At 46.7% G+C, this 142,535-nt stretch overlaps 1 protein-coding gene, 3 long non-coding RNA genes and 14 other non-coding genes across 25 annotated transcripts; 6 read left to right on the top strand and 12 right to left on the bottom strand.

Annotated features, from left to right (window-relative positions):
• Window positions 1–3,893: 3,893 nt before the first annotated feature.
• TRNAR-UCU lies at window positions 3,894–3,984 on the bottom strand. Its single transcript is given in 2 exon segments — window positions 3,894–3,929; window positions 3,948–3,984. It is a non-coding gene; the product is annotated as a tRNA-Arg (tRNA).
• A 6,485-nt stretch (window positions 3,985–10,469) lies between these two features.
• On the top strand, window positions 10,470–10,551 carry TRNAS-AGA. Its single transcript has one exon. It is a non-coding gene; the product is annotated as a tRNA-Ser (tRNA).
• Window positions 10,552–16,388: 5,837 nt separating this feature from the next.
• On the top strand, window positions 16,389–16,460 carry TRNAQ-CUG. The gene has a single exon. It is a non-coding gene; the product is annotated as a tRNA-Gln (tRNA).
• A 6,003-nt stretch (window positions 16,461–22,463) lies between these two features.
• Window positions 22,464–22,545, bottom strand: TRNAS-UGA. The gene has a single exon. It is a non-coding gene; the product is annotated as a tRNA-Ser (tRNA).
• A 2,575-nt stretch (window positions 22,546–25,120) lies between these two features.
• Window positions 25,121–25,202, top strand: TRNAS-AGA. Its single transcript has one exon. It is a non-coding gene; the product is annotated as a tRNA-Ser (tRNA).
• Window positions 25,203–26,650: 1,448 nt separating this feature from the next.
• Window positions 26,651–26,722, bottom strand: TRNAM-CAU. Its single transcript has one exon. It is a non-coding gene; the product is annotated as a tRNA-Met (tRNA).
• A 4,975-nt stretch (window positions 26,723–31,697) lies between these two features.
• TRNAS-AGA lies at window positions 31,698–31,779 on the bottom strand. The gene has a single exon. It is a non-coding gene; the product is annotated as a tRNA-Ser (tRNA).
• A 6,246-nt stretch (window positions 31,780–38,025) lies between these two features.
• Window positions 38,026–38,107, bottom strand: TRNAS-AGA. The gene has a single exon. It is a non-coding gene; the product is annotated as a tRNA-Ser (tRNA).
• Window positions 38,108–46,109: 8,002 nt separating this feature from the next.
• Window positions 46,110–46,181, bottom strand: TRNAQ-CUG. The gene has a single exon. It is a non-coding gene; the product is annotated as a tRNA-Gln (tRNA).
• A 5,192-nt stretch (window positions 46,182–51,373) lies between these two features.
• On the top strand, window positions 51,374–51,455 carry TRNAS-UGA. Its single transcript has one exon. It is a non-coding gene; the product is annotated as a tRNA-Ser (tRNA).
• Window positions 51,456–55,078: 3,623 nt separating this feature from the next.
• Window positions 55,079–55,150, bottom strand: TRNAD-GUC. Its single transcript has one exon. It is a non-coding gene; the product is annotated as a tRNA-Asp (tRNA).
• A 367-nt stretch (window positions 55,151–55,517) lies between these two features.
• On the bottom strand, window positions 55,518–55,599 carry TRNAS-AGA. Its single transcript has one exon. It is a non-coding gene; the product is annotated as a tRNA-Ser (tRNA).
• Window positions 55,600–61,690: 6,091 nt separating this feature from the next.
• On the bottom strand, window positions 61,691–61,772 carry TRNAS-AGA. The gene has a single exon. It is a non-coding gene; the product is annotated as a tRNA-Ser (tRNA).
• A 14,121-nt stretch (window positions 61,773–75,893) lies between these two features.
• ZNF184 (zinc finger protein 184) lies at window positions 75,894–108,814 on the top strand. 8 transcript variants are annotated; one of them, XM_045058430.1, is made up of 6 exons: window positions 75,894–75,912; window positions 81,200–81,353; window positions 93,777–93,844; window positions 101,579–101,705; window positions 102,004–102,099; window positions 106,374–108,814. In XM_045058430.1, exons 2-6 carry the CDS (start codon window positions 81,347–81,349, stop codon window positions 108,329–108,331), a joined length of 2,256 nt encoding a protein of 751 aa, XP_044914365.1. In that variant the 5' UTR covers window positions 75,894–75,912; window positions 81,200–81,346; the 3' UTR covers window positions 108,332–108,814. The 8 variants fall into 8 exon arrangements, with proteins under 8 accessions (XP_044914365.1, XP_044914364.1, XP_044914362.1 ...); XM_045058429.1 differs by having other exon boundaries at window positions 75,901–75,919; XM_045058427.1 differs by lacking the exon at window positions 75,894–75,912 and adding an exon at window positions 78,166–80,964.
• Window positions 76,077–76,158, bottom strand: TRNAS-AGA. Its single transcript has one exon. It is a non-coding gene; the product is annotated as a tRNA-Ser (tRNA).
• On the bottom strand, window positions 103,349–111,209 carry LOC123385642. The gene is made up of 3 exons (XR_006598575.1): window positions 109,280–111,209; window positions 105,229–105,460; window positions 103,349–104,311 (listed from the first exon to the last, which is right to left on the bottom strand). It is a non-coding gene; the product is annotated as an uncharacterized LOC123385642 (long non-coding RNA).
• Window positions 111,210–111,260: 51 nt separating this feature from the next.
• LOC123385647 lies at window positions 111,261–116,022 on the top strand. Its single transcript, XR_006598581.1, has 3 exons — window positions 111,261–111,701; window positions 112,006–114,529; window positions 115,333–116,022. It is a non-coding gene; the product is annotated as an uncharacterized LOC123385647 (long non-coding RNA).
• Window positions 116,023–123,537: 7,515 nt separating this feature from the next.
• Window positions 123,538–127,636, bottom strand: LOC109500265. Its single transcript, XR_002157941.2, has 2 exons — window positions 124,093–127,636; window positions 123,538–123,712 (listed from the first exon to the last, which is right to left on the bottom strand). It is a non-coding gene; the product is annotated as an uncharacterized LOC109500265 (long non-coding RNA).
• Between the last annotated feature and the right edge of the window lie 14,899 nt (window positions 127,637–142,535).

Raw genomic sequence — 142,535 nt, forward strand, 5'->3', positions numbered from 1 at the left:
GTTATACGATAAGGAAGGATCCCACTTACCTACCATCCGTTCTGCTCGTGCTGATTAACCCATACGTTAGCTGGAGCTGGAGTCTCACTACTATTCCAAAGAAAAATCGACTACACTCTTAAATGAGGATTCATACAAAAATGTTAAAGGTAAAGCCGAGGATGTTTCTGATGCTTATCTGACCTACCTAGTCTGTAATCCCCTCAAAACGATAAAGACACTGGGGTCAAGCCTCAAGACCCCTTTACACATTCAAAAATTAATTGTATTCCATTGTACCAAAAAAGATATAAAAATGTTTATAAAACCAATGTATATAAAAGTGTGTGTGTGTGTGTGTATTATATGAAATGTGTATAAAAATGTATATAAAAGCAATTTTCATATGGGGAGACTGGCTGGCTCAGTCAGAAGAGCATGTAAGTCTTGATCTTGGGTTCGTGAGTTCAAGCCCCATGTTGGGTGTAGAGATTACTTTAAAAAATAAAATCTTAAAAAAAAAAAACAATTTTCATGTGGATCAAAGCTTTCTCTTGTCAAAAAGTCACAAGTTTAGCAGAAGCACAAAATGTTGTTTGACTCTTATTTCCCACCTGGTGAAATCTGTATTACTTATTTAGTGATGTGCACTCAATTACCCAGAATTGTTACTAAAGAGCTTTGTAGGATATTAATGCTTACTCAGATTCTCCATTGCCCGTATCATCCTTTTTTCCCCAGGTAAGACAGAGAGAATAAATGAAACTGTCGAACATAAGGGTGCCAAACTTTCAGAAATTCTTACACTTCCTTAGCTTGAAGTATTATTTTTGGCCTCACTAACAGTGAGAAAAACTCCCCCTGGGAGCCCTTTGACTTTCTGTCTATGAATCAATGACTGAATATCAGGAGCCTGAGAACGCTTTCTCTAGTCCTGGTCTCTGCTTTACTACATCCGCACGTCGCGAGAGACACACGTAGAACCCAGTCTCACGTTCAACAGGTACCAGCGATATTTCTACAACATCCTCGGTGAGTTTAAAATCCCACTCTGAAATCAAGAAATGGTCAGACTGGAAAAAAGAGAAGATCCAGCCATTTGCTGTTTATGAAATAGGCATTTTACAAGAAAGACACCGAGAAGCTTGGAGAGCATGTCAATGACCTGTGAGGAAATGTATCCATTGATTTGTTTCACCAAGTCCCATCTACAACAAATGTTCTCATGTTATTGTTTTTTGAACCCCCGATCTTGTAAGTTTACTGACAATGTATTTATTTATGTAGTAAGATAGGATCTACCTTGAATATTTCCTTCCCTCACACACATTCACACCGCTGCACCATCCGACCCAAGCCAGTTTCTAAGCCTGCTTCTTGACAGTTGGACCTTCATTTAATTATCTCGTTATAATTTTATATGAAATGTATTATTATGTAGCCAAACACAAATATGATATACACCGGAAGGGAAGTCAGGACCGTCAGCAGTGACCGTATTTCTTTCACTTATTACTATGTATTTGAAATGTAACTTACAGACCAGCACATCTGGATGGTATACGGTAGATGCCTTTCAAATGGATGGGAATGAGGATGTTTGCCTCAGGAACTAAAATGGCACCTTCTTAGAAGCATTTTTTAAAAAGGTAAAATATTGTAGATACACCCTATGAGATATTGCTTAGCATTTAAATGATGTATAAAGAAAGTAATGATGGTTATGGAAAAAAGTCAGGGGTGCCTGGGTAGCTCAGTTGGTTAAGTGTCTGACTTCAGCTCAGGTCATGATCTCGCAGTTTGTGAGTTCAAGACCCACATCGGGCTCTATGCTGACAGCTCAGAGCCTGGAGCCTGCTTCAGATTTTGTGTCTCCCTCTCTCTCTGCCCCTACCCCGCTCACATTCTGTCTCCCTCCCAAAAATAAACATTTTTTTTAAATCCCAATTTATAAAAAAAGAAAAAGTCCAAAGTGGAATGATATGTATACCAAGTATGATTTTGTCATATGGAAAAGATATGCACAAAATATTACATATTCTGTAAGAAAACATGTAATGTTTTAATGTAATAGCAATGTAAACAGTTAATACATTAAAATGGTTTCCTATGAAGAAAAATGATATAGGGAATAGAATATGCAGATAAAAAATCAATCAATTGATTAAGAGGGTCCTTAAACAGCTCCATGCATAGATCAAATAATCTAAAAATCTAAGAAAAGTACTATGAAGTGGTGAAAGTAATTGGTGATCTCTGTCGTGTGTTATTTTTTTTTAATGAAAATTTTACTTCCACCCATGAAGGATTAACCACTAGGAGAGTTGTCCTCTGGCTATACAAAAATTAGAAAACCAGGAAAAAAATCTATTACATAACCATTAGAGAAAAGATGTCAGGAAGCAGGAAGTGTAGGACTGAGATCCTTGAGGGAAGGCAAAGAGAAAAGATGAGTCTGTGACTGTGCTGGTCAGGAGACTTTTAAAGAAGAAAAAGACAGTGGTATTTAGCATACTAAGTATCAAGACTTAGTAGAAAACTCATTTAATTAAGGGCATGCATTTTGGTGCAGGGATTAACAGATAAAACATGCAATGGCATGGAGAATTCAGAAATCATCCATGTGTGGATTTAATATCAGAAAAGTGGCATTGCAGCTCTAGTAAGAACAGGGTAATTTACTGAGAAATCTATGCAGGAATGAATAGGGGTCAGAGGCTGTGAAACTACCACCTCATTTCATTGCCTGGCCTGCTGGACATGCGATGTATATCATGGTATGAGGAGTGTGTAATCGGCACTATTCTGTAGGAGGTTAATTATTACCCTGGCTGACGGCAGTGAAACGCGCATCATGGCCAAATTGTTGTGCAAGTTGAAGAGCAGAAAACCCACCATGTCACAAGAGGTGGTTCAAGAAAATGCTTTATTGGAAGATAAATGACCCCATGCTCAACAAGCAAAGGTAGAGGTCAACCAGTTCTCCCTTTTCAGCGCACGGAAGCATGCCAGATGCAGGCTTTGCTGGGAATTCGGTGGGTCTGTGGTCCTGTTTCCCTAATGGCAAACACAAGACCACCCCCCCGGGGGCCTTCAGTAAGGGGAGGGCTGGCCACGCGCGATGCCTTGCAACCTGGACTTAAGATGTGAGGTGTTTACGATACAATTGTACACCCCCTGCTATGGAATATTACATAGCTTATATAAAGAACACAACAACACTGCATATGTGAGATGATATTACACACGAAAGACGGGCGCAGAGATCCATATGGTTATATATAAATATATAAATCTTATATAATATAGATATATTGTATAATATATGTTTATATAACATACACATGCATGTATAACTTCTGGAAGGATACTAGAAACTAAGCACCAGTGGAGAGAATGAAGGAAGTAGTTTTTGAGGATGGAGAGCAGGCGTATTTTTCGGCTCTATCTCTATTTCCACAGTTAAGGGGGGGGGGGGGATAATTGCTACTGATCTCACCCACCATTCATTTAAAAGCAAACTGAATTTTGGTTAAGTTTCCGGAGCTGGAACTTGGGTGCTTCCAAGGAGCGCTTTGGGGGCGCCGTGGGGGAAGGGGGAGTGCAGACCCGGGCTGCACGTCAGCAGCTGCAAACCCCCCGCGACTTCAATGTTCTGGAAGGGGCAGCGTGGAACCCCCGCCCGCGACCCTCCAGCCAAGACCGGGAAAACAGCACGTTGGAAGACGTTTCTCATGACAGAGAAATAGCAGCATTTATGCAAATGTTGAACCTTCGCTACAAGCGTTCACTCCCTTTCGCTCTGTTTGGTCACTGAGCCCCTGCAGACACGAGTGGGATTGCTCATGACGAAGCTGCGGGGACCCAACACCACAAAGTTGAAACCAAGTGGCCACTGAGTGGCAAAACGCTTCCGACTCTGGCGGGACTCGAACCCGCAACCTTTGAATTCCTCCAACCGCCCGCGCTAGAAGTCCAATGCGCTATCCATTGCGCCACAGAGCCTGCAGGGAGGCGCGCTGGGCCTGAGCCCTAAGGTCGTCTACTGTGCATTTGGTCACCAATACAGTATTTTTCTGGACATTTATTCCGTTCCAGTCACCAAGAAAAGTGCAAGAAACACAAAAACAAGACAGTGCGAGGGACACACAGTACCCGACGCGGGTGTTTCTGATCCTTCCAGCGACCATTCTCATCTGTCTCTACGAGATGAGGAACAGTTTGATCAAAGCTCAAAACCCCAGGCCATTTGCAACTCTGTGGACGGAACTGGACGGTATTATGCTAAGCGAAGTTAGTCAGAGAAGGACATATATCATGACTTCACTCATCTGAGGACTTGAAGACACAGAGCAGGTGAACACAAGGGAAGGGAAGCAAAAATAATATAAAAACAGGGAGGGGGGACAAAACATAAGAGACTCCTAAATATGGAGAACAGATGGTTACTGGAGGGATTGTGGGTGGGGGGTGGGCTAAATGGGTAAAGGGCATCAAGGAGGGCACTTGCTGGGATGAGCACTGGGTGTTACACATAGGGGGTGAATCACTGGAATCTACCCCTGAAATCATTGTTGCACTATATGCTAACCGACTGGGATGTAAAGGAAAAAGTAAATAAATAAATAATCAAGTAAATAAATACATAAACACACAGATGTCATTTCAGCCGCATGATGCACGGATGTGCTCCCGGCCGCTGGCTCCGCGAATACAGAATTGGGGGGACTCCCGGCACGTGGCCTGCGCAGCCGGGGCTAACCCGTCCCCGCCCCCCTCTCTCCTCCTCTCCCCCCTCACCCCGTCGCCTCCGGCCCCGGTCGGGGAGGCGCTTCCTGGCACCTGTGCTGTTGACCAGGACAGTGGCTTCCGCGCGAGGCCTGGTCCCAGGACTCGCGGAGCAAAGCACCGCACCGCCACGCAGGCCCGCGGAGCTTTGAGCGCATCCAGGCAGCTTGGGAAATACTGCAGGTTCCCAAGTCGGCAGTTTTCTTTGCTGCCTCTCTCCGGTGCGACCGGGCGGTCCAGCCGCCCCCGCTCCTTCGGCGACCCTCGGTCCAGTGGGTCCGTCGAAGGGGCGGGTTACAGGTGCGGCCAGTCCGGGATCTGCGGGCGCGAACGCGCGCGCTGCGGTGATCTGCGCATCGGGAGGGGGCTGTCGGAAGAAGAGGGGACATCTCAGCTGTTCCCAATGGGCCACGACGTGATGCGCGGCGACCCGGACAGCGGGGGTCCAGCCCCGACCTGCAGGCGGAGCGCGCACACGTGGAGGTCAGGGGCCCCAGGGCCCTGCACGCGCGCGCACGCGGGGGTCATCAGTCCCCAGCCCCACCCCCACGTCCGGGCCGCCCCCGGAAAGCACAAAACGAGCTCCGAGGCTTGCAGGGCAAAACCCGACCTCCCAACCCAGCGTCTGCGAAAGTGCAAAGCGGACAGGACGAGAGTGTTGGACGCGAGCGGGAGGCTAAGCCGGGTGGAACGTTCTCAGCGCCAGAGGAGATGGGTCGTCCTATTTCCTGAGGGTCATTCCTGCGTGTCCGCTTACAAGATGAAATTCTTTTCGTCACCGCGGAGTATCCGAGATGGGCACGAAGCACGAGTCAGTTGGGAAGACGGGATCCGGGAATCCGGAGATCTAACCAAGCACGCCTTAGGCTACTTAATTAGATACTTAAACCCACACGCTGTGCTTCGCAGAGAATGTTAAAGTTTCCAAATGAAAGGAAGTCTTTCCGGGTGGACAGCGGTAAAAATATATTTGTCGTTAGTTTGTGTCTGCCATCAACAGAATGCTCAGTTGCAAGGGCTCCTTCGCAGAAAATAAGACGCGTAGACTGCAGAGCAGTTAAATATTCCCAGCTGCTCGTGTGGCACAAATCTGCAGCAAGCCCCCAAATTAGTGGTCTGTGGAATGAAATCGTCTTCCCTACCTTATCTTAATCCCTCTTGCCTCAGCAGTCTTAACACCCCATCTGAGAACGCGTTTTCAAGTAAATGATTTCATGCAGAGACGGTGCCTAAACATGATTTTCATTATACGTTAAAAAGTCCTCTAGGCCACTTACCCATCGTGGGCTACGCGATGCACCCACGTTCTCCAAATACTTTGTGGGCCTTTCCCGTATACGTCACGTGAAATCCCAACAGCGAAGTGCCAGGAAAGACCCTGTGATGTTTGGCACAGCTGTGACGGTCTCCCCCTGTGTCTTCCGACCTGTGCTGTCCATCCTGGGCGAACTAGGGTCTCCTGGAAACCCATCGGTCTCAGACCACAGATTGTGAGTGAGAGCAGAGTTTGCTCCGGTCGGAGAACTCCCTCTCCAACGATTGCTGAGCCTGTGAATGGAGGGAGGCACTGGGCCGGGACCAGGACGAAACCCCGTCATCCCCGTTCACAGGGAAGGATATTCTTTTTTTTTTTTTTCCCCGGTGGCTCAGAAACTTGGTGTGCTGCTTCTAGACGGCTGTGATGACGGACTGAATGACAACGGGCATCTTTAAGGTACACAGACTTTACAGCCACCCCTGCTCATGTCCCCGTTATCCACGATGGGTGATCCACCCTCCCGGATCTGAGCTCTGGAAAGTCTGGAAAGGCTGATGCCGTTGGTCGCGCGCATGTTCATCCTCAGCCCTTTCCCGACAGCAGACGTTCGGGCTACCTTCCCTGAACCCCTGATCCCCACACCCTCAGTAAACATCTTGGGTGCTGGATCGCTCGCCCCGGCTTACCCCTCCACAGCCAGTCAGCAGCTAGTGGAATGTTAACTCCTAATGCGAGCGCGTGGTAGGCGGGCGGCTGGCCACCGGGCCAAGGTGTGCTTGGCAGTGAGTGTGACAGAGGCCTGGTGTGGGGGGGCCATGGGCACACACCGAGTTTTGCAACCATTTCCTGGCTGAGGCAAGGCGTCTTCCTCACAGATTAAAGAATGCGCCCCTAGTAAATCCAGAACCAATCGAGGCTAGTGAGTCGGAGCTTGCCCATGGTGCATTCTCCCGCCGCTGACCTGCGAGGACACGTGGGGTCACTTCCAGATCTGGAGCCTGGCAGGCAGGGGGACTGGAACCTGGGCGCCAAAGCAGGGGGTGGGGGGAGGAGCGGGCAGGGAGGGGACCCACGTGCGTGACCCTCACAGCTGACACCTAACTGGGGCTCCTTAGAGGGCACCACACTGGCTGCCCGTCCGCTGGCCAATGGGCCCACGGACACTTGCGGGGGTGCCGGCTGAGGCCGTGGGGAGCTGGGCAACCCCCTCACAGCTGCAGGGGGGACCCTGGGACGGCCGCTACTGGCTCAGGAGCGTCCATGCCTCCGGCCTCCGCGCGGGACGCCAGCGCGGGTCCAGGAGGCGCCTCGGTGTAGGGGAGGCCGCGGCCCAGAGGCAGACGCGCAAAGCCGGAGGACACGGTGTCCAAGGAGCCGCACTGCGCGCCTTACAGTGGCGCACACAGCGGAAAGGCCAGGCAGGAACTCGTGAGTCCTGGGCAGAATTGAGCCGTATTATAGACGGGGCGGTTCTGGGCTCGGGGGCGCATGTGGTTCCCTGGAGCAGGGTGTCCAGGCGGCGTCCTTTCCAGGCTCCGGGTTCAGGCTCGCAATCCTGGGAACAGAAGGGCCCTTGCGGGGGCACGAGCAAGTAACAGCTGCGTCCGATTTTCAGATCCCAAGGCAAAGGTGTCCTCCAGCCCTTGTCCGGGACACTCGTGTGGCGATCGACGCCCAGGGCTCCTGCCTCTGCGCTGCCTTCGTGTTCTCACAGGGTCGTGTTCTCCCCGCGAGCGCAGCACCCGGGACACGCGTTTCGGCTGATTTAAGCTTGATAACGCTTGAATCGGTCATCCGTTTTGCAGGACACTGCCCCACGGAACGAGCCCCACCTGAAGAAGAACGTTTTGTGCACAAAAGCAGAATATTGAATATCGAATTCTTTCCGGCCTCATCCAAAGAGCGAAACATCACCAAGCCACTACGATGACATCTGGGGAGTTCCTGCAAAAAGCGTTTGTGATGTGATATTCGACGAAATTCGTGACATAGAAAACTGTGAGACAGAGCAAAGCGGCACCCGTCATGGGGAGGTGACCCGGAGTCACCGGCCGGGCCTGGGCGCCCTCCTGCTGCGCACAGACAGCTTGGCCGAACACAGGTGCCAGACGGGGCCACTCAGTGACCTTGACGGAGCAAGATGAAAATAAGATCACTCTGTAGTTGTGTCTGAGCGCACTCACACACACAAAACAAAAACAGAAACAAAAATATTGTGAAGCCACAAAAATGGCCCCAAGTCACCCCAACTTGTCCAATATGAGTAACCACAGCTTCTTTAGTAATCATAGTTTCAGCTTTGCTCTACTCTCCCTTCGGGACGGGATGTTTCAAGCTATCCAGTCACAGAGTCTCTCCCTGCTTCCGGACAGCATCCAATCCAGAAAAGCCCTCCTCTTGAAATCCTCCCCCAAATCACCTCACACAAAGACTCAACCCTGTAGGAACTTGAACTTTCTAATAGGCTCTTCCTAGTGAGATGCACCCACCGCTCCCCATGGTGTGTGGTCTGTGGTTCTTACCACAGGAGTCATAACCCAACTTTTCAACTGCTTACGTATTCCTGCTGGGTTTTGTCTGCATTTAAGTTCTGGGGGACTTCAACTATTCACTTTTTTTTTTTTTTTTTTGCATTCAAAGTACTAGGGGAGGGGGCCAAGCTCTCTCTCTCTTAAGCTCACCCCATCTCATATCTCGAGTGCACTTTTCACTTTAATAAACTTTTCCCCTTGTGTTACAGAGAAAGAAAGAAAGAAAAGAGAAGAAAAGAAAAGAAAAGAAAAGGAAGAAAGAAAGAAAAAAGAAAGAAAGGGAAGGACTGGGGTTGGGGGTGAGGGAAAGAAGTTATATCCAAGTCCTGCTGGTTTCTGGGAGGTAAGCTTGTGGGTTGTTTTCTCCACCTCCCTCACCCCGTGTGAGACAGCCATCACAGATTTCCTTTTTTTTTTCTTGTTTATTTATTTATTTTTAATACGAAATTTATTGTCAAATTGGTTTCCATACATCACAGATTTTCCAATCAAGGAAGAGAAACATCTATTTTTCTGGGCACCGAAAGAGGAACTCTGAGTATAGACTCGAGGACTTTGGTGTTGAATGTTCCCCAGCAGTTCTCAGTTCAATCATCTGTCTTTTCCAATGCCCGTCACAATTTCTGAGTTTGTTCTTGATTAATTGAATTCCTGGGGGCCTCTCTACCTCTCTGACCTGCTGATTGAATTAGACCTTAAGAATTATTTTGCGTGCATACTTTGGTGAAGGACGCTTTGGGGGTTATTATATTAATAACAAAAAATTGAGACTTTAAATTTTTTTTAATGTTTATTTATTTTTGAGACAGAGAGAGACAGAGGATGAATGGGGGAGGGTCAGAGAGAGAGGGAGACACAGAATCTGAAACAGGCTCCAGGCTCTGAGCTGTCAGCACAGAGCCCGACGCGGGGCTCGAACTCACGGACCGTGAGATCATGACCTGAGCCGAAGTCGGACGCTTAACCAACTGAGCCACCCAAAATTGAGACTTTAAAAAATGTTTTAGGAAAGCTCAAGACAACGGTCTGCCCCCCCCGCCCCCCCAATATTCTTATGGGGAGACGCAGAAAATAAAGATGGAAAATATGTCTCACAGTCTTTTAAAGCAAATCGCTGGGAATTTTCCCAAGATTGCCAGTGATGCGTGCTTACTTACCATGACCATATGTCTTCTGGTTATTAGTGACAGCACAGTTTATCTTTTCTGGATGTAAATAGAAGGAAAATATTTTATCTTTGATTAGATCTAGCCCTCTCCATTCCCAGTGGCATCTGAATTGAACTCTATTTAAAGAACACGTTGTTACTTCTGATTAAATACAATGTATTAAATCCAAGCAGTTACCTCAGCTTTCTCAAGACGCATCAAATCCTTCAGCTGTCGCCTCTTACCCACTGGTCATAAAATGGGGACCGATCTACCTGGCACCCACACTCAAGCGTTTTGTTCTGAATCGTCCCTGTGGAGCATCTGGAGATCCTGCCGAAGGAAGCAGTGCGTTGCAAAAGTGAACAGGAGAGCAGGAAACTGTCGTGTTGGTTACATTTTGCACTGGCAAAAACCAAACCACACCAGCTAATCCCCATTTCTTCAGAAAGCAGCCAGGACCTCAGGGGAAATGAGACTCCTGGACCGTCTATACCTATAGGTTTCTTCTAATCCGCGTGCAAAGTGATAGCGCATTGGTATTTGCCAAGCACTTTCCCGAACGCCGAACGCCGCGAGACGAGTATGTTAGGTGTCAGCCTCGGAGCTTGGGGACCCCGAGTGAGCGGACCCAGGGCGGTTTTCAGCGTCGCGTCTCTCTCCCTGCACCTTGCCCAGCTTCCTAAACACGCTTTTGTCTACACAGGCATCCTACCTGTAAACCTACCACGTTTCCTCCTAGAATTTGAAGGCCAGCTCGTGCCTGTAGTCGTGGCCGAGTGGTTAAGGCGATGGACTAGAAATCCATTGGGGTCTCCCCGCGCAGGTTCGAATCCTGCCGACTACGAGTGAGCTTTTGCCCCGCGATTCGCGGAGAGGCCGCCCTCACCGTTCTCCCCAGTCTGATCCCGCCTGCAGGGGGTGCGCGTTCCTGGCGCGGACGCGTCTCGGGCCTGGCGAAAACCCACCGCCTCCGCCCTTCCCAAGTGCCGCCCAGAAAAAACCGGAGTCGCAGAAAGTTCGCGCCAACAGGCCTGTGCCCGGCGACGTGCAAAAGCTAAGGGTACTTTCGAATTTTCTCTCCCCCGAACTCTGCTCCAGGTAAGCTATTTACCAAAGAGACCACTGGGTGAAGGGTATTTAGTCTGCCACAAGAGGCTATTTTTATGATACTTTAAAAATTTATTGAAGAGTAAAATGGACTTTTTGAAAGCATATGCACACGTTTGTGTAATCAGCTACCGTAATCAGGATCCAGGCGGTTTTATCAATCCAGAAACTGCCTTGTGTTCCCCTTTCTAGACACCTCCCAGCCCCACAGGCAACAGCCCATACCCACACACGTTTTCTGTCCCTGTAGTTTGGCCTTCCCGAGAATGTGATAGAAATCGAACACGATTTTTATACGGGTGGAAATGCAAAATGGCAGTTTCTTATAAAATAAAACAGGAAAATGCTGTATGATTCGTCCCCTGCACTCTCATTCCCGGAGAGATGGAAACTTGTGTTTGCACAAAAGCCTATAGATGAAGGACCACAGGGGTCTTCTTTGCAACAGCCAAAAACTGACCACCACCAAAGTGTCCTTCAGCAGGTGCGTGACGACACAAAGTGTGTCGATCGGAACTCTAGGCAGGAAAGAGTGGAGGGCACCAGTGACGAATCAACAGTTTGGAAGCGGTTCAGGGGGGCACTAGGCTCAGTGAAGAAGTAATCCTGATGGGTCGCCCAGTGCATGATTCCAACTACGTGACTCTACCGAGTGACAAAATTGTAGAGATTAGAACAGAGTAGCGGTTGCCAGAGGTTTCCGGATGGTGGGGACAGGGTGTGAGCGTGATTGGAAGGGGCGGGTGGAGATGATCCCAGCGATGTTCTGTGGTGTATCTGGTGCAGGAATGCGCACAGTATGTAACGTTTTGAGATTGGCTGCTTTCACCAGAGACAGGATTACATACAAACACTGAGCCAATATTAATCTCCTGCTTTTAATATGGTACTTTGATTATGTCACAAGTAACCCATCAGGGAAATGGGTGAAGGAACCATGGGGTACATGGAACCTCTCTGTACTATATTTGCAACTTGCTATGTATCTGTAACCATTAAAAACAGAAGCTTTTTTAAGTTAAAAACATGAACAGGGACTGTATTTTGTCAAACACTTTCTACACGTGTATTTTGATGACTGTATAATTATTCTTTTACTTATTAATATTATCGATGCAAAAGATTTACTTTTATAGATTGCGTTTTGAATGTTAAATCAGATTGCATTTCTGAAATAAATCACACAATCAATACAAAATTGAAACTCTGTGAGGCAATACGTACATATCAACCACGTACATATCAAATTATTCTGCCTTGTGCCTTAAACTTACACAGCGTTAGGTGTCAGTTAGAGCTCAACGAGGCTGAAAAAAGTTGAAAATACAATGGCCATATGACCCAGCAATTGTACTTCTGTGTATGCACCCAAAAGAATCGAACGCATAGTCTCGAACAGATATTTGTACACTCATTGTTCACAACAGTCGAAAGGTAGAAACAGCTCAAGTGTCCATCAGTGGGCGAGTGCTTACACAAAATGGGGTCTATGCATGTGATGGGGTATTATCCAGCCTGAGAAAGGAATGACATTCTGATACATTCGTCAACACGGGTGGAGCTTGGAGACACCGTGCTGAGTGAAATGTGCCACAAAAGGATGAAAACTGATTCCACTTCCGTGAGATACCTAGAGTGAACGCATACAGACAGAAAGTGATGCGGTGGTTTCCAGGGCCCGGGCGGAGGGGGATAGATGGAAGTATTGACTAGTGGGCACAGAATTTCAGCTTGAGAAGGTGCATAAAGTTCAGGAGAGACGTGGGAAGGGCTGCAGGACAAGGTGAACGTGGTGATGCTACTGAACTGTGCCCTGAGAAATGGTAAAACGGTCAGTTTTTATGTTGTGTGTATTTTATCACAAGAAAAGTATCAAAAAAAGAAAAAAAAAGATTACCACTTTTGTTGGCTTTGTTGAGTGTCCCCATTTTGTACTTACTTTCTATTGCATTGTCTGCTCTTTGCTTCATTATTTCCTTCCCTGAAGCTTCTTTGGAAAGAAATTAGTGGTTGATTCCCAGTTTCATGTGCTGAATGCTTAGATCATTACCTTTAAGTGTTTATTTTATTTATATATATGTACACAAGGGGGTCTCTTTATATACACTTCTAGCTGCACAGTATGTGTTCAGATATGCACTATTTTTATCATTTATTTCAAAATAGTTCCTCATTTCATTTGGGATCTATCCTTTGAACCATAGGTTATTTAGAAGCACATTTCATATTTTGTAAACAAATATAATTTTTCATTTTCAGGTTTTGATTTCTGGTATAATTTTCTTGCCGTGAAATAATAGCATGTATCCAGCCCTGTTATGGTTTTGGAGCCTTGCTTTGTGGCCTGGTAAAATGTCAAATTTGAGATCATTTCATCTGTGTCTGAAAAAGTTTGAGTCCTGGAGTTGATGTGTGCCCTGTCCTCTCTATACTGTATGTTATGTGAATAACAGTATTATGAATTATGGTTACTTTTTCCGTTTATGTTTTCTATTAGCTTTTCAGAGAGGTGTATTGTGTGAAAATACCCCACTATGATTGTGGCTGTATCGGTGTCTCTTTTTACTTCCGTCACTACCTGGAATTTTTTCTCCATTTCTCAATCTTCCAGAAGCAAGACCTCTGGATAAAGCATGGCTAATGAAATAGCTATGACTTGGAAATACAAGGCATTACCTCCAAGTGCAACAAGGAAAGCCTAGGGGGAAAAAAATGTGTTCCTACAAGCTTCAGCATATCTATTGAGACTTAGGAGACACTTTATTAGAGACACTTTTACATGTTTCCTTTGCCAAAAGAAATGAGGAAAATGTAATTCGGATATAACTGTTCTCATGCGAAACTCAAGGTAAAGGTTGAGCAGAAGCCGCGGGAGAGATTCTGATCTTCCTCTGCTTAGAAAGGAACCTGGTCCTAGCCCCAGGGCCTGACCCAGATTTGTGTAACTCTGGTCTCCTACATCAGCTTGGTCAGGAAGCCACATCCCATAACCACCCTGAGACGAGGGAGACAATCAGCACCAGTTTGACGAGCTTCTTAGCTCCAGGCCTGGGTGCACCTTGGGCTCCTAATTTGCAGTTTCGAGGTTAGTGAATCATGCAGCCTGAACTTGAAGAGGCTGTTTCTCTAGGAGCTTTATGTTTGATTTTACTGGAGTGATTTCATTTCTTAAGAGTTACCGTTGGGCTCTATGAGATGCAGGAAAAACCTAGACGCGGGGGGGGGGGGGGTCTTAGTTTTGGGCACAGACTGGGGTAATTTTGTGAACTCGCTGGGTGGTCTGTGGTCTGCACTCGCGGGGTGCTGGTGTCCAGGTTCCTCTGTGTGTGACGGGCTGACACTTCCATTCCTTACGCCATGGGGTGCTTCACCCACAAAGGTTCTGGAAGTCTCCCTGGTAATTTCACAGTCCATGACAAAGAGACAGAAGAAATTGCCAGCTTCGTTTTCTTGTTTTCAGACATGCACGAAATGCCTCTCGATGGCCACGAGGCCCAGCGCCTTCTTTCTGACCGGTGTAAGCATCTCCCCTGAGCGGGCTCAGCACCTCTTTCCCTCATGACAGTGGGAGCTCCTGGGCTCGCTGGCTTTGCCCTTGTTGGGTTTTCCTGTTCACACCCCGGTGCGGGTACGTGCCTCTGAAAGCGAACAGCACGGAGGCTCGTTTGAGCCAAAATTCTAAGTCCGTTGTGGAACTTACTCTTTATTTTCCCTTTTCTGTTTTACCGTCTTGTGGCTGCCGAAGACAAACCGTTCTGCTTTTATAATCGGGACCCAGGGGCTGAACTCTTACTGTGCACTTTCTCTGTGGACGGTCAGTCTGCACAGTAGGTTATCAATTCTTGTGCAAACCAGTATTTTCCATTTTTGTTTGTATTTGAGCTTCCCATCTTGTCCGAGCCGTTACGCTGCCAGCTACAAGCGCTTCTCCACTTGATCCCGGTTATGGAACATCCTTCCCAGCAGAGAGCCCCTGTCTTATTCACCTCTACACCTCCAGCGCCTGACCTTCCAGAGTTCAATAAAGCTGTTGAATGGTCTTGGGGAAAGGTGCTGATGACTTTTTTTCTACAATAAGAACTTTAAAAAACGTATCTTTCTGTTTCAATCCTTTGATTTGGTCCTGTTCCAATGTCTTCTTTTCCCCGTTCTTCACTCCTGCTTTTCGGATATATACATATATAGGCCCGGGACCAAGAAGTGACTCTCCAGGGGACGTGGGCTAACCCCCAAGCCTGAGAGGGAGGAGAGGTTTCGCTCTGCATTTTGCAAGCTTAGCTCTACGTTTCCTTTAAGATTATTTTCTGTGGCGATGTTTCTGCACCTGCTTCTGTGAGCTGCAGGGTGACACCTTCCTCCCGCGCGGGAGATGGCCGCAGACGTGTGGGTGAGCAGGACCCAGATTCCGGAACCGGGTCCTAGTTCTCTAAGGGCTTTGCGCGAAACTGGTGTTCGCACGGAGTTGGCGTTTTGCAAGCTCCTTGAGTTTGGTTGGTCTTGCATCACAGACCATTGGAAGGAGAGGCGGGCCGCCCTTCCGACCTCGCTCGCCCCTGCTAGCAGGGGAGGCGCGTGCACCACCTCCGCGTGGCGAGTGCCTGGGGCGGGGGGTGTCCGGGGTGCGCGACACGGAGACCCGGGTGCTGGCCTCGGACACAGTCCTGAGCGCCGACAGGTTTCACCCGGATAGTCACCGCGCCGCAGGGCCCAGGCTCCTTCTCTCCGATGAGAAGTCGTTCTGCGGCCTCGAACGCGCGGGGCAGGCGGCCGGCACCCCCCGGGGTCCCGCGCCCTCCCCCCAGGGTCCCGCACCCCCCGGGGTCCCGCCCGCACAAATTCCGCGCCCAGAAACCTGTTCTTTAGCCGAAGGGGAGCGCGGGGCCCGAGAGAGGGTCTGTGCGGAGCCGCGGGAAAGAACGTCGTGGATAGAGTTCGGCAGCCTTCGCGGGCACGCTCCTCTCGGGTCAGGCGGCGGGTGTAGACGGTGACTTGGCGGGTGTAGACAGTGACTTGCCGCGTGGCCCACGCGCTCCTTGCCGACGGCTGCAGGTGGCCGAGGTGCGCTCAAGCCCACCTGCTCCTTCTTCTCGCCAACACGCTCCTCCCTTGGGTTTTCTCCCGTGAACGTGCCAGAAACGGACACCTGGGTGTGTCTTCCTGGAGGCAGGAGACGCGATGATCAACAATCTGCGAGGAGAAAACACCGCGGGGCCGGGAGGCGAGACGCCAAGCCTGTGCCCCGTGTGTCCGGGGACTAAGCGGGCCGCTTCTCGGGGACCGTCGCCGCGTACAGTGACTGTGACGTCCGCCCAGCCGCGCTGCGGATCGGGTGCTCCCTCTTCCTCCCGAAGCCGGCAGGGTGAGGACCTCTGGGGGCTGGGGTGGGGAGGGGCACTCTATGGCCGTCTAGGTGGCGGAACATAAAATAACACAAAAATAAATCTCCTGGGGTTTGTTTTTAAGAGTGTCATGCGCGAGCGTGGACGAAGAATCGTGACTCATAAACTCGACTAAACGCTCAGTGGAGTCACTCAAACTCTTCATAGACGATTACGGGGACCAACGTCCACGTGGGGTTCCATGGTGTAATGGTTAGCACTCTGGACTCTGAATCCAGCGATCCGAGTTCAAGTCTCGGTGGAACCTGTGAATCTTTTGGTCTCGCTTTGTTTTTTTCCTGGAAAGTGCTGTTCACCTCAATGACCCCGACCAGTTTGGCCCTGGGTACCCCCTGGGAGTCCCTGCAAGTCTGCACACGCCTGCATCTGGGCCAGGACGAAGGAACGGAATTTCATTCTGGCTTAATGGGGTTTCTTTTTAAGGAGGGAAAGAACCATGAGACGGAAACACAGGAGGGAAACAGCAAAGCCCCTGTACTCTGCCGTGACCGGGAAACAACTCTAAATAAAAAGCAAGAATCGACTCACATAACATTTATTTTTCTGTGCACATTAAAAAGAATGTTTGCACTTGCTAAATATTTCAAACGGGAAATAAATAATTCTAACGGTCCTCCTCCCCTCTCCCTACGGCCACTGAACCCAGTTTGTGTATACAATACACACACACACACACACACACACACACGCAGAAACCAAAGGTGGAAAATCTGAAATTAGGGGACTCTCAGTAAGGGGTGCCTAAGACTCATTATCGCATCGTAAAGATATCTACAGATTCACCATATTTCGAGGTAAAACTTGAGGGGAAATCCATAGTAATAATCTCACTGGGCCTCCATCGGGCCATTGTGCCGCCCCCAGAACGCCAGACTTCCCTCTTTCTCATCGAGCACGGCTAACTCCTGCTCTACAGCTATTTCTTTACGAATTACATTATTTGTACAAGTTTCCTTTTTTCATTTGCTCTTGTGCTGCTGTGTATAGGCCTTCTTCTTCTTCTTCTTCTTCTTCTTCTTCTTCTTCTTCTTCTTCTTCTTCTTCTAACTTCTGGTTGGGCATCTGTGTTACGTGCAGTGAGGTTGTTTTCACCCCGGATTGGAAATCTGCAGACGTTCCGCTACGGGCTGGAAGATCCCACGCCAGCAAATAGTCTCATCACGACACCAGGCGGGTAGGAGAGTGTTAGGCAATGTTCTCCCCCACACAACCAACACCTATCACTAACTCCAAATGTGCTCGCCCTGCAAATTCTGCCCCCCGTAGCCGGGTCTCGTTCACGGCCTGCGTCTTCTCCCGTTGTCGCTTTGTGCAAACTGTTTACCCACACGTGCATATCCAGATCGCCCTTCATAATAAATGAGTTCTGTGAAGTCTCTGCCACCACGAGTAAACACACACCCTCATTCAAAATTAGAGATCTTTGGTTTTCTCTCTCACGGTGTGTCACTGACCGTGACCCACGGTGTGGGATACGCACAATCCCGAGTGTTTTGCTAGGTCTGTGCTGGGGAAACACCAATTATGGCTTTGCCGCAGCCCCTCACCCTTCAGAGTATGCGGGATCTACTCTTCATACACTCCGTCACCCATGGACACGGACTGCTCTTAGTGTGGTCAACACTGAAGTTTGCTTTATTCTTTCTTACCTTCCTAGGCACACAAATTTTCTTGTTCAGAGAAACATGCAAAAAGTGTCTCTACCCTGCAAAAGTAAAACTCTAAGTCTTTCTTGTAAATATTTTGCCATCAGAAAATGGCCCACATGAATCAGAATCAGAAAACTTAAAGAGGATACGATCAACAGATATTTCCTCTACACCAAAAACTGACAGCTGTGGTTGACTCAAACCTGTAGCCATACGGATTCGCCTGATTGTTATAGAAGAGGGGAGGAAAGATTGTGGAAACTCTTTTCCTTTCTGTTGTTTCTTATTAAGTGTGAGAAGACTCAGACTAATTGAAGAAGAAGGGAGGCATGCATAAAATAGATGAATATATGTCCAGAGAATGTAGAAATTCAGTTTACCACAGTTGATATCAACCAGTCATTATATATGTCTATATATTTAAATATATATATATATTTTTTATTTGTGAGAGAGTTTAACACGGGGGGGGGGGTGTGCAGAAGGAGAGGGAGAGAGAATCTCAAGCAGGAGAGAGAATCTCCTGTCCATCTCAGAGCCTGTTCCAAGGCTCCATGCGCCTTGGGCTTGGTGGGGGGTAGGGGGGCAATCACACAGTTATGAGATCATGACCGGAGTCAAATCAAGAGCTAGTTGTTCAACCAACTGAGCCACCCAGGTGCCCCCATCAGTCATTATATACCGAGGATGATGTTTTCAAGTGAAATCAGGGCCATTTTTGTGATGCCCTCCCACCTACGATGATACCCTTGTGATATCTGTTTCCTGGGACGTTCTGTGAGGTCATTTTACTGTCTGAAAACTAAGCCCTTGCAGGTCAAGGTTTAGGGCTGGTACAGGGATTTCTGATACACCGATTGTCTGAAATGGAATCAATCATGCCAGTGACCTCTGATCACCTCAAAGTTTGTTCATCTCACACCCCATCTGAAGGTGGCCCCATTCGAAATTGTTCTAATGTCCCTCATTACCCACATTAGATGCTAACTATGGTAAGATGGGCTCAAAGACTTTGGTCAAAGTCCATATTCCCCAATCGTATCCCCCAAGAACTTTGATATGTTGAATCTCAACTTTGAAATTAAGAGGCAAACAAGAATTTCGTCACAAGAGAAGTGTTGGATAGAGAAAGAAAGGAGAATAAAGTATCTTGTGACATCCAGAAGCTGACCCGGCACTCGGGCCAGGCCACGTCATTCTCCTATTGAATATAATTGCCCAGAATACCGACATCAGACATGCCTCCTCCGAGACCATGATAGAATGAGTCAGACAGCTGACGGCCCAACTTTGTCTAAGGTCACTGTGGCACACACACAATACCAAACCTCTTCCTCATGCAAACAAGTGACTGCCACCTCTGACCAGTTACAGCTTTATCTTCTCTCCGATCTGCCTCCTTCTCACGAGATCAACTGCGATACCCAGTGAAGGAATAGTGCCTGCTTTCTGGCAGTTTCTAATCCAGAGCAGAACCCTGCTACTCGGGAGCCTCCCCCAAAGCACCTGGCCAAAGCCCAAATCCTAGAAAAATTCTTTCCAGCATCCTTTCCCCCGAGACACCTCCTGATCCCTCTGGGGGAGTTCTCCCTCCCTGCCACGGATGATCGGCCCAGCATGCCCCACTACAGGTATGTTCCTGGGTCAGGAGGGAAGGCATAGACCCTATCCAGGTAACGTCAAAGAGTTGCAATTTGTCTTTGGATTTCCAAGCAGGCATTTAACTTAATTACGTTCCACAGTTCAAAGCACATTACCGTTGTTGGTCTATATACAGCTTTTTTTTTTTTTTTTTTTTTTTTTTTTTTTTTTGCTGGGTGGTTTGATATTTCCCTTTCACACTACAATATTCTATGCCTTCTGACTCCAGGAGCAACTATTTTGCTAGGTGCCCTGTGACATTTCCCCCCTCACCCCCACCCCCAGACTCTGCAACTTTTTGTCTGAATGTTTGTAGTTCTGTTTGCGTGTGTTGTTTTGTTATTTTATACGAACAGTAAAGTGCTCCACACGTGTTGTTTACATTTACTGTGTAACTTCCTCTCACTGTCTCAGACCTCAGTGTGCATCCAGTCAGTCGTATCGACTCACCAAGTCGCAGACAAACAGACTGATTAAAAATCCCACCCCTGTTAACGCCACTAAGCTGAACATAGTCATAGATACCTTCTACAGACTTGTGGGATATGTAGCATAAACACAAAGAAAAGTTGGACCCTGTGCTAAGTTTGTCTTTTATTTAATTACACGGTGACAGATTTGTGTCCAAAATAGCTCCATAATTTCCAACTGTCCGCTCACAGGCCTTGGATAGCCCTGCAATACTGTCGACATTTTGAAGTTTCTGTCATTCTAACTTTTAGCCATTCTTTTTCATCCATTAAATTTTATCTAATATAATATATACGTATATGTACATAAATGTGTCTCAAAGATTACAATGATTTGAAACACCTGTCAGATTTTCAGACAATCTCGGTTGTAAATTAGTCTCTGTAAAGACCATGTCTTAACTGATTGATTGTTTTATCTCCATAATGGTCTCCCTCGAATCTACTCTACAAAGTGAACTTTTTTAAAAAAAATTAATGTTTATTTATTATTGAGAGACAGTGAGAGACAGAGCATGAGCAGGGGTGAGGCAGAGAGAGGAGACACAAAATCAAAGCACACTCCAGGCTCTGAGCTGTCAGCACAGAGCCTGACGTGGGGCTCAAACTCACGAACCATGAGATCAACCAACTGAGATCAACCAACTGAGCCACCCAGGCGCCCCTATAAGGCTAACTTTAAAAGCATCTAATGTTTACAGTTTTACTCAAATGCGTTCCTGCAAAACAGATGTCAGTATTTTTGCGTATTTGATTTTATTTTCCGTATCATATTTTGCTCTATGTCTCATTCTGCTCCTGAAGCTTTCACTTTTTTTTTTTTTTTTTTTTTAGATTCATCCGTAATAGCTATGTGTGGATCTATGCCTGTTAAATGCCGCCTAATCCTTTTGGTGGGAATACACTTTCTTAAATGACCCAAAATACGTCTCAGCTGATGTAAAATCCTGGACTTACATTATGCTTCCCTGAGGATCTTGTCGGGTTCCCCCCACTGTCTCACACTGTTGGGTGTCATTCTGGGGAAGGCTGCTAACAGGATGATTCTTGCCCTTAGCCATAAGGTGATCTTTTTAGTGACTCCCTAAATAATCATTTATCCTCAAAGCCATATAACTTTCAGTCACCTTCCCCCCCCCCCCCACGGCTCCATCCCCCACCGGGTCTTCTCACCCGCAAGTTCACTCCCATCTTTCTTCCGGACCTGAACTCATACGCCTCTTAATCACTGTTTCTCCTAATCATCTCTGAAACCCGCCGTAACACTTTCATCCCCTGAACGTGCTAGAGGAGAAGGGAGTGGGGACAGAAGAATCTGCTTTGGGGTCTCTCTCTGCAGAGCATGGAAGCATTAATTCTAAGGAATATGCCGATCGGGGCTTTGCAGAGTTTAAAAGTCTCCCTCCCTCCAATATATGTGCCTTAATTCCAATTCCTCCCCATCTCTGGGGCCAAAACAGCTCTCGCCTTTCTCGCAAACCAGTCTTCCACTCTACATCCAAATCCTGTTGGTTGGAAAAGTCTGTCCCGGCATCAGGCTCTGGGGTTCAGGAGCGGAAAAGGTCTGCTGGGTGGGAAACTCTTCGCGCGCCATGAAGAAATGCCCCGCTCAGATATAGGCGAACCCCCCCCCCGACCATGTACTGAGGGGTGATGCTTCCCGCATCAGGGAAAACACGAGCACCGAACACTCAACGGGCACCAATATTCCATCCCAGGCCAAATCCAGGATGTTAGGTCGCACCACTCTTGTGGTCTTATCGCCGGAGAGGACGAGTCCAGAACAGTGAGCCGCTCAGCGGTGGAGGCAGGCGCGGGTCTGAACCCCCGGCAGGGGCAGGGGCAGGGGCGACGAACAGCTGCTGGGGGGTTGGGTGCGGGGCTCGCCCTCTGGCTTCCCAGTCCTGAGACCAGGATACAAACCTATTATGTCTGGCGGGATCTCTGACGACCTGGTGTAAACATCGACAAATAAGACGCGTCAAGTCCTTGGAACGCCGGGGTGCAGTAGGGGCCTGAAAAAGAGGACCTACTGTGATTTGGGGGCGCTAACAAATCTGCCCCTGAAGCTGCGAGCAACCTGAGCATTTTAGGAGTGTCTCCTGAGGACCTTGTGAGCGCCCCGGCCCATCAACCCGCCCGGAAGTCCGCGGCCATACCGCCTCACTGTGCGGCCCTGAGCAGTTTCTTCATCGATTAAGTGGAAATAAAAATCTCACGGGGCTCCTGCTTCACCCCCGTCTCCTTGGCACAAAGTGATCGATCGGTAGCGAGCTACCAGAGTCACTACTTTCCAGGGATCCTAACTTCCCACAGTGGGGGCTGGAGTCTGAGGAAGTCGGGTGCATCATGCCAACTTGGCGAGTGGAGCCGAGCAGGGCGCCGCCCGCACTTGAGGAAGCAGCCCCCGCGGGTGGGGAACGGGGTGCGTTACCTTCATCTGCGGGTGTGGGTACGCGGGAGAATAATCCAGACTGTTCCTGGTAAAACCGTAGTCGGCAGGATTCGAACCTGCGCGGGGAGACCCCAATGGATTTCAAGTCCATCGCCTTAACCACTCGGCCACGACTACCTGCTCGCCTGGGGTGAACCGAGAGTGGATGCGTGCCGCGCCCCAAGGAGTGGGGCCGGGCGACAGCCGGGAAGATCCGCGGGCCTCGCCCTCCGCAACAAAGGAGCCCGCCCACCGTGCAGGGCAAACCGAGAACCCGCGGCCTCGTGGCGGGTCAGAAAAAGGCTCCGGCACAAACCACTCGAATGTCCGACGCCCGCAGCACCGGAGCCGACCCCCAGCGGCCGCCCTTCGCGGACACCGCGGTCACAGCGGTCACAGGGTGCTTGGGAGCCCAGGACGGAGCCCAGGAGGGAGCCCAGGAAGGAATCCGGAAGGGAATCCAGGAGGGAGCCCAGGAGGGAGTCCAGGAGGGGGCACGGGACAGAGCCCAGGAGGGAATCCAGGAGGGAGCCCAGGAGGGAGGACCTGATGCCCACTGAGCTTTGAGGAGCGCCGTCCTAGGGAAATGAATTTAACAAAGAGCGTGTACTGAACACAAACCTTTTCATTTCCCGTTGTGATAGGTTTAAAAAGGTATTAAAAATGGATGAAATGTTTAAATATTTTTGCTTCATCTACCTAACAGATCAATAAAGGCCGCCAAACAGAAATTTGGGAGGTTTCTGTAATAGTCCTGGGAAAACGTTTATGACATAACACATATTCACTGACAAGAGTAATGTGCAATTAACATGACCTCAGTGAGGCAACCTGTTCGCCAGTGAAACACTGAGAGGAACGGAGGGACACTTCACGATGTTTCCGCTGCTGGCTTCCGGTTTGCGGAGTCAGGAGCGAACCTTCTGTTTGCTTCCTGCAGTGCGAAGTGATCCAGTCTTCCAAGTGAATAGCAGAGCGACGCATTGTATTGATTTGTGGGTTATTTATTGATATTCCCCGAGAGTTGACATTTGCCTCAAAGGGTTCTTGGATTAATTATCTGCCTCGTTGCCTGCAATGCACAGTGAAAGTAATTACCTTGAACTTGTTTCTGAAAACATCGGCGCCAGTAGGCGATTGGCAAAATTAACGAATTTTTAAAAGATGATGTTGAAAGAACAGTGAGATGGGGAACAGTTTTAGAAGCCTCTTACATTTGTATACATGTTCATGTTTTGAAGGTTTGAGGAACGGCTTTATTGGGGGCCTGTGCCAGGGTGATCTCCGCACACGGGTGCAGCCAGACAGTCTTTTAAATGAGATGATTGTGGGTTTTTGGGGAGACGACCGCCGGATCTTCCACTATGTGCGGAACCCAAGACTCGTCTTGAAAACGGTTGGTCACATGGAGTTGTCCAGCCTCGCCGGAAGCCGAGCTATCCAACCAGCCTGATGGCAGGGCCTGGGTGGCCCACAAGTACAAGTACAAGTGAAGCTTCTCGTGCTCCCGCTTTTATGTAATTTGACCTTAGCGTTGGTCAGGGCAGCCCCCCTACCAATGAAAGTACCTGGGGAATTGTCAGTTGGGGAAATGCCCACACCAGGCCCCCCAGGAAAAGAACCATTGGGGAAAGAAATTGTCCGCGGGGAAATTGTGTGGCCCCACATCCAGCCAGCCCTTGCCACCCCCTATAAAGACTTCTTTACCTAAAGGAAGGATGGGCCCATATATTTCCCAGCCAAGGAGGGGGCAAATGGGTTGGAAATCTCCACTCCGGCAACAAAGAAACGTATCTATGGATACAAGTTACTCCAACCCCTAGGCCCGCTTGGCCCCCAGGAGGCATTCCAGATGGTAACTGGACCTGGTGGGTTAAGGTACAGAATGGTTCATTAGTTCCTAGGCATACATCGTTTCTCTGGGAATGCATTAAGCGTGGGTTCCCAGGGCCGTCTTGGCTCCCTTCCGGCACCCCAGACCAAAGCGAATACTTTGTTCCTTATACTGCAAATGGTTCAAAGAAACAATTAAAAAGTCCTATCCCTGTAAACGTTCCACTTGAGGTGTTGAGAGCTAGATGACCTTGAAAGGGCAGGAGGGAACGTTACAAGAAAATAACTATGTTGTTCCTTTATGGGTGATCACACAAAGGAACATTTTTAGAATTAGGTAATGCCTAGAAACATAGATAAGGCGGCTACAAAGAATTTGCTAACAAATATAATGCCACGTTTGCCACAATAAAGCGGCCGGTCGAACCCACTGCTGTTGTCTGTGTCCATGTGTTATTTTCGCCGACGCCGTTCATCCTTCGGGAACCCCTGGACCTGCTGGGGCTGGACCTCGACACAGCCTGTCGTTGTCCTCACGGAGCCGCGGCCCGATGCTACATCCCGTGTGGGTTTGCTGCGCGTCTCCCGGGTCCCCTCGGCAGCTGGCCGCGCAGGGAGCTGGGCTCCCGGGAGGCGTCCTGCCCCAGCCCCTTCCGGCAGGCCGCCCGAGGCAGGGGTCCTCCCGAGCTCACGACAAGGACGCGTGACTCCGCCAATTCGCCCCGCCGATGTCCAACGGGAAGAGACGGGAACAGCAGATGCGCTTCCTGGTGGAAGATGCGAGCCCCTGACGCCCGTCCCTGCCCCCTGCCCCTGGCGCCTGCCCCTGACACCTGCGGGCCTCACGGCTACTTATGCTAATGAGGCCCACGGCTCCCGTGTAGTCGTGGCCGAGTGGTTAAGGCGATGGACTAGAAATCCATTGGGGTCTCCCCGCGCAGGTTCGAATCCTGCCGACTACGGCGCCCCGCCCCCCACCTGGGGGCCATCCTATTGTCGCCGCCTGAGCCGGGAAGGCAGCGACCCGGTTCTTTCTGGGGCGGCGGCAAGACTCCGCGCTTGCCCGGACAGGAGGCGCCGTGTTTCCATGCACTTTTGCACAAGTCACGCGGCCACAGTCCTGCAGGTGTGTCCCTGTCCCCGAGGAGGAGCCAGGCTTCGCGATGCTCCCGTGTCCGCCGCGGTCCCAGCCCCGCTCGGACGGCAGCGTGTCCGCCCGGGAGGTGGCCGCGGGGTCCGCAGGGGGCTTCTCCCCGAGCCGGGGAAGATGGTAGGTGCGGCGTCCCCCCGGGAGCCGGACCTGGAATTCACAGAGCCCTGAGCACAGAAGGGGTGCAACCACAGCCGGACCCGCAGCGTGTCCCGCTCCTCATCCTCCGGGGGCTGCGCCGCGGCTCGTGAACAGACACGGAAGGAAGACGCGGGAATTTGCCCCCTAGACTTCCGGCTAAAAGTCCGCCCCCTCCCATCTGAACGGCGCGGCCGCTGCGGTGACGGAACAGCGCGTCCTTCCCGAGTCGGGAGACTTCACCCGGGCCCCGGGGAGCCGGGCTTCTCACCGAGACCGGGATCGGGCCGGTACGTGCGGGGAGGCGCGCGGGGAGGGGGTCCCGGAGTCAGGGGCCGCAGGGCGGGGGCGCGGCCGTCTGGGGCGCGCACGTCTCGGGTCCCGCGCGTCCCGGCCCGGAAGCGAGGCGGACGCTGGGGTCACTTCTGCGAGCGGTTCCCGCCCGCGAACCCCCCGCCCGCCTGCGTCCCGGTCCTTTTCCGTCCGCTCCCGCCGCGCGGCCCCGCGTCCTCTTCTGCGGGCCCCGGTGTCCGCCGGCGCCCGCCCCACCCTGCCCCTGCCCGCAGTCTCCCCCTGCCCTTCCCCGTCCCACCCTCCCGCTGCCCACCCGCCCCCGCCAGCACCTCCTCCCCCGGGAGCCGCGGCACCGCGTCCCGCCGCCCGCTCCCCACGGGTACGGATTCCCGCTATTGCGGGGGCTTCTCCTACGGGCGCCCCCCGGAGCGTCACCTCCCCTCCCTCCGCCCTGAACCCCCACTCTCTCCGAGGGTCACCTCCGCTCCGCCGAGGGTCAGCCCCGCTCCTCCCAGGGTCAGCTCCCTTTCCCCCGAGGGTCCCCTCCGCGGCGTCCCAAGCCAAGGCCGCCAGGGCCCGGCGGCGCGGGAAGTCGGGGCGCGGCCGAGCTCACGAGAGGCCCCTGTGACTCTTTAGGTTTGAGCCCGAGTCCAGCCGGCAGACCGGGAGTCGAGGTGCCAGAAAAAAGGCTGGGAGGGTTTGCCGTTACTCCGTGAGCTTTGAGAAAGAGAGAGCAGGGCAGCCGTGAGATCCTTCCCCGGGAGGGGCCTCCGCCCTGGGGGTGCTTGGGAAGCAGACCCCGCGCTCGCGGGCAGCAATAAGCGAGCCTAGCAGAGGATGGTTTCGATCCATCGACCTCTGGGTTATGGGCCCAGCACGCTCCCGCTGCGCCACTCTGCTCGTTTGGCGAGGCCACCGCTGGCTTTCCTATCCCGATTCCTACCTGCTTGACCCGCGTGGTGCTACGCTCCGTCCCCCAACTCTCCCTCCCTCCCTCCCTCCGTCTCTGCTCCGCGTTTCACTCTCTTCCCAGCCCAACAGTCCACGCCACTCCCGACGTGTCCTCGCCGCGCAGACCCTCGGGGACCTCCAGTCCTCTCCCTGCGAGGTCGCCCGTCACCCGCCTGCGCTGGGAGTGATGATGGCGAGGATGTCAGCTCTCCACACCAGGGCTCGGGCAAAGCCCCTTCCTTGGGATTCGCTCCTGGTCCTCCAGCCCATCACCTTTCTCCTCTTCCTTCTCGCGGCGCACTCGGATTTATCCGCTAACGTGGTCCCGGGCTCTGTTTTACCTTTCGTGACCCCTGCCCGCGCGTCCGCGCAGGTCTCATTGGCTCGGCCGCTCTCCGTTATTGGAGACCCCAAAGTCACCCCCCCCATTTCCAAGCCCCCATCGCGGGGTTCAGAGCCACCTGCACCCAGCTCTGGAAGCGCCCCCACCCCCACCCCTGCGCACCGCGCTCAGCGGTCAGATGTGGGGCTGCGCGACAGGTCCGTTTCTACCTGCGGGGTCTTGGCCCTCGGGCACCGACAGACGGATGACTTAGCCCAGAAGGCCCCTCTACAGGCTGCCAAGGCTGCGGGCGTTTGAAGAAACCCGACAGGCCAGCTCCCGGGGCAGAGACGGGCCCTCTCCGAGGCGATTTTACCCAAACCGGGGCCTCGCTTCCCCAGATACAGGCGCGGTTTGTGACACCTGCAAACCCCTGAAGGCGCCGACTGGTTTCCTCCTTCACCCCCTTCGCTTCCCTTCCGAATTCTGCAGGGTGCGCACCTTCTCGGGCACATTCTCGTACTTTCTGCCCGGTTCCCTCTTGCCTGCCAGAGAAGCGCAGACCCTGTGTGGACCGCCCGGGACATCACGTTCCGTCACTTCTGTGGCTGACCCCTGCCAGCAGGAACGGGACGCGGCCCCCTCCTGCCGGAAGAGGGTCACGCGGCCTCTGCACCTGTGCGTCGGTCACTTGGACTCCCGAATGCCCTCCCGGGAAATTGCAAGGGTCGAACCAAGACTTCAAAAAAAGATCGTGGAAATGCGGGACTTGGCCCAGGCTCCTCAATTCTGTCAAGAGAAGCCAGACTCCGGGGGCCCCTGTTCTTAGCTGGACTGGCCACCCGTTTTTTGGCTTTGATTCAAAGTGCTAATTTCAAGCCTGTGACACCGTCTCTGGACTGCACTAGAAGGGCTGAAACTTACATTTTTATGTCTAGAGGGAGCCCAGTTTTTCGCCCTCAGGATTGACAGTGCGAGTCAAGACGCTCCAGTTCTCCCTGGTCTGCCCCCCCTCCAGCAGCTTCGTCTTTAGATGTCCCCACCCACCCATCCCTTCTGGCAGTGGGGTGAGTGTATCTTAGACTTGAGGATCCTCTGTCTTCCTCTTTCTTCAACTTTTCAGGTGGAAAACTTAGCTGCAGGGAGAATCAGGCTCTAGCGGATTGCTTGTTTCGTATGTAACCCGGGAGATGGAAATTCCTGCAGCTAAATGAGAACTAGACTGAGATCCAGCAAGATCACTCACCGGGATGAAGCAGTTGTCTTCAACTTTGACTCTCTCCCAGTGAGGTGAAAGAACACAGTAAAATGTACGTTCGAAGCCAAAACTCCTGACTCTTTGACATAATGGGTCCAATAGATGACCCTTTGCTCTCATGACAAATGGGCACGTTGTGCTTTGTCCCTGGGTTGACGAGACTCGGTTTGATTTAATCTCCAGCTTCCTGCTTGGTCAGCCTCTGAGGGCAACCAGGGAGCTACCCTCCAAACCAGGACAAACCCTGATGGAAGGTTCAGACGGACTCTGAATCAAACTCTGTGAGGAATGATGGACAACGCGAAGACATTCGCTGTGAAATCGTGCGCAATACAAAGATAAGGGGCACTAAGGAATCTCCTCCTGAAATTGTTGTTGCACTATATGCTAATTTGGATGTAAATTTTAAAAAAGAAATAAAAAAATTAAATTAAAAAAATTACATGATACACACACACCAAAAAAAACCATTTTGAGGGAAATACAGACCGAAGAAGGTTAAACATGTAGCCTACGCTAATAAAACAGCAGAGCCAGAAGCTTCTGGATTCTTTACATTCTAGACCTACCTGGCAACTACACCTCTAATAAAAAGCTCTTTTGTAATGATACAAAAAAAAAAGAAGATTTCAAAACTCTAAATGAAATAGTTTTTGATTCTTTAAGCTGTGGAACGCATATATAATGGAATATTCTGCAGGTGATCATGTGAATGAGGCATGTTCGTTTGTACTGATGTGAATTACACATGCATAATATATGTAAATCTATGTATTTACTCTATGTAACTGCAGACTCACTGAGTTGTAAGTAATGCTAGAGAGAGAACACGTTTCCCCCCATGGTAACATCCGGGCTCATCACATCACCAGCAGGATATCGACATTGATACAGCCCTCCAAGTCTTATTCTCATCTCCCCAGTTGTACTCACTTTTGTGTGAGTACGTTCACCTCTATGCAGTTTATCACGTGCAGATTCACGTAGCCAGCACCCCAAGCCCATGTGGCTTCGTGGCAGTGAGACTCCCCCCCCCCCCACCTTCTTCTCCCAGCACTTCCCTCCCTAAGGCCACAAAACCAGAAGCTGATTCTTCATCTAAGTGAGTCTTTCCCGGAATGTTGTAGAAGTGGAATCACACAAAATATAACTTTTTGAGATTGGCTTCTTTTCCACACAAGTCCCTGGAAATTCATCCAAGTGGCCACATGTATATGTAGTCTCTTGCTTTGTACTGGAAGCATATTTCACAGTGTGGATACATCATTAGCTGTTCAGACATTCACCTACCCGTGTTTCCAGTTTGGGGCTAGTCTGGGTAAAGATGCTGTAAAAAAAAAAAAAAAAAAAACTACATACAGATCTTTGTAGCAACATAAATTCCTATTTCTCTGGAATAAATACCCGAGAGTGTGATTACTAGATTATCTGAAAATTTCATGTTTACTTTTCTAAGAAGCTACCAAACCATTTTCCTGAGTCACTTTACCATTTTACGTTCCCACCATCAGTGTAGGAGGGATTTAGTTTCCCCACATCCTCGCCAGAATCGAGTGTTGTCATTATTTTTGGTTTAGCCATTCGGACAGGTGGAGGGTGACACCTTATTGTGGTTTTAATTTGTATTTCCCTGACAGCTAATGAAGTTGAACATTTTGTTCCTGTACTTAATTGCCATCCGTATATTATCATAGGTGTAATGTCTCTCATGTCTTTTATCGACTTTCTAACTAAAGTGTTGGTTTTCTTTCCTGGTCTGTCCGGTTTTGAGAATTCTGTGTAGATGTTCTAGATACTGTCCTTGGCCAGATATGTGGGTTATAAATATTTCTCCCGATTTGTAGCTTGTTTTTTCAACTGCTTCGTAGCGTCTTTCTGCAGAGTAAAAGCTGTTAATTTTGAAGAGGTCTGATTTATCTCTTTTCCTTTTGAGGATTGAGCTTTTGGTACCAAGTCGAAGGAGTCTGCCTGACCCTAGATCCTGAAAAATCTGCTATGTTGTTTTCTAAAAGCTTTAGAATTTTACATTTCAGTCTGTGATTCATTTTAAGTTAATTTTTGTGTACAGAATGAGATTTAGGTTGATGTGGGTTTTTGTTTTTGTTTTTGTTGGGGTTTTTGGCCTACGGATGCCAGCTACTCGAGGACCAAGTATTGAAGGCTCCCTCTTCTGTTGAATTTTTCCCCCTACGCTACTGTTCAGAAATCAGTTGGGCATATTTCCATGGGTCAGTATGTATTGTTAAGGGAAAGAAATAACCAAGATGAACACTCTGTATGAATTTGCTACCCTTCACTTAAGAGTATAGAGTGGACTGAACATTATACACACATGTAACTCTGGAAAGTTATACAAAAACTCATTCCACTGGGGAGGCAAATCGAAGAGCTCAAGCAATTAGATGGAAAACACTTTTTTTCACTGCGTGTATCCCAATATCATTTGAGATTCATATCATGATTATTTTTAAAATATTTTAAATATTGAAATTCTTTTTTTATTAAAATTTTTTTATGTTTGTTTATTTTTGAGACAGCGACAGAGCATGAATGGGGGAGGGGCAGAAAGAGAGGGAGACACAGAATCCAAAGCAGGCTCCAGGCTCCGAGCTGTCAGCACAGGGCCCGACGTGGGGCTCGAACCCATGGACCGCGAGATCACGCCCTGAGCTGAGAAGTCAGTCACTCAACCAACTGAGCCACCCAGGCGCCCCAATATTGGAATTCTTAATATGCAAAGAAAACATACTTTCTGTCCGTTGACTACAGCTTTGCTCCAGACTTTATTTTCCAGGGACATGGAAGCAAATGATTTTACCGTCTTCGGATAGCATTTACTTCTGGCGCTTCTTTCCTTACCCCTTACCCAGGCTGGGGTTGTGGCAAGCCAGCCTGAAACTCCAGATCAGCCCGCACAGATGCATGAAAACATGAGTGTATTGGGGGATATTAACGATACAGCTGGTCTGCAAAAATTGCCTAACGGTAACAATTCCACGGAGAAGAAAGCACTCCCACTAGCTTTTCATCTTTCTGAAAGAGTGACCTTCAAGCAGGAACCACCAAGGTATCCCTGAAATTTGGACTCTTCTGGGAGAAAAGAAAGCATTAGGACTCAGGTCAAACCTACTGGATAATGCAGTAATTATGATTTCTTTTTTTCTGGCCAGATTGAGAGGCTCCATCACAGGCCCGTTAATCCCAAGAACAAAACAGGGGGGGGTTAGTGAATGAGGATGCATTGTTTACAGTTTGGGTTCAGTTCCTGTTTCTCTTGAACTTGCAGCTGTGTAGGGTTTCAAAGTAACCTACAAGATGTCAAAATATTCCGGAGGGAGTCGCTCCGTAGTCGGCAGGATTCGAACCTGCGCGGGGAAACCCCAATGGATTTCTAGTCCATCGCCTTAACCACTCGGCCACGACTACGTGACAGAGCTGTCCCTTGTTAAAGTAAATAGCCTTGCTGAAGCTTGGTTCTGTTGGTGAAGATCACGTTGCATACCAGAAAGTGCACTTGTAGTCAAATCCTTCCTATTCCTTAATGTCATCTGGATGACTACCATACTGCAGCACCATATTGGCAAGTAAGACTTTCTCCTCAGAATTGAAGGGACTCCTTGTTCTGATGAGTTGTTGGAACGAGTCAGCCTTTGGGGAGGCTGGACGGGCTACGTCCCACAACTGGAACAGCCTTCAACTTTTACTGCGGAATTATATGTGATAGCTGCGATATTTAAAAACCAGAAAAGGTGAAAAGGTGGTGCACGTGCATATATTTTCCCTCTGGAAGGTTCCACCAGACCTGGCTTCAGCTTGCTGCTGTGCGTAGAAATTGAAGTGCTGAACTCGTGGGTTGCAGAGAGCTTGTAGTTTTCACCACGTGGACTTCAAAATAACGTGAGTTTTGCCATCATTATTATTTATGTACATGTTTTCCTGTATCTTGTTTATATACCTAGAATTGCTGGGTCATATGGTAGGTCGATGCTTAATCTTTTGAAGAGCGGCCAGACTGTTTTCCCACATGAATGCACCATTTTCATCCTCCCCTGTGTGTGATGGTTCAGATTTCTCCATATCCTCCCCAACACTTGTTATTACATGGCCTTTTCATTAAAGCTATCCTGATAGGTGTGAAATGGTATGTCACTGGGGTTTTGATTTGCACTTCCCAAACGACTAATGACAGCCAACATTTTCCCGTGTGCTTAACGGCCATCTGTATATCTTTCTTAGGCAAAAGTCTATTTGTGTACTTTGCTCACTTTTCACGAACTATTTGTCTTTCCCTGGAGTTGTAAAGGTCTTTATACATTCTAGATGCAAGTCCCTCATCCGGTATATGATTTGCAAATCTTTTCCTCTAGCTTTTTGGTTGCATTTTTTATAGCGTCCTTGGAAGCACGATTGCTTTTGACGTTAACGAAGTCTACTTTATCTATTTTTTGTTGCTCGAGCCCTGGTGTCATACCTAACAATCCATTGCCAAATCTGAGGCCTTGAAGATTTCCCCAGTGTTTCCTTTTCAAAGGTTGATAATATTAGAGCTTGTATTATGCCTTTAACCCGTTTTGAGTTAATGTGTGTAAATTGTGTGAGGTAAGGACACAACTTCATTCTTTGGCAGGTGGTCATCTAGGTCTCAGAGCCACCGTTTGTTGAAAAGACCATTCCCCCCCCACCCCCGCCCCCACCAATGGCCTTGGCACTTTTTAATAAAAAACCAGATGACTGTAGACATATGGCTTTGTTTCTGGACTCTCAATTCTATCCCATTGATTTCACTGTCCTGATCATCATTGCCTTGCAGTTAGTCTTAAAGTTGGGAAGTGAGTCCTCCTGCTTTTTCTTCTTTTTCAAGATTGTTCTGGATATTCTGGGTCCCTTGAAATCCCATGTGAATTTTAGAATCAGCTCATCAATTTCTACAGAGAAGTCAGCTAGCATTCTGGGAGGGAAGATCAATTTGGGGGACACTTGCTATCATAACACTGTTCAGACGCAATCCATAAACATATCTATCTTCATTTATTTCAGTAATGTTTTGTAGTCTTCAGAGTGTAAGTTTTGCACTTCTTTTGTTGAACTTGTTCCTGAATATTTTTTCTTTTTTCAAGCATTTTACATAGAGGCATTTACTTTGCCCTTTTTCCCTTCCTTATGAACCGTATGAAACATGACGAAGCTGTCTGAAGCCTCCCAGATATAATATTAAGTGCTTAGCATAGCTTACGCAGACAAAACAAACAAAAAACATCAAAAACAGAAAAGCAAACTGTGAAACACAGTGTATCTTTGATAAAACTCCATTTCTGAATGAATTTGATCTTATTGACTGGGGTGTAGTTAACACAAAGTGAAGGCGGAGGACGTGTCCCTGCTCTTGTGACTTGTGTCCAACTAGGAAGGCTACTCTATGCACATGCAACAGAGCCCACACGGGAAGGGTTTGAATAGCCGTTAGAGACCGTGAGTGTAGGGGCGCCTGGCTGGCTCAGTGGGTGGAGCTTGGGCCTCTTGATGTCAGGGTTGTGAGTTCAAGCTCCACACTGTGTGCAGAGATTACTTGAAAATAAAATCTCAACAACAACAAAAACCTCCTGAGGGTGTAATGGCAGCGATGAAGTGGAAGGCATAAATACAATCACACTCGTGTAATATACGAGGGGGGAGAAGAGAATAAGTTTGTCAATGCCGTTGGCAATACGGATCAGCCAAGTCCTTGAAAGTCATTTGCTTTAGATGGACACCCGCCTGTCTTGGTCTGAGTCATCAACACACGTGGGCATGGCAGTGAGCCTAGTGGTTTCCAAGAAAGCTTCTTCCCTCCTGTGATAGCGAGTGGGACTTTGTCTTTGAGAAGACTCATGTTGGACTCACGTCAGACAAACCTAGTACAAGTTAGAAGGAATCTATTTGTGACCCACATATCTTCTCTTAGTCATTTTGTGTGCTTCCCAAAACAACAAAATCGAGGTAGCAAGCTCTTCTTCCCATTCAGTGGTCATGAAGCTATTAAGGAAGAAATTCTTAACTTATTTTTTGGCTCAAAATCCCACGGCCCGGAAAATAACATTTACTCACCCTCTCACAGAGAGACGCCCACCCCCGGGGGCAAAACCAACAATTGTAGAGACCACTCCGGGGGGGTTCACAAACACTGTTAGAGGCCACAGACAGCAGACTGAGAAACCGTCTGCATTTTAGCCTCTCCTTTGTGTCTCCTTTTATTTTAACGAATAAGTTTCATCACTACTACACTGTAATTAAACACAAAGTTGCCAGAGAAATATCGTCTCTGAAACGCGTCTATGTGAGTCATTAACCTCAACTTTATAAACTAGGAGGCCAAGGCACATCCATGCCCGAGGCTCAGGTCCTAGTCAAACCAGCTGTACGACTTCTCTCACCTTTGCCAGGTGTGAGTTCCTCAGTGCACACCCCCGAGACACTAAAATCAGACACACGCAGGCCCAACAGAGTGGAACGGAACTCTGTGCCCTTGTAACCAGAGGTCACAGGATCCTCTACTCCCCCCTTCCAAACCCAACTCCATGGTCTCCACTGAGAAGAAGCCCCTGGTTTGTCCTTTTCTGCCTTTCTTTCCGGGAGTCACAGACACCTCGTAAGTAGCATTTTACTGGCAGTGCTGTGTTCCTTCTGAAAGACCAGCACATGTAACAGAGGACACAGAGGTTTCTTAAGACATGTGAGGGGAAATGCTGGATTCATGCATCTACTTTCTGCGGACTCTCAGATGAAGCCAGGAAGACAGGAGAGAGCAAAGGACACTCCACGTAGGAATTTACTATTTAGAAAGGACACGACACCAGTTAGATTCGTAAGTGGGGTGATTTGCTACGACAGTGGCTGAAATAGTTTATCAGCTGGACTTTGAGGATTGAAACGGGACAGTCCATTGAGACACACGTTCTGCAGACACAATGAAGGAGAAGTGTAACACCAGGCTGAAAGGAGATATATGTGCAAAAAGTGACTTGGGGGCGCTAGCGGTGATGTGCGTCTTCTCAAACCGTGTTTTGGCAAAGACACCGGGAGAGGCATAGAAGCCGGGGGTGGGGGATGAACTACTCTCTCAGTATGAACTCTCTCAGTATCCAAGTGGGAAGGCAGCCTCCAAGATGCACGGATGGCAGGAAGCGAGGGCGGAAGCTAACCATCAACTTGCACCCACGAGGAATTCTACCTTTGCCGTAAGGGCAGCAACTCAGCCCATCAGAGAGACGCGCCCCACCCCCACCCCCCAGGAGAGGAGAGGGGGGAGCTGATGAGTGATGAAGGCGCACGGCTTCCTGGCCTCTGCCTTCTTAGAAATCGTCCCTGCAAAGGAGGGACAGTGTCCTCGGTGCCCAAACAGCTGCATCCGCTGCCCGGACAGGCGCTCCCCGCTGCTCGGGGACAGGGGCTGCGAGCCTCGCTCACCGGCCGCCGCAGACACCCAGGGAGTCGGGGAAGAGCGCCTGGAAATGCTGGGAGTCACAGCGACAGTAGTCCCCGAAGCGCCGCAAGGTGTGCGCCCGGGAGACTCCCAACTTAGACGTACCCGGTTGTCTCCCGCGTAGACCATCCTTGGCTTCGATGTCCTGCACGCTCAGTGTGGTGCTTTCTACACGCTGCAGATCTGTGGTGTCTTAGCCGCTTGCCTCGGGGAACCAGTGAGCCCTTGGACCCAAGGAAACGCACTCCAAGTGCAAACTACCCGCCAGACTTGGAAGATCATGCCCAGAAAAAAAAAAAAAAACAACAAAATATCTCGTCGACTCTCCAAATTGCTTACAGCTTGAAATGATAGGTTGGCTGTATTGGGTTAAATAAAACATTATTAAAATGAATTATACTTGTTTTACTTTTTAATATGACTGATAGAAATCTTTACATTAGAGCTGTGGCCGTATTTCCACTGGAAATGCTACTACGCTCTGAATATCAAAACGATGGAGGAAAGTGAAGTGTGGCCCTATCGGGTCGTCTCCACTTCCTTACTTACATTCTCTGTTGAAATCACCAGAACTCTGGCTCCGGTCCACCAGTGTGATGTTGTCGGTTTTGTCTTCCTCCTCTACAAGACATCTTGGCAATTTAAAAGTAAAGGGAGAACTCTTTCTAGAATCCCAGCGGCAATGTTTGGAAACCAGATCACACACCCACACTCTGAGAAGCAAAATTCTGCGTCATGGGCCGTCCTGGCTGGGGATCCTTGCTACAGCCCCCAGAACATGGGCTCTGCCCTCCACGGGCTCCTCCAGAAGAAGCATTGGGAATGAGAGGAACTCCCGCTGACAGATCAAAACTCTCCTCTAAGGTATGTTTTTGAACACATTAAAAAAAAAAAAAAAACTGTCTTTTTTTACATTTATTTTTTAAAGCAATCTCTATTCCCCACATGGGGCTTGAACCAGCAGCCTTGAGATCAAGAGTTGCCCGCTCTACCAACTCAGCCAGCCAGACGCCCTTTTCTGAACACATTTCTGTTTTTAAATTCTGTACTTTGATGTCACATGGGTCACTTCCCTCACCTCTAAAATTAGGAATTGTTTCCACAAGAGGACCTGAACATTCCATTAGCTCTGACATTTTAGAATTCTGTTAGGTTCTGAGTCTCAGCCACCAGTCACCTGGATGGGAAAGGAGGAGAGAAGAAAGATGATGCGTTTTGCAAAGAAAGATCAAGTTCACCCTTCGAAACCTGTCTTGTAGGCCCGGCCGAGTCACGTTCATCCCACTGGCACTGCTCAGCCGAGAGGACCTGTCACAGCTCAGCACCACCGACCCAGTTGACTTGGCGACTCAAAGTGCTTTTAATTATTCCTCCTGCCTCTGGAGACACACATGAAGGAGACAGGGATCCGGTCATCCATCCGTAGGATGGGCACCGTGTTTACGAGGAGTTATGAGAAGCATCCTTGCACTAGGTGCACACGGGTGTGATGACACGGGTGCGACAAAGCAGCCAGAACAGTGACAGGCCGGAGTCTCCAAGGATTGTCCAGGCAGGGAGTCAAGTGTCCCTTTAATACACGACCCCCTGCCTGTAATTCGTACAGTGCGATTCTGCCTCTGAACCGGGTCTGGCTTGAGCCCAGGGAGGGTCAAACTCCTTGTCTTTGGCCCCTCTCTTCCCCCCCACCCCACCCCTGTCCAGGACCCCAGGACCAGCCAGCTCAGCGAGACCCCGTCGACCCTGCTGGACGAGGAAAATGGCTTTACTTAATTTCCTTACTTGTGCAGTGGTTTGGATTCACGACTTGGGGACCATCTCCCGGTCGTGGCTTTCCTCTGTATTTGATCCAAAGTTTCCTGGGATGTCCTTTCCAGTGGCCAGGCCGTGCGTGGCGGGACAAGCGTCCAGACGAAGGTGCGATTCCTCGGAGATGTGGACCCCGCGGCCACCTCCCGGGCGGACACGCTGCCGTCCGAGCGGGGCTGGGACCGCGGCGGACACGGGAGCATCGCGAAGCCTGGCTCCTCCTCGGGGACAGGGACACACCTGCAGGACTGTGGCCGCGTGACTTGTGCAAAAGTGCATGGAAACACGGCGCCTCCTGTCCGGGCAAGCGCGGAGTCTTGCCGCCGCCCCAGAAAGAACCGGGTCGCTGCCTTCCCGGCTCAGGCGGCGACAATAGGATGGCCCCCAGGTGGGGGGCGGGGCGCCGTAGTCGGCAGGATTCGAACCTGCGCGGGGAGACCCCAATGGATTTCTAGTCCATCGCCTTAACCACTCGGCCACGACTACACGGGAGCCGTGGGCCTCATTAGCATAAGTAGCCGTGAGGCCCGCAGGTGTCAGGGGCAGGCGCCAGGGGCAAGGGGCAGGGACGGGCGTCAGGGGCTCGCATCTTCCACCAGGAAGCGCATCTGCTGTTCCCGTCTCTTCCCGTTGGACATCGGCGGGGCGAATTGGCGGAGTCACGCGTCCTTGTCGTGAGCTCGGGAGGACCCCTGCCTCGGGCGGCCTGCCGGAAGGGGCTGGGGCAGGACGCCTCCCGGGAGCCCAGCTCCCTGCGCGGCCAGCTGCCGAGGGGACCCGGGAGACGCGCAGCAAACCCACACGGGCTGTGGCATCCGCCGCGGCTCCGTGAGGACAGCGACAGGCTGGACAACTCCAAGTGACCAACCATTTTGACGACGAGTGTTGGGTTCTGCACATGGCAGAAGACCCCGCGGCTGCTTCAAGGCAGAAGGTGCACTCTGGTTACCGACCGGACATACACCTGCTGTGTCCTCGCGGCCCGTTTCCAAGGAGTCAAACTTACTTTAAAACAAAACCAAAAACCGCGCTGTTCGGAATTGTGACTTGAAGAAGTCAGCTGCAGTTGTCTCTTCGGGACCAGGTAGGACTTCTTCCCCAGGTTCCTTACCACTTTCAGCCTCGGATTTACTTTATGAAACAATCGTGTTGGAAGCTTGAGGATTTCACGCCCAGACTCTGCCGCGGGAGCCCCCCCACCCCCACCCTCGGGTTCATGGGCAGGTTCAGACATCACCTTCGTCCCTTACTCCCTGTGTGGTTTTGGGGGAGTCACTTAAAATCTCTGTTTCAGTGTCTCCCGCTTTAAAATGAGAATGTCTTTGTCTACTATGTTGCAGTGTGCTCAGAAAGACTGCTGGATTTTATTCCTTTGGCTAAACAGAGCTCTCCATCAGGGCAAACTGATGTTTGTCTTCATGGAAGCGAAACAGACACAGAAATATACACAGCTCTCCAGGGCAGGGCTTTATGGGTTTTCGCCAATCCACACACCATGGTGAGCCAGATGGAGGTAGGTCGTAACCAGCGCCCCAAGAGCTCCCCACCTGGCCCCGGGTCTCACCCAGATGACCGCACTGTTCACCGAGGCCATCAGAAATGTGCCGGTGAGAAGGGACTAGAATTACTGGGAAATTCAGGGCTCACTGAAGGACAGGTGGTCACGGAGCTGGGCTTGTTAATGGCAACGGGAGTGACAGGACCCTGGTGGAAGCAGGCAGTTACCATGACGACCAGCTGGCCTGGAGGGTCGGCTTCACCAACAGGGCTGCGGAGACAGTTAATAGACCACCGGGTCCTGAAGGGTCAGCCAGTTGGTGTGCGCGCTGCATAATCTATATGATCTAGGGACGCCTGGGGGGCTCAGTTGGTTAAGCATCTGGCTCTTGATTTTGTTCAGGCCATGATCTCAGGGTTTGTGAGTTCAAGCCCTCTGTCCTGCTCTGCATTGACAATGCGGAGCCTGCTTGGGATTCTCTGTCCCCACCTCTCTCTGCTCCTCCTCTGTTCTCTCTCTCTCTCTCTCTCTCTCTCAAAAAAATAAATAAAATAAAATAAAATAAAATAAAATAAAACCCCAATCTATATAATCTAAATTAGCAAGGGTGGATGGGAGGCTGAGAGTGCTTTCCCAGTAGGAAGTCATGATATTTTGACAAGTTCCTGGACCTAAGCTTGCCTTTTTCTAAAAGCTTTATATTTTAAAAATTGTATGTTGAGTCTTAGGATTTATGCTTTTAAGTTCATGTTGTGTGTTTAGTGAAGTTAAACATTCCATTGGAGAGGTTTTCAGTTGCAGGAAGATGGAAATGAAAGCAAACTGCAGTCTCACCCCACCCAGGGGGGGCCCCCGAATCCATCCCTGCCAGACTGTAGCAGAGCGTTCCCCTCCACCCCTGCCCCCTGCCCCCGCCACAAAGTATCTCAGAGAGAGCAGAGTACGAGGCTGAGACTTTCACTGCTCCAGGCTTTAAAAGGGCCTTTCCCAGGCCCTGTCCCTAGAGACCCCTTGGGGGACCTGCACTACCAACCCCACCTGGCCTCTCACCCTCCCCACCGGGGTGAGATTGGAAGAGGCCTGGTGGAGAGACAAGACGTTCATCATTGCTCAGTGGAGGTCACACGGGGGGCAAGGATGAGGCTCTCCCACCCCTCCGATTCAGGGAAGCACTAGAGGAAGCCTAATGGGGACCCAGGACTCCCTCTCTTGCACAGCAATAAGGAGCCTACACCGTGGGTAGCAACAGAGGCTGAATGGGGAACCTGAAATGCTATCGCTCCCTGGCCATAACCAGAACGTTTCCCCCTTCCCCTGTCAGAGCAGTGTTAGATGTTAGAGGGAGCCAGCTAACGCAGAAGGTTTACATAAGATCCAAAGTCTCATAGCATAATACCCAAAATGTCTCGAACCAGTTGGACATCACTTGTCACGCCAAGAACCAGAAAGATCTTAAACTGAATGGAAAAAAGGCACTCCGTAGCTGCTGTGATGGGCAGAATAATGGTGTCTCCAAATGCCCATGTTCTAACCCCCAACACTTGCAGATATGTCGCCTTACGTGGCAAAATGGCTCTTGCGAATGGGATGGAGATGGAGAGATTATCCCGAATTATCTGAGAAGGCCCAGTCTCATCACTAAAGTGCTTAAAAGTGGAAGAGGGAGGCAAAACAGTAGGCCAGAGATATGGGAGATGAGGACTCCGTCCATCGCTGCTGACTTTCAAGATGGAGGAAGGAGGGCTGCGAACCAAGGAATGTGGTGGCCTCGAAACGATGGAAACCGTTTTAAGCTTATTGGCAGCAAGCAACATTGGTCTTACGACCACAGGGAACCGAATTCTGACCCAGTTGAGTGAGGTAACAGGCTCTTCCCTGGAGCCTCCAGAAAGAAATGCACCTCGACTTTAGCTTCGTGCATCGGGGGAACTATCAAGAGAGGGAAAGACAACCAGGAGATTTGGAGAAAATATTCATAAACTGTACGTTTGATAAGATCGGGTTCCATATCTAGATTATATAAAGAATTCCCGCTACTCAACCCAGTGTTAAAATTAGGCAAAGTACTTGAATGAACTTCTCCAAAAATGACATATAAATGGCTGAGAAGCACATGCTCAACATCACTGCTCATTAAAAGGATTGCAAACAGAAATCTCACTTTAATAGAATTACAGCGAGTGAAAAAGTTCACCTTAAAGGGTTATATACTCTATGATTCCATTTATATAGCATTCTTTTGTGTGTGTGTGTGCGGGGGGGGGAATCAAGCCATTTTGTAGAGGGGCTTTGGGGAAAGGTCGAAGGGGAGGAGGACAAGGTGGTCCTATATCCTCGGCCCCGGCTAGAATCTTCCCGACTTCAGTCGCCGAAAGACTCTTATACTCTTTAATGGGAACACATAGAAATGAGAATCAATCAGTGGTTGCAAGGGGTGAGGGAATGAGGGCGGAGGGAGGAAAGTAGAAGGTGTACCGGGAAAGGGAGGTGACGATGGCCATGTTTTATCTTCACTATATTTATGTCAACATCCTTGTTTTTACATTGGAGGATAATTTGCAAGATGTCACCCTTGGGGGAAACTGGGGAAAGGGCACAGGAGGTCTCTCTGTATTATTTCTTGGAAGTGCCTTTGAATTTCCAATGATCTCAAAGTAAAATATGTAACTTAAATGCACCATTTCTATTATGATTAGGGTTTCCCTTAAAGTCTCAACACTCATACTTAACAAATCTGAATGTAATCAGCATCAGATGTAGCACAACTTGATTTTAGCCATAGATTCAACACTTTGCTGATTGATTTTGCTCTATCTGTTGCCTTTATTAAGCTAAGTAGCCAGGTGCCTATTTCCACAGCATTTTTGGCATCCTTAAACCTAAGTTTAATAAACAATCATGAGATTCTATTGTTTACCATCATGTCTAATCAGCGTAAGACTACTAGTGTTTACAGTAACAGGTTTACTGTTACTATCCGACAAGTAATTTTGAGACAAGAATAATAATTCCAGCTATTAAGCACGGAATGAAAATCTCCTTATGTGCTTTATCTATTAAAATGCCATCAATTTGGGGCGCCTGGGTGGCTCGGTCGGTTAAGCGGTTGACTTCGGCTCAGGTCATGATCTCGCAGTTCGTGAGTTCGAGCCCCGCGTGGGGCTCTGTACTGACAGCTCAGAGCCTGGAGTCTGTTTTGGATTCTGTGTCTCCCTCTCTCTCTGACTCTCCCCCATTCATGCTCTGTCTCTCCCTGTCTCAAAAATAAATAAACTTTAAGAAAATTTTTAAATACCATCTGTTAGTTGAAATATGAATGGATTTTCACTATTTCTGGGGTTAAAATGCTTCAATAATTAATAATTTGTGAAAATGGCTAATTTTATTTATGCAATATTAAGAATTAATAAAACTGAATTGATATAAAAAAGATAATATAAATATTGAGAGTTCTTTAGCTAGACAGCTAGCAGTGAGAAGAACATCTCATGAGGTGCCCGGGTGGCTCAGTCAGTTAAGCATCTGACTCTTGATTTGGGCTCAGGTCATGATCTCACAGTCGTGAGACTGAACCCCACTTTGTGCTTTGTTCTGGGCCTGGGGCCTGCTTAAGATTCTCTCTCTCTCTCTGTCTCCCCCTCTGCCCCTCTCCCCCACTCATGCTCACTCTCTCTCTCAAAATAAATAGATAAATAAACATTAAAACAGAACATCTCATACTTTTATTCCCCAAAACTGTTTATAAATATTTGCTTTAGAATAAAATGAAGAGTAATAAAGATGTGATTGTATCTTAATTCTTCACTTCTAGAATATTTAAAAATAACTTTAAAAAATGACATTCTATTTTGGCTTTGAGTCTTTAAAGAAAAAGCCCTGTTTGAGAATTCTTTCCATCTGCTCACGATAATTTAAAAGTAGAATGTTTACTTTGCCATATTCCACTTTCATGAGGAAGAAAAACTCTAAAATTAGGATAAATCTTCATTTATTCAGATATAATAAAGTCTATGAAGAAAAGGAGTAAGGGTTAGAAACAAATGGGGTCCATCTAAGTTACAAGAGGGCAGTTTTGGGGGGCCCAACTGTGCAGCACAATGAAGAAAAATTTAGCAAATGACGGTAAAACACAATAATATCAATATTCCAATTCTTGACTATTAAACTTTTAATTACAGCACAATTATAATACACCAGTATACTCACATGTCATACACTACATTAAATAATAATGCTATGGGGCGCCTGGGTGGTTCAGTCGGTTAAGTTTCAGCTCAGGTCATGAGCTCGTGGTTCGTGGGTTCGAGCCCCGGATTCTGTGTCTCCCTCTCTTTCTGCCCCTCTCCCACTCATGCTCTGTCTCTCTCCCTCTCAAAAAAATAAATAAACATTTAAAAAACAAAATATAATGCTAATATTAATTGATTTTTTCAATAATCTTTCTTTCTTTCTTTCTTTCTTTCTTTCTTTTAATCCTAGCATTTAATATCCCTTGTTACAAATGGTTATTGTGTGGCTTCGGCAAGGGACTCAGACAAACACTGATTTTACAGTCATTTATCATTTGCCTGAATTATGACTTCAATGAACTTTGTGTTTAATCTTTTCTCATAATAAATAACTCTACTCTAATTTGACCCTGATCACAATGTCCCATTTCTTATATCATTGCTGTCTATAATTTTAGTTTCATTTTGTTACTACACCTGAAAAGGTAGTAATTACTAATGATATTGTCTTATGCATTCACTGCTTATTTAGATTTTCTCGTGTGTTTCTGAATGTTCTTGTTCTTTATAATTTTTGTATACCATTCGGTCATTCCAATTTCTTGTTCATTAATTTGCTCTCACTTTTGTTGTCTCTACTGTTGAAACTATATATTTGAGCTTTTAGTATCAATGAATAAATTTCCCCTCTCTGATTTTATTTTTTTATTATTTATTAAAAGCGATCTTTTTCATAATTTACTTCTTAATGATGTAATTCTATTTGCTGTGCTTAATAACCTTCTTTAGAATATATTCTGCTAATGAATCATGACAGATGAGAAAACTACTGGGAGAAGAAAAGTCGGGCAAGTTACGAAAAAGGAATAGTAGGTGATAATCATATTGCTGAACATAGTGCACTAATATGGCGGAGACTTCATAGGTTAGGAAGAAACGCCTAGCTATGAACTGCGCATGCTCAAGACGGCAGCCATAACTCAGTCCCCAGCCTCCCGTGCAGCTAGAAGACAGGCCTGTGCCCTCAGCTTTGCCAATCAGATGTCTGAAAGCAAGATCTCGTCCTTCAGAAGAAACAAACCGATGGCAAAAGTCTTATGCAGAACTGCTTCCCGGAAACAGTAAGTGTAGGTAGATATTTAAGCTGTTCGCGCCAGCAATAACCTACTGTACCTGGAGACATAGTTCTGCTGGCAGTGAACTCTAGGAATTAAGGCATTATGAGTAATTAGGAGAACGGGGTAGTATAATATAGAAGGGCGAGTGATTATTACTGTGCCCAAGCCTTTGGAGGGAGGGAATGACAGCTGAAAGTTATAAATTCCAGCTAAATGCGTGGTTATCGAATCGTGGATTTTCTCTGCCCTAAAACAGTTTCAATTTCCCATGACTCCAGAGCTGACCTAAGTCAAAACCAAATTCATATTATGTATAATTATGTGAGTTTCCCATTAAAAAGATGGATGAACTGTGGTATATTGACACAGTAGAGTATTATGCATGAAAGGAGGAGTGAACGAATGACTGAATGAATGGCAGCTACTTGCAACAAAAATAACAATTAATTTTAGCAATATGTTATTAAGTCAAAGAGTAAGACCCATAAGATCATTTATAGCCTGATACTCTGTATCTTGAAATTAAAATATGCAATTTTTAGGGACGCCCGCGTGGCTCAGTCAGTTAAGTTTCTGACTTTTGATTTTGGCTCGGGATCCGGCCTCACATCGGGCTCTGTGCTGCCAGTGCAAAGCCTGCCTGGGATTCTCTGTCGGCCTGTCCCCTGCTCGCACTCTCTCTAGCTCTCAAAATAAACTTTTAAAAAGGGCATTTGAAAAGCTTATACCCATTAGCAAATATTAAGTGAAAAAGTATATACACAGTTTTTAGGAAGGCAGTAGATGAAATAAAAGGAAAGCACTTTGGGATTACTTCTTGAGGATCTCGGGAACTTCCTGGTCTTGCCTGAACTTATGGCATACGCAGACATTCACCAGAAAAACAACCAGCTTGCAATCAGAACGTTCAGTTTTATGAAAATAAAACGATCGCAGAGATGTCCTAGGATGCAGTCTGAAAGCCCCGTGATTTCTCTGGAACATATTCGTCACCGACAGCAATTCTGTGCGGTGGATCAATGTCATAGAAACGACCAAAGGAACACCGCGGAGATACTTAGAAAATGTATCTGAGTCTTTATTTGCTCTGTCCACAGTGCTTCAAGTTTACGTGGGCATCATCCAGTGGTGTTCAAATATCTGAGACAGTTCAAGAAATCCTTTATTTAAAGTATGAATAGATTTTCACAAGTCTTCATTTCTCCGTGGAAAATGAAACACCTCGGAAGTCTGGTCATCGTACCTACTGGACATTATGAAGCCTCATTCTCTCTGGGCAGAAAAGTACTGTGCTCAAGAGAATCTCTTTTCTCCCTCAACTCTGTCGCATCCTTTTGACCCTGCACCAAGTGAGCTCAGGGCATTTTATAGAGCAATCAATCAGGAAAAGTTCAACTCAACTCAAAGTTACGAGCGTCACAGAATATCTGTTAGGTGGGAGAGGAAAATGGGGAGAAAGAGGGAGGTGGTTCTGCACTCCGAACAAGATGGCAGGGAGGCAGTGGGGTCCACACAAGAGTTTGTGTCATCTTCCCCTTCTAGATCACACTCTGGGTTTCATGTGAACCGGGGACTCCCTGACGATCATTCCTAAAAAAGAAAACTTTAAAAAAAAAAAAAAAAAAAAAAGGATGAAAACACTTAGGTTCCACCGAGATTTGAACTCGGATCGCTGGATTCAGAGTCCAGAGTGCTAACCATTACACCATGGAACCCCACAGCCGCTGTCGCTGACAGCTCTCCTTCCCGACAGGATGCATCCCCATTTGTGGCTCAGGTTCCCCGGAAAAGCTGACATTTGCGCCCTGGGCAGGTATCAGCCTGCCTCCGTGACGCAGGCCTTTCCTCGCGCGCACCGGGCTCTCGGCGCAAAATTCCGAAGCAAATCGGTTTCTAGGGACAGATGAGACAGGTCCTGCTTTTTGTCGCCCTCTGCCCTTTCTGCAGCTCGCCCCCCACCCCCAATCCGGGCCCGGCCGCCCCCGCCCGGCTGCGCAGACGCAGGTGCAGCGGCTCCCCCTTTCCCGAGCTTCTCAGCAGCAAGACTCCCTGCTGTCGCGGAGGAGATCCTCCCCCCCCCCCTAAAAAGGGGGGACGGTAGGGGACCGAAGCGATCTCAGACTGTCAAGCTGAAGGGCTGAGGACGGAGCGAACCATCTTTCCTGAGAGTAAGTAATCGCCAAGTTCCTGCAAGACGGAGGTCAGTCCCACATCAGAGAAGGTATGGGGGCTGGTACCAGTCCCTGGGAATTGGTTTAAAATGTTCGTGCTCATTCACGGGCATCTTATATCTTCTCCCCCAACAAAATGCTGCTGAAAAATTCTTCTCTTCTTTCCCAAGATAAAGAACTCATTAGAGCAAAGATTCCTGGTATATTTCTTTTGCCTCTTGCTTCCAGATCATATCGAATAAAATCTGAGAAGCCTCTTTCCCACAAAGGTGCCCCTAGATACATACATATACCATTTTGCAAACTATGCCAGGTGTTCATGGACCCCAGGCTATGAATATTCTGCATCTGGAGATTCTCTTATGTCGCCTAACCTGATCTGTAACTGAATAAAAACAAATCCTCTAAGTAGAAATGAAGCATCACACTGCTGAAGGAGAACCACCTTTTAATTGTGACTAAAATTTTCATTAATCTTTGTCTTGCGAATGAGGTCAAAGTTGTATCCGTGACTGAAGCCCAAATACTAGCTGGACTGGTTCTCAGGGGGCTGTTGGGGTGCAGATTCCCGAGAAGGCAGTCTGGGGACTCACACATAAGTAGGTCAGATGGAATGGGGACGGAAGGGGGGACGGGCTCATCTTTGTCGTGGGGCAATCGCACCTCTACTGCGTCCTCTCTGAGAAGACCCCTTACATTCTGACCTTCTCCAGGAATCGGTAAAGAAATTAGCATGTAAATGGAAGGCAGGTGCCCGACAGCTTTTTCTCTCTTGACTGTCAGTGAGTTTTCCAAATCCTGTGTCATTTGAACCTAGTTTCTAGGCCTGAGCCTGGGTGGCCAATGGGTCGAGCATCTGACTTTGGCGGAGGCCATGATCTCACAGTCCATGGATTCATGGGCTCGATCCCTGCATCAGACTTTGTGCTGACAGTGTGGAGATTTTGTTTCTCTCTCTGCCCTTCCTCCTCTCACACTCTCTCTCTCTCACACAAATAAACATTTTTTAAAATTAAAAACAAAATAAACCTAGTTTCCTTGGGCTTTTTCCTGTCCACTCACAGAGGTACTGTTCCCCCCAGTCATAGCTATCTCATAAACCATATTCCAGCTGCTTCCTGAAGATTAAGACATAAAGTAGAAAGGATCTCAGAGGAAGATGCAGAAAATACAAATAAAAATGGAACATTATCGTCAAATTAAAGCGAATATTGACTGAATAAAACAATACGAATGTCTTCTGGAGGAGAAAATGAATGTAGAATTTAAATGCACACAAACAGGGGCCCCTGGGTGGCTCAGTTGGTTAAACGCCGGACGGACTTGGACTTCGGCTCAGGTCATGATCTCACTGTTCGTGGGCTCGAGCCCCACATCAGGGAGCTCGCTTCAGATTCTGTGTCTCCCTCTCTCTGCCCCTTCTTGGCTCAGGCTCTGTCTCTCTCCCCCTCAAAATAAATAAACATTAAAAAAATCAAGTGCACGCAAACAATGGCATTTAAATCAAGAGAGGAATGAATAGAATTAAATTTTTCTAACATTAAGTCCTTTGCATTGTCTGGAAAGATGGTAACATAAGAACTGTTGGGTCAGGACTATATGTGGTGATCTCTAGGCTCACCATTGAAAGAAAAATTAAAAGAACATGCAGATTGATGTTGGTAGAGAGGAAATAATAGAATAACATAGAACTGTTCAGTCAACACAAAAGCAGACAAGATATAAAAGGGGGAACATAAAAGGACAGGGTAATACACGAAGTGGGATATATCAGAAGGGACAGAAAAGTACACAGAGTAGGATGATCATTTCAACCCCAAACATATTCCGTAATCTGTTGACTGGGATGGGGCGGGAGGGGGCTGCATCTATTTCCAGACCTGTGTGGGGTCCCGGCATGTTCTCCGCGTGACAAATCACTGCTGTGTGCACGTGGCTTTCATCCACCTCTGTACGTGCACGTTCACGAAGAGAGACAGAGAGTTACACACACACACACACACACATACACACACACACACGCCCTTCTAGTCCCCAAGTGGCAGTATTTTCCAAGTTGTTTCATTGTGATTACGCGTAGATGAGAAAAAATTGTGGCGGCGGGGGGGGGGGGGTCCGAGTGGTCTCCCGTATCTTCCGAGCAGCTGGTTCGGGGCCGGTTTCCTGCCTGCACCCTCACACGGGAGGGAGGTTCGTGTCTCTCCTCCTTTTCACCGCGCCAAGTTCAAGTTTCATCCCCATGACGACCGCTAGGGTGACTCTGGCTCAGGCCCACAGGGATCGCTTTCTACTCCGCGTGAAATCCACGGGGCGACGGGGGCAATGAGGTGGAGGGCCCAGGAGCAGGGCACCTTACAAAGCTGCCCCAGCCCTCCTGGACGCGTGCCCCCCTCCAGCTGCATTGTTGAACAACTGGTCCATTTTAATTAATAATAAACATCTTTTCCTAAATAAACAAGGCCAAGAGCAGAAGACCTTGCTTTGCAAAGGCTTTGCAAACACGGAGCTCATCTGTTCCAGGGCATTTTGGCGGTTTTTGTTCGGCGCCGATTCTGGCGTGGCCCAAGGAGACAAACGCCCTCCTCAAAACAAACCGAGACGTTCGTTCGCTGAGGACTAATTGTCAGAATCTGCACATCAGCGTGGCAGTCTCTGCGGCCACCAGCCTCACCTTCGTGGCTACTTTAGGACTTCAATCTCCCAAATTATTTCTCCAATTATTATTATTATTACTATTATTATCAATTGTTATGATCATTTGCCCAATATTGAGTTTTAAAAGCCAACTGGATTGACGTCTATTAAAAAAACCCAACAAAACCCAAAATGAACATGGCATTTTTCTGCACTAAATCCTCTCTCAAGTGAACTCACATTTCCTGCTTTTCCTGCTTTTTCCTGCTTTTTCCTGCTAGCTCTTCGACCTGGGGCCGGACACTTAATCTCTCTGTGCTTCCTTCCTTCCCAGGAAAACTGGGCTTCACGGCCATGGTGGACAAGTAGTCCCCGTGTGCCTCCAACGTTTGGCTACTGAGTGATACTGAAGCCTTGTACCTGGAGAATACATCTTTCTGGCTCCAGCAATAAAGTCACGATTTCTGCTTCTTCATTTTAAAAACACTTGAGTCATGATGTGTACTTCATGAAAAACACAAGGAAAGAAATAACCCACAACCCTCAAACGCCTAAGCTGTACCATCACCCCCTCCCATTTTTGGAAATGCTTTAATTATAACTAACAGCATCACAGGTGTCTTTGCACATAAATAATTTCTTTTAGTTTGGGTTCTTTCCCTAGGAGAGTTTGATCCAAAATAAGTTTGCTGTGGAAGGAGGTTAGCCATTTGTGTGGGCTTCCGCGGTGGAATGTGGGAGCGAGTCCCGAACAAGGATCTTGTTCCAAGCACCCCGGGAAGGGAGCTGGCTTGGTGGCCCAGAACTGCCCTAACAAATTACCAGAAAGTGAGTGGCTTAAAGCGACAGAAATGTATCTTCTCACAGCTCCGGAGTCCAGAGACCCGAATGCACGGTGTCTCCAAGGTTGGTGTTTCTAGAGGGACCGAGGAGAACCTCTTTCATGGCTCTCCGCTGGCCTCCTAGGTTTGCAGCCGCTTTGTTCCAACCTCTGCCCCCCCCCCTTACGTGGGCTGTGTCCCCGTGTGCCTCCAAATCTCCTGCTCCTTATAAGGACACTATCATTGGATTTAGGGCCCCACCTAATCCACAATGACCCCATTTAATAACTTGATGGCATCAGCAAAGACTTTTCAAATAGTCACATTCACAGGTGGGAGGAGGGACAGGATTTCAGCGGATCTTCCTGGGCGCCAGCCTTGGACCCACTGCGGGAGCACCTGTCCCTCCGCCCGCCCTGAGTGAGAACAGATGCGGGAGCCTGAGGGCCTCGGCGCGCAGGGAATTCTCCCGACCGGATCAGCAAGTCTGGTGACTGTGCTGTGAGGGAGCTTTGACAAAGCACTTCAATCCCCAGTTCTCACCCCTGTGGTCCCTAAATTCTGCACTGAGAGAAGAACCCGGTTCCACGGGGTGCCGCTGAAGGCCGTCTCTGCGCGCGGGGACAATCCTATTACTCGAGCCAGACGCGGCCGCGCTCACACCGCCCGTGTGTTAGGGGAGGTGCATAGGGTCCTCCCCGTCCGACCTGCGTCTCCCCATCCAAGGGGCCTCCCTCCCGGGGCAGGCGAGGCGCAGGGACCCCCCTCCCGGGTGGTCTTCTGCACCTGCTCCCTCCCGCCGCACCCGCGCTCCCGTCGGGTTTCAACCTGTTCTTGGAAAGCAGGAAAGCGCAAAGCAGGTGAAGGCCATCGAGGTATTGAGGTTTTAGTGGCGGGCGCCGACAGCAGACGCCAGCAACTCGGAGTCCTCCCAGCGCGCTCCCAAGGCCACTGGCACCTGCACATCCGAGGCCGCCGGGACCACCGCCCGCTCCGCAGTGACCCCGCGGACGCGCGGCCTGCGGTGACGAGGGAGCGGACTCCGGGCACGGACAGTCTTCCCTGAATCCCACCCGCGCCGCCCGATTCCCTTTGCTGCCGGGTGACCCCCGCACCCCAGACTGAGAGGCCGCGCGTGGCCGCAGACCCGACTCCCGCACAGCGAGCCTCCCTCCCCGCGTCGCATCTCGGCGTCGCGGCGCGTCCAGGCAGGCGCAGGACGGCCTGGTGCTGCGAGGTGGCCCGCCTTCAAAATCGCTGGCAGGAGGCGACCGTCAGCAGGTAGTCGTGGCCGAGTGGTTAAGGCGATGGACTTGAAATCCGTTGGGGTCTCCCCGCGCAGGTTCGAATCCTGCCGGCTACGGTTTTGCCCTTGGCGTCCGGGTCCCCTTCCGGGCTCGCCCTGCCTACCCTGCTACCCATTTCTCTGGGTCTCATAACCTCTTCCTCCGATGCCAAACAGTCGCAAAGGGGTGAGTAAATCTGTGAGGGTGTGGACGTCTTGACTTGAGGAAGGCCGTTTCTTTTTCCACGGTTATGGCTCATAGCCAACTCGGGGTCGCTGGGCAGCAAAGTCGGACCCCCATCTTCTGGAGACGAGGTGTTTTCCTTGCTACCATCTGCGCTAGGGAACTCAGGCTTTGTAAAGCAGTATTTACTCTAACAGCTACCAATGTTTGAATCCTTACTATGTCCCAAGCACTGAATTTGGGATTACCTGCATTAGCTCATTTAATCCCATAGCCCTATCATGTAGGTAACATAAGTTCCATTTTACAGATGCGGAAACCCGAGATTGAGTCGCCCAACACTGCACAGTCAAATGCTAACTAGAGCAAGGACTTTCTTAAATGCAGTTGTGAAGTCACTTTTCACAAATATTGCAGGGTTAGTGGCCAGCAACTCAATCCTGGTGTAGTTCACACGTAGGAATGACGTTAATATCAGCTGGTATTTATCAAGCGCCCATTACATACAAATCTCCAAGCGCTTTGTGTATGTTAGCACGTAAGATCCTTACAACATTCGTGTGAAGTGAATTGTATTCATATCCTCAGTTTAAAAATCTGGAAAGGGACACCCATAGGAGTAAAATAAGTTGGCCAAGGTCACGCAGCTAGTAAGTGGCAGGACTGAGTTTGAACTCTGTCTGGGTTTCTGTCTATACCCAGGGAGCCAGACGTTGGTGCAGGTGTGGGGGCAGCTCAGCTTGCTTTCACTGCTGTTGTCTACACTTGGAAATTAATGTTACTGCCTGACTCTCTTATTCAGATTTTGGCCTCCATAGATAAATCTAAGTGGTTGGCCGGGAGTATGAGTTGTTACCCACTGTGTGTTAAGTGTTTTGTTAGCCCAAGTGTAGGGCGGATCATTCAACAGCAATGAGGTTTTACCTGTTTTTGAGTGATAGTAACTGATTGTTATTGTGGTTTCATATGAATGACCGGTTTATAAAGAGCTCTGCACCCATTAAACCTTCTCAGCGTGAAAATTCCAGGGCCCAAGAGTGGGAAAAGTTGGTTAAACCACAAGAAGTGGATATTTCTAGTTTGAGAGTAAGAACAAGATCCACGTGGAGCCCCCTCCAAAAACCATCAGGGAAAAAGCCTGCCGATTCTGGCAAACTGGGTGTATTAAACTTACTCCACAAGTTAGAGTCTCAGACTGGAAGAGTCTCAGTGTCTCAAAGAGGGAAGTTAGGGAAGGAGACTTATAGGAGCTTTAGGGACCAGGATTCGTCACAGGATGACTTTAGAGCAAAATTACTAATGGAGATCTGTGGTGACACTGGTCTGAGGACGTAAACTAAGTAAATGACCGGGGTAGTCAATCGTCTTATCTTTGGAACGTGAGTGCCTGTGGAATTACTCTTACCATGGTATTACCATGAGATTTACAGATAACATGATACACAAAGAAGTTGAACTTAGAGTTTCTCTTGCACATCGAGGTCTGATACACTTTATCCATTGAGTGTGTCATAGTATCGCATTTGCAAGTTTGGGAAAGAAGTGGGATTTAAAAATAAAAAAAAGTGAAAATCAGGTCAGTTAGAAAAAAACTCCCAAACCTAACAGCACAGGCTCTGGCCGGCACTCACCGGGTTCAGTATCTCCACCTTACAACTTAGAGACTCCAGGGGAGAGTTCTCTGGTCCCAGCCCTCTCTTGCTACCTTCTCCTGCACATCCGGGGACCAAGGACACTTACCTGGGCCTTATGGTTGATTCGGGAAACAAAGTATAAACTCAAAGGCTCCGTGTTCTGATTTGCATGCAGGAGAAAGTGGAAAGGAAAGGTCCAGGTAGGAACAGACCTTTTGTTTGTAGAGGAACAAAATGAAACAAAAAGCCAACACACACACACACACACACACACACACACACACACACCCCTTCACCACTCTTGAAAATCAGCCCCAGATGTCAAGGCATTTCTTAAAGTCCACCTCCTCCACGGAGGCATCTGGAATGTTCCTAGTTTGGGCCACAACAGTGCTGCCGTGAATATTCTCGTGCGTGTCTTTCAAGGCAACATCAGTCGGGGGTTTTGCCGGGCAGATGTCGTCTGGGATGGAATCGTGGAACCGCCGTAAGTGTGTATGTTCAAGCTTTAGTCCTGTGATGCCAAAGTACTTTTTGCAAGTAATCGAACCCACAAATGAGAGTCCACATCCTTGTCTTCTGTTATTTTATTTGAACGTTTCTAACGGGCAAATGGTTGTGCTGGTTAGTTTTACGTGTCAACCTGCTGGGCCGTGTGGTCAGTCGTGATTCTGGGTCTCCGCGACGTTTCTGTGAGGGTGTTTTTGGATGAGATTCACGTGGAAATTGGTGGACTCTGAGCAGAGCAGATTGCCCTCCATCACGTGGGTGGGCATAAATCCAACAAAAGACTGACTTCCCGAGCAAGAAGGCATTCAGGCGGCAGACAGCCTTCAGACTTGCCCGGCTGCCTGGGTTCTTCTGGGTCACCGGCCCGCTGTCCGCTCTGGAGATTCTGGGCTTACCAGCCTCCATAAGCTTGTGACCAATTCTTCCAAATAAATCTCTGTCTCTCTAGAAACACGCCCTATCGGTTCTCTTTCTCTGGAGAGCTCTAACGAATGTAGTAGTGGAATCTAATTGTTTTACTTCTCACTTTTTCTGGTGAGGTTATTGGTTATTTTGATGCCCTTTTCTGTGAAGGACCCGTTGGACGTTTGCCCATCTTTTCTGTTGGACTGTGTGTTTCCTACTCATCTTTCTTATTCGCATCCCTGTGTATGGAGAGCCCAGCTAGGCTACCCCGGGGGGGGATTGCGGTCTCAGCATCCACGTTCTTGGGCCGAGGCCCGCAGGGACGGGAAAGGGACACCAGGCCCTCGTACAGGTGTGTGCCCTACACCGCAGCCCGCAGGGTCACAGCAAATGTACGTTCCTGCCATGACGTCCCCAAAGCGCTCGTGATCAAGTCTCCCCTGCCTCCCAGGGCCATGACATTGCGCTCTCCTTAGATTAGAGCCCTGTGGAGCTCCCCCAGATCCCTCTTCTGGTTCGAACCGGCCAGTCCAGCCCTAGCCCTGGAACCCCCCAGAGCACTGCACTCATGGGCCCTAATAAAGGCAGGTCGGGTTGCTCTATCTGCCTCGACCTCCCGACGCGGCGCTCTGAAGCGTGGGCGCCCTTCCTCCACCACCTGTGAGTAATGAACTTCTCTGTCGTAACTTCTCTTGCGGTCCGCCGTTGAAGCTTGCCCGGACTCGCCAACCGGCACCGAGCGCTCCCCCTAACAGAGGCTGATTGAACAAGGTCAAGACGGCGCGCGGGGCTTCTGCGTCCTGGACCGCGTCTTCTATCAGGCAGGTGCGCCGGGAGGAGCCGCGGCGGCGGGAGAGCGCTTCCCGGTCCCCGCCGCTCACGGTCGCCAACCGGGTCGAGCTCCGCAGCTCTCCGGGCGGCCAGGGATTCCAAAACAGGCGGGTGTGGACGCAAAAGGACGCTCCGTGCTCCCCGTCGGGGAATCGAACCCCGGTCTCCCGCGTGACAGGCGGGGATACTCACCACTATACTAACGAGGAGGACGCGGTAGCACAGTCCTGCAGATCCCATAAAGCCAACCCCGCCGCCCGCGTGCTCTGGGCCCCGAGGGCGGCGCGCGGCTCGCTCCCGCGACCCCTGCCGGCGACCCCGCCCGCCCTGCCGGCCCGACGGCGCCCGCTCCCCGGCCGGGCTGCCCCGCCGCGCTGGGGGACGCAGGCGGCCGAAGCGGCGACCCCGGGCCGCTCCAGAGCTGCCCCGAAACCGGGGGCGCCCGCGGCGCGTCCCCGAGACCTCCGCACCTGCTGCGCCCTCGGCACAGCCGCGCCCCCTCCGCGGGGCTTTGATTAAAAAAAAAAAAAAAAAAAAAAAGGCGGGGGGTGTCCCGCTCGCCGGAAAAGGAGCCGCCGTAGTCGGCAGGATTCGAACCTGCGCGGGGAGACCCCAATGGATTTCTAGTCCATCGCCTTAACCACTCGGCCACGACTACACGACGCTCGGCCGCTTTTTTCAAGTCGTAGACAGCGCGGCGCCCAAGCCCGGCTCGCGGGCCCGGTGCACCGCTCGGCCGGCCCGGTGAGCGGAACGCGAACCCGCGGGGAGAATGGGGGGCTGGCCTGTAAAACGGTACGGATTAAGAGGGCCCGACCTCTCGTGCCGCCCGGGCAGTCGGGAGCGCGGGGAGGAGAGTCCTCACCGCGGGAGCGTCAGTGCTCCCAGCAGACGAGTGAGTCCGGCACGAGGCGGCGGTCTGAGCCTGGGCCCGCGCGGGGTCGCACCCGGGGTCTGCTTTCTCCGCGCTGGAGCGGCCCCCACTGACCCCGCGGCCTTCCGGGGTCCCGGGAGTGGGAGACGCCGTGGCTTCCGTGAACCCTCCACTCGGACCGAGGAAACGGGGCAGAAACAGCCGCTTTGCGTGGTCACCAAGGCCGCCGCATCGTTGTTGCAGAACCAGGCAGCGGCACGTTGGCCAGGAAGGCAGGACGGTGAGGCCGGCCCGATCACCGGGCACGAGGTAGCCCGTAAAGAATTGGATCCTCGTCGTTCTACTTGGAAAACGCGTGTGAACCTTAGTACCCATAACAGCACGTACACATAGCCCCCATGTATAGAAAGCGAAACCCCAAATTAAGCAAGTACATTTAAAAAAAAAAATCTCACGGGACACTCGCCAATCTAACAAGAGAGCAAAGATGTGCAAGTGAAGTGAGGGTAGCTGTCTATTTCGATCACTTTTGTTTTCCTTAAATTTTTCATAGGAAGCATTGCTCTCTGCGTTATTTATATCACCGGAAAATATGAAAATGGAAAGCCAGGTTTAAATCAATATGCCACTGCGTACCCTTACGTTAAAAACCCGGTGTGTGTCCGAACACACACACACCAGAAACAGCAACAACTACAACTAGACGTGTGTCAACAGAACACCGAATGCTAACTTCCCTGTGTGTGTTGGAATCGTAGCTAGCCTCGTTTTCCGCTTTCAGCTTTTCTCTCGCTTTCAAATTTTCAGGCCAAGTATATGCATTTCTTTGTACTTGGATGTAAAGGGTCCCCACACGTCCTCTCAAACTATAGGATGATTCTATTATCACTTGCCATGTGTTTGAAGGAACAGGGAGAGGTGTGGCATGGAAATTGATCTGGTGGAAATAAGGCAAGGATCTACGGGCTACGTATTTCATCTTCTAGAAAATGACTTCCAATTGGTAACTCCATTGAACCCTCAGAACAGTCCCACGAAGTGCCAACACCCACGCGTACAAAGAGAAAAATGTGCAGGTAAGAGACGTTCATGAATCCACAGGGCTACTGAATGTTGGAATGAAAGCATGCAGTCTTCGTGTTTCCTTGGGGAGAAACACGAGAAATGACCCCCTTGAGAACTGAAAAGCAATAATCACTTTTCGGGTCCCGTGGATAAACCCCATTTGGTCGTGGCATATCATGCTTTTTAAAAACTACTTGATTTGGGTGCCTGGGTGGCTCAGTCGGTTGAGCATCTGACCCAGAGACATGGGATTGAGTCCCATGTGGACCCTGCTGGAGAGTCTCTCTCCTTCTGTCCCTTTCCCACACCCACACTCTCTCTCTCTCTTTCAAAAAAGTAAAAATATTACTTAATTGAATTTGCTAAAATTTGTTAAGGATACCTGCAACTCTTTTCATGGGGAATATTGGTCTGTGATATTTTTTCTCAACTGTCATTTGGTTTTGATATCAGGGTAACGTTGACCTCATAAAACGAATAGGAAAAGTGCTCCCTCCTCTTCTAACTTTTGGAAAAGTTTATGTGGACATGGTGTTCTTCCTTCTTTAAAGGTTTGGTACAGTGCACCAATAAAGCTCCTTGTTGGCCTGGATTTTCCTTTGTGAGGTTTTTGATGACAAATTCTATGTTAAATAGATTGATGGCAACTTAGATTAGTTGTTCTTGAGTGAGCTGTAGTTTGATCCATTTGACCTAATTTATCACATTAATTGACATAATATTATTCATAACATTATTTTATTGTCTGTAGAATCTGGTTCCCTCTTTCTTTCCTGGTATTGGTAACATGTGACTTCTTTCCAGATCAGTCTGGTAGAGATTTGTCAATATTATTCAACTTGTCAAATAACCAGATTTGGGGGTTCACTGATTTTCTCTACTGTTCTTCTGTTTTGTTTAATTGAATTTTGCTTTTCTCCTTAATATTTCTTTCTGCTTATTTTGCATTTAATTTGCTCTTTTTTTCTAGTTTTTTTTTTAATTAAGTTTTAAATTTTAATTCCAGTATCGCTAATCCACAGTGTTATGTTAGTTTCAGGTTCACTTTTTCTAGTATCTTGGGGTGGACTATAATTCACTGATTTAAGAACTTTTATAATATAAGCATCTCTTGCTAGAAATTGCTCTCTATACAAAGCTTCAGCTGTAGATGTTTTATGTTTTGTTTTTACTTTCTTTAAAAAAAATTTTTTTAATCTTTGTTTTTGAGAGACAGACAGAGTGTGAGCAGGGGAGGAGCAGAGAGAGAGGGAGACACAGAACCTGAAGCAGGCCCCAGGCCCTGAGCCCGACGCGGGGCTCGAACCCACGAATCGTGAGGTCATGACCTGAGCTGAAGTCGGACGCTTACCCGACTGAACTACCCAGGTGCCCCTTGTTTTTATTTTCTTAATAAAAAACTTAAATTTCCCTTGTGATATATTATTTGACCTGTGGGTTATTTAGATGTATTGTCTTTAATTTCCGTTACTGATTTCTGGTTTAATTCTGTCATGATCAGAGAACATATTTTCCATGATTTCACATCCTCTTAAACTTACCAAGATTTGTCTTATAGTCCATAATACAATTTGCCTTGGTGAGTATTCAATGTTTCTTGAATATAATATATTCTGTTGTTGGATAGAAGGTTCGATAAATGTTAATTAGGTCAAGTTCATTGATAATGTTGTTCAAATCTGGCATATTCTGACTGACTTTCCTGACCGTTGTGTTCTACCAATTACTGAAAGAAAGTGTTAAAATCTTTAACTGTATTTGAGGAATTTTTCTCTTTCTCTTTGCAGTTTCTCGGATTTTGCTACATGTATTTTGAAACTGTTATTAATTGTATACAGATGTAGGGTTGTTGTGTCCTGAAGTATTTACCCCTTTACCATCGTGAAATGTCCCTCTTGATCTGTTTTCCAGCAGTAAGGTGGGGTGCTTTTTTTCTCATCCGTTTTTCTTCTCCCAGGTATCCGCGTTAGTCACTGTCTGAAGTCGCTTGCTGTCTGAAGAACACTGTGTTGTATACCGTATTCCGTTTTCCAGTTTAAGGTGGACGAGTATGTCTGGTCTCAGGTGTTCCACAATGCTGCAGATCACAAGTCCTTCCGGCACTGGCCGCTTCCAGCCCACCGATCTGACTTTAAATCTTGGCGGGGTATTCGCCCATTCCTTTGTGTGGTTGCTTAATCATCTTTTTCTTCCGTGACCCTCTTCTTGAATACAGACATTTCGACAACTAAATTTATTCCTGGTCAACACGTGAGGGTTAACGCTTAGTGCAAGTCCATGAAAAAATAAGGGCGGTCAGTGTTCAATGGCAGAAGCGGACCCCCCCCCCCAGGATGGTTATGTAAATTTCATTTACAGGTATCGATACGTAGAGATAGACAGATACATGTGTACACATGTAGATTTGTAGAAGCCGGTTGAATAGTCCACATAAATGTTGAAGTGCTGAAGCTCAGACCCCCCAGGGCAGTTTGACCCAGAAGGGAAGACAGATAAAAAGTGGGTAAGATTAGAACAAGCTGGAACCCACAAGCATGAACTGGATCCCACCGGACGGACTGAAATCTGTGTCAGCTTTGGTTGCCTCAGAACTTGGTGGTGCAGGTGTCCCGCAGAAGCCAGGGCCCTTCATTTAGGGCTAAACGCACACATGTGATCCGGGAAAGGAGGAGGCTGAAGGAGGGTGCAGGGGAAGGGGGGGTGGGGGGCAGTGGCAGACCCAGCTCCGCCTCCTGAGGAGGTAAGTCAGCAGATGAGTTAGAATGAGCAACAAGATGGCTGCTACTTGACCTCTTCCTCCAAATCTCCCCCAAGAATGTCTCCTGGGGACCATCCAATCAGAAACACATAGAAAAGGGAATTCTGGGGAATGTAGTTCAACCTGGCCAAGTTGACACAGATAATGAAGATAATAGGGGCGCTGGACGGCTCAATAAGTTGAGTGGCTGACTCTTCATTTTGGTTCAGGTCATGATCCTGGGGTCATCTGATGGAGCCCCTCATGGGGCTCCGAGCTGAGTGTGGAGCCTGCTTGGGATTCTTCCCTACTCGCACTCTTTCTCTAAAATAAATAAATAAGAAGACAATGTTTTAGTATTTACATATATAATAACCAAGAGCACACTGTCTTAATTAGTATGGATTTATAAGTAATTACATATGTCTTGAATATATATATATATACATATATATATATATAGTATCAGTCTTCCAACTTTGCTATCTTCTTCAATAGCTTCTTGTTTTTTAAGTTGTTCTGCATTTCCAAATGTGTTTTTAAAGCAGTGAGTTAATTTCCATACAATACATAGAGATTGATTGGATTTTATTGAATCTATTGATCAATTTGGAAATAGTTGTCATCTTGATAAAATTGAGTCTTTCCAGGGCACCTGGGTGGCTCCCATGGCTGAGCATCCGGCTTGATTTCAGCCTGATCTCACGGTTCATGGGTTCGAGGTCGAGAGTTGGGATTCTCTCTCTCCCTCTCTCTTTGGCCCCTACCCTGCTTACACACATGCTCTCTCTCAAAATGAATAAACAAACATTTTTTTTTTAATTGAGTGTTTCGAAACATAGTATTTCCCTATGTTATGTCTAATGCTCAAATTGTGCTTGGGTTTTTATTTAAAGGAGCATATTGTTAAATTAATTGTTCTATTGCTTTCTTTTTCTTCCTTCAACTTTTTATTTTGATCTAATTTCTAATTTATGGAGAAGTTGCAAGATAGTACAAAGAATTTTCATAAATCCTTCACCTATATTCGCTGTTGATTTATGATATGTGTTTTTTAATAGCTAGATATATAGAAATAAGTTTACACATATATAATTTTTTTCTAGTGTGTTTCAGACAAGATGTCCCTTTACCACTAAATACTTCAGTGTGTATTTCCTAAAACCAGGGACGTTCTCTTTCCTAAGCACAGAACAGTTATGAAATCTGGATTAACACTCTTATTTGATCTAGAAACCTTGTTACTGTTTTGCCAACTGTGCGAATCCTCTATTTCAAGAAAAACAGATGACATTCATTTGTCCTGCCTCCTTAGTCCTTTCGTCTGGAAGAGCGCCCCCATCTTTGTGTTTCATCTCATTGACCTTCAAAGCCTAACTTGGGCAGGTATTTTGTAGAACGCCCCCTCACCCTGAGTTTGATGCTTTCCCGAAAGTTAAATTCAGGTTGTGCGCTTTTAGCCGAGCACCACGCAGATGAGGTCGAGTCCACCGAAGCAGGTCTCTGGGCGGCACAGGATGCTGCCTGTCCCCATCGTCCCCGCTGTCGGGTTACCGTTGTCCTTCTGTACTGCTCGTCGTGACGCGTGCAGCTCGCTTCTTTTGCATCCGATCCGGTTGCCTAGAAAACAGTGAGGCGCAGGAAGACGGACGAGAACTGAGTGGAGCAAGCAGGTGGTCGGGGGCCCGGGACCGGCGGGAAGGCCCCGCCGCCAGGGGGCGCCCGCGGCCCGGAGACCGCCAGCCCGGGCGGGGGCGCACGGGGGGCGCGCGTGGCGTCCTCCCGCGGGAGCGCCGCAAACCGCTCAGGGCCCGGGGTCCCTCCGCGCTGGGTCTGCGGGGCACCCGGGCCTTGTGCCCCCGCCACCGGGCGCGCCACCCGCAGGAGGAAACCCAGGCGGCGTCGCCGCAGAGAAAAGCTTGTTCGGTGGGTTTTGCGGGGTTTTGCCTGTGAAGACCATGTTTTAAAAAAAACCGCCGCACGACGGGAGCCCGGAGGCAGCGAGAGGGACGGAGCGGGGCCCTGGTCACCAGGGCCGCCCCGCAGTGCCCGCGGGGGCGCAGAAAAACACGCCGTAGTCGGCAGGACTCGAACCTGCGCGGGGACACCCCAACGGATTTCTAGCCCGTCGCCTTAACCGCTCGGCCACGACTACCCGCGGGCGGGAGCGCACGGCCCCGCTTCCGTGGGCCGCGGCGGCGACGCGCACGATCCCTCGGGAGCTCCGCGGGCACGCTGCGGCCGACCCCCGGGACCCCGGAGCGGCGGTGCCACCAGCGGTCGCGGGTGAGTCCGGGCTTCCAGGACTTCCGGGCTTCCACGCGGGCTCCAGGTGGGTTCAGGTGGGTTCCCGGTGAGTTCTAGGCGGGCACCAGGCGGGCACCAGGCGGGCACCAGGCGGGGGACTGCTTCCTTGGCTTTGTGCCCCGGGCGGAGGGCGCTCAGAGTTCTGCATCCCCTCGCCGGCAGGTTGCTAAGCCTCTTGTTTCCCACTCGGCGTTGACGTTGGCCCGAGGCCCGGGCTCTTTGTCTCCAGGTTTAACCAACGCCCCGCAGCGTCTGTATTTCCTCTTAGGTTTACAGGTTAGTTTCTCTGGCCGCGTTTTCCCAACTCTCGAAGCGGATTTGGTCTATCCTGCTTAGAAGGGCTTAATCTAATTTTTAAACAGGGAGGACAAGGAGGGGAGGGAGGAGGGCATGGGTGGGGAGGAGGAGGGGGTTCGAGCCGAAGACAGAAGGGGCTTCGGCGCCACTAAACCGCCCGAAGGACTGAAGTATGCGTGGAGGCGGCTAAAGCCATATGTGGCCATAGACTGTGGCCATTACCATGTGACCGAAGAAGACAAGGGGACTCTTGGAGACACCCAGACCTTCTGCAACACCTCCATTGAGGAGATGCCCCTCGGTGTTCCCGACCTGATGTGAGAGGGGCTGTCCTGCGTGGCGGGAAGGGGGGTTGAGGAGGAGCAGGGGAGGGGAGGGGAGGGAGACAGGGATGAGTATCTTGCTATTCTTTGCCTTTTTTTCTTTGAATAAATGTCCCTTTTTTGAGGCAAAACTAAATAGACAAGAGGAGGAGGGGGGAGAGGGGTGACGGGAAGAGGGAAGGGGGTGGGGGGGAGATGAAGGAGGTTCCTCTCCTAACATAAAATCAATTCTAGGAACCCCCCCCCCCGGTTTAATGGAGGGGAGTCTGCTCTGAGGGGAGTATTAAGGGGGGTTTGGGGTAAAGGAGCCTGACTCCGTATTTAACTGAGCAGTCTATTGGCTGAACTGCCTTGCCCATCAAACTCAGTATCAATCGCGTAGTCATTGTTTACAAATCGGGTCACCTTATAACGTGACTAAGTGCAAATTTAAAGCAAGATGGAAGTTGTGATATAGATGTTGCCGTAACGTGTCACATTATGACGCTTTTATTTGGTCCACACGTTTTTAACAAACCTGTGACGTTTTAAGTAAATTCCTGTGGAACTGTCGTTCGAGGGAAGTCAAATACCTGAGAAAAACCAGAAACGTCTCATGCTTTCAAAACAGACAAAACAAACGTGTGGTGTTAGGAATCAGACAGGTGATGGTCGAAGGTACCTGTGGCTGCGAAAGTCCACGAGGAGAACCTGCCCGGGATGCCGAGAATGGGGTTTCTCATTCTGGGGTCCCGGGTACACAGGTGCGTTCCTTTTGTGAAACTTCCTTGAGCTGTGTCGTTACGGTTCACGTCTTTTTCCTCATCACTACTACATTGTGTTGTATGTCCCTAAAGATTTCCTTCAAAAACAAAACCTCTGAAGCTATTGTAAACGAAAGGGGATGAAGGAAGAACACAGACCCCTAGGAGAGTTTGGGACGGGGGGGTGGAGGGAGGTGCCAGCTCTAATCCAACCCCGCGGAGATGGGCTCCCAGAGAGCCTGCGGTTGTCTCTGTCTCTGCAGTCGAGAAAGCAGAAAATCCAGACGCTGCCCCTGGAATGGTTGGTTTCAGACGTCTGTTGCCTGAACCGCGGGGCAGGAATCTGGAGGCTTCTGCAACACCAGTGTACTTTCCAGGGCAGTGGTTCTCAAAATTTGGCACGAGAGCCTTTTGTCATGGCAGAAAGCAAGTCAGCCAGTGACTTGTGCCCCGGTCTCAGAGAGGAGAGGTCGGTGCCATTGCAAGAAAACTTAGATGCTACTCGGGTCCCCTAGAAGCAGTTTGGGAGGTGGTTCAGAGTATTGGGCTCTGGATAGCAGGAGATGTAAAAAAAACAAACCCGGGGCTTAACTTGGCCCTGTGATCAGTGCGTATCAGATAGACAGAAACAGAATCTAAGAAAACACAACAGTCAGAAAGTAGTTTACATTTCTTTTTTTAAAAAAAATGTTTACTTAATTTTGAGAGAGACAAAGAGAGTGCGAGGGGCAGAGGGGCAGAGAGAGGGGGAGACACAGAATCCGAAGCAGGCTCCAGGCTCTGAGCTGGCAGCCCAGGGCCCGAGATGGGGCTCGAACCCACGAGCCATGAGATCATGACCTGAGCTGAAGTCAAGAGTGGGGCCCTTAGCCGACAGAGCCCCCCACGCGCCCAGGATTTGTACTTTTAACCTTCTAGCCTCGGTCGTAAGGGAAGGTTCAGAAAGTGGAACTAGATGCTTATGCCAACCTGCTGTACCCTGTATAGACGTTAAAGCTGAAATGTTCTGCCTTCCCAGGGAATTAAAAATAATGCACCTGTATCACCCTGAGGGGAAGCCTACTGACACCTCGAAAGACGCCCTCACTGTTACTGACCAGTTTTTCAGCCGTTGCCCCAGGAGATTACCCAGATTCCCCCCATCTGAGTTACTGCCTATAGCCTTTTTTCTTACTGATTTTAAGGAGTTCTTTACATATTCTAGACATAAATGTTTTGCCAAATGTGTGTGTGACAAATATCTCCTCCCGCCCTGTGCCTTTTCACACTGTTAATGTTGTCTTTGGATGTGCTGAAGTTCTTAAGTTGAAAGAAGTCCAATTTATCTTTTTTTAATGGGTATTGCTTTTTGTGCTTTTTAAACAGAAATGTTCGTTAATTCAAAGTTCGTGAAGACAGTCTCCTGTTTTCCTCGATAACATTTATTGTTTTAGCTCACATAGTTAGGTCTTGAATACGTCTTGAATTAGTTTAGGGGACAGTTTACAGAGGAGGTCAGTGTCCACATTGTTCTCCTTTGTATGTTGAGCTGACTCAGAACTGCTTTTTGAAAAATCTATCACTTGCCCCATTGAATTGCAGTGACATTTTGTTACATGTGTGTCGTTTTGTGTAGGCGTATCTATTTTGTTGTATCGATCTTTGTATCTGTCCTTATGCCAGTAACACGTTTTTTTTTTAATTTTTTTTAATGTTTATTTATTTTTGAGACAGAGCATGAACGGGGGAGGGTCAGAGAGAGAGGGAGACACAGAATCCAAAACAGGCTCCAGGCTCTGAGCTCTCAGCACAGAGCCTGACACGGGGCTCGAACTCACGGAGTGCGAGATCATGACCTGAGCCAAAGTCGGACGCCCAACCGACCGAGCCACCCAGGCGCCCAAGTAACACACTTTCTTAATCAGCATAGCTTTAGAATAAGTCTTGTTATGTGGTAGTAAAAGTCCTCCAGATTTATTCTTATGCAAGACTTCCTTGACTATGCTAAGTCCTTTCCACTGGCAGTACACTTTATTTGATTTTTAAAAATGTTTTAATGTTTATTTTTGAGCGCGAGAGAGGGAGGGGCAGAGAGAGAGAGAGCGAGACACAAAATCCAAAATCCAAAGCAGGCTCCAGGCTCTGAGCCGTCAGCACAGAGCCCGATGCGGGACTTGAACTCACGAACCGTGAGATCATGACCTGAGCCGAAGCTGGACGCTTAACCGACTGATCCACCCAGGAGCCCCTGAAATTGCATTTTAGAGATGGTCAGTTCTACCAAAAGTCCTGTTTGAATATTTTATTTCAAATACATTGAGTCTGTGTCTTTCAATCTATGAATATGGTATATCCTTTCATTTAGACAATTTTTAAAATTCCCTACACAGTGATTTGGAGCTATTAATGTAGCACTGTTGTACTTTTTAATGACATTTATTACTGTATTTGTTATTAGGTTATTCATAGTTTTCTTGCTATTGTAAGTGACATTTTAGAAAGTTGTCTCTTTTTTTTGCCAGTGTGTATGAAGATGACATATATTTATTTGGATGTTGGGTTTTGTATGCAGCAAATTTGCTATTTTTACTTATTAATTCTAATAATTTGTAGATTTGGGGAGTTTTCCAAGCACCTAATTGTATCATCTGCAAATGATGACAGTCATATTTCTTCATTTCCAATCTCAATGTCTTTAATTCTTTGTTATGCCTTAACTTATTTTATGAGCTAAGATCCCAGTACAACTTTGAAAGCAGTGGTGGGAGTGACCATACTTGTCTTGGTCCCAGTATCTGGGAGAAAGTGTTAAATACCATAATCAGGCTGTTAGATGTCGGATTTTGTATATATGCATCATGGGATTAAGAAATCTCCTTTCCATTCCTAGACTGGTGAACGTTTTTAATGAGGGGTGTTGAATTTTGTCAAATGCTATGATCATTTGATTTTTTTCTCTTACTCTTTGTGATACATTTCAAGTGATTGATGTTTATATTAAACAAATTTCATATTACTAAGACAAACATTACCTCTTCACTTTCAACTCATTGGATCACTGATATTACTGGATCTGATTGCTATTATTTGATTTAGGAGTTTTACATCTAGAATGTTCAACACATAGATCGACCTGGAATTTCCTCTCCAGTAATATCCTTGTCAGGTGTTAGTATGAAGATTATTCGGGCCTCATCAAGAGAGTTACGAATGTTTTTACTTTCTGTTTGCTGAGAGAGTTTATGTATGGCATTATTCCTTCCTCAATGGTTTAAGGTTTCAACAGTGAAGCCATTTTTGCATACTGTTTGCTTTGTCAAAAGGTGTTATAAGCTGAATTGTGTTCCCTCCCAGATGCATTTTTTTAAACTTTTTAAATTTATTTCTGAGAGACAGAGAGGGAGAGATATAGCATGAATGGGGGAGGGACACACACGCAGAGAGAGAGAGACGCAGAACTTGAAGCAGGCTCCAGGTTCTGAGCTGTCAGCACGGAGCCCGACATGGGGCTTGAACCCATGAACTGTGAGATCATGACCTGAGCCGAAGTCGGACAGATGCTCCACCGACTGAGCCACCCAGGTGCCCTTTCCCTCCCAGATTCAGATGCTGAAGACCTAACCGCCACCCCCACCCCAGTGCCCCACCTCAGAATGTGGCTGCGCTTGGAGATAGAGACTTTAAAAAGAAAATTAAGTTAAAATGAGGCTGTTAGGATGGGCGCTAATTCAATCTGACCGGTACCCTTATAGGAAGAAATTTGCACACCAAGAGACCCCAGAGATGAGCACTCACAGAAGAAAGGCCATATAAGGACACAGCTATCTTCACATTAGAGAAAATGGCTCTCTGCAAGCCAGAGAGACAGGTCCCTGGATAAACCAAGGCTGCACCTTGATCTTGGACTTCTAGCCTCAAGAAATGTGAGAAAATCAATTTCTGTTGTTTAAGCCCCGGATTCTATGGTATTTTGTAATGGCGGCCATAGCAAGCTAACACAGAGGGTAATTATGACTTTAATTTCTCTCGTAGACTTCAGACTGTTTGAACTTTTAATTTCTTTTTGTGTCTGCTTTGGTGAGTCACGTTTATAAAGGAACCTGTGATTTATCCTCTATTGTCAGATTCCTTCCCCAGGAACTATTCATTTTATCTTTTCACTCTGATCTTGATATCAGTAAGATCTTTAAGGTCGTCCCCCTTTTATACTTTTTCCTCCTTAAAAATAGTCTGGATTTGGGGCGCCTGGGTGGCTCAGTCGGTTGGGCGTCCGACTTCGGCTCAGGTCACGATCTCACGATTCGTGGGCTTGAGCCCCGCGTCGGGCTCTGTGCTGACAGCTCAGAGCCTTGGAGCCCGCTTTGGATTCTGTGTCTCCCTCTCTCTTTCTGCCCCTCCCCTGCCCACACCCTGTCTCTCTCCCTCTCAAAAATAAATAAACATTAAAAAAATTTTTAAAAAACAGCCTTGATTTGAGGTAACAATTTTACTATGTGAAAAGCAAATTTTTGTTCTGTTAATTTCCTCTATTCTTTTTCAGCGGGTATCACACTTACTATTGTCTTTTCCTTGAGACTTTTAAAGATTTAATTTACTGGCTTGTTAAAACTCGATTCTTGAGATGAAAGCTTAGATCATTACCTTTCCATTTTTCTTCTCTGTTAATGTGTAGATTTGGAGCTAACGATTAGACCTCAAGTGCTGTTGTAGCTTCTTGTCACAAGACGTTATATATCCGGTTTTCATTATCATGCAGTTAAAAATCGTTTACAGTTTGTTAAACTTATTTGACCCACAGGGTTATTTTGTAAGTTCAATCCCGTTACTTGATTTTGTAACATTTGAGGATTTTCCACTTGTTGATGTTCTTGACGTTGGTTTTGATTTCATTTTACAGTGCTGGACCTGTTCCTCTTGATCTCTGTCTCCTGAAACTTGTTGAGACTTGCGTGATGCTTTGCCTGTAGTGATTTTGTCCAGTGTCTCCTGTGTCCCCCCCAAAGCTCAGGTGTTCTGCAGTTGGGTATCGTATTAATCCAGTTGCCTAAAATTTCCTCACTAAATTTTACTTAATTTTCCATACTAAATTTTCCTCTAAGTCCCGTTTGTTATTTCTACAGAGGTGTTGAAATATCAACTATGGTTATGGATTTTTGTGTGTCTTCATTTAGCTCTGTCCATCTTTTGCGTTCTATACTTTGAAGCTGTTATTATGCCCGTACAAATATAGTGTTGTAATATTTTCTTACTAAATTGACCCTGGAAGTTAGGAAGTAGCCTCATTATTTTTAGTAATGCTTCTTTCTTAAAGGCTACAAATTCAAATTATTATCATTAAAGTGGTTCGGGTCAGTTTTCGTTGTTGTTATTTATTCTGTGTCTTCCATTTTTTTACTTCAATTCTTTTTACTTCAATTCTTTTTTAAAAAGCCATATGTTTGGGGCGCCTGGGTGGCGCAGTCAGTTAAGCGCCCGACTTCAGCCAGGTCACGATCTCGCGGTCCCGGAGTTCGAGCCCCACGTCGAGCCCCACGTCGGGCTCTGGGCTGATGGCTCTGGGCTGATGGCTCTGGGCTGATGGCTCTGGGCTGATGGCTCGGAGCCTGGAGCCTGTTTCCGATTCTGTGTCTCCCTCTCTCTCTGCCCCTCCCCCGTTCATGCTCTGTCTCTCTGTGTCCCAAAAATAAATAAAAACGTTGAAAAAAAAATTAAAAAAAAAAGCCATATGTTTAAATTGTGTGCCTTATAAAAAGCATATCGTTTTGGGTAAATTTTTTTCCCATTATGATGATCTGTCTTCTAATTGAAATATTTAGTCTACCAGCATTAAAGATAAGTAGCTATTTAGTTTTGCTTCCAGTTCTCTCAACTTTGCCAGTTTGTTCTTTGTCCTCCCATTCCTGCTCCCTTGCCTCTTTTTTTTTTTCTTTTTTTGAGAGAGCATGAGCCGGGCAGGGACAAGACAGTATGACAAGACAGGGACAAGAGACAGGGACAGGGACAGTATGACAAGACAGGGACAAGAGAGAGAATCCCAGCCAGGCTTCATGCTCAGTGTGGAGCCCTACATGGGGCTTGATCTCACGACCATGAAATCATGACCTGGGCCGAAGTCAAGAGTTGGGTGCTTAACCGACTGAGTCACCCAGCACCTCACCCCTTACCAGGTCTTGTCATGCATGTCTGCTAATGAGGCATTCCCCCCCATTTTGCCTTAATTTTTTTCATTTTCTCAATTCAGGTATAACTTACGTACCGTAAAGACCACAAGTCTTAAAATTATATAGCTCGATCAGCTTTCGCATGTACATATACCTGTATGACAGTCGCCACGATCAAGACACAGAATATTTTCGGCAGTATGGAAGGCTCTCATTAGTCTCATCCCTGTCCGCGCGTACCCTCCCTCCAAGGACAAGCACTCTATCGTCGTATATTAACTTTGCTGTTTTCGTACTTCTTATAAGTGGAGATGGACACTCTTCTAGGTGTTTTTTTGAGTGACATCGTATCTGTGAGGCTTGGCCGTGTTGCTGTGTTTATCAGTAGTTATTCCTTATAATGGCTGTATACTATTCCACATTTCCATTCTGCCACTGACAGTACCTTTAGGTGGTTTAGACTTTGACTATCACAAATGACGTTGCTACGAACATGCGCGTACACGCTATTTGTGTTGGTTATATGGTCAAGTAGGATAATATCTGGGTCACGAGAATATTATGTGTAACTTTTGTAGGCATGGTGAAACATTTTTTCCAAGTGGTTACACGAATTTATACTCCTACTGGCAAGGTGAAAATGCTCTTACCACTAGTTTTTATGCTTAGAGTTTTAAATTTTAGCCATTCTCATGGGTGTATAGTGCTATCTAATTTTGGTTTCGATTTGCATTCCTCTGGTGAGTCATGATGTTGAGTGTCTTTTTATATGCTTATTGACCCTTTTGAATATTTAAAAAAAATGTTAACATTTATTTCTTTTTGAGAGGAGAAAGAGCATGAGCAGGGGAGGAGAGAGAAAGAGGGAGACACAGAATCTGAAACAGGCTCCAGGCTCTGAGCTGTCAGCACAGAGCCCGATGCAGGGCTCCAGCTCACAGACCGTGAGATCATGACCTGAGCCAAAGTCGGACACTTAACCGACTGAACCACCCAGGCGCCCCCCATTTTGAATATTTTTAAAATGTCTGCCAAGCCTGTTGCCCATTTTCTTTTTCTTTTTGTAATGTTTACTCATTTTTGAGAGACAGAGAGAGACAGAGCACAAGCAGGGGAGAGGCAGAGAGAGAGGGAGGCATGGAATCCAAAGCAGGCTCCAGGCTCTGAGCTTTCAGCACAGAGGCCCAACACGGGTCTCAAACTCACAAACTGCAGGATCATGACCTGAGCTGAAGTTGGATGCTTAACCAACTGAGCCACCCAGGCGCCCCTGTTGCCCACTTTCAAGTTGAGTTGTCTACTCTTATTTATTCGTAGAGGTTCTTCATACACACACACACACACACACACACACACATATATGGATATTAGTCATTTGATGGATGGATGGATAATATACATACAGGTCCCAGATACCTCCTCCCATTTCAAGGCTTTGTTTTTGCTTTTTTCATGGGTGTCTTCTGCAACCAATACATCCTTAATTTGAAGTGTCCAACTCTTCAACTTCTTATTTTATGACTCAGTTGGTCCCATTTGAGAAATCTTTCTCTAGCCCAAGTCCATGAAGATATTCTGCTCTGTTTTCTTCTAGAAACTGGGTTGTTTTTTCTTTCACATGAAGGTTTATCACGAAATAGTTTTGTTTGTAATGCATTTATAATGCGAAGTAGGAAGTCAAGGTTCATTTAATTCTCTCAAGATGTTGTATCATTATGAAAAAGACCACCTCGCTTGACTAAATTTACCTAGGACCTATTTTGTGAGTTGGCAGCATAATTGTTCTAGCTTAGTTTATCTTCTTCAGTATTGACTTGACTTTGCAAGTTCCTTTGCACTAGAGCCCGTTTCTACAAAAATACTTTCTGAGATTTGGATTTGGATTTCATTGAATCTGCTGAGTAATTTAAGATGATTTGACATCCTAACACTCTTGAGTCATCCCATATGCAAAAGAGATCACTTGTTTAGGTCTTCTTTAATGTAGCCCAGTAATGTCTTGTAGTTTCTGATGGAGTCTTCTTGCACAGTTTTGTCAGACTTATTCCTAGGTAATGTTTGTAATGCTATTGAAATGGAATTTAGAAAATTCTATATTTCACTTGTTTATTGCTAGAATATATTCACACGTTTGACATTTTGCACATTGACCACAAAGGCAATAACCTTCTGAATAGTAACGAATAGTAAGTAACTAAATTCATTTAACTAATTCCAGTAATTTTTAGATTCTTCTCAGTTTCATGCATTCATAATAATGAAAGGTTTCATTTCCCAGTATTAATATCAATTATTCTTGTCTTGTTTTTTAAAAAAAATTTTTTTAATGTTTATTTATTTTTGAGAAAGAGACAGAATGCAAGTGGGTTGGAGCAGAGAGAGAGGGAGGCAGACTCCAGGATCCAAGCTGTCAGCACAGAGCCTAACACGGGGCTTGAACTCACAAGCTGTGAGATCATGACCTGAGCTGAAGTCGGGCGCTCAACCAACTGAGCCACCCAGGGACTCCTATTCTCTTCTTGTTTTATTGCACTAGATTTTACTTCCAGAACCATGTTGAGTAAAACAAATAATATAGACATCTTGGTCATGTTCCCAGACTGGGTTCAGTGTAGGTATTATTTTATTGTTTTAGGTAGACTAAAGAAATTCCCCTCTACTCAGCATTTTTCGGGTTTTTATCATGAATTGATGTTGAATTTTATCAAATGTTTTTTCTGTGTTTAATAAGATGATCATTGGTTCTTACATTTATTTTATCAATGCGGTAAATTACATTTTAAAAATGTTAAGCCAATCTTAAATTTCTAGAATAAAGTCCATTTGATCATGATGTTTCAGCTTTTTCAAAAAATATGATTGATTTGATTTGCTTTTATCTTAGTTAACAGTTTTGAGCTTCGCTTCTGTTGATAAGAGATACTGACCTGTAATATGCTGTTCTCATAATGTCTGTTCAGGTTCTGGATCACAGTTATGTTGGTCTCATATAATGAGTTGAAAGATGTTTTTTTTCTGTAAGATTTCAGTAGGATTGATTTCATCTCTCTTTGCATAGAAACATTACAAATGAATCTATCTACTCCTGGAAGTTTATATGAGTGACTTTTTAAATTGTAGATTCAATCTCTTTATTTAAAAAAAATTTTTTTTGTTCATGTTTATTTACTTTTGAGAGAGAGAGAGAGAGACAGAGCATGAGCAGGGGAGGGGCAGAGAGAGAGGGAGACACAGAATCCGAAGCAGGCTCCAGGCTCTGAGCTGTCAGTACAGAGCCCGACTCGGGGCTCAAACTCACAGACCATGAGATCGTGACCTGAGCCGAAGTCAGACGCTCAACCGACTGAGCCACCCAGGTGCCCTGGACGTGGTGAGTAAATTATGGATTCAATCTCTTTAATAGGAATAGGACAGTTCAGTTTCCTATTGCTTTTTGTGTCAGTTGTGGTAAATTGTGTTTTTCCAGGAATGTATCCATTTCATTGAACACGTCTCATGTACTGACATAAAGATGTTTATAATGCCTCTTTCTTGTTTTCAAAATATATTTAGGATATATATGAATATCATCTATTTCATTCCTACTGCTGGTATTTTGTGTGTTTATCTTACCGTCTTTTTGATTAGTCTTGTTCAGGGTGTATCTATTTTATCATTCTTTTCAGAGCCAGCTTTTTTTACTTTGTTGATTTTCTCTGATGTATGTCTGTTTTCCATTGATCGATTTTTGCACTTATTTTTATAGAGCCTTCTACTTTGTGCATTTAAATTCCCAACTTTTTATGGCTTGCTGAGCCATAAAATTAAAAAGTTAAATCACTTATTTTCAACCTTTCTCTTGTTCTGATACCCGCAGTCAAAAATAAAAATTTGGGGGGGGAGGGCCTGGGTGGCTCTGTCATTTAAGTGTTGGACTTCGGCTCGGGTCATGGTCTTGCAGTTCGTGAGTTCGAGCCCTGCGTCGGGCTCTGTGCTCATGACTCGGAGCCTGGAGCCTGCTTCAGATTCTGTGTCTTCCCCTCTCTGCTGCTCCCCTGCTCGTGCTGTGTGTGTGTGTGTGTGTGTGTGTGTGTGTGTGTGTCTCAAAAATAATAGACATTTAAAAATATGTAAAACTAAAAAATAAAAAATAAAAATTTCCCTCTAAAAATGGCTCTAGCTACATCAGACAAATAAGAATATAATGCATTTCATTATTATTCAGCTCAAAAAAATTTTAGATTTCCATTTTGTTATCTTCTTTGACCCATGGACTACATAGATGTGTATTGCTTTCTTTTCAAACATTCAGAGTTTTCTGGTAGTCCTTCTGAAGTACATAACATTGAACCTTTGTTACAGTTGGTCTATGTTAGTGTTTCTTTAAGCTAAAGACATAGCCGTTACTCCTTTTGTGTGGTTCTTATGACTAGGGTCTGTCACTTACTGCTAAGGGGAAATGCTTCTGAAGTCTCAAATAACAGTACTGTTAACCAAGTTCCCTCCAACTGGGAGAGGCGTGAACTTTAACCTCTGTGTCCCCCAGAAGTATACGCCCGCTGAATCTCTAGAGAACATTATTGGCCTTCCAGCTGCTCTTTCCGACAGAGTTTTGGAACATCTTCCTGTGTGTGTGTGCAGTTGAGGGATTTGTCAGTGACATAAGAAGAATACATAGAAATTCCAGCTTCTTCTCTGTGGTTCCCTCACCACCAGAACTTTGTCCCTCGGGTTCTAGGTCTCCCCGGCCCAGCACATCTACATCTTTGCACTTGACATCTACTCCAAAATGCTGGAAAATAGCACGTGTCCTCAAGGGGATGCCCTTGTGCACCTCGGGTCCTGTTTCCCTTCTCCCACGGTTCGGAGCCCTTCAAGCCCCGCCCGCGTTGATTGCTCTTAGTGCCTTCATAATTCTTATCATGACGAATCATATTTCCTCCATAAAAAAGGAATATTTTGTCTCTGAAGAAGAGAGACAAATGAGATTCAATGGTAGGTGAAAAGCAGGGGGCAGCCTCCTGCGCCCTAGAGTCGCTTCAGAAATAAGCTAGTGGCCGACAGAGCTGCACGGTAATACTACCTTTTAAACTTGACTATCAAAACTTCATGACAGAATGTTAACAATTAACTTTAAAGTAATATTTCAGATTTAGGCTTTTATCTTGGAAGGGTGGCCCTTCTTTTAAAAAACGATGCTGTGGGAAGGGGGGGGCCGCCTGGGTGGCTCAGTCCGATAAGCCTCCGCCTCTTGCTCTGGGCTCAGGTCGTGATCTCTTGGTCGTGGGATCAAGCTCCACACGGGGCTCTGCACCAACCGCAGGGAGCCTGCTTGGGATTCTCTCTCTCCCCCTCTCTCTCTGCCCCTTCCCCATTCTCTTGCTCTCAAAATAAGTAACCTCAAAAAAAAAAAAAAAAACATTTTGAACCCATTCCTTCACCAATCCTAAATTCTTATTGAGTAATTTACTCATTGCCCCTTTCATATGAATGGTTCAAACTGTGTATCAATCAATATAATTTATTGTCAAATTAGCTAACATAGTGTGTACAGTGTGCTCTTGCTTTTGGAAGAAGACAATAAATTTCAATGAGTATATTCTTCATTTATGGTTTTATTCTGTTTTCTTCTTTCACCCTTTTATTTTGAAAATTTAATTTTCAAATAATTTCCGACGGACAGAACATTTACGAGAATATAAAGAATTCCTGGCTACCCTTCACTCCATTCTCCAAAGTTTAGCGTGTTTGACATATTATTGTACTTTCGTTTTCTCTTGATGTCATACTTTTTTGAAACTGAGACGGAGTTTGAAAACGCATAGTCTTTTCTTTCTTCTCCCAGTATTTTCTTAAAGCCATTCTTTTATATAACCAAAGAACAATGAATACAATCAGGAATTACCACCGATAAAATAAAATTATTTAATCCCTGTGGTTCATTCGGATTTCACCGATTGTTCCAATAATGTCCTGCACAGCAAAAGAAAACCCCAGATCATGTGTTGCATTAAATTCTTTTAAGATCTGAAACATTATTCTTCCTCTGTGTCATACTGGTGCGATGTGCGAGGAGGAGAACAACGCACTTACTTTGTGGAACGACCCTCCTGAAACCGTCCGAGGTTTCCTCTGATCAGATTCACACCACACATTTTTCAGGGATACCTAGAGTGACCTTGCGCCCTGCCGACGCGTCACATCCGGGGGAATTCTGATTGGCCGCCAGCCGTCCACCACGTGGTCCCGGAGCTGGCGCCGCCCCCGGCGCGGAAGCCATTTTCCTCCTGGTCGGACTGCAGCTCCGCCCCCGCCCCCGCCCCCGCCCCCGCTCCCGCCCCCGCCCCCGCCCCGGGACTAGCGCCCTGGAGGCGCAGGTGGACGCTCCCGGCCCAGCACGGTCCTTCGCCAGACCTCCGAGCGCGGAGCGCGGCTGCAGTTCCGGGGCGGGACGACGGAAAGAACTGACGGGACGCGCCCGGGGAGCGTCCCCTGTGGTGGCCCAGGTGCCTGGTGCGCGTCTACACTGGCTAGCCCCGGCCGGCCTCCGCTAAAGCTTCGGGCGGGTTTACCGAGGAAAAGAGGGAGCCCTGCTCTCCGGGGCGTTAAAGTAACAGGGCCCGCTGCTTCCGGCGGGCCGAGGCCGAACTCGGAGCGGAGAAAAACACGCCGTAGTCGGCAGGATTCGAACCTGCGCGGGGAGACCCCAATGGATTTCTAGTCCATCGCCTTAACCACTCGGCCACGACTACATGGGGCTCGAGCGGCCAGCGCAGGCCTTACCTAGAAAGAGCAGCGGCCGAAGGCGGGGAAAGGGTGGAGGCCGCGGGCGCCGGGAGCCGAGTCGCTGCCAAGTGTGTGCGACCTGCCGGGGGTTCCGGGGCCGCGGGCCCGCTGGAGGGGAGCCCTGGGCCCGTGACCGACCGGAGCGGCTTTCGGGAGGGACTCGGCGCAGCCGGCCGCTGTCGCGGGCGCAGGGCGGGGGGAGGCCTGCGGGGGGCGCCTTCCCAGAGCAGGACCCTGTGTTGATTCGTGTGCAAAGCAGGCGCTCTCTCTCTCTCCAAAGTTAGCGAGCGCCGGTGTGTTTTCTCTTCCCCGACTTGGTCTCCGCCTTCGAGTCCGAGGTCGTGGGGTGCCCCGGTGCCGGGAGTTGGTTGTGGTCTACTCGGGGTGCCCTGCTCACTTAAGAGGCAAACGATCGCAGGTGGAGAAATCACGTCGCCTGTAGAGAGCGAGGAAGAGACGAGAAAGGGAGAGACGTTAGTTAATCCTGTGGTTTGATGGGACAGCCTGCTCCGAAGGGGTAGACGAGAGTGAAGCCGTTATTGTCCATAACTTGTGCGGATCCCCTCCTCTTTTTTACTTGGTGTACACGTTTTTTATCAAGCACGTTGTGGCTCTTTTGTTTTTGCTTAAGTCATCTGGAACGCTAGTTTTGATTGAGGTTTGATACCGAGGAAATATCCAAGATCTGTGCTTTGGAAAACACTGCAAAACAGCAGTTAGTGATGTGCCCTTTGAATTACAATTAATCAACTGCTTGTTTGCTTTAGGGTGCCAGTGAGGAAGGAGTGGACACAGGCGCAACTTTGTTTCACTGGACTGAAAATGTTTTTAATGGAATGGGTCTAGGTAACGGAAGACAATGCACGTTGAGCTGCAGGAAACAAAAGCTAGTCCAGTTATTATTTTAGTCCTGCTTTGGAAATAAACCAAACGACCATCTGCGGTAGAAAAGACAAATCGTGAGCTGCTGTTGTTGTTTGTTTGTTGTTTTCTTACAAAATGGAATTTCACCCCACAGGGAGTGGAAGGAACTACAAGAACAATCACACGAATGAAACCTCCCACGCTAAGAATGAGCGAGGGGAGCCAGGCACAAAAGAATACATTTATAGTGCATTCCATCGTTTGAAAGTTCAAAAGCAGGTGGAACTAATCTACGGTGTTAGAAATCAGAATAATACTACCCTTGGGAGGAGTTTCTAGCATTCTGGTAATGTTTCGGTTTTCAAATTGGGTGCTGAGTCCATGGTTGTGCTGGCTTTGTGTAGACATACTGAGTTGTTCACTCTCGGATGCTTTGTTGTGTAGCTGTTAAAGTGAATCAAATATTTTCCTTTCAAAAGATCCTTCATCACTAGGATGTCATACTTTTTTGCTGCTGCTAAAATGTATGTCACACCCAAATATTTATTGGTAACATACTTAGATACTCACTATTTGGAGTAAAAACATTCTGTGTTACCAAACTTCCAGCCATTGTGCAAAAAGACGCATTACTGAGGCAGAGTTATATCTTAAATTATTCATCTGTGCATTTTTCATGAATTTCTATCCTTTCCTGTTGTCTAGAACCCTGAGTTAATAAAATATGTTAACTTAAATAAACTGTTCAGAGCGTTGCATCCAGTAAAAACTCAGTAAACTTTGTCTTTTATTCACCAAATTATACCTTCTATGTAGGTAGTGTTTTTTGTTTTATTTTTTAATTGGTTGGTGCGTGACACATGATAGCTGCTCAATTAATATTTTACCCATATAGCCCCGGAACATCTATGTGCAACTTCCTGTGCTAGCTTCCATTTTATGTGCAGACCCAGTCACTAAAACTAATATATATGTGTACACACGCGTTCTTGCTGTCCTCAGTATTGAAAGTCTCTTTCGTGTAAGGGATGGCTAAAAAATTTCCAAATCGTCAAAACCTGGTTCCCTTTTGCTTAACAGTTCTTTCCTTGATTTCTTTTTAAATTTTTGTAAAAAAAAAAAATTTTTTTTTTAACTATAGACATCAGGGAGAAGTCAAACTGCACCTTCCACACTGTGCTTGGCAATTTCCTCACTTTATAACAACAGTCACTTTTCTTCCAGTTTCTCATTACGTGTCCTTCATTTCCTTCTAAAACCTTAACAGAGCAACTTTGATGGTCATGTGTTTGTTAATTATACACTTTAAAAAAAGTTTTAGATTTACAGAAAAATTGAGCAGAAGGTATAGAGTTTCCATATACTCTCACTCCCCCTTCCCCCAACCAGTTTTCCCTATCATTAACATCTTGGGTTAGTGTGGTACCTTTGTTTCAGTTGATGAGCCAGTATTGATATTATTTATGCTGCTAGTTAATATTAGGGATTCACTGTGTCTTGTACGTTCTATGGGTTTTGACAAAAATATAATGACATACATTCATTACGCTATCATACGGAATGGTTTCGCTGCCCTAAAAATCCCCTTCGCTCTATTTATCCATGACTCCTTCCCTCTCCCCAGCACCTTGCAACCATTGTCCTTTGCAGTCTCCACAGGTTTGTCTTTTCCAGAATGTTATATGGTTGGAGTCATAAAGTATGTAGCCTTTTCAAATTCTTTCACTCAGCAGTATGCATTTAATGTTCTTCCGGGTGTTTTGGTAGCTTGATAGGTTATTTCTTTTCCTTGCAGAATAATATTCCATTGTCTGGACGTGCCATTGTTTATCCATCACCTATTGAAGGACATTTTGGTGGCTTTCAAGTTTTGGAAATTAGACTTTTATATGAGCATGAGTTTTCAGTTCATTCGGGCAAATATCCAGGAACGAGATTGCTGGATCGTATTGTAAGAGTATGTTTTGTTTTGTGAGAAATTGCAAACTGTCTTCCAAAGTGGTTGTACCATTTTGCCCTCCCACCAGCCATGAATGAGAGATATATTCTTAAACTCGGGAAACTGTTCATGTCTTTACTCGGGGGGGTCTAGTGTTACAGAGATTAAAAGTGAGAGTTTGGGACCAAATTCCTAAACTCAAGTCCCAGCTTCCCCATTTGCTGGCTGTGTGATTTAGGCAAGTTATTCAACGTATCTGTGCCTCAGCTTCCTTCAGTTGTAGAGTAGGAATAATACAGAATAACTTCATTAGCTTGTTTTAGGAATTTAAAAAGTTAATAGATGCAAAGCACTTATTAGGACCCTGCCTGGCATAAAGTCATATGAAAATCATAGCTCATTGCATATCGTCACTTTTTCCTGATGGTCAGTTATCCCTATGTTGGCTTTCCATCGTCTGTCTTTTATATCACTTTTTCTTCTACCTCATTCATCTTTTTCTTCTGATTCATAGAAGAGCTTTTTAAAAGAATATCCTATAGGTAACCGACTCACTTTTCACAGCATCCATCCAGTTCTCCAATATGACTTTAATTATGCTGCTTATGTTAAATATGCTCGCTATATATTTTTATCCTTTTTCATCTAGAATGTCTTTTTAGTGTTTTGTTTTTTTCACATCTTGTTCTCACATCTTTCTATCCTGTTTTCATTGGGTCGATGTCTTCTTGGAATCTACTGAGAATATCAACTTGTTCCCTGAAATTTTCTAGTGCCTCCCTTAGATCTTTTTTGAAATCTGCTCTTAGATGTCCAGTTTCTCCTTTCCTTTCCTTTGTGAATTTGTCTTTCATGTACTCATTGTTAGGATTTCCAAGTTTAATGTTTTGTCATCCGCAGTGACTTGACCTTAGGCCCTCTGTCCAAAAGCCTGGGAAGCAGCACAGTCAGTTGCGTGGGCCACACATCGAACACTGTAAAAACCTACGGACTTCTATTGGGTTCTTTTCTGCCAGGGACACACCGACAGACCGGCGTTGGACTCCATTCGCAGCTGACGTAGGCATACACCGTGCACTGCTGTAGGGCAGAACACGGTAACACCACTTGCCGCTTTTCTTTAGCATTTAAAAAGATGTGGGTCGCGACCCATTTGAAAGTCCCGAAGGCAATATAATGGGCCTCGACAAGAAGTTTTAAAATGAAGAAATAGAGCACTAAATAGAATGCAGAACAAGTAGTAAAGGCAAATAATGAATTGTGCAGTGTTTCCCTGCGTTTTAAAATTATACACGTGTGTAAATGTGTATCTCCTACACAACGTTCGGTCACACAAACTTGAGGGTCCCCAGGATCCCGTTACTCCCACCAGAGAAGTTCAGAAGCCAGAGACTGGCGCGGAGAACTCCCGGCCCCGCCCAACGGGAGCTCTGGGAAATGGAGTTCGGCGTCGTGGAGCATTCTGGGAACCGTAGTTCCGCGCGTTCGCCGGGCACGACGAGCGGGGGGAGGGGCTCTCTCCGCGCGACCGGAAGTGGCCGTTGAAGCCGGCAGAGGTTGGCGCTGGGGAAGTGCACCCTCTTCGGCTCCCTTCGCTAGGTCTGGTGCCGGTCCCGGCGCTTCCGGACGCGCGAGCTGAGAGTGTGGAGCGCCCTAGAGGGAGGGAAGCCCAGGTATCACCATGGCAACCGCCAGCCTTGCGGCTGCGTGACGTCATCCTCCTCGCCCCGCTGGAAGCGGCCTCTGCGAGAGGGAGCTGGGGAGTCCTCGGAGGGGGCGCCCCTCGCCTCCCTCCGTGCGGGGCGGTTCCGCCCTGATCCCTTGGAGGGCTTTGTTCTTTTGTTCCGGTCTGGGAGGAAGGACTGGGAGCGGGCCCCGCCCCGCCGCTCCACCTTCCAGCGTTTCCACCCCGCAACAGGTGTGTCTTCCGTTCGCGAGCCGGGGTGTGAGCCCGCAAGTGGGCACGGAGGTAACGGGCCGGGTCTGGGGGCGCCTCTGGCCAGACTGCAGGGTGGGCACCAAGGGGTTTTTGAATCCGGGGCTGAACCTGCGTACTCGAGCTCCACTCTCTTTTTGTTCAGCGGGAGTGCCTGTTTGGTGGCTCTCGGCGGGCACTTCTCTTTTCCAAGGGTCTCTTAGCCACTGTGCAAAACTCAGAGGTGCGATTGTGACGCAGGCTGCTGACCCCGGGCTGTGTCTTTTAGGGCTGCCCCGCTCCGCCCGTGTAAGGGCTCAGCCGGCGCAGACTCCTGGCCGGACACCTGAGCCCCCAGACCGAGGCCCCCGCTGGAAGGACGCTGCTTGGGAAATCCTGGTGTCCAGGCTCCGGAGGAACGGAATGAGCTCCTGAGATGGAAGGTAGTGGGGACTGGAGGGGGGACAGAGGGCTGATGGAGGCAAAAGAACAGTGTGGACCGGAAGATCGACTACTTGACAGAACTCACTGGTAGAGGTGGAAGTTGGGGCGGGGGGGGGGGAGCTTATCTTAGGGATAGAGAAAAACTGCATTACATCAAGGGGAGAGATTCTTACATTCATATGGAGAGACTTGCAGGAAGAGTTAAGTCTCCCTGGCTTCGGGATTGGGGAATGAGAAGGAGAGATGATTCAGAATGTCTGTGATCCTCACGTGACTTCTGTTTCTTAAATATTAGAATGGTAAACTTGCAGTCAGAAAAAATCTTGGTAATCACCCCTTCAGTGCAAGAATTAAAGTGTCCCTTGCTGATGGCCGTCTGTCAAGCCTATGCGAAGTGTGGCATCAAACTCCATTTTGGGTGCAGACTGTTCCCTTGTTGGCTCTTTTTTTTTAGTTCCTTCTATTAGGCAGAAGTGCCTAGCCCTGTAACTTCTGTGTTGGATCTTAGTTCTTAGTCTCCGAAAGCAAGAGACTGTTCTCTCTTCCACATTACTGCCCTCCAGAATGTGAATTCAGCTGTTACAACTCCTACTCGCACATTCTTTTCTTTTCTAAGCAAAACCATCTCAGCTCCGTTGATGGATCTTATAGGACACATCTGGACCTCTTCGACTCTCCTGCAGGAGAGCATGCTTCTTAAAATGCATTGCCTGAAATTAAACATAGTTCTTTACAAATGCTTTGAAAAACACCTAAAAGGACGAATTTGTTTGAATTATATTTCTGCTGTGCAGCATCAGGTTACGTTTGTTTTGAAAAAAATCAGCGATATTGTGCTGTAAGCCCTACATCTTTCTTACATAACCGTAGGGAAGTAGATTTATGCCATCCTGTGTAAGAGAATTGTTTTTTATCCTTAAATATCAGGACTTCACATATATGATTGTTTAGGGGTTTTTCCAGCTTGTCAGAATAATTACGAATCTTCATCTAGTCAGTGGTTTTTTTTTGTTGTTTTTACATATATTTGTTGTAAGTAGGCTCCACACATTGAACTCATGACCTTGAGATCAAGAGGCACAGGGTCTACCCACCGAACCATCCAGGTGCCCCATTTATTCAGTGTTTTAACTGTCCTTTCCAACTTTATCTCACTGCCATATTTAATGAGTATTCCTTTTATTTCTTTCTTCATGTCCTTGAACAGGTTCAGAGTAAGGACAGAGCCCTGTGACCTGTCATTATAGACTTTCCTCTGCATTGTCACTGTCTTTACATTGTTCAGATATGGCCATCAAGTCAGGTTTGGTTTAACCTATTATCATACAGTTCTTTTTTTGAATTTATTTAACATCATTAGAAGTCTTAATATTTCTTGGGGCGCCTGGGTGGCGCAGTCGGTTAAGTGTCCGACTTCAGCCAGGTCATGATCTCGCGGTCCGTGAGTTCAAGCCCCGCGTCGGGCTCTGGGCTGATGGCTCAGAGCCTGGAGCCTGTTTCCGATTCTGTGTCTCCCTCTCTCTCTGCTCCTCCCCCGTTCATGTTCTGTCTCTCTCTGTCCCAAAAATAAATAAACGTTGAAAAAAAAAATTAAAAAAAAAAAAAAAAGAAGTCTTAATATTTCTTGTATTATTTATGCAGGTTCGAGATATATCTTATTGATTGTCAATTCTTTTTTTTTTTCTTTTAGGAGTGCAAAGAATCTCTTCTGTTTCTTACAAGTGCATATCTATCTAAAATTATCTCAAAACAAAACAAAAAGTTTGATTTTAAACATCAGCTGTTTTTTTTATATCGAAGAACAATTATAGATTATAATAAAAATAACAATTCCATAAAAATAACAATACCATCAAAAATATGAAATGGGAGAGGCGCCTGGGTGGCTCAGTTGGTTAAGCATCCAACTCTTGATTTCGGGTCAGGTCATGATCTCATGGTTTGTGAGACTGAGCCCTGCGTCTGACTCTGCACTGAACAGCATGGAGCCTGCCTGGGATTCTCTCTCCCTTGCTCTCTGCCCCTCCCCCGCTCTCTGCCCCTCCCCCGCTCATGTTCTCTCTCCTCAAAATAAATAAATGAGCATTAAAAAAAACAAAGCAAAACATTAAAACATATGAAACAGGAATACATCTAATATGTGTAAGCTCTGTACACTTAAAACTACAAAATGTTTCTGAGAAAAAGTCTTTTCTAGCTATATTTAGATATACTTGACTCATAACATTGTGTAAGTTTAAGTTGTCCATAGTGATGATTTGATATATATTGGGAAGTGATTACCTCAGTAGGGTTAGTTATCACATCTTTCACTCCACGTATTTGCCTTCTGTGTGTGTATGTGTGTATGCGTGTGCAGTGAGAACCTTTAAAATTTACTCTCTCAGCAACTTTCAAGTGTATAATACAGTATTGTTAACAATAGTCACCATGCAGTACATAGATCCCCAGAACTTACAACTGGAAGTTTGTACCCTTTGAGCAGCATCTCCCTATTTCCTCCACCTCTCAGCCCCTGGAAACTACCATTCTACTGTCTTTATGTGTTCAGCTTTTTTAGATTCCATATATAAGTGAGATCATGCAGTACTTGTCTTTCTTTGTCTTATTTCACTTAGCTAATGTCCTCAAGGTCCAACCATGTTGTTGCAAATGGCAGGATTTCCTTCTTTTTTATGGCGGAATAGTATTCCATTGTGTGTGTATATACACATATCACCACTGTTGATAGAAATGTAAATGGATATAATCACTATGGAAAACAATACAGGTTCCTCAAGAAATTAAAAATAGAACTTCCAAATGATCCAGCAGTCCCACTTCTGGGAATGAAATCACTATCTTGGAGAAGTATCTGCACCCCCATATTTATTATAGTGTTAATCACAATAGCCAGGACATGGAAACAACCTACGTGTCCATCAACACATGAATGGATAAAGAAAATGTGATCTATGTATTTCCATAGTGGCTATACCAATTTACATTCCCATTAATAGTACACAAAAGTTCCTTTTCTACACATCCAGCAACACATTATCTTTTGTCTTTTTGATAATATTCTAACAGGTGTGAGGTGATATCTCACTTGGTTTGGATTTGCATTTCCCTAGTACTTAATGATGTTGAGCATCTTTTAATGTACCTCTTTGGCACATTTGTTTATCTTCTTTGGGAAAATGTTTATTCAGGTCCTCTGCCTATTTTTAAATTGGATTACTTGTTTTTATGCTGTTGAGTTGTATGAGTTCCTTATGTATATTTTGGATATTAACCCCTATCAAATACGTGGTGTGCAAATATTTTCTCTCATTCCATAGGTTGCCTTTTCATTTTATTGATGGTTTCCTTTGCTTTTCTTTGCAGAAATTTTTTAGTTTGCTATAGTTCATGTTTGCTTATGTTGCCTGTACTTTTGATGTCATGTTGAAAAGATCATTGCCAAGACTAGTGTCAAGGAGCTTTCCTCCTAAGTTTTCTTCTAGGACTTTTAGGTTTTAGGTTTTGTTTAAATCTGTAATCTATTTCAGGTTAATTTTCATGATTGGTATATGACAGGGTTCATTTTCATTCTTCTACATGTGATTATATCTAATTTTCTTATTACCATTTTTTTTTGAAAGGCTTTTTTTTTTTTTTTTAACGTTTATTTTTGAGACAGAGAGAGACAGAGCATGAGCAGGGGAGGGGCAGAGAGAGAGGGAGACACAGAATCTGAAACAGGCTCCAGGCTCTGAGCTGTCAGCACAGAGCCCGATGCAGGGCTCGAACTCACGGACCGTGAGATCATGACCTGAGCGGAAGTTGGATGCTTAACTGACTGAGCACCCAGGCACCCCATCTTACCACCATTTTTTGAAGAGACTATTCTTCCACCATTCTTTCCCCATTGGGTATTCTTGGGTTCCTTGTCAAATATGAATTGGCTAAACATAAGAAGGTTTACTTCTGGGCTCTCAATTCTGTTCCATCGGTTTGTGTCACTTTTTATGCTAGCACCATATTGTTTTCATTGCTATGGGTTTGTAATATAGTTTGACATCAGAAAGTGTGGTGCATCCTATTTTGTTCTTCTTTCTCAGGATTGCTTTGTCTTTTGGGGGTCTTTTGTAGTACCGTATGGATTTTAGGATTCTTCTTCCTATTATTCTGAAAAATGCCATTGGAATTTTGACAGGGATTACATTGAATCTGTAGACAGCTTTGGGTATTATGGACATTTTAACAATAGAAATTCTTCTGATCCATGAACATGGGATACCTTTCTATTTATTTGTGTCTTCTGTGATTTTTTTTTTCATCAGTGTTGTGTAGTTTTCAGAGTAGAGATCTTTCACCTACTTGGTTAAATTTATTCCTGAGTATTTTATTTTATTGTTTTTGATGCTATTCTAAATGGGATTGTTTTCTTTTCTTTTCTTTTCTTTTTTAGATACTTCATTTTTAGTGTTTAGAAACACCACTGATTTTTGTATGTTGATTTTGTATCCTGCAACTTTGCTGAATTTGTTGATTAGTTCTAACAGTGTTTTTGGAAGGCAGCTATGCTCACCACTGTACCACTAATGCCTAACAGTGGTTTTGGTAGACTTTTAGGCTTTTCTCTATATAATATCATGTCATCTGCAAACATAATTTTACTTCTTCCTTTCTAATGTGGATACCTTTTATTTCCTTTTGTTGTCTAATTACTCTGGTTAGGACTTCTAGTATTATGTTAAATAGAAAAGGTGAGAGTGGGCCCCTCCTCTTGTCCCTTATCATAAAGGGAAGTCTTTGAATGTTTACCAGTGAGTATGATGAGTAGGTTTGTTATATATGGTGCTGAGTTTGAAAAGTATTGGTGTTAAAAATTGTTGGAAGTATTAGGTAGAGTTCACCAGTGAAACAGTGGGCTTGTCTGTTTGGGGGAAGGTTGATTACTGATTCAATCTCCTTACTCCTTATTGGTCTGTTCAGATATTCTGTTTCTTCATGATTCAGTTTTATTGGGTTGTATGTTTCCAAGAATTCATTTTTTTTTAATTTTTTTTTTTTCAACGTTTATTTATTTTTGGGACAGAGAGAGACAGAGCATGAACGGGGGAGGGGCAGAGAGAGAGGGAGACACAGAATCGGAAACAGACTCCAGGCTCTGAGCCATCAGCCCAGAGCCTGACGTGGGGCTCGAACTCACAGACCGCGAGATCGTGACCTGGCTGAAGTCGGACACTTAACCGACTGCGCCACCCAGGCGCCCCTCCAAGAATTTATTTTTTATAGGTTATCCATTTTTTTAAATTGACTTATTTAGAGAAAGAGTTGAGTGTGTGCAGGGATGGGGCAGAGAGGGAGAGAGAGAATCCCAAGCGGGATCTGTACTGTCAACTCAGCCCAACATGGAGCTCAGTCTCAGAAACTGAGATCATGACCTGAGCTAATTCGAGTCAGATGCTCAACCAACTGAGCCAGCCGGATGCCCTGATATAGGTTATCCATTTTGATGGCACAGTAGTTTCTTGTGATCCTTTCTGTGGATCAGATTTCTGTGGTATCAATTTCTGTGGTAATGCTTCCTTTCATTTAAGCTTTTTCTCTTTTTTTCTTAGTTTAGCTAAAGGTTTTTCAATTTTGTGTGCCTTTTCAAAAAACCAACTCTTAGTTTCATTGATCTTTTCTATTATTTTTCTGGTGTTTATTTCATTTACTTCTGCTCTGATCTTTGTTATTTCCTTTCTTCTGCTAACTTGGGACTCAGTTTGTTCTTTTTCTAGTTCCTTGAGTGCAGAGCTAGGTTGTTTATTTGAGAACTTTCTTTTTTCTTAATGTAGACATTTAGCGTTAATTCTCTCTTAGAACTAATTTTGCTATATCTGATAAGTTTTGATATTTTGTTTCCATTTTTATTTGTTTCGAGATATCTTTTGACTTCCCTTTTGATTTCTTCTTTTACTCTTTTGGTTGCTCAGGAATATGTTGTTTTGTGTCCACATATTTTATTTTATTTTATTTTATTTTATTTATTTATTTATTTATTTATTTATTTATTTATTTATTTTTACATTTATTTTTGAGAGACAAGAGCATGAGCGGGGGAGGGGCACAGAGAGAGAAGGAGACACAGAATCTGAAGCAGGCTCCAGGCTCTGAGCAAGCGGTCAGCACAGCCTAATGCTGGGCTCGAACCCATGAATCGTGAGATCATGACCTGAGCCGAAGTCAGACACGTAACTGACTGAGCCATCCAGGCAGCCCTGTGTTCACATATATATTTTTTTAAGTTTGTTTATTATTTATTTTCAGAGAGAGAGAGAACGTGCATGCACGCACATAGGGGAGGGACAGAGAGACGGGGAAACAGAATTTAAAGCAGGCTCCACACCATCAGCACAGAGCCCAATGTGGGGCTCGAACTCACAAAACCATGAGATCATGACCTGAGTTGAAACCAAGAGTCAGATGCTTAACTGACTGAGCCACCCAGGCACCCCTGTGTCCACGTATTTTTGAATGACCTCCACTTTTCGTATTCTTGTTTGAGTAGATAGTGGGTATGATTTTAGTCTTCTTAAATTTACCAAGACTTGATTTGTGATTTTTCATATGATCTATCCTGGAGAATGCCCCTTGTGTCCTCAAGAAGAATGTGTATTTGGTGGTGTTGGATAGAATGTTGTATATGTCTTTTAGGTCCATTTGGTCTAAAGTAGGTTCAAGTCCAGTGTTTCTTTGTTAATTTTCTGTCTGGATGCGCTACTCATTGCTGAAAGTGGGGTACTGAAGTCTTCTACTATTATGCATTGTTGTCTATTTCCCCCTGAAACCTGTTAGTATTTGCTTAATAAATTTAGGAGTTTTGATGTTAGTATGTATTTGTAATTATTATATCCTCTTCATGAATTGACCCCTTTATCATTATATAATGGCTCTTTTTGTCTCTTTTCACAATTTGTGACTTTAAGTCTATTTTGTCTGATATATGTATAGCTACCTCTGCTCTCTTTTGCTTTCCTTTTGGATGGAGTGTCTTTTTCCATCCCTTTACTTTGAGCCTAGTGTGCCTTTAAAATTGAAGTGAGTCTTTTATAAGGCAGTATATCAGTTGGGTCTTATTTTCCTTTATCCATTCAGGCACTGTGTTCCTTTTGACTGGAGAATTTAGTCCATTTAAGTGAAGACCTACTATTGCCTTATTAGGTTTTTTTGTTTTTTTTTCCGGCTGTTTTGTACTTCCCTGGCTCCTTTCTTCCTCTTTTGCTGTCTTCCTTTGTGAACTGATCATTTTCCATAGTGGTATGCTTTGATTTCTTTAGCTTTTGTGTATTTACTGTAAGTTTTGCTTTGTGGTTATCCTGGGGCCTACAGAAAACATCTTAGAGATAAAACAGTCTGTTTCAAGCTGATAACCAACTAAACTGCGATTCCATACAAAAACTCTATCTTACTACTGCCTTTCCTATTATCTGTCTTTGACATCACAGTTTACATCTTTTTATATTCTGTGTCTATTAATAAATTATTGTAGTTAACGTGTTTGTCCTTTAATCTTTATATAAGAATTAAGTGTTGAACACACAACCATATTACAGTATTAGTGTTCTGAATTTGACTATACTTATCTTTACCAGTGTGTTGGGTTTTTTTGTTTTTAATTTTTCCTTATTTATATTAGAGAGAGAGACAGAGTGTGAGTGGGGGAGGAACAGAGAGAGAGGGAGACACAGAATCTGAAGCAAGCTCCAGGCCCTGAGATATTGACACAGAGCCTGATGCAAGGCTTGAATTCACGGACCATGAAATCATGATCTGAGCCTAAGTTGGATGCTTAACCGACTGAACCACCCAGGTGCCCCATTTACCAGTGTGTTTTGTAATTTCATGTTTCATGTTATTAATTAGTATACTTTTACTTCACCTTGAATGATGCCTTTCAGCATTTCTTGTAAAACAACTCTAGAGGTGATGAACTCCTTCAACTTGTGTTGTATAGAAAAGTCTTTATCTCTCCCTCATTTCTGAAGCATAGCTTTGCTGAGTAAAGTATTCTTGGTTTGCAGTTTTTTTCTTTTAGCACATTGCATATATTATCCCACTCTGTGCTGGCTGCACTTTTTTTTGCTGAGAAATCTGCCAGTAGCTTCCCAGGACTTCCCTTAAATGTGAACAAAATTTTTTTTTCCCTGTTCCTACTTTTATAATTTTCTCTTTGTGTTTGATCGTAGACAGTTTTATCATTATGTGTTTTAGAGAAGATGTTTTTCAGTTGAAATTATTTGGAGACCTGTGAGCTTCATGAACTTGGAGGTGTTAGTCTCTCCCAAGATTTGGGAAATTCCTAGTTATTATTTCTTTAGATAAGCTTTCTGTTCCTTATTTCCTTTATTCTTCTGGGACTTCACTAATGTGTAGATTGTTTTTCATAGGCATTCTTTTTTTCCTTTATCTTCCTCTGAACGGATAATTTCGATGTTTACTTATTTTTGAGAGAGAGAGAGATGGGAGTGAGTGGAGGAGGGGCCGAGAGAGGGAGATACAGAATCTGAAGCAGATTCTTATCAGCACAGAGCCTGACATGAGGCTCTAACTCCCCTTGAGATCATGACCTGAGCCAAAGTCGGACGCTTAACTGATGGAGCCACCCGGATGCCCCTGAATGGATAATTTCAAATGACATGTGTTCTACCTCACAGGTTCTTTCCTCTCCATGGTCCAGTGTGCAATAGGTGTCTTCCATTGCATTTTTCATATCATTCATTATGTTCTTTGGCTCTAAAATTTGTTTTGTTTTGCTTTGCCTTTTGTTAATGATGTCTGTCTATCTGCTAAACTTCTAATTTTATGTATTGTTTTCCTAATTTAATTTAAATATTTTTCTGTGTTTTCTTCTAGCTCACTGAACATCTTTAAAACAATTATTTTGAACTATTATTTTTTTTTGTCATGTAAGTCATAAATCTCCATTTGTTTGGGGTTAAAGGAAAATTGTGTTCCTTCAGTGGTGTCCTGTTTTCTTGGTTTTTCGTGTTTCTTGAAATCTGGTGTTCCATCTTTGCATTTGAAGAAGTAGTCACCTTCTCCTGTCTTTACTTACTGGTTTCAGGAAAAAAAATACCTTCTGTCAGGGATTCTGAGGCTTTCTCTGACCTTCTATGGCTATGTCTGCCCCACATTTCTTATTCCCTCTTGGCTGGGAATTCTTAAAATTGTGTGCCTTCTCTCAGTCCTGCAAAGCCAGGCTGAGTGCTGACAGACTCCCATTTGCTCTCCTTGGTGGTGCTGAATGCTCAGGGCTTAGTGCTTTCTCTCAGCCCTGCAGGGTCAGGTCGGCCCTCTGCATGCGCTCACTAGTTGTCTACAAAGTCTCGCTCTCCCCTCCATCAGGAGTGTCCATAGGGAGCCAGCCATAGGGCCAGGGGTGTTGTGGGGAGGTATGTAGGGCACTGGAGGTGCCCATGGGCTAGTTGGGGGTATCTGCAGCTGGAGCATCCCCAGTGGGTTGGCTTCCTGAGGGCCCACGAAGTGGCTTGTAGGATCTGCGGTCCTTCATTTCCCTCTGAGAGCACCGACTCCTGTTCTCTCAGCTGCTCCCTGTCCCCCAGTCACACGGTCTCTGGCTGGGTGGGAAGGAAGTGGTTCTCGTTGGCGGGAAGCTGAATACTCTCACAGTCTCACTTTCCCCTGTGGGAGAAATAAAGGGCCTTGAAGGTCTCCCGGCCCTGAGCTTTACCACCTTGGGGGTGGGGGGTGATGCAGATAAAGTGAAACTGCCTCTTGCATCTTTGGAGCATCCGGTCCCGGGTGTGCTGAAGCTTCTCTGTTGGGTTCCTGGACTTCCACACAGACACTGTGAACCATCCCTGGGTGATTGTCTGAATCGTGTTCTTTGAGGGAAGATGATAGAAAACTCTTACTCTGCCACGTTGATGACATCCTTCTCCTCAGTTCTCTGCCTATCATATCTTTTATGAACGTTCTTTTTAATTCTGAGTTCCTCAGAATTATTGCCAGAGTAATTTCATTGTAAGTCGTTGCCTTTTGTTTTCTTTTTGGGATTTTTCAGTTGTTTAGTTAGGATTACTTTTCATGAACCTCCGTCCCTTATAGTCCTGATACCTGTAACATGTAGTGAGCATCTGCTGTTGCCAGGCACATACTTGGTTTTCTACAGGTGTCACTGGTGTTGGTTCTGTGGGTTTCTGTTACTTGAAATCAAAAGCATCTTACCCATGTTTCTCATTTCTGTTTTCCTAAAGTTTTGGGTACATAGCTGTACATGGTCATTTCCTTCTGTCCATGGATGGATATGCATGGATAAAGATGTGGTACATGTATACATAGATATATGCACACGATGGAGTATTACTCGGCAGTCAAAAAGAATGAAATCTTGCCATTTGCAACTACGTGGATGGAACTGGAGGGTATTTTGCTAAACAAAATTAGAGAAAGACAAAAATCAGATGACTTCACTCATATGAGGACTTTAAGAGACAAAACAGATGAACGTAAGGGAAGGGAAACAAAAATAATATAAAAACAGGGAGGGGGACAAAACATAAGAGACTCTTAAATGTGGAGAACAAATTGAGGGTTATGGGAGGGGTTGTGGGAGGGGGGAGAGGGGAGGGGCTAAATGGGGAAGGGGCACTAAGGAATCTACTCCAGAAATCATTGTTGCACTATATGCTAACTAATTTGGATGTGAATTTAAAAAAACAAGAATTGTTATCAGCAACACTAAATAAAAGACAAAAACTTAAAAAAAAAAAAAAACAAAACTCTTGGGGCGCCTGGGTGGCTCAGTCAGTTAAGCATCCAGCTTCAGCTCAGGTGAGGATCTCAGGGTTTGTGGGTTGAAGCCCCAGATCAGGCTCTGTGCTGACAGCTCAGAGCCCAGAGCCTGCTTCAGACTGTGTGTCTCCCTCTCTTACTCCCCCTTCCCCACCCCCGTCTCAAAAAGTAAACATAAAAAAGTTTAAATAAAAACTATAAAATCACATCTTCATTTTTTTTCCTCAAGATTTCTATTACAGATCAGTTTTCCCTTACTGATCAAATTTAAGTCTAGAATAATAAACAGTTCCTTTTGTTGCTTCCTCTGTTTTCTGAGAACCGGGCTTCCCTGGTAACCATTACTCTGAATAGACCTCCCCAAGAGCAATGTTTGTTTTTGTTTGTTGACATATCAATTATATACATAAAGTGCACAAATCTAGAGTATAGTGCTTGATTAATTTTTTATGTATCATATACCAGTGTAATCACCACCACATTAAGATATAGAATGTTTCCGATGCCCCAGAAGTTTCTCTTGTGCTTGCTCCTGCCCAGTTGTTATCCCTCCAGAGGTAATCACTGTTCTATTACCAAAGACCAGTTTGGTCTGTTTTTTTTTTTATTTAAGTGAAATTATATAGTATGCATCTTGTTATGTTTTTTGTTTTGCTCAACATTATGAGTTACATCCATGTTATTTGGTATATCGACAGCTCGTTCTTTATATTGTTGAATAATATTCTGTTGTATGAAAATGTCATGGTTTATTCATGTTGAAAGATGTTTGGGTTATTTCCGGTTTGGGGCTATCATCAGTAAACCTGCTATGAGCAGTCCTGTACAAGTGTTTAGGTGGTTGTAAGCCCTCACTTTCATGATTGTAGGCACACGAGTGGAATTGCTGAATTCACAACGAACGTGTTTAAAGTCAGTGTATCCCTGCCAAACACTTTTTCTATGTGATTGATAAATTTACAAGCAACTGCACAAAAGTTCCAGTTTCTCTATGTCCTTGCCGCAGTTAGTACTGATCAGGTCTGTTTAATTTTTAGACAATCTAGCGGGTAGGTAGTATGACTAATATATGCCATTGTGATATTTAATTTTCATGAATAGCAGAGTTTCAAAGGGCCTGGGAAGTAATCGTATCTTTTTTTCATTAAAAAAAAAAATGTTCATATATTTTTGAGCGAGAGAGGGAGGAGGAGAATCCCAAGCAGGCTCTGCGCTGTCCGGGCGGAGCCCCATGCAGGGCTCGAACTCATGAACCACGAGATCGTGACCTGAGCCGAAATCAAAAGTCAGATGCTCAACCGACTGAGCCACCCATGTGCCCCTGGAAATAATCATTTTTTATTCAGATGTTGGATATAGCAGAGAAGGCAGCAGAAATACTTTGCCTCACTTAACAGGGAACATAGATTGAGTTGAATGATGCTGTTAAGTCTAGAGACAGAACTGTGAGAGTAATGCTTTACTTCCCGAGCCTACCGATGAGGGTGCCACGGCGCTAGTCAGCATTTATCTTGTTTCTTTTTTTGGATTCTGAGAAGTAAAGGAAATGGCATAATAGTTCCTGCTATTCTCATGTAGAAAGATAATCTGGATTTAAGATTGCAGGGACCAGCTAATGTTGACACGACTCACTGTGGTTTTTTCTTCTCCAGATCTGACCTCTTCGGAGTCCACCCTTCTCCCAGGGGGACATACTCTCCTCCCACCAGCCAGTTTTCACGTAAGTCGGAATTATCCCAAATGCCATTTTAGTCCTTCGAGTGGATTGTGTATTTTTTGCTGTGGGGTATGTTCATTTAAAAGCCAGTGTTGGGATTCATTCTGGGCTCCCACCTGCCCAGTGACCTTGTTCGGACCTCTGCTTCTCCAGCTTGACTGACACGTTTGTGACTTAACCTCTTGCTTCGTATCTTGTCATGCTCCAACAGTGAAAGAGCAAAAGAAGATCAAGTCTTGACTTGATCCTTAACTTGAATAGGCCAAATGACCGCTAAAAACCAGAACAGGTAAATACAAAACAGGTTAAATGAGTACCATGAAAATAGAGAATGCAAAAAGTGTGTGGTCTGGCGGGGTCAGGAGAGTTTCACGGGGATAAGGGATTTGTGTTACTAGTAAAAGGATGGGTGACATTTGGATATATTTTTTTAAATGTTTATTTATTTATTTTGAGAGAGAGTCAGTGAGTGGAGGAGGGGCAGAGAGAGAGAATCCCAAGCAGGCTCCGTGCTGCCAGCGGGGCTGGAACTCATGCACCGTGAGATGGTTACCCGAGCTGAAATCAGGAGTTGGACGCTTAACTGACTGAGCCACCCAGGCGCCCCTCGGTATGGAGAAGATTTTGAGCAAAGGTTCACAAGTAAGAAAGGTGTCACATAGGGTTCATGAAGATTGTGGGAGCTGGTTTCTTTGGGCAGATGGTAAACAAATGGTTGAAGAAGTTGGAACAGGACAAGCCTCTGATGTCTAGACGAGGTGTTGAAGGCTTTATTCTGTAGGCCATTCATGAACCATTAGTGGTTTCTGAGGAGGGATTGGACAGGACAATGTTTTAAGAAAAAACAGCAACTGAGAATTTAGGAAAAAAAGGTAACCATTATTCCACCAGGTATAATTAACCTCAAGCCCCCCTTTAATCAGGCTCCTTTTTCTCAGATTTTTTTCCCCTACTTCTTGTCCCACAATGTAATCGTCAAAGAAATGACCCCAGTTCTTCCTACTTTGAGCTCAGACTCAAAGACTCTGGTAGGTCTTTATTTTTTATTGGTGAATGATATGATAATAAACTGTGTATATTTAAAGTGTATAACTTGATAAGTTTTGACGTACACGTGCACTCATGAAACCATCACCACAGTCAAGACAGTGAAGATACCCAACCAGAGAACATTCTCTGTATGACTGAATCTTTTTGAATCTGAGACTTTTGTTCTCATTATAGTCTGTCTTGATAAATGAGCAGTGAGCACTTGAGAAGAATGTGTATTTTTTCAGGTTGTTGGGTAGAGGATTCTAAGAATGTACTTGTTTCCTTTTACAAGGTTAGTGGCTTGAACCCACACATTTACTGGCTTAGTTGCAGGGGTCAGTAGGCTGGGCTGCATCCTCTGAAGGCTCTAGGGCAGAATCTGTTCCCTTCTTCCAACTTCTCGAGGCTGCCTGCGTTCTTTGGCTTGTGTCCCCTTCCTCCATCTGCAGACCTCTCTGCGACTCTGACTTGTTTCCCTCTTCACATCAGCCCTGTGACCTTCTTGCCTCCCTCTTGTAAGGACTCTCGATTACCTTGGGCCCCTCATGCATTCTGGGATATTTCCCCACCAGGATCGCTTCTGCAGTGTCTCTTGTATTAGATAATAATTTCATAGGTTTTAAGGATTAGGATGTGGACATCTTTGGGAGGGCCACTATTCCACATACCACACGTGTCATTTAGGTCAAGTTGTTGTTCAAGTGGGTTTTTTTTTTAATATATATATTTTTTATTTTTGAGAGAGAAAGACACAGTGTGAGCAGGGAAGGGGCAGAGAGAGAGGGAGACACAGAATCCGAAGCAGGCTCCAGGCTCTGAACTGAAAGCACAGAGCCTGACCTGGGGCTTGAACTCATGGACGGCGAGATCATGACCTGAGCCGAAGTCAGACGCTTAACAGACTGAGCCACCCAGACGCCCCTCAACTGTTTTATATCCTTACTGATTTTCTACTTGTTTTATCAAATGTTGTGATAGGGATAGTGAAATTTGGGGCTGTTATTATATAGATTTGTCTATTTCTCCTTGCAATTCCATGGGCTTTTCCTTCATGTATTGTGAAGCTGCTTCTAGGTGTGTAAACATTTAGGATTGTTATGTCCTCTTAATCACCTGACCTTATTTATCATTGAGACATGAACTTTTTATTTTTTATGCCTGGTAGTATTGTTTGTCTCGAAACTTACTTTGATATTTGCTTGGTGTCAGCGTAGTGTATCTTTTTTCATCCTTTGCTTTTACTTTGTGTCTTTATATTCAAAGTGAGTTACTTATAGACAACATGTAGTTCATTGGGTTTTGCTTTTTCCGTCCAGTCAGGCAATCTGCCTTTTTGCTGGGGTGTTTAGGCTATTGATTTAATGTGATTTTATATCTAATGTGATACATTTACATTTAATGTGATTGTTGAAGTGATTAGTGTAAGTCTGTCATCTGGCTTTTTTTTCTTATTTGTATTGCCTTCATTCCCTTTTTCCTCTATCCGTACCTTCTTCTGGAAACTTAATATTGCTTAGGATTCCAGTGTGTTTTCTTCACTAGCTTACTAGCCATAACCCTTGGTTATTTTATCTGTTGCTTAAGGTATACACATTTATTGCCATTTACTTTCAGGCGAGGCTGCCCTTCAGGAATAATGTAAGAACCTTCCAGTAGTGCACTTCCAGTCCACTCCTCCCAGTTTTTTAATGCAGTTATTGCCATATGTTTGTTTTTCAAGAAATTTTATTTTTTTCTTAATATTTTTTTAATGTTTATTTTTGAGAGTGAGAGAGCATGAGCTGGGGACGGGCAGAGAGAGAGGGAGAGAGAATCCTAAGCAGGCTCCGCGCTGTCAGAGCAGAACCCGACTGGGGGCTCGAACTCACGAACCATGAGACTATGACCTGAGCCAAAACTAAGAGTCAGACACTTAATCGACTGAGCCGCCCAGGTGCGCCCCCAGACACGTTTTACTTGTACATGTTATAAATCCCACAATACTTATTTTTGTTTAAGCAATTACCTTTTATATTTTTTTTTCAACGTTTATTTATTTTTGGGACAGAGAGAGACAGAGCATGAATGGGGGAGGGGCAGAGAGAGAGGGAGACACAGAATCGGAAACAGGCTCCAGGCTCTGAGCCATCAGCCCAGAGCCCAACGCGGGGCTCGAACTCACAGACCACGAGATCGTGACCTGGCTGAAGTCGGACGCCTAACCGACTGCGCCACCCAGACGCCCCAAGCAATTACCTTTTAAAGAGCTGGAAAAAATAGTAAGAAAAATGTATATATATTTATCCACCCAACTACTATTTCTAGTGTTTTTCATCCTTCATGATGTACATCAGTGATTCACAATTACGGTGATTTTGACCCCTGGGACATTCGGAAATGTCAGGAGACATTTTGGTTGTCCTGACTCAGTGGGAAGTGCTGTTGGCATCCGGTGGGTTGATGCAGTGATGCCCCTTCCCCCCCTCCCCCCCCCCGGATTATTTAAAAGAATGATCTGGTCCAAAATATCAGTAACGACAAGGTTGAGAATCCTTGGTGTAGGCCCTTATTTTCATCTGGTATCATTTCTTCTTCTGCATGAAGGTCTTAAGATTTCTCAGAGCACCTTTGTAGCCACGGAATTCCTTCAAGTTTTTATATCTGAAGAAGTCTTTATTGTGCCTTTGTTTTTCAGTTCTGCATTGACCGTTCTCCTCTCTACACTGTCTGTTCTGTTCTACGCTGTTGCTGCTTCATTTTCTCCTCTGTGCACTGCTTGCATCGAAAAAGCTGCTGTCATTTCTCTGTTCCTTTGTATTTATTCATGTGCCCTGTTTTTCAGGATTTTCTCCATCACTGGGTTTGAGCTATTTAATTAAGATGTGTCTCAATGTAGATTTGTGTCTCTTATACTTGGAGTTCATGGAGTTTCTTCGATCTGTGGGTTTACAATTTTCATCAAGTTTAGAAAAAAATATATTTCTTCAAATTTATTTCTTCAAATGTTTTCTCTGCTCCTCTCCTCTCCTTTTTTCGGGGACTCCAACTACACACGTAACGGGCCACTTGAAGTTGCCCAGAGCTCCCTGAAGCTGCATCTTTTTACATGTTTTTTTTTTTTCCTGTTTCACTTTTGATAGTTTTTATCTCATTGTCTTTGAATTTATTAATCTTTTCTTCTTCATCCCTAATCTGCCATGAACGCTGTTCAGTGTGTTCTTCATCTCCAGACATTCTCATTTTTAGCTCTAGACGTTCCACTTAGGTCTATTTAAAAAATGTCTCGCGTGCCTCTATTAGCTTTTTGAACATACGGAATGCGGCCAGAATAATTTTTAATGTTCTCATCTGTTAATTCTAGCATGTGTGTTAGTTCCGGGTTGGCTTTAACTGGTTATTTTCCTCATTATAGGCTGTATTTTCCTGCTGCTCTGTATGTATACCTCGTAATCTCTGATTTCAATCTCTGATTTAACTTTGTTGGGTTCTGCATAGTTTTGTGTTCCTGTCAAATATCCTTGAGCCTTATTCTGGGATGCAGTTATGGTGCCCGAACCGGTGTTTCTTTCAAATCTTGCTTTAAGGTCTGTTGGGTGAACCAGGACAGTGCATAGTCCAAGGCCACTTATTGCCACTCTTGAGACACGACCTTCCTGCGTGTTCTACCCAATGTCTAATGAACCATGAAATTTTCCACTTTGACTGATGATGGGAATGGAGACTGTTTCCAGCCCATTTTGAACGCGGGTACCGGGCGATTCTCTCCCTGCCTCCGGTGGCCTCTTCGCAGCCACGCACGGTTGGGTACTTGCTGGAAGCTCAAGCGGGAGCCTCTGCGGCTCTTCTGGCTTCTCTGCTCGCTGTCTCCTCTGCGGCCCTCTGTCCCGTGGGCTCTCGAGGCAGGAAGTGGGAGCAGCTGTACGGCCCACCTCACTGCTTTACTGATTCTTAGGGATGGCTGTCCTTTGTTGTAGGAGATTCGTTGTCTTGGAAACTGTTGTTTCATATGTTTTGTCTGGGAGTTTTTGGTTATTTCATGCAGGAGTGTAAATCCAGTCTTGTTACTCTCATCTGGACCACAGCTTGATCTTCTTGAAGTTTTGTGGGTTTTTTTGATGTTTGTTTCAGATAGAGAGGCAGCACGAGCAGGGGAAGGGCAGAGAGAGGGAGACACAGAATGCAAAGCAGGCTCCAGGCTCAGAGCTGTCAGCACAGAGCCCAACCTGGGACTCAAACCCATAAACTGTGAGATCATAACCTGAGTTGATGGCGGACGCTTAACCGACTGAGCCCCCGAGGCGCCCCCTTGCGGTTTGTTTCTGATCCCTAAGCTTTCTTAAGGCTGGTCTAGCCTCGCTTTACTCTGGGTCCATTTTTCGGGCTGCCCACGACCACCCTTGAATTCAGTGATTTGCCAGAATGACTCGCCCAACTCGGTGGCAAGACTTAGGGCTAAAGATTATTACAACAAAGGACACAAAACAGCGTGAGAAGGGAAAAGATCACAAGCGGAATCCAGAGACATCAGGTACACGCTTCCGAGTCCTCCCTCTGTGACGGTCACGCAGAGGCACTTCCTTTCCAGCTGGGACGCACGGACAGGGGACGCACGGACAGGGGAGGAGACGGGAAGCCTGCTGGAGTCCTGAGCGGCTCTGAGCGGCTGTGGCGCAGACCCCAAAGTGGGCGCCGTGTGCGCGTCTTCACGTGCGGACAGGTCTGGGACGTGGCGCGTAGGCACACGGTAACACCGCCGTCGGGGACTCCCAGGCATTCGTTTCCAGGGCTTGTTCACGTGTCCCTGCAGCTTAGCAAGGTCTGAACAGCCCAGACCTGCCGCTGTTCCTCCGGCCTCGCTCCTGGAGTGTGCCGGAACGGTATGGGAGTGGAGCGTGCGCGTCCCCTCCACTCTGGCTCTGTCACCGCGGCAGCTGCCCATGTGACAGAGCTTACGCCGTAACGTGCACGTTCCTCCGCGCGCAGTCCTGAGCCTCCGGCGTGGTCTCGGGGAGACGCCCGTCGGGGATGGGCCCTGCCTCCTGCTGTGGGTCCCTAGCGCCTCCGGGCCGGAAACTGAGGGGGTGCGGGGCTCAGGTGATCGGCTCCCCTCTCTCCGTCCGCCTGCTGTTCAGGTGCCAGCGTGTTTGTTTCGGGGCGTGTGCTCGCTTGCACCGGGAGAGCCCGTCCGGTCGCTCTGCTGTGGTTAGAGGCGGAAATCTCAACAGTTATCAATTTCAAACCAGATTAACTCACCCGATTTCAAATGCAGAATAAAGACAAAAGTAGGACGTCCCCCGTCCTGCCTCCGAGTCCCACCACACAGCGCCACTGATACTTGGTTGTGTCGTCTTGTAGGTTTTTTTCTGTCATTTACATAGAACTTGCCTATTCATAAGAACAGAACCAGGATCAGGCCATGTATACTGATCTTCGTATCACACGTCATTTCCTAATTAGCGCACATCGAGCTACTTCATTTAAAAGTCCGCGTCAAGTGCGTAGCACGGATACACCACAAAGTCTGTAAGCACTGTCCTATTAATGGGCATTTAATTTGCTTGTTTTCCCTCCACGGTGTTGCGAGGGGACTGGTGCGTATGTCTTTGCATCCGAGGTGTTTCTGGAGAATAAATTCCTACAAGCAATAACGCTGGATTCACGGATACGTGCGTTTAAAGTTCTATGGATCCCGTCAGATTGCCCCGGAGACAGACCGCATGTCCCTGCCACGCTGCACATGCGCGCTGCCCGCGGCGCCAGCCGGCCTGACCTCCTCCCACCGTACTGGCGGTGGAGTGGGGCAGTTTTTCATGGCTTATTTAACACTGTCGGGTGAATTGCCTGTTTGGGTTGTTGGCTTTTTTTTTTTTTAATTGATGTGGGTTCATCGGGCTTCTTTTGCTATTTGTGGGATCTCAGAATATTGCCTTTTATGGCTTGAGAAGTTTTACACATTTGTGTGGCGGTGTGGGTCAGTCTGTCTTAGGATGTTTGCTTTCTACACTGCAAGATTATAAACCCTACCTCTTATTCTATTTTTGCTTTTTCTTAAAATTGAATTTCGACTCAACAGAAATATTTGTGTGCCATGCAGAAACCCACCTTCATTTTTTTCTCTGGACAGTCACTGTTATGACACCGTTTGGTGACTAATTCATCTTTTTCAAACTGATTTGATGGTTGCTTAATCCATATATTCAGTTCTTACAACCATGGGTCCGTTTTTGGACTGTTTTGCTACATTGAGTTTTATTCCTTACTCGGCCACTCAGTTTTAATTTATCTTAATCTTTTGGTATACATCTTGGTATACTTTGAGATGTGATAGGGAATTCTCCTCCCCAGATTCTTTCAGAAACATTTTTGATTGTTACTGAACATTGTAGGTAGTAAAACATTTCATTTTTGTTAGTAGGTGTATTATTAATACTTGATAGACCTTAGAACACAGAGGTGACGATGACTGACCACAACAAAGGCCTCCATTGACTTACCACTAATTGTATGCCAGACCCTAAATGTGTCACGTTGACTTCTTATATAGATCTCACAGGGAGCCTACGAACGAGGTACCGTTTTTATAGTCACTTCACAAAGAGGAACCATCAGAGTCCTTTTCCAGATGGCCCCGCAACTGTCTCGCCTTGCTTCTGTCAGTGTTGCCGACTTGGCCCTTTCCCCGGGTTAATGCGTTATGGCTGAGGAGAAATATGTTTGCTATTTCAGGAATCCGTGACCTTCAAGGATGTGATAGTGGATTTTACCCAGGAGGAATGGAAACAGCTGGACCCTGTACAGAGAGACTTGTTCAGGGATGTGACGCTGGAGAATTACACACACCTTGTCTCTATAGGTAAGGGTCTCTTGGAGTTAAGTGTCTGTGGGTGTGGAGGAGGAGGGCTCTCTGCTTCAGTAAGTTTTTGCCTCTGATGAAGTTAAGGAAGCAAAGATTGCTAAGTTTTGAAAAGGTTTCTACTCTCCTAGCAGGTAGAAGTACAACCTAGTAATTTTTCTGAACCCACGTCAGTTTCCAGATTAAACCATGTCTGGGCATTTGGATCGCTGAGGCTTTATGTGCTGTTCAGAGCCGTCGGATTTGTCCCATGGGGCTTTTACTGCAGCCAGACACCTTTTTTTCCCCTTGTGAGCAGGACTCCAAGTCTCCAAACCTGACGTGATTTCCCAGTTAGAACAAGGGACGGAGCCATGGGTGGTGGAGTCCGGTGTTCCGGGAGCCACTGGCGGGGGTAAGTACTGGGGACCTGGGGGAAGAGCATCGTCACTTCTAGGCCTCAGCCTGGCAAGAGGTTTTTATGGCTGAAATCTAGATAGATCTGTTTTTCTTGAAAGCAGCTCCCGTGGCGAAACGAGAATCCATCCGGACTCTTGGGCTTTGTGAGAACCCTGGGGCTTTCGACATCTGTTCTAGTTTTATATTCCTCTCCCAGGAGGCATCCTTCCTGCCTTGTTCTGAAGGCAACCTCTTAACCTGGACTCCGGTGGGTTCCATCTTTCCCCACCTCCTTTGGGACTCTGATCTAACTATCTCTTAACTATCACCTCGCTTTACAGCCCTACAGGGTTGTTTTTCCCCCTTCTTTTAGATCTACAGGCTCTATTACTAGGCCTTTCAAATGGAAACAGTAACCTAAATTTCTGAATACTTTTACTCAACACTGTTCATCCTTTCGGCCACCATCCAGCCTGCCTCCTTGCCTTCCCAGCCAAACTCTGCACGAGCGAGTCTGTGTCTGCAGTCTTCCGTTTTATTCCTTACGCCTCCGATCCTACGACTCAGACCGTCCTTGAGACTGTGAATAACTTTCTTGTAAACCCTGAATTCCCAACTGCACAGAGAGACCTCTTCAGAGATCTGACCCTGAAAACATATACAGACTTAGTCATACAAGGTAAGGGATAGATCTCCAGAGTCAGTGAGCTGGGGTGGGGGTTCTTTTTTATGGAGAGAAGAAAGTACTCTGTGTTCAGATTTGGGAAGTGTTGGATCATCTAAAACTTTAGCAGGTTTCTTGCCAGAAGAACTCAGATTTTCAAATACGTAGTTGGGCATTATGAATTTCCAACAGGGTTGCATAGAATGTCACATTCTTCCTCAAACCCTCACCCTCCCAACAGTGAATCCTTTCCAAACTGCACAATTAAAATATTTCCCTTAGAGGCCCCCTGGGTGGCTCAGTCCATTGAGCGTCTGACTCTTGGTATGATCTCACGTTCTGGGAGTTCGAGCCCCACATCGGGCTCTGTGCTGACATTGTGAAGCTTGCTTGGAATTCTCTCTCCCTCTCTGCCCATCCCCTGTGTGCACTCCCTCTCAAAATAAATATTTTTTTTTTTAAGTTTTTGACAGAGACAGAGTGCAAGCATGAGCTGGGGAGGGGCAGACAGAGAGAGACAGGGGGAGACACAGAATCCAAAGCAGGCTCCAGGCTCCGAGCTGTCAGCACAGAGCCTGACACGGGCCTCAAACTCAGGAACTGTGAGATCATGTCCTGGGCCGAAGTCGGATGCTTAACCGACTGAGCCACCCAGGCGCCCCCAAAATAAATACATTTTTTAAAAGAAGATGGTTTCATGGAACACAATTTAGAAAAGTGACTTAAAAAAAAAAAGCTTTTATTAAGTCATGCTTACACGTTAACTTTTGGGGAAAAAAATGGTCAAGTTTTATTACAAATTAAAAATGAAGTTTTTAAAAATTCCAACTTGAGCAGATGGAAAAGCAATTTAAAAATATTTAAATATGTATCGAAAAATCCTAGACTTTTCACAAAGTGCTTTAGTCATTACCAAAAAGACTTATTTAGGTAAAAATACTAGACCCCTCATGTTGGTGTCTCATGTACATGAGCTACATACATAGCTCATGTAGGTGGTGGTTCCAGTGACCCGGTCCGTAGGTAGAAGACAGTCCCTTGAAATATTTGGCTCCATTCTTTGGTTTACTTTTGTTCCTGGGACGTGACCAAACGGCCATCTTGTAAGCTGGCCGTTGGTCCCGCCCGCTTCAGCCCTCAGAGCAGGCTTCCTCTTAGCTGCGGACCTGGCACTTTTTCCCTCCGTAAAAGCAGTTTACAGATTTACAGAAATGTACAGGTAATCGGAAGCGGTAACAATACCTGCACCGAAGTGGCTCCTGGTCCTTGTATTGTCTTCCTTGTCCTCTTTCTGCCGTCTCCTCTGGGCTGTCTTGGTGACCTGGTCTCTGCAGAATCTTGATGTGTAGCCACGATCCCTACGGTCTCCCCGGTGTGTGGCAGTCCGCCCGTCCGCGTGTGTGAGTACTTCTCCACCCACAGGGGTGTTGCGGTCCTGCGCTCGGTGCCCACAGCTTCACGCTAGTAAAGTGCAAATGCCTTTCTGCAGTAGGAATGGTGCGGTTCAGTCTGGCCTTCTGGAACTTTCTCTGTCGTAGACCCTGGGTCTGGAGTTCTCTCTTGTCTAGCAAGAAAGCCGGATGCAGGATTAAAAATGTGAGAGAGGCTAATGTCGGGAGGAGACAAGAGCCCCGAGCAAGGGTCTTGCTTCGTTTTTATTAGGATCAGGAGGCGTACAAGCCTGGGGACGGGCACGTACAAAGAGACCGTGAAATCCATGAAATCATGAAGGTTAACTCATGGGCGTGGGGGGAGGGGGTTTTGAAGGTAGGTGGTGTTGGGGGTTTGGGTCAGTACAAGATAAACTCCTGGTGGAAGGTTGGGTCTCGGGGACTAGAAAGAGCCTGCACCTCAGGGTCTACAAGCACCTTTCTTTTGCTAATTAGCTCCGCTCTGGGTGACATCATCCCGTGGTGGTCTATAGCCCTCTGTACCTGTTTGCCTAATTGGGTCCTTCCTTCCTGTGAAATCAGCTTCCTGCTACTGTACTAAGTCGGGGGGGGACGGGGTCGGGGTGCTTTCCGCCCTGAAGCCTCATCTTTAGCTCCTCTTGGATGCTGTCATCCTGAAGATTCCCTATTCTTAAACCTCTGCCCCGTTTACCTAATCTCACCCACCTCCCTCGTCTACCCAAGTAGGGCCTTGGGCATATTCATCCTATGGCTCCGTGCGCCCTGCGCCTTGGAAACCCAGCGGTGCAGGCTCGGGAGTTCCCGAGCTCACGCCCCACGGTCCTCCGAGCCTTCCTTCTCTGCCCCGCCACTGCCGTTCTGGTCATTCCGTTGGTTACCGCGCAGACGTGACAACGTGGAGAGCACGTCCCGGCTTCCCCTGGGACTCCGGGGCTGGAGACGAGCCGCCGAACGGCCTCACAGGCCGCGGTGTCCACCTGCTCACCGGGAAGCGCTTCTGGGAGCCGTTCCTCACGGCCACGTGCTGTACACGTGGCTTGCCAGGTGCCGTTCTCTTAAGGAAACGTACCGTTTCTTACGCGGAAGCTTGGCCATTCCCCAAGACCCGTGTCGCATGGACCTTCCCGTCCCTGCCGGGGACGCGCCGCTGTCAGGAGTCCACCTGCGCCATTCCCCAGGGCGCCAGGGACGGAGAGGGGACAGGAGAGCTCTGGGCGCGTGCTGGCGGGGACCGTGACGGTGACCGTGACGAGGCCGGCAGCACGGGACACTCGGGGTTCCTGGGGGTCTGCCGCAGCATCCTGTTGTCAAAGGGACCAAAGAAACACGTTTTAAATGCAGCTTTTTATCTTTCCCGACTCTACCGGCGTTGACGGGCCTAGTTTTAGTTGTCGCCTGTGTCTGGGGCAGCGCTCCGCCTCCTGCCTGTGCCGAAGCGCCGGTCTGGCGCCGCTTCTGTTGTTCGTTTGCTGATAAACTGCCTTGTGTGTAGATTATTACGTATTCGACTCTGCTTATGTTTTATTGAGCCCCTCCCCCGAAACGTTCCTGTCACTTCCGCAGCTCTCACTTCCCCTGAAGCTGATCTTTCCTGCTACTTGAGCGTCTGGGTCCTTCTACTTTGGGCATCTTCCACGCCCACAAACACCACCCCAGTCTGCTCCGTCACTGCCTTTTCTCATTCTCAAAATGCCGAGAATTGACCTTGTCATCTGCCTGCCTTGAAGTATTTCCTCTGTTGACAACTTCGCATCTCTGGCAGAGACGGACTAGATCGTGTTCCAGGCTAAACACTGTGGTCTTAGCCAAGTCTTCCCGTTCTGTCCCTACTGGGAATCTTGGTTCCTTGATTTTTGTTTTGCTGTTCACTGGCAAGGAATCCCAGTTCAGACCACCTCCGTTAGCCTATCTGTGTCTCCTCTTGGCCAGCTCTGTGGTCTGTCCTTAATCTACTGTGACCTCAAGTGGCGTTTCCTTACTGGCTCTTAGAGATTATCTGTGATGTGGAATTAGACATTGTCTCGCCGCTTTCAGATTTTATTTATGGCTATCCTTGGCCTCTTTCCAGCCTTCTCCTCAAATAATAGGGCTGCGCTCGAAAGTCCTCAGGACTTCCCAAAAGCTTTATTTTTAGCTTCATTACATCATTCCCACAAGGGCAGTTATTTTTCCGCCTTCTGAATAGAGAATATAGGCATTTTCTTTTTCTTGCAGACCGTGACATCGGACCAGAAGATAGCCGAGCAGTCCCAGAGCCGGACATTTCTGAAGAGCAGCCGTGTCACGGGGCAGTGGTGGAAAACCACAAAAGGGAAGACCCTCACAGTTCTAACTTTTCAGAAAGTTGGGGGTACGAAGGCAGTCTGGAGAAGCGTCAGGCGCACCAGCAGGCGCTGCCGAGAGAAATAAAAATAACCGAAAAGACAATACCCACTTGGGAGAGAGGCCCTATAAATAAGGACTTTGAAAAAAGCATCAGTGTAAGCTCAAACCTTGTGACACAAGAAACATCTGCAGAAGAGACCGCTACTAAGACGAGCGTCAAACAGAATACAAACCCGGTCAGAAAAGAGAAATCTTGTAAGTGCAACGAATGCGGGAAAGCGTTCAGTTACTGTTCTGCTCTCATTCGCCATCAGAGGACGCACACCGGGGAGAAGCCTTACAAATGTAATGAATGTGAAAAAGCCTTCAGCCGGAGTGAAAACCTTATCAACCATCAAAGAATTCACACTGGAGATAAACCCTACAAATGTGATCAGTGTGGGAAGGGCTTCATTGAGGGTCCGTCTCTCACTCAACATCAAAGAATCCACACTGGAGAAAAACCCTATAAATGTGACGAATGTGGGAAAGCCTTCAGTCAGAGGACTCATCTTGTGCAGCACCAGAGGATTCATACTGGGGAGAAACCGTACACCTGCAATGAGTGTGGAAAAGCCTTCAGCCAGAGAGGCCACTTTATGGAACATCAGAAAATTCACACGGGAGAAAAACCTTTCAAATGTGATGAATGTGACAAAACCTTCACCAGGAGCACGCACCTTACTCAGCATCAAAAAATTCACACTGGGGAGAAGACCTATAAATGCAACGAATGCGGGAAGGCCTTCAATGGGCCCTCGACATTTATTCGTCACCATATGATCCATACTGGTGAAAAACCCTACGAATGCAACGAATGTGGGAAAGCCTTCAGTCAGCACTCCAACCTCACCCAACATCAGAAAACACACACCGGGGAGAAGCCGTACGACTGCGCCGAATGCGGAAAGTCCTTCAGTTACTGGTCCTCCCTCGCTCAACATCTGAAAATTCACACCGGAGAGAAACCTTACAAGTGCAACGAATGCGGGAAGGCCTTCAGTTACTGCTCGTCCCTGACGCAGCATCGGAGAATTCACACCAGGGAAAAGCCCTTTGAATGCAATGAGTGCGGAAAGGCTTTCAGTTATCTCTCCAACCTGAATCAACATCAGAAGACTCACACCCAGGAGAAAGCTTATGAATGTAAGGAGTGTGGGAAAGCCTTTATTCGGAGTTCATCTCTTGCTAAACACGAAAGAATTCACACCGGTGAGAAGCCCTATCAGTGTCACGAATGTGGGAAAACCTTCAGTTACGGCTCCTCCCTGATTCAGCACAGGAAGATACACACCGGAGAAAGACCTTACAAGTGTAACGAGTGCGGGAGAGCCTTCAACCAGAACATACACCTCACGCAACACAAGCGGATTCACACAGGAGCAAAGCCTTATGAGTGCGCGGAGTGTGGCAAAGCCTTCCGGCACTGTTCCTCTCTTGCTCAACATCAAAAGACTCACACGGAAGAAAAACCCTACCAGTGTAATAAATGCGAAAAGGCTTTCAGCCAGAGCTCTCACCTGACTCAGCACCAGCGAATTCACACGGGAGAGAAGCCCTACAAGTGCAACGAGTGTGACAAAGCCTTCAGCCGCAGCACGCACCTGACCGAACACCAGAACACGCACACGGGGGAGAAACCTTATAACTGTAACGAGTGCAGGAAGACTTTCAGCCAGAGCACGTACCTCATCCAGCACCAGAGGATTCATTCGGGAGAGAAGCCTTTTGGATGTAGCGACTGCGGGAAAGCCTTCCGATACCGCTCTGCTCTCAACAAGCACCAGAGACTGCACCCGGGCATATGACCCTTGCGGGAACATCACAGACGTGGCGGACACATTTGCTCTGGTCTGTCCTTTGGTTAAGTGCTGAAGATTCAGAGTGAAGTGAGAAACTGCCTAAAAGATGTTAACTTTTCACGGTCGCACTATGGAAGGGAAAGTACATTGGGATGAAGCAATCCCGTGGTTTTCGAGCAACTTTGTGACATTGGAAAATTCGACTGTTTTAAGCTTCACTTTGCTCCGTGAATGAGGGGATTTGGAGTGGACGCTTTCAAAGGTTGTTTGGAATTTTATATTCCACTTTTTTGTGTTCACAGTGTACTCTTGGACGGGGTCACTGCACGTCAGCATTTTGCTGTGTCGCATCTAGAGTGTGTATATTTATGCATGTTTTGCCAATAGAAAGCGTCTGTGCTTCAGTAACTAGGCTGGGGATCTATTATGCTTCTGTTCTAATGCATTTAAGTTGATTAACTGGTTCCTAATAAAAAGAACTGTAAAGCATTCTTAAATTAACTCATTATATAGTGGCTCACGTCAGTGTAACGTTAAACCTTCCTGTTATTTTCTCTTCTGGTTTTAACATTCTAGCTCATCACAACCTACAAAGATCCTCTTCTGTACCTGAAACCAGTGTTATTTAACCCTCATTGCATCGTGGAATCACTTCAGGAACTTTGTAAAATTCTGTTGCCAACGCCCTGTGCTCAGAGACTGGCCTGGGGGGTTAGACCAGGCACACTCCTGCCGCGCACCCTGGAAAGAACAAGGGGGCAGATTTCATTCCCCCTCCTTGAATTGTAGCTTCTTCCTGCGGCCACTCTTACAAGCCTCACAGATTGGCTGCTGTACACGGTATAGTTTTTGTAATATTTTTTAAGTTGGGTTCGCACAGGCTCTGGGGTGTAGGGTCAGCTTATTTCCTCACCACACTGCAGAAATTAAACAGCTGTGTAAAGGTCATTTTACCTGCTTTTCCTTGGCCCCCAGATTTCTGAAGCAGACGACCGTGCCCACGATGCCCCTGGCAGGCAGGGTGACGCGTCAGCCAGAAATCAGCATCAGGTTTCCTCCGGATGGAGTCTGATGATCAGGTAGCTCTTTTAAGGGGCACCTGACAACTTCCCAGCCTGGCCTTGAGAATGGAGAGCTCTGACAACAGGCTAGCACAGAAAAGGACTCTTCTGCAGGAGGGGGCGCTGCAGATTTTCACAAGTGAAAAAAAAAAAATCCACGCAGTCTTTTTGGCTTATTTATATAAATGCCAGTGACCTACACTGGGATTTGGGCCCCTCCTTGACTGAAGATGCCAGACGGTGAAAAACAGAATTCAGGAAATAACGTAGCCATTTAAATCTCAGGACCTTTTTCTGTCGTAACTTGACGCATCTATAAAGGAACGTCACCTTGGTATTCCTCAATTTCTCGAGGCTTCTGTCACGTAGGACTTAGGTCGTCCCATTGGGGAGAGATAAGACTGGCCAGGAGGACTGGACCCCGGTCACAGGGTAAGCTCCGGCTGGAATCTGAGCCGCTCAGATTCCAAGGAAATGAAGCCTCTGCATCTGTGGGAAGGGTCCTCATTTCAGAGGAGATCCCCAAATGGGAAACCCTGCGTCTGTCTGCAAGGAGAGGACTCTTGTCCCTGTACCACCGATTCCTAAATGAACAGGATTTATGTGGAAACGCGTCCTGAACCCTGAAAGATCCCACTCTGTTCCCTTAATTTGATCCCTTCAGAGATGCTGTCAGGTCAGATGCGGAGCCCCGGGACTATGCGGTCACTGCCTAACTTCATCCTCTTCCATGCCTCCCCCTGTGCCGGCCCACCAGCTCTCCAGACTGTGCTAACCACTCCCGGTATGCCAGGCCCCGACCAGGGACGAGCAGGGAGACTCCGAAAGTTAACGTGACCTTAGTTTCTGTATCTTTTTGAGTAGCCCACAAAACCGTATCTCCTAGTTGTCCCGGAACACCTCCCAGGTCCCCAGGTGGGCAGACTACCAGCCACTGCTCAGACGCGTCCGTCTCATCGCCCACTGTGGTGCCTGGTGTCCTTCGCCTGACGTGTCCCCTAGCCACGGGCTCTCCTTTCTTCCCTCCTCACTCCTATTTGAAGAACCGAGAAAGGAAGTTACTTTAAGCGGTATGTCTTTTTTCCCCTAATTTTGTTATTTATACGCCACAGACACCTACCATAACGTAGCTACAGATTTACGTAACGTGCCGGATCCCAGTGTGTCGGACTAGATGGCGGGGTACAACTAAAATCTAAAGGGGAGACTTGGAAGTTAGAAGTTACAGCTTTTTAAAAAACTTTAAAAGAAGTTACAGCTTTTCCCTTGAAATTATGATCAGCCCAGAAAAATAGAGCGGTTCAGTTTACATCAGAGGTGTAGCCACGACCATTGACAAGGATCTCAGCAGTAACCCAGAAAACAACACTTTGGGAGGCAAGGAATTCTCTATGATTTCTAAAAAATTCTATGACCTTCATATGTAGTTCTAAGGGTGTTTCAGCGTCCAAGACTGTCCAGTCCCCATATAGAGACCAAGCATTTTTCCCAAGGTCCTAGATCGGCAATTTCCTAGTCTGTCGGCAGATTATAAAGGGCCACCTCACTGGGTTTTTGTCCAATACCTTGGTGAGGGAAGCAGGAAAGGGGGAAATATCACATAACCTAGTCGGTCTTCATTAAAAGTAATTCATCCACAGCCAGTGCCTGAGTTACCTGGCCTTACAGTAGTGGGGCTTCAGACGTGGACCAAACCAAATCTGCTTTCACAGAACTCACATTTATTCTAAATAAATGTGTAAAATGCCAGGGCGCCTGGGTGACTCGGTCGATTGAGCGTCCAACTTCTGCTCAGGTCACGATCTCACGGCTTGTGAGTTCAAGCCCCGCATTGGGCTCTGTGCTGACAGCTCAGCCTGGAGCCTGCTTTGGATTCTGTCTCCCTCTCTCTCTACCCCTCCCCTGCTGGTTCTTTCTCTCTCTCAAATATAAATAAATATTAAAACATTTTTTAGATGTGTAAAATGCTGAGCGATGGTATTTTAAATAGCACTAAAATAGCACAGATGGCTTGTGGGAAACCCCCCTAAGGGCTGCCCTGCCGATGCAAATCAGATGGCCGGAAACTCCTTTCTCAGGAGAGGGTCCGTTTCCAAACAGAGACTGAAGGAATGAACTAAGTAGATACCTGGGAGGAGAACTTTCCAGGCAGAGGGTGTGGCCTGGAAGCATTTGGCTGAGACGGAAGCATTTGGCTGTTCTAGGAACACCCGCTGGAGCTCGGCGAGTGGTAGGAGAGGTCAGATGGCTGGAAAACATTCACGCGGGGCCTGCCTGGCCTTGGGACGATTTGGCATTTTACTCAGAATGAGACGGTAAGTGACTGGAGCCTACTGAGCAGGGGAGGGATGTGATTTTGGTTATGTTTTAAAATGGTCACTGGGGCACCTGGGTGGCTCAGCCGGTTAAAAGTCCGACTTCAGCTCAGGTCATGATCTCACGGTTTGTGGGTTCAAACCCCGTGTCGGGCTCTGTGCTGACAGCTCACAGCCTGGAACCTGCCTGGATTCTGTGTCTCCCTCTCTCTCTGCCCCTCCCCTGCTCATGTGCTCTCAAAATAAATAAACATTAAAACAATTAAAAATGAATAAAATAAAAGGGTCACTTGCTGTGATGTAGGGAAGAGACTGCAGGGTCGAAAGTACCAGAAGAGTCGAGCGGGACACTACTCCAAGAAGTCCAACTAAGGGCCGATGGCAACTTGGACAAAACCGTAGCGGTGAGTGGTAGGAAGCGGTTGAGGCCGTATTTTGAAAACACAACAGACCGGTTTGCTGACGGTGTGGACGTGGAAGCGTGAGAGAAAGAAGCCAGAATGGCTCTCAGGGCTTTGGCTCGTGTAACCCGCAGAAAGAAGCTGCGGTGTTCTGAGCCGGAGGTCACCAGAGAGGGTGCGGGTTCACACGAGGGGTGACGAATCAGAATTCAGTTTTGGAACTTGTTTAAACACGGTTAAAAAAAACAAAAAAAAAACCCCACACACAAAATACAAGCGTACAAAGAACACATCTGTACAACCAGCATCCCAGCAGCCCCTCAAGCCCCTTCCAGTCACAACCTCGCTCTTCCCCAAAGGTAACCGCCGTCCCGCATTCTAATGCATAGGTAAGTTTCACCGGTTTTGCTCTTTGCTCCTACAAACTCGCAAAGCTGGAGGCTTCTGTGACTAGCTTTTTCAACTCAGACCGTGCGTGTGAGGCTCACAGCTGCAAGGAGCTGAGCACGTAGCCCCGTCTCTCCGTCCTACCAACAGACGCGTCGTTCCGACCGTTTCCGGTGCGAGGCAATTCCGACTAATGCCACCAGTGACATTCGCACGTGTCTTCTGTGCACGTGTACCCACCTGTTTGAACACCTAGGAGTGAAATTATGGCATCATGGGGGGGGGGGGGACACGCGTTCAACTTCAGTAGACGCCGCCAAACCACTCGCCGAAGCGGAACAATTTCCCCTCCGCCACGCGGTAAGTTTCTGTTGCTCTGCATCTTTGCCAACATTTGCGTTTGTGTGTTTAGTTTTAGCGATCGGGGCCAAGTGTTGCTTCGGATCCTTGAGACATCCAGGTGTAGGCCGCCAGTAGGCTGCCAGGGAGGCAAGTCAGGAGCACGAGGGAGAGAAGTGCACTCTCTCCACAGCCTACGGTGTGCATTTAAGATCGTGGGACTGGACGGGCTGGCTTAGGAGGAGAGCGGAGAGAAGCGTTCCGAGGACGGGGCCCTTAGGAATCAGAAAGGTGAGACCCATGCGGAAGGCAGGCAGCAGGTGAGGCGGGATAGTGAAGGAGCGCAGCACACGGAAGCCACACGCGAACTGTGTCTCAGAAGGCGAAGACGGCCGACTGGGTCTCCCTCGAGGCTGATAGAAGATGAAGGCTGAGCACGTCAGGTTTGGCAGTAACGAGATCAGCGTTGCCCTTAAGAGCAGCTCGGGCAGACTAAAAGCTGACTGGAGGGGGGTTCGCAGACTAGGAAGGAAACAGTTGGAGAAAGCCAAGTCTGGGCACTTGAGTTTTGCTACAATGCGAAGAGAAAATCGGGGTAGTTGCCGGAAGAGGGTACCGAATGGATGAGATCTCCCGGTATGTTGGAACGCTGCCGAGGCTGAACCAGTGATGATCTGGAGAGGAGTCGCCATACGGCGAAGCCCTGAAGGGAGGGGGAGCGGGCTGACCTCAAAGCAGGAGGGAACACGGGGTCCTTGGCCGTGGCTGCCGGCAGGCTGGCGGAGGCCCGATGTGGAAGCGCTCCCCCGACCGCTCCCGCCGCTTCGTCGAATTGGGTCCTCAGCTGAGCCTGAGCAGTGGGTGAAGCAAGGAGAGGCCTAAGGAAAGGAGGGCAGGAGAGGGGGACCGACCTGACTGAGGAAAGGCGGGGCTGGAGGGCAACGGACAGTCCCTTTGAGAAATCTGGCCGTGAACGCCAAATGAGACCAGTCACCATCCCGAGTTTCCTTTAGCAACGGTCTGCTGTTCTGTTCTGCTGCAGGGGGGCAGGGACGGAATAAGCCGGAAACCGGATTTAACCGGGAGTTTTCTAGGAGAGTCTGAGCCAACAGAAGGTTAAGAAAACAAGGGAGGTTGTGAGAGACAGCTTATAATAATGGCTCGTGAAATTTAAGCAGGGAATGGAGAGAGGGAAGCAAAGATAAATCCATAGGTCTCACTGTTTGAGGTTTTGTTGGGGTTGAAAAAACTAAAGTGACAGTACTAGAGGGAGGAAGCTGAAAGGGTAGGAAGGAGATGGCAGTCAGGCCGCGGCTGCTGGAAATGGGGTTTCTGAGGAGTGTACTTACTGGTAAGGACACAAGGTCCAGAGTGTGACCGTGGGTGCAGATGTCTGAGGAGGAAGGGAAAACGGACTGTGGGAGGAGAGGAGGGCCGGGCGTTAGACGGGTTGCCTGCACGTGCATTAAAATCCCCAAGGAGAACAGTCCCGGGAAGAGTGAGGCAGGTGCCGTATCCTCCCGCGGATGAGGGAGTGACCTGGGGTCGGCGGAGGACCTCAAGGAGAGGTTGTGGGTGGCCGACTCTGTGCTTTGATGGCAGGTGTCCTGGTGGAGCTGGGGGTTCCAGGGAAGAGGCAGAAATGACGGCCCGTAACAGGCGACGAGGAGCAAGCAGGACACCTACCCCAGCTCCGGGCCAGTAAGTCTGCGTGCGTGAGAGCTGCATGGGAAGGCGAGCAAGAAGGAGAAGGAAAACGCGCCAGAATTATCTGAAGAGTTGTTTTCAGAGTCTGACGCATTTTCTTGTCAAGTCTCTCACTGTGACAAATGCAAATGAGAAAGTAGATTGATTGGATCATTTGGAAACATGTTTTTTAATGATTGTTTGTTTTGAGAGCAAGCGAGCTGGGGAGGGGCAGGGAGAGAGAATCCAAGCAGGTTCTGCGCTGTCGGGGCAGAGCGTGATGTGGGGCTCGATCTCACGCTTGGTGAGATCATGACCGGAGCCAAAATCAAGAGTCTAATGCTTAACTGACTGAGCCACCCAGGCACCCTGACAATTTGGGAACATTCTGAATCAAGACCGACTAGTGACCACAGAGCCTCACAGTGCACAAGCCCCTGGGCGCAGCACCTCAGACGGTAGGCACTCAGTATGTATAACCGAGTGACTGGCTGAAAGTGAAGCGGGGGAGGAGAGGGGTCAGTACTCATCTTCACGATCCTATGTTTACGTTTCGGAGGAAAAATAACCACGGCCCGAACCCCCAGGTCAATTACAGCGTCCAGGCGGAGAGAAGAGGAGGGGGAACGGAAGGAAACAGGGGCACAGGGCCCATGACGGAATGGGCTGGGAGCTGGGGGGACTTGGAGAGGCAGAGTGACAACGTGGGGCGATCCGCAGGTCCCACAACCTTCTGAATCACACAACCAATGCCCTCCGCACAAATTTCACATTTCATCCACACCTTCGTTTTCTGATAGCAACGCTTTCCTCTACAGATCTGACCGCCGGGAGAGCACGCGATGTTTGCGCTCATTACAGAGTCCAGTCCTCACCACAGCCGCACTTTTGTTAAGACGTTAGTGTCCTGTTTTATACGAGTCTCAAATGAGCGATCTGACTTGCGATGGTCAATGTGAATATGTTCTGGCGCACCTGGGCTCAGACGCTTGGAACCAGGCCCTGGACAATGACGGCGGCGATAATAACTACCATTTATTAAAAAGCATCATCCCAGGCCACTTAACATGCATTATCCCATTTTTTAAAACTACAGGCCTAGAAGGTCTGCGTTGCTACACCTGCTTTTACAGATGATAAAACAAATTTACACAGTAAAGTAACTTTTCTGTCAATTATATAGGAAGTGGTGGAATGAGCATTCAAATTCTGTTCTGGCTTGGTTCCAAGTCCGTATTTTTCCACCTCATTGCGAAGCCTAAGAGTCAGTCACCAAAAGTAATGCTACCCTCTGGGTGTTGAGTTGACCGGCTCCCCTCCAGGGGCAAGAGTACATAGTGGCGCCCCTCTTGCCATCTCTGTCACAGCTTCATGCACTCAGAGTTCCAGCGCTGGCATTTTCCTCATCAGGGGGCGCCTGGGGAGGCTCGGTCGGTTAAACGTCTGCCTCCTGATTTTGGCTCAGGTCATCGTCTCACGGTTCGTGAGTTCGAGCCCCATATCGGGTTCTGTGCTGACAGTGTGGAGCCTGCCTGGGATTCTCTCTCTCCTTCCCTCTCTCTCAAAATAAACTTTAAAAAAAAGCTCCCCCCCAAAACACAAGCTAAATCTCTTTTAAAAAATGACAATAACAACTCTTGATGAAGCTCCTTGTCAAAAGCTTTTTTTGTTTTCAACTTTTTTTTTTTTTTTTTTTCTTTTTGGGACAGAGAGAGACAGAGCATGAACGGGGGAGGGCCAGAGAGAGGGAGACACAGAATCGGAAACAGGCTCCAGGCTCTGAGCCATCAGCCCAGAGCCTGATGCGGGGCTCGAACTCACGGACAGCGAGATCGTGACCTGGCTGAAGTCGGACGCTTAACCGACTGCGCCACCCAGGCGCCCCTGTCAAAAGCTTTTGAAAACATAAACCACAGGGGCTCTGGGGGGCTCAGTCGATTAAGCGTCTGACTCTTGATTTCGGGTCAGGTCATGATCTCCTGGTTTTGTAGCTCGAACCCCGTGTCAGGTTCTGTGTAGATCCTACTTGGGATTTTTTTCTCTCCCTCTCTCTCCTGCCTCTCCCATGCTCGCACTATCTCTCTCTAAATAATTAAAAAAAAAAAAAAAGGAAATGTAAATCACGTCATCATCATCAAGGCAAACTTCTTCACTGGATCAGTGTCCCAGAGGACTGCTAATGTACCTTCAATTAAAAATTAACAAACAAATGATCAGTACTTTTTTTTTTATGTTTTACTTATTCTTCAACGTTTTATTTATTTATTTTTTATTTATTTTTTATTTTTGGGACAGAGAAAGACAGAGCATGAACGGGGGAGGGGCAGAGAGAGAGGGAGACACAGAATCGGAAACAGGCTCCAGGCTCTGAGCCATCAGCCCAGAGCCTGACGCTGGGCTCGAACTCACAGACCGCGAGATCGTGACCTGGCTGAAGTCGGACGCTTAACCGACTGCGCCACCCAGGCGCCCCTATGTTTTACTTATTCTTGAGAGAGAGCATGAGCAAGGGAGGGGCAGAGAGAGAGAGCGGAACACAGAATCCGAAGTAGGCTGCAGGCTCTGAGCTGCCAGCACAAAGCCCAATGTGGGGCTCAAACCCCCAAGCGGTGAGATCACGACCTGAGCCAAAGTCGGACACTCAACAGACTGAGCCACCCAGGAGCCCCACGATCAGTACTGTTTAAATGAACATGATGATCATGAAGCAATGGACAGAAGGTAGCATTACTATTTAAACCTGAAATTAAACATCCTGACCATCAATGGAACTTCAGGTTGCTAACCCTCTCTGTACATCACAGAGCTACAGGATTGTTAAATGGATGCTGCTGCACTTCCTAAAACCGATTGTTAGGTACCTCAGCCACTTGTCACCACCTTTCAAGAGAGCGTCCCTTCAGTGGAATCAGACCGATTCATTCAAAATCAATGTGCCATATGTGCATTAGACAGAAACCAATGTGTAACCGATTTGCTGAAAAAAATCAATTCATCCATTTTACCAAAAACGTATCTCACTATAAAGTTACAATTGCGTAGTGTGGGAAAAGAAATAGGTAATGACAAAAGCGAAAGCATTGATACATGAACTCTAATATTTTAAGATTTTTGTAACATTTCAGCTGGGCAATTTTCACTTTTCTAGCATAAAAAATGTTCATGTTGAAAAAAATCAATTTGGCGAAATAAAGATCATAAGGTAGTTTCATTTCCTACCCTGTTATACAAAAAAGACTGGACTCGGTGACCCCAAAACTTGGGTACAGGATTCCTACTCTACGTGTGAGAGACACGGGTCGTCTCTTTGCTGAGAGACAATGCGGGGGGAGGGGGGGTACTTCTCCAGCTTTACATCGTGCAGCTGATTCTGAAGGTCTGGAGAAGGTCTCAATGCTGCTAGCAATCTGCTGGTGGCCAGGGTACAATCCAGGAGGGTCACTAGAGTGCCGTCTTCAATATGAAATAAAGTACTGACTGTGAGTGGCCAGAAAAGCAAAGTAAGAGCTACCACCTCATTTGCAACATTGACGGAATAATGACAAAACTTTCCAGAGACCGGCAAAATGGAAAATGACACCGGAAAATGTGAAAGAACTCAAAAGGCGCCCCCGATCTCATCACACGTAGGCTGTTCAAGTGTGTAAACTCAGTTGCCGGAAGCACGCCTGTGAGGAGCGGAGACTGCACAAGGACGGAGGGGACAGGGGTCCGGTGGCCTCTGCTCCGTGGCCCGGATCTCCCCGCGGCTGTCGCTCCTTATCCCTCATAACGGCAGCAAACACGTGTCCCAAAACACGCCCACAGAGATGTCGCTGTCAACCCCCTCCCAAAGCCTGCTCGCCCCCCCCCCCCAGCTGGGTGCCCCGGTGGCCGCCCTGGGCAGGACTCGGGGGAGGGTCACAGACGTGGCTCCGTGCTCTAGGGACCCCCTCCCGGCTGCCGCCACCCTGGGAACCGCAGTCCGCCCCGCCCCCCCCCCCCCCCATGACCCGCGCTGCGAGCGGGGCCTGCGCCTTCCTGGCAGACTGCGACACCCTACTCCGTCTCATCCCCGTGCGGTCCCTGCGGCCGGGCAGCTGGGCAGGACAGCGGAAACGGCACTCAGTGTCACCCTGTCATCGGCCACGGTCCTCTGTCCTGCACGCCGCTGCACATCCACTCTCCCCTCCCTCCACGTGAAAGGTCTCCCGGAAAGTTCTCGGCCCTCCACGCAGAGGCCGCCTGTGACGGGGCCTTCCGGGTTTGGATGACCGGGCTGTGACGGCAGGTGGAATGTGTGCAAAGCGCACAACCCCCGCGGGACCGCGACTCAGTGTGGGGCCACCTTGCCCCCCCTCCGCCCCGACCCCACATAGCAGCCCCTCCCGTGCTGTTTCGGACCCCGGGGGCCTGGGTGCTCTCCCCACGGTGCCTGGTTCTCTGGAGTGAAACCCTTTCCTCCTGCCCCGGTGCACCTGTGGGGTCCCCTGCCCCTGGGGCGACCGCACTACCCGCGTCTCAGCAGAACACGGCCGGCTCTCAGCCAGCACTCGTCACGCCTGCGCAGCAGGACTCGAACCGCCCGCCTGCAGGAGTTCTGGCTAGGCGACAAGAACATTCTGGAGAACGGAGCTCCCGCCCGCGGACTGGGAGGGAACAGGCCGCGCCGGAACCACGCACGCTCACCTGCCCCCTGCTCCTTCATGTCCTAGTGTGTCCGGGCTGCGGGGCGTCGCCCGTCGTTAAAGGCTTCAGAAATCTGGCAGGACAAACTAGTGTTGAACAAACACCGACCCATTAACTTTCCCCTCTAAGCTGCAATTACTACATTTTCGTGGTGGTCAGACCTCCTTCCCGCGACGGCAGAGGGGTTCCCAGGGAAGATCGCTTGCTGCGACAAGGGAAAGGTCAGAGAACTTTCTCCCTCTGGATCTGTCCCTGTAAACAGGTGTGGAGAGGAGGGAGAGGGGGACCAGCGGGAGTGACCTCACAACGGGATGGGACCTGTGTTCCGGACACCGGCCTGGTCACACCCTCCACCTCAGACGGGCTTCCAGGTGCCTGAGGCACGGCTAGGCCCACCCCTGAACCCAGGGGACTCATCCCGGTGGGGACCAGCAGGAAAGCGTCCGTGACTCTGCCGCACGTGGCCAGACGCGGAGACAAGGCCGGACAGGCGGCGTTGGCTCTTGGGCGCACCGCTCGCGGAAGAGGACGGTGACCACGCGTCTGCGGGGAGAGCACGGCCGGCAAACGACAAGAGCGGGGAAACGGAGGCTCGGAGGCGGAGCCAGTTGAGGGGCCTTTGCCAAGGCTGCAGCTGCGAGCCCACAGGTGAAGGAGGCCAGTGAGAGCCGCAGGAGAGGAAGCAGCAGGGCTGGGCGATCAGCTAAGTGCAGGAAGAAGGGGCAGGGGACAGCCGGAGCCGACACCGACACCGTATGCACCGAGATGGCAGGACGGACGGTGACGGAAGGGGAGGGCGCCACCTGGCATTTGGGTGGGACAGTTCCTGCTGTGCCTGACCACCCCGCGCACTTGAGGGTGCTTATCATCACAGACTCCTGCCACTAAATCCAAGGAACGCTCCCAGTCACCGTGACCGCCAAAATGCCCTCTTAAGGGCTGGGGACACCACTTGACAGAGTAGCCAGTGTAAAAACCTGGGTTGAAGATGACGAGTTCCTTTTCAGAGATTAGTCTGTGGCACAACAGAATCCTGGTCTGGAAACACGTGGGAAAATAGCTGGAAATGCAGGTCTTGACCATGAGCAAGGCTCTGAGGGGAGACGCAGACCGGAAACTCAGACTGAATGGTTTCAGCTGCACGGAAAGAGAAAAGGGGCCAGAGGAGGTGCCAGAGACGACACTTTGGAGAATGTCCACGGTCAAGAACAGAAGAGTCAAAGAAAGAGATAAAGCGAGTCAGAGCACTAGGAGGGTCAAAGCTCGGAGAGGCTGGATGAGGACACTCCCGGTCAAGATCGCGTGCGGTGGAGAAGGCCGCCTCCTGAACGAGTGGGACCAGGAAGCGAACAGCTAGCAATCAGGAGCTAGTGAAACCCACAGAAAATTGAAGTTTGGGGACAGGTAAAAATAGTCACATGGCTCAGAAATCACAGAAATATAAAAAAATAGATTTAAAAATGTGTCGCTCACACCTCTGTCCTCCACCTGTCTAGAAGTCCCTATCAAGTAACTGCTTTAAATTTTTTTTAATATTTATTTTTGAAAGAGAGAGACAGACAACACAAGTGGGGGAGGGAGAGAGAGAGGGAGACACAGAATCCAAAGCAGGCTCCGGGCTCCAAGCTGTCAGCCCAGAACCCAATGCAGGGCTCGAACTCACAAACTGAGATCATGACTTGAGCTGAAGTCGGATGCTCAGCTGACCGAGCCGCCCAGGCGCCCGTCACGTAACTACTTTAATTAATTTGAGCACCCTTCCAGAGTCCTGGTGCAGATAAAAGCAAATATAAATTCATATTCTTGTTTCAATTCTTTTTTAACACAGAATGTTATCCACCTGGCTTTTTTTCATTCAAATATATATTCTGCAGATCTTTCCACATAGAGAGTATCTTCACTTTTTTTTTATAGTATTGCATCATTCTCTTCAGAGAAACAGAACCTATAGATATAGATGATATATAGATTTAGATGCAGAGAAATAGAGATTTTTTTTTTTTAACTGGCTCGTGCAATTGTGGGAGCTGACAAGTTGAAAATCCGTAAGGCAGGCCAGCAGTTTGGGATCCAGATAAGAGCTGATGTTTCTGTCTTGAGTCCAAAAATCCCAAGAGCGAGCCTGCAGGCTGGAAACTCAAGCAAGATTTTGGTGTTACAGTCATGAGGCAGAATTCCTTCTGCTCCGGGAAATGTCAGGTTTTGTCCTAAGGCCCACAACTGATTGAGTGAGGCCCACCCACATTCTGGAGGGTTATCAACTTTATTAAATATCACATCTACAAAATGCCTTCACAGAAACATCTAGTGTTTGACCGAACGACTCAGCACCATAGCCTGGCCAAGTTCACACACCAAATGAACCACCGCCAGCTGCAGCGTTTCACCACATGGACAGCCGGAATTTATCTGACCAATTCCATGGACATTTAGGTCCTTTTCAGTTTTTTGCTATTACACACTACTCGGTGAATTACCTCGTATGTGTGTCATTTAAAACACGTGCAGATGCGTGCAACTGTCAGATGTGGCCCAACTCCCCTCGGCCGCGCTGCCTACCGGCAACATGAGACTCTTTCCCCACCGCCTTGACAAGGACTCTGCCGTCAGACCCGGGGATCTCTGCCAGTCTGACCGATGAAAATGGTCCCTCCATGTAGTTTTCATTCTCCTCGTCTGCGAGCAGAGAGAGTCGAGTTTCAAGGGGATGGGTCAGATTTTAGGGGCCAGGGAGCCAGTGGGTGATGGTAAGTGTACGACTGAAGAAACAGCAGTCTAAGGGGACAGAAGTGTGGCAACCTTAGGACAGAACTGGCTTGCTGGCTGGAGTAGCATGTGGGTTTGGTGAAGATGTTTTTAAATAGAAGAGCCCCACTAGACTTGTTGAAAGTGATAACGAGATGAGTCACCGGAGAGACCGACCGAAAACTGAAGCGAGCGGGAGAGCGGAGTCACGAGGAGACACAGAGAACGACAGCTGGGACGCGTGGCGGCCGGGGCCCAGCGGTGGGTGTGGAAAGCGTGGCAGACAGCAGGCCGTGGGCGGGGAGCAGCCGGCGGGCCCCTTCTGAAGGCACAGGGGGAGGAGAACTTTCGGAACGAGAATTAAAAAGGGAAGGCTCGGAGTCACCGGTGGGCGAGGAGAAGCACACGTGGCAGATGCCCACCGCCCACAGGCCCGGGGACTCCTGCCCGCCGACACCCCCGGCTCCAGACAGAAGGCCAAGGTTTGCCCGATGATTCATCCATGTGGACACTGAGATTCAACAAATATTTACTGAGCATTTACCCGGTGAGGCACCCTGATGTCACTTGGAATGAAATGAGACCAGGAAACGGAGCAGAAGGCTATAAGCCAGATGCCCAAGTCAGGTGTGTCTGAGAGGCCAGGAGGAGACGGGGGAACGTGAAGGTGAAAGGCACGTTCTGGGAAGAGCGGAGATTTACTTTGGTCTCACAAGTACTGTGGAAAACCTGTGAGAAGATAGGTCCCAGGAAAATAAATCACTGAGCATCACAGAGAGGACTGGAGGTGACAACTGTTCGTTTGCGCAGCGGTCACGGGGTGACTTAAACACGAGGCAGGAGAATGAGTGGACCTCATTGTCCCAAAAAGAATCCTTGTACGCATAAAAATTATTACAGAAAATTTCAAATAGACACGGAACAGTACAGCGAACTCCAGTGTATCCCTCACTCAGCTTCCATGATGCCAACCTTGTTTAGCCATCACCTCCTCCTTCCCCACTTTTATTTATTCCTGGGGTATTTTTTTGAATATTTATTTTTGGGAGAGTGCAAGTGGGGGAGGGGCAGAGGGAGGGGGCCAGAACCGACTCTGAGCTGACAGCCGGACTCACCAACTGTGAGATCCTGACCTGAGCCAAAGTCTATGCTCAGCCAACTGAGCCATCCAGGCGCCCCTCCCGGAGTATTTTTAAGACCCAGATACTCTATGACTTGTACCTCTTAACCCACAAAGGGCTTTTTCTTCCTTTGAAACATAACCATGATACAATTACCACAACTAATAAAATAATTTTATAAAGTTGTTTTGAGAATACCTGACTGAAGCATTTGCTAGGGGTTCCAAATAAAAACACTGGTGCTTAGAAACCCTGAAAAGAAATGCTGATACAGGGCAGGTCTTTGATAGTACTATGAAAAATTCCAATGTAAACTATTAACACTGGTGGACGTTCAAGATGAATATGTAAACAATGTTACATAGAAACCAAAACTTTTTTGTTATGTGTCGAGATGTATATTTATATACACATCTCCATACCTAGCATGTGCAGATATAAACACATTGATATGGGGGGCGGGGCTGAAATAACAATTACTAGTATCTGAGTGACGGGACAAGTGTTTATTTTCTGCTTTTCATCCCTTACGCTTCTCGGCCAGTGTGGAGGGGGTCGAGGAAGGGCGGCGGGGCCGGTGCTGGGGAAAGGATCGTGGCCCCTTTGGGCAGGATTAAGTGAAGGACTCTTCTTCAGTCTCCCAGTCCACAAATCAGAAATGCAGCTGAACAGATAGGAGGCACAGAAAGTACATGTTAAACGAATAAAGAGAAGGGGGAAAGGGAAAGCTTCACTCTGACTTATCTTGTGAGAAGCAGCAGCCACAGATTCAGGGTGCCTCCCCAAAGAGGCCCAGCAGCACCTCCCCGGCACCTGGCGAGCTGCCGCCCACCCGACACCCGCAGACTCCTCCGCGGGAAGCCAGTGACGTCCCGCAGGGCCCAAGACTTCCGGGAAATGGAGTCTGGGAGCTGGGACGATGCGGGGGCTTCTGGGAACTGTAGTTCGCAGCTGCGGGTTCCGGGCAGGCCGGGAGGGGCTCCGGCCTTGCGCGGAGGCCACCTCCACTTCGGAGAAGGGACGCGAGGCTCCCCGCGTTCTCACCTGTCATTACTGTTGGTGAAGGCTGCGTGTCCCCTGGCTGCACACGAAAGCAAGCTCTGGTCTACCGAAGCTCCTGGGAGATCAGCTTTGCCGCCCTTGTCTGACAACAGACCCGTGCCTCCCAGTGCGTCTGCGCAGCAGCAGCAACAGGGTAGGACCAAGAGGCTGAGACCACCGCGTGCCTGCTACTATGGGCAACAGGAATCTTTACCAGGACGAACAAACCTGACCTACAACTTTTCAGCCTGAGATTGTGGGGAAGAAGGGTCACCTGAAGGAACACATCCTAAAGCAGAGGTCGAAGCCAGTTCTCATTGCTTTCCCAGGGAAATTTAGGATTAAGGTAGATAAAACCACAAAGTCTTCTGGGAGTATCAAAGAGGTGGTGAGTGGTGGAGTTTTTTGTTTCAGAGTCTGATAGGAAGATATGGCTAACAGAAAGATGAGATTCAAGAGAAAGTGAAATCCGTCTCCAAAGGGTGAAAGGTGAAGAGCAGACATCTCGGAAGAGAACTCTGAAGAAGGCTGGGGAAAACGAACGTCTCTCTTGCTTCAGCACCAGGTGCCAGCGGAATGCATGGGACCTCTCTGACGTCACCCTCACATCAGGCCATGCAGACCACTTCTCTCCCTTTAGGCTCTGCCATATGCCATTATAGTCTAGGAAACTTGTAAAAAAAAAAAAATGCTGAGTTGCCTCTGATGGTTCTGGGGAAGGAACAACAAAATTACCAAATCTTACTTTGCAAAGATGCATTTCCTTGCAGGGAGGCGTGGTAGAAGAGAAGTGCTTGCTCCCTAGCCCCAGACTACCTAGGTTCAAGCCCCGGCTCTAGTTTACTTGCTGTTGACCTTGATTAAATTACTAGCCCCTACTTCAGTTTCCTCATGTTTAAAATATGGATAATGTCAGGGATGGGTTTATTTATTTATTTATTTTTGAGACAGACGGAGAACAAGCAGGGGAGGGCAGAGAGAGGGAGAGAATCTCAAGTAGGCTCCACTCTGTCAGCACAGAGCCTGACACAGGGCTTGAAGTCACAGACGTGAGATCATGACCTGACCCAAAATCAAGAGTCAGGTGCTTAACTGACTAAGCTACCCACATGCCCCATGGACATCCTTCTTGGGGTTCAATAGATTCAATAAATTCATGTAAAGTTTTAGAACAGCGGCTTATAGATAAATAATGTCAGCCATCTCTTTATTGTTACAAGTTATTAAATAAGATCTGAGTATTTTTTACGTGCCTCCACGTTTTAAATCTCTTATCAGAGCAGTCTGGTGGGATAAGTGGAAATGAAGAACAGACTCATGCTAAGTAGCTGACTTTTGTTCAGGGAGTAAGTAGCATTGCTGGGGCTGGAAGCCTCATCTCCTGGAGAATTCTTTTGACCACCACCACATGCTGTCCCTGTTCACAGCCTTCTAGCTTGTATCTATGAAGCCACAGTGATTCTGGACACACCTCAGAGTCAAGTAAGGGGTTGGGAATTCAGGCAGTCCTCAATTTATAAAAAGAAACTGACCCCTGCAAGGGCTAGAGAGAAATTTCTGAGTCCTAAGATGATCTCTGCCTGTTTCAAAACACCTAAGGAGAATGTTAAGTTCATTATTTATTTTGGTGTATACACTATGGGATTATTGACACCTCTATGGAAAAGTAAACTGGTAGCACACTGAACTACTTGGTTATCATCTCCCTTCACACCGGAGGAAGCCTCATTCCAAAACCTTGCTGACCTGAGAATGGCAGCTACAGACGCTGACTGCTCTAAGAAAGTGTTGGGTTCTCACGTCCACAACTCAGAAAACACCTTTCCCACATTGTTATGATGGTTTGTGAGTCAAACACATCAGGGATGTTATTCACTGCATAAGCTTTAAGATTAAAAACATTTTTTTTAATGTTTATTTTTTGAGAGAGACAGAGCGTGTGGGGATGAGGGGCAGAGAGAGAGAGAGAGAGAGACAGAATCTCGCCAGCAGTGAGATCATGACCTGAGCCGAAGTCGGACTCAACCAACTGAGCCACCCAGGTGCCCAGCATTTAAGATTTGACCTAGCACCCTAACTGCCAAGATTTCCTAGGAAAAATAGTTTCTAAGTTGCTGGCCTCTAGGATTTAATTTGTGGATAAAAGGGAAATTCATTTTGGTGGGGCAGTGACTGAGGCCGGGAGACCCTCGTTTATCTATTCGACAGGTATTTCTGGAACGACTACTGTGTGCCAAGCACTGTTTTGTAGCTGTGGACACAAAGGTGAACGGGAGAGACAAATTACCTGCCCTCATGTCTGATTCGGTCAGGAGGACAGGCTTTCATCAAATAATCATGTAAGCTAGAAATTGTGAAGGAGCAAAATGACGTAGTCTGGGAAGTCACTGGAAGCTCCCAGAGGCGGGGACGGCTGAGCTGAAAGCTCACTGATAAGGAGCACATAGAAGGCTGTATTAATCATACTTTCTTATTTTCCAGATTCTCCCCCCACCCGCTGTTTTCTCCATGCTGTGGCATTTGGAACCTCAGAGCCTGGAGAGGGACTGTCCCTTCCCAGGATTAGCCACTTCCTAGTGACAGCAAACACCTTTCCCCACACAGCTTATCTTTCCTACATAAACCGAGCAACCTAGAGCCCACTGTGGCCTCCCACCTACCCTGTGGCTCACTCGCAGCCACTGCAGGTACGAGACAACTCAGGACGGCCCCTCCGCTCCCCCACTGGAAATAATTCAAATTAGCCAATTCTAAACCTGCCTTCCCTTCTCTGCCTGTTCTGTTCCACAGGAAACACGAACAAAGCTGTGCCCACATTTTCCTCCCACCTCTTCAGCCTCCAGACCAACCATGGGCCTCCCCACTGTGGCCAGGCCTGCCACTTGGGGCCTGCTCCTGGAGGCATCTGTGAATAACAAACTCTTTTCAAAGGCAATCACCTGATCTCCTGGTGTCACTGTACCTGAATAACAAGACCTACCTTTTAAAACAATAGGCAAAGAAAACAAGGAAGGGTTTTGAGGCAGAGGGGCTAAGACAGGTGAGCACCTCTGAAAACCCAGGAGAAGCCCAGAGCTTCAGGAGCACAGTGGCCTGAGAGGGTAGGAAGAAGCTGGAGAGGTTAACAAGGGTCTCTACAGACGGTGGGGGCCATGTTTAGAATGCTGATCTTTGGGGGCGCCTGGGTAGCTCAGTCGGTTAAGCGTCTGACTTCAGCTCAGGTCATGATCTCACAGTTCATGAGTTCGAGCCCTGCATCACAGCACAGAGCCTGGAGCCTCCTTCAGATTCCATGCCTCCCCCTCTCTCTCCCCCTCCCCTGCTTACACCTGTCTCTCTCTCAAAAATAAACATTAAAAAAATGTTTTTAATTCAAGAATGTTATCTTTATTCAGATTGAAAACGGATTTCTGTTGGTGGAAAAGCAAACTGGTGCAGCCACTCTATGGAGTATGGAGGTTCCTCAAAAAGTTACAAATAAACTACCCAACGATCCAGCGATTGCACTACTAGGTATTTATCCAAAGAATACAAAAATAAAGATTCAAAGGGGCACATGAATCCCAATGTTTATAGCAGCATTACCGAACAACAAAGAATGGAAAGAACCCAAATGTCCATCAACTGATGAATGGATAAAGATGTGGCATATTACTCAGCCATCAAAAAGAATGAAATCTTTGCAATCACGTGGATGCAGCTAGAATTACGCTAAGAGAAATAAGCCAGTCAAGGAAAGGCACATACCATATGACTTCACTCATATGTGGAATTTAGGGAACAAAAACCAATGAACATATGGGAAATGAGGGAAAGAGAGAGGGAAACAAACCATAAGCAACTCTTAACAATAGAGAACCAACTGAGGGTTGATGGAGGGAGGTGGGTGGGGAATGGGCTAGATGGGTGATGGGTATCAGGAGGGCACCTGTTGTGATGAGCACAGGGTATTGTATGTAAGTGATGACATCACTGAATTCTACTCCTGAAACCAATGCTACACTGTATGTTAATGAACTAGAATTTAAATAAAAATTTGAAAAAAAATAATACAAAACTGTGAAGTTTTGTGAAGTTTTGTGAAGCATGGAATTTTTTTGTGTGTCTCGCGTCCACGAAATACAGCCGGATCAACATTAAACCATCCTGCACACCTAGAAAACTGACTTGAGGATTAACACAACAACCTGCACAACCGGAACCACAGAACTCAGCAGGTATGCCGTGCAGTGTTTAACTGGGGGAGAGAGAGGCCACAGAGGGCAGGGAGCTGTTTTTGCTTGTGGAGAAAGGACAGAGACAGGGGGCGGGAAAAGCACCTCCCAATGAAAGCAGCTGGAGAGAAAGTGGAAGAGTGGAAACAGCCCCACAGACGGAACCAAAAAGGGAGAAATGAGAAAGGAGAGGGCTTAAATTCCATGGAGACTCTATAAAGGGGGAGCGCAGAGTCTGAAACTCTGCAGTTTGATACGTGGAGGTGCTCTGGTGGGAAGGGCGAATCCCAGGAGCAGAGTGAAGTCCAGGGGTCTTTGGGCCACACAGGGAGAGGTGGTGTCCCTGCTGGGAGGACATCTGGTAGAGGCTGTGTGGCCTCCCCACAGGCAAGGCCCCAGTGGACCTGGGAGAACAACTACATTCGCTGGTGCTGGAACAAGGTCCTTGGGGGTGAAGCCTGGCGCCAGATGTGTGCTGTGATTTTCCATAATCCCTGAAAGGCTGACACGCTGCTGCTACACAGTCGTGTGTGCTTTTTCTGGGGCAGGCTGGCACCCAGCGGCAATCTCTGGGCATCGGCAACAGCACGGTCCCGCGAACGTTCCTGGGTGCAGCTGGCACCCGGCCACTGCTCGGTGAGACCCTCCTACAGAGGATCTGAGCAGGTACAAGCTGCAGTCCCTCAGAAATAAGAGGTCGGGAAACAGCCGCATCAGAGATAAAACTCAGGAGGGAGGTGCTGCCTGGGGCTCGGTCAGGACAGTGTAAAAGCAGGGAGTGGACGGTAGCCAGAGAGAAAGGCTGGGTGTGTGACTGCTGATCAGGAAGAACAGAGTTCTGATACTAGAGACCGGGGAGCTAGGTGACGCCATTTTTGCCCCAATTGTGCATGAGCATACACACCTACAAGCACCACAACAATCCACCCCAGTAGGCTAGAAGCGCCATCTAGTGGAGAACAGAGCCGGTACACTAAGCCCCGCCCAACTGGGCCAACCTTGCTCTTCAGGAACACAGATCTCTCTGCCCTCTTAGTTTAGGGACTATAAAGCAAATCATAGTTTGATTTCTAGGGGAAAACAAAGTAATGTCAATCGTATTTCAGTCTGTTCGCTGGTCCATCTATTCAATTTTTTCTTTGTCTTTTTCATTCTTTTTTCTTGAATTCATAAAGAAAACATTTATTTTTATTTTCAATTTTTATTAAAAATATTTTTATTTTTTTCTACTATATTTTTTACTTCTGTGTAAATTTTTTTCAAAGTCTATTTTACTTCCATCATTTCATTTTATTCTATTTCAGTGTACTCATTTTTTCAAATTTTCAAGCGATTTCTTTTTTTTTTCCTTTCTCCTGTTTTCTCTAATCTATCAAGCCCCTTTCAACACCCAGACCAAAACACACCTAGGATCTAGCACTATTTATTTGATTTGTGTGTGTCGGGGGTGGGGGGGGGTTGTTTTTAATTTTTTAATTTTAATTTTTTAACTTTAATGTTTTTTACCTCGTTAATTCCTTTTCTCCCTCCAAAATGATGACACAAAGGAATTCACCCCAAAAGAAAGAGCAGGAAGAAATGACAGCAACACAGATACAAGCAAGATACGTGAACCAGAATTTAGAATCACGATAAGAATACTAGCTAGAGTCGAAAATAGATTAGAATCCCTTTCTGTGAAGATAAAAAAAGTAAAAGCTAGTCAGGATAAAATAAAAAAATGCTATAACTGAGCTGCAATCACAGAGGCAAGAATGGATGAGGCAGGGCATAGAATCAGCGATATGGAGGACAAATTTATAGAGACTAATGAAGCACAAAAAAAGACGGATACTAAGGCAAAAGAGCACGATTTAAGAATCAGTGACTCATTAAAAAGGAACAACATCAGAATCATGGTCCCAGAAGAGGGAGAGAAAAAGGGGTAGAAGGGTTATGTGAGCAAACCATAGTGGAAAACTTTCCTTACCTGGGGAAAGACACAGACATCAAAATCCAGAAGGCACAGAGGGCTCCCATTAGATTCAACAAAAACCGACCATCAACAAGGCATATCATAGACAAATCCACAAAATACTCAGGCAAGGAAAGAGTCATGAAAGCAGCAAGGGGGAAAATGTCCTTAATCTACTAGGGAAGACAGATCAGGTGTGCAGCAGACCTATTCACAGAAACGTGGCCCGCCAGAAAGGAGAGGCAGGATATATTCAATGTGCTGAATCAGAAAAATATGCAGCCAAGAATTCATTATCCAGCAAGGCCATCATTCAAAATAGAAGGAGAGATTAAAAGTTTCCAAAGCAAAAATTAAAGGAGTTTGTAACCACTAAACCAGCCCAGCAAGAAATTTTAAGGGGGCTCTCTGAGGGGAGAAAAGACTGACTAAATAAATAAATAAATAAATAAATAAATAAATAAATACCAAAACCAACAAAGACTAATAAGGACCAGAGAACACCAGCAGAAACTCCAATTCTACAAGCAACATAATGGCAATACATTCATAACTTTCAGTACTCACTCTAAACGTCAATAGACTAAATGCTCCAATCAAAAGACATAAAGTAACAGAACAGATAAGACACTAAGATCTATCCATATGCTGTTACAAGAAACCCACTTTAGACCTAAAGACACCTTCAGATTGAAAGTAAGGGAATGAGAACCATTTATCATGCTAATTGTTGACGAAAGAAAGCCAGAGTAGCCATACTTATATCAGACAATCTAGACTTTAAAGACTGTAACAAGAAATGAAAAGGGTATTATATCATAATTAAAGGGCCTATCCACAAAGAAGACCTAACAATTGTAAACATTTATGCTCCAAATGTGACACCCAAATATAAATCAATAATCACAAACATAAAGAAACTCATTGATAATAATACCATAATAGTAGGGGACTTCAACATCCCACTTACAACAATTGGACAGATCACCTAAGCAGAAAATCAGTAAGGAAACAATGACTTTGAATGACACACTGGACCAGATGAACTTAACAGATATATTCAGAACATTTCATCCTAAAGCTGCGGAATATACATTCTTCTCCAGTGCACATGGAATGTTCTCCAGAATAGACCACATACTGGGAAACAAATCAGCCCTCAAAAAGTACAAAAAGATCGAGATCATACCATGCATGTTTTCAGACCACAACACTATGAAACTCTAAAATCAACCACAAGAAAAAAATTGGAAAGGTAACAATTACTTGTGAGACCAAAGAACATTCTACCAAAGAATGAATGGGCTAACCAAGAAGTTAAAGAGGAAATTAAAAAGTAAAAGGAAGCCAATGAAAATGATAACACCCAGCCTAGGACCTCTGGGATGCAGCAAAGGCAGTCATAAAAGGGAACTATATAGCAATGCAAGCCTTCCTAAAGAAGGAAGAAAGGTCTCAGATACACAACCTAACCTTATACCCTAAAGAGATGGAAAAAGAACAGCAAATAAAACCCAAAAACAGCAGAAGACAGGAAATCAAGATTAGAGCAGAAATTAATGCTATCAAAACAAAAAACAAAAAACAAAACAAAACAAAAAAACCAGTAGAACAGATCAATGAAACCAGAAGCTGGCTCTTTGAAAGCATTAACAAAATTTAGGGGCGCCTGGGTGGCGCAGTCGGTTAAGCGTCCGACTTCAGCCAGGTCACGATCTCGCGGTCCGTGAGTTCGAGCCCTGCGTCGGGCTCTGGGCTGATGGCTCAGAGCCTGGAGCCTGTTTCTGATTCTGTGTCTCCCTCTCTCTCTGCCCCTCGCCCGTTCATGCTCTGTCTCTCTCTGTCCCAAAAATAAATAAACGTTGAAAAAAAAATTTAAAAAAAAAAATGAAAGCATTAACAAAATTGATAAACCACTAGCCAGTTTGGTCAAAAAGAATAAAGGAACCCAAATAAATAAAACCAAGAATGAAAGAGGAGGGATCACAACCAACACAGCAGAAATACAAACAATAATAAGAGATTATTATGAGCAATTATACGGCAATAAAATGGGCAATCTGGAAGAAATGGACAAATTCCTAGAAACATATACACTACCAAAACTGAAACAGTAAGAAATAGAAAATTTGAACAGACCCATAACCAGTAAAGGAATCAAATTAGTCATCAAAAATCTCCCAAAAAACAAGAGTCCAGGGCCAGATGGCTTTCCAGGGGAATTCTACCAAACATTTAAGGAAAAGTTAACACCCATTCTCTTGAAACTTTCCAAAAAATAGAAATGGAAGGAAAACTTCCAAACTCTTTCTATGAAGCCAGCATTACCTTGATTCCAAAACCAGACAAGAGACCACACTAAAAAGAACTATAGACCAATTTCCCTGATGAATGTGAATGCAAAAATCCTCAACAAGATATTAGTCAACATGATCCAAGAATACAACAAAAAAGTATTCGCCACAACCAAGTGGGATTTATACCTGGGATGCAGGGCTGGTTCAATATCTGCAAAACAATAAATGTGATTTATCACATCAATAAGAGAAAGGACAAGAACCATATGCTCCTCTCAACAGATGCAGAGAAAGCATTTGACAAAATACAGCATCCTCTCTTGATAAAAACCCTCAAGAAAGTAGGGATAGAAGGATCATACCTCAAGATGATAAAAGCCATATATGAAAGAGCCAGCACTAATATCATCCTCAATGGGGAAAAACTGAGAGCTTTCCCCCTAAGGTCAGGAACAAGACAGGGATGTCGACTCTCACCACCACTGTAGAACATAGTATTGGAAGTCTTAGCCTCAGCAATCAGACAGCACAAAGAAATAAAAAACATCCAAATCGGCCAGGAGGAGGTCAAACTTTCACTCTTTGCAGATGACATAATACTCTATATGAAAACCCAAAAGATTCCACCAAAAAACTGCTAGAACTGATCCATGAATTCAGCAAAGTGCAGGGTATAAAATCAATGCACAGAAATCTTTTGCATTCCTATACGCCAACAATGAAGCAACAGAAAGAAATCAGGGAATCAATCCCATTTACAATTGCACCAAAACCCATAAAATACCTAGGAGTTAAATCTCACCAAAGAGATAAAAAATCTATATACTGAAAACTATAGAAAGCTTATGAAAGAAACTGAAGAAGACACACAAAAAATGGAGAAATATTCCCTGTTCCTGGATAGGAAGAACACATATTGTTAAAATGTCAATACTACCCAAAGCAATCTACATATTCAATGCAATCCCTATCAAAATAACACCAGCATTCTTCACAGAGCTAAAACAAACAATCCTAAAATTTGTATGGATCCAGAAAAGACCCCAAATAGCCAAAGCAATCTTGAAAAAGAAAACCAAAGCCGGAGGCATCACAATCCTGGACTTCAAGCTGTATTACAAAGCTGTAATCATCAAGACAGTATGACACTGGCACAAAAACAGACACTCAGTTCAATGGAACAGAAGAGAGAATCCAGAAATGGACCCACAAATGTATGGCCAACTAATCTTTGACAAAGCAGGAAAGAATATCCAATGGAAAAAGACAGTCTCTTCAGCAAGTGGTGCTGGGAAAACTAGACAGCGACATGCAGAAAAATGAACCTGGACCACTTTCTTACACCAGACACAAAAATAAACTCAAAATGGATGAAAGACCTAAATGTAAGACAGGAAGCCATCAAAATCCTCCAGGAGAAAGCAGGCAAAACCTCTTTGATCTTGGCTGTAGCAACTTGTTACTCAACACGTCTCCAGAGGCAAGGGAAACAAAAACAAAAATGAACTATTGGGACTTCATCAAAGTTAAAAGCTTCTGAACAGCAAAGGAAACCATCAGCAAAACTAACAGGCAAACAACGGAATAGGAGAAGATATTTGCAAATGACCTGTCAGATAAAGGGTTAGTATACAAAATCTATCAAACTCAACACCCCAAAAATAACCCAGTGAAGAAATGGGCAAAAGACATGGATAGACACTTGTCCAAAGACATCCAGATGGCCGACTGACACATGAAAAAATGCTCCACATCACTCATCATCAGGGAAATGCAAATCAAAACCACACACCTCACACCTGTCAGAATGGCTCACAACTCAGCCAACTGAGTTAACAACTCAGGCAACAACAGATGTTGGCAAGGATGCGGAGAAAGAGGAATCTTTTTGCACTGCTGGTGGGAATGGACACACTCTGGAAAACAGGATGGACTTTCCTCAAAAAATTCAAAATAGAACTACCCTACGACCCAGCAGTCGCACTACTAGGTATTTATCCAAGAAATACAAGTGTGCTGTTTCGAAGGGACACAGGCACCCCAATGTTTATAGTAGCACTATTAACAATAGCCAAAGTAGGAAAAGAGCCCAAACGTCCACTGACAGATGAATGGATAAAGAAGATGTACTGTGTATGTGTGTGTGTACATATATATGTATATACCCATTTTATGTATATAGATACGTGTGTATAAAATATATATACACATACATACACACACATACATACATACAATGGAGTATTACTCGGCAATCAAAAAGAATGAAATCTTGCCATTTGCAACTATGTGGATGGAACTAGAGGGTATTATGCTAAGCAAAATTAGAGAAAGACAAATATATGACTTCACTCATATGAGGGCTTTAAGACACAGATGAACACAAAGGAAGGGAAGCAAAAATAATATAAAAACAGGGAGGGGGACAAAACGTAAGAGACTCCTGAATATGGAGAACAAACAGAGGGTTACTGGAGGGGTTGTGGAGGGGGGATAGGCTAAATGGGTAAGGGGCATTAAGGAATCTACCCCTGAAATCATTGTTGCACTATATGCTAACTAACTTGGGTGTAAATTAAAAAATAAATAAAATAAAATAAGAAAATTAATAAATCTGGTAGCACTAGGAAATAATAGCCTCTCACATAACTCAAATTTCTTCACCTAAGGTACTTTCTGCTTTCAATCTAAAATGGTCTTAGTACCTTATTTGTTTGCTGTTTACAGTATTTACCTTATTTCTATATATGTTCTCTCATTGGAGCTACATAATATCCTGGTTCACATTTTCTTGTTTATATATTTTTTAAATTTTACAAGTATTTGTTTTGTTGCTTGGTGAACTGGGGAGACCCCAGGCCCTGAGTCCATCCCAAAGATGTCGCTGAAGGTTCTTGGTCTCCTCATGAGAAAGAATTCAAGGATACATGACGTGATGTGCAGTGATACAAGCAGCAAAACTTATTAAAGTGAAAGGACACTCTTTACATGTGAGAGCAGATGAACTCAAGAGAGAGCAAGCTGGTGCCCTGGGGTTTGGGTTTCATTTTTTATTGACAGTTGTTAACAAGGGGGTGTGTGATATCCATTATTTGAGGTGAGGATTTCTTGGAAGGGTTTTGTACCTTACCTATTATTTGATTGGGGGTTTCCAGCCTACTTTGTTAGTCATCATGGGCCTGTGGCTTGTTCTGGAATGCTGTGTAGACAGGCCTCTGAGTTTCCCAAAGGTGACCATGACTTCTTCTTGGCCGACCTCCACGCACCTTGTTGGAACCTAACTCACTTTAACAAGCTGAATTGGCATCCAAATAATACCCATATATTATGATTTAGTTTATTTGTCTCTTGTGACTTTTTAATCCATGAAGTCTTCTTCCATGTATTTTTTTCTTGCAATTTTTTATTGAATTAGCTATGTTGTTTGTCAGTGTTTCCTATCATTGTACTAGATTTTGCTGGTTGTATTTCCACAGTGTCATTTAATAGATTTCTTTTGTCCCTGCGTTTCCTATAAATCAATAGGTCCAAGAGGTTTGATCAGATATATCTATATTATTTATATCTTTATCTTTATGCTTTTTATATTTATATATAATTTATAAATACATTTAATATTTAAATGTTTATTTGTTTTGAGAAAGACAAAAAGCATGAGTGGGGAAGGGGCAGAGAACCAGGGAGAGAGAGAGTCCCAAACAGGCTCCTCACTGTCAGCACAGAGCCTGACGCGGGGCTCAAACTCACAAACCGTGAGATCACGACTTGAACCAAAGTCAAGAGTTGGTTAACTATCCCACTTTGGCTCAGGTTATGATCTCATAGTTTGAGAGTTCGAGCCCTGCCTCAGGCTCTGTGCTGACAGCTCAGAGCCTGAAGCCTGTTTCAGATTCTGTTTCCCTCTCTCTCTGCCCCTCCCCTGCTCGCACTCTGTCTCTCTCAAAAATAAAACAGGGGCGCCTGGGTGGCGCAGTCGGTTAAGCGTCCGACTTCAGCCAGGTCACGATCTCGCGGTCCGTGAGTTCGAGCCCCGCGTCGGGCTCTGGGCTGATGGCTCGGAGCCTGGAGCCTGTTTCTGATTCTGTGTCTCCCTCTCTCTCTGCCCCTCCCCCGTTCATGCACTGTCTCTCTCTGTCCCAAAAAATATAAATAAATAAATAAATAAATAAATAAATAAATAAATAAAAAACGTTGAAAAAATAAAACAAAAACATTAAAAAATAATAAATGCATCTATATTGATTTTAAGGGGCAAGGATACTTCATAGGTGGTGTTGCATACCTCTATCAGAGGCACGGAATGGCAATGCTGTCAGCCACTGATGATCATTGCCTCCATCAATTCCTTATCTCTTGATTTAGTTCGGATTTTAAATATTTGTCTACCTTATTTCTCTCGATGTATTATTTGTTGTATTTATTTGTTCTTCTGTTCCTTGTAGTCTAGTCTTCATTTCTGAAATTATTATTTTTTTCAATTCTTTCTTGAGTTTTGTTCTTTTCCAAACTTTTGTATTTCTGATTGTGATATCATGAAAAGAAATTTGTACTTGGTCTTTGCCTCAGTTCCAGAGCTCCTAAAAACCCTTGTAATTTGCTCAGTAATAAAAACAACAGAAGCAACTACTTTTATATTTCATTTTTGTCCCCAGCTCCAGAAACAAGCTCCAGAATGAAAAAGATGAAGGAGCATCTTTTGTTATTCACAAAGGCCCCATTCAACCACCCTGAGTTAATGTTAATGAGGTGAAGGTCTTTAGGGGCCGGAAGCCCCTAAGGATGGGCGTGCTGGTTGTCAGGGGAACCAACCAGGTGGCCAAGAGTTGGAACTTTCAGTCCCACTCCCATCTTCCAAGTAGGGGGAGGGGGGCTAGAGGTTGAGTTAATCACTAATGGCCAGGGACTTAACCAATGGTGCCAAGGTAATGACTCCATTAAAACCCCAACCTAAGGCGTTCCGGGAACTTCCAGGTTGGTGCATACATCAAAGTACCAGGAGAGGGCATGGAAGCTCTGTGCCCCTTCCCACATACCTCGCCCTACACATCTCCATCCAGCCACTCCTGACTTGTGTCCTTTGGTCAGTACTTACACAGCAGCACGGTGTTATTTACTTCGAAGTCTTCCAAACCTCTTTCCTTGTCATTGCTTTGCTAAATCAGTACTCCTGGGATTAACAATACAATAATACCAGGGTTTGCAAGCATAATTCCTTCCAGAAACATGCTTGTAATCCAAAGCACTTGTGTATCCAAGTGAATTCCCCAAAAGAAATAATGGAAACTCAGATGATTCATTCCACGACCCAGAAATATTCATATAAAAATGACTACAATATTGTAATATAATACAAAAAAATCAAGAAAATATAAAGAAAAATAAACAAATTAACCTGCACTTCCCTTTGAAAACTTTCACGGCTGGTGTGAGGGAGGCAAGAGAGAGGAGGGTTCTTGTGTAGAAAGACTTTCACTATCACTGACAGAATCACTGCCACCTGTTGGCTCAACGGAATCTTTCTCTGCATGGGGGCCATTGTATACGCCCGCACGGATGTTGACTACAGTGCAGTGTGGATAAACTCTTGTCATATACTGTATTTAATGTAACTGGCGACGAGGCAGCAGAGGAAAGGGTCTATATCTGCAGGCAGCCTGACCTAGAATGAAGCAAAGCATTCCTAAGCTCACTTTTCTGGAAAAGCAAAGGACTGTCCACAGGTGCTTGGAAGTAACAAAAAATACACTAGTGCCAGTTACGGGTACCTTCCAACGTGCTGAAAAAATCACTGATTTGTGCCAAACACCTCGGCCTCAGACTGAGCATCTGAGCATGGGAGATGATCACCCACAACCCCAGGGAGGGAGGGAGAGGGGGAGGGAGGAAGGGAGGGGGGAAGAGAGATAGAGAGAGCGAGCAAGCGAACACTATTGGCTCAGTTGTGATCATGTGACATTTGGTGTTCTGTACGACTGGTATTCCAAGACATCACTTGTTTAAATTTATTAGAAACGTTTGCCATTCTTGCAGAACATTTGCAGAACAAGTTACTCGCAATCCAAGGTTTTACTGTATATCAAATAATCTGTGCAGAAGTTGCCCTCAGTTCCTCACAAAGAGCTCACTACGAGGAATAAATGTGTGGGGTGGTGATTATAATACTTCTGAGGTCTTGATGCATAAGACTGTGGACTAGGAAAGTTAAATGCACGCAAATTGGTCTTTGAATAGCTAACACTCTTTTATCTGAACAATGGAAAAGTCCCAGATGCATTTTAATTAGGTTTCACAAGATGATAAATATGACTGACCTTGTTTTGTTCTCATATCAGTTTGTTCCCCACAGTTATGTTCTGTCTGTCACTTATTCTGCAAACTTCTCAGCCATCATTACTCCAAACATTTCTTCTGGTCCTTTGTCTCTTTCTCCTCCTGGTATTCCCATTAAGTATGATACACTTTTTTTGGTAACTGCCTGACAGTTCTCGAATATTCTGTTCTGCCCTTTGTATTCTTTTTTTCTCTTTGCTCTTCAGTCTGGGAAGTTTCTACTAACATATATTCAAGCTCGATGATTCTTTGCTTGGCTGTGTCCAGTCTACTGATGGGCCTATCAAAACTACTCTTCATTTCTTTACAGTGCTTTTGAATTCTAGCATTTCCTTTTGATTCATTCTTAGAGTTTTTGCTTACATTATCCATCTGTTCTTTTATGCTGTCTCTTTTATTTTTTTTAATTTTTAAATATTTATCTTGAGAGAGAGAGAAAGCGAGCAGGGGAGGGGCAGAGAGAGAGACAGAATCCCAAGCAGGCCTCACAGCGTCACTGTGGAGACCGATGCGAGGCTTGAACTCATGAACTGTGAGATATGACCTGAACCAAAATCAAGAGTCGAATGCTTAACTGACTGAGCCACCCAGGTGCCCTTTATGTTGTCCCTTTTAAAGCTCTTAACATATTCATATTTTAAATTCCTGGTCTGATAATCCCGAAATCTTTGCCATATCGGAATCTGTTTCTCATCAACACTTGCTTAGTCTCTTTAGCCTCATCTTGTGCTTTGTGGTATGCCTTGTAATTTTCTACTGAAATCCAGATACAATATATTGGGTAAAAGGAACTGAAGTAAACAGGCCTTTAGTGCGTGGGATTTTATGTTTGTGCGGCTAGGAGTTCGACTGTGTTTAATATTTTCTTCAGCCATAGGTGTCAGAGGCTAATTTCCTCTCTGTCCTTGTTTTTGTCTCCTCTGTTGTCCTTGGGTTTCCCTAGAGACTGTTTCTTAAATATAGCCTGAGTCTTATTATGAAAGCAGGCAGTTAGTTAGGCTCTGACAGGATGTCTGGAGGCCAGCAAAGAGGAAGCCATGCCCAGCTGTGGGGAGGGTCAGAGGTCTGTCCGGGCAGCATTCATGAGAAGCCCCATCACACCAGATGGGCCCAAGATGGCAGATGCCATGACAAGAAACCCTTGACCAAAAACAGAAAAGACACAAAACCTTGCTTCCAAGAAATCCACCACTCCACCACCACCATGCACAACTGTCAATAAAAGACAGAAACCTAAACCCCAAGGGCACAGCTCACTCTGCCTGGAGCTCACCCACTCTCACAACTTGAGAGTGTACCTTCATTAGAATAAACGCCCTCTTGGGGCGCCTGGGTGGCTCAGTCGGTTAAGCGTCCGACTTCAGCTCAGGTCACTATCTCGTGGTCCGTGAGTTCGAGCCCCGCGTCAGGCTCTAGGCTGATGGCTCAGAGCCTGGAGCCTGTTTCCAATTCTGTGTCTCCCTCTCTCTCTGCCCCTCCCCCGTTCATGCTCGGTCTCTCTCTGTCCCAAAAATAAATAAACGTTGAAAAAAAAAATTTTTTAAAAAGAATAAACGCCCTCTTGTGTTGCTCATCCACTGCGTTGTCTGCCCTTTCTCATGACAAGACCAAGAGCATTCGGTGATGGCTTTGGGGCAGGCTGGGTTGAGGTCTCAGGGCCCGGAGTCTCCCCTGTTCACCTAGTCACATTACAGCTTTTTCATGTGTAATCCCCCGTTATCATACAGGAACCACACTGACATGTGGTAAGATGTCAGGGTGGGTGGGGAAGTGTTCTCTGATCTTTGGTTAGGCATCAGTCTTTTAGTGTGCTTGTGACCTGGGCTGGGACTGTCACAAGTACTTCTCAGTACTCCTCCTCCCTTTTAAGAGAGACAGGAAGGCAAGAGGGGGCTAGGATTGGGAACTTCCCTTCCCCCATGTAGCCAGACTCTAGTGAAACGGTTTTCTTTGAGGGCATTTGTTAAGGAGAATGGAATAGCTCTGGCTATATTTCAAAATCACTGCTTCCAGCGGGGAAAGGATTTTTCTCAGATCTTCACAGTGAGAACGGCTCCTGGAGGTAACCTTTATAATAATGCATAATGCAGGGCTCCACAAAGGTCGGACCCCCCGGTTTTTTAATTCTCAAGTTAGACCATGCTCAGTCTTCAGGAATTAGTCAATCAGCCTGTACTTAATCCCATCAGTAACTGGCTCCAGCCTCAGTTTCTGCTCTTAGTAAGTTATGATGCTCTGTGTCTGCCTGTCTCTCCAGTTTTCAGGGTGGTATTTGCCCCGTGACTGCAATTCTCTGATGAATCGAAGAAGAGTTGCTAATTTTCAGTTTCTGTAGCTTTACTTGTTGGGAGGATGGGAATGATAACTTCCAAGTTCTTTACATGTTGGATTGGAAACCACAAGTATGTGTTGTGTGTTACAGAGTTTTGATGCTGTGTAAGAACAGAACTGCTTCTGAGATTTTTCTCTGTTGCTGTGAAAGACATAAACTCTGAGTGAAGATCCTTCCATATTTGGCAGACTGATAGGGCTTCTCACTAGTATTTATTTATTCCTTGATGTTAATAGATGACACGAGACCAAAAGATTTCCCACACTGATGAGATAAATGTTTTGAACCTGTATGTGTCAAGTCATAGTGGGAGATGAGTTACACTTTGCTGGAGAGCAAGAATCTCCTGTCCCCTTCAAGGTCCTTCTAGCTGAACTAGGAATCAAATTGACATGAGACATATGTGACAGGAGAAAATCAAATTTAATAGTGTACGTACAGGGAATCCACACAGACATGACATTCCAAAGACAGCCACGCAAAATGAGGGACACATGTCATTCTCAACTAAGGAGAAAGGAGTAGAGGTCTGGGACTCAAAGGGCAGGAATGCAATTCTCAGGAATAATGAAAAAGAGTACATGTTTGGTAAACAAACATTTGCTGGTAAACGAATGGGACACAGAGAGGACGCTTGTCAAATAGGTCTTGCTAGGTTCCTCCCTGTCCCACCATACCTAGTTTATATCACAGTGTACTTACCCATGGCGACAGCTCTCTTCCCGGAGAAGGACCTCTATCTAAATTATTCTTAGGCTGTTGTTGGGGAAGGTAAATAGCTTTTCCTGAATCTGCTGGGTTTTGATTGCTTTTTAACTCAAAACGTTCTTCCTGCCAAAGTGGCCCATCTCGCGGCGGCCTGCTGCTGGCCCCTACAGCTTAAAGGTCTCCTCCTGTTCACGACATTTGTACAGCCTTTTCCGGCATCAGTGCTTGATGTTTGACAAGGTGTGCGGAGCAAGTGAAGGCCTTCCCATATTAATTTCATCTGTTTGGTTTTTCTCCAGCATGATATATTATGTGCTGAATAAGCCATGCATTTTGGTTGAAAGAGTTCTCCTACCCTTATTAAGATGTGAACTGTGACCACAAGTGTTCTTGCATTTACTGAATTCATATGGTTTCTCCCCAGTATGAGTTCTGATGTAGTAAGATAGAAAGGAGGGAGAAGAAGTGGGAGAGAGGGACACAGGAAGGGCGAGGTATTGAGGGTAACAGAGAAAGGGAGAGAAGAAAGACATCTGTCAAAAAATGTTCCCACATTCACTGACTATATACGAATTCTATTTTGCACAGGAAGGAAGGTACTTCAACGAAAT

The sequence above is a fragment of the Felis catus genome, chromosome B2 (assembly GCF_018350175.1).
Source record: "Felis catus isolate Fca126 chromosome B2, F.catus_Fca126_mat1.0, whole genome shotgun sequence".
Lineage (NCBI taxonomy): Eukaryota > Metazoa > Chordata > Mammalia > Carnivora > Felidae > Felis > Felis catus.

Coding starts and splice junctions, on each gene's coding strand:
- ZNF184 (XM_045058426.1), top strand. CDS start 92,618: ATGTTTCCGATGCCCCAGAAGTTTCTCTTGTGCTTGCTCCTGCCCAGT. Junction 93,845..101,578: donor TCCCACCAGCCAGTTTTCAC/GTAAGTCGGAAT, acceptor TTGCTATTTCAG/GAATCCGTGACCTTCAAGGA. Junction 101,706..102,003: donor CACACACCTTGTCTCTATAG/GTAAGGGTCTCT, acceptor CCTTGTGAGCAG/GACTCCAAGTCTCCAAACCT.